The sequence below is a fragment of the Eumetopias jubatus genome, unplaced genomic scaffold (genome assembly GCF_037043125.1).
Source record: "Eumetopias jubatus isolate StellerSeaLion01/CBP00866 unplaced genomic scaffold, mEumJub1_p1.0 scaffold_15, whole genome shotgun sequence".
Classification (NCBI taxonomy): domain Eukaryota; kingdom Metazoa; phylum Chordata; class Mammalia; order Carnivora; family Otariidae; genus Eumetopias; species Eumetopias jubatus.
Window position 1 is genome coordinate 66,830,023 of NW_028274821.1, and position 144,179 is coordinate 66,974,201.

The 144,179-nt window shown below is 37.7% G+C and overlaps 1 protein-coding gene across 1 annotated transcript; it reads left to right on the forward strand.

Annotated features, from left to right (window-relative positions):
- The first annotated feature begins 23,750 nt into the window (after positions 1-23,750).
- On the forward strand, positions 23,751-100,694 carry SMC2 (structural maintenance of chromosomes 2). The gene is made up of 25 exons (XM_028108806.2): positions 23,751-23,905; positions 24,727-24,955; positions 25,570-25,719; positions 28,042-28,164; positions 29,196-29,234; positions 31,640-31,750; positions 31,924-31,968; positions 33,204-33,437; positions 33,652-33,801; positions 35,846-36,079; positions 37,884-38,043; positions 45,263-45,380; positions 53,416-53,554; positions 53,915-54,034; positions 55,905-56,109; positions 66,731-66,866; positions 69,087-69,211; positions 73,527-73,720; positions 74,684-74,827; positions 78,287-78,481; positions 80,651-80,851; positions 82,806-82,922; positions 85,989-86,149; positions 96,808-96,955; positions 98,031-100,694. The coding sequence occupies exons 2-25, from the start codon at positions 24,788-24,790 to the stop codon at positions 98,187-98,189; spliced, it is 3,576 nt and encodes a 1,191-aa protein (XP_027964607.1). The 5' UTR covers positions 23,751-23,905; positions 24,727-24,787; the 3' UTR covers positions 98,190-100,694.
- The last annotated feature ends 43,485 nt before the right edge of the window (positions 100,695-144,179 follow it).

The following is a 144,179-nucleotide window of genomic DNA, read 5'->3' on the forward strand; positions in this document are numbered from 1 at the left end:
CATAGCACTGCCATAATGCCCTACCATAAAATGTATCAAATTGTACTGTTATTGCCTATTGGCCTGTGGAATAAGATCTTTGCCATTTTTATGGTTGTATTCGATGTATCTAGCACAGTGACTATAGGCCCCAAATAAATATTTATTGATTGACCAAGGAATTGATATGTAAAATAGAAAGATAATAATGGTTTTTTCTTTTTGTAATAGAACATTTTCAATATTTATTAATACCTCTCTATGGGGTAGCAAGTGCAATTTTATTATTTTATATTTTTCCAGTGAATTCACAGTTCTTTTCATTAATTTATAGTTTGTTATAACTTTTCCTGAGAAGCAGAGGAAAGAGAAATTACTATCAGTTTATAAATAAGATCACTGAAGCTCAAAGCAGGTAATATCTCTTTCAGAAGTTAGTACTAGCTTTTGGATTGAAATCTCCTAAAAATTAGCATTCAGCACACAAAAATGATTCTTTCAAATGTTCAATATTATGATGGTCTTTCTGTGATATGGCTAGAAAAAGATAGAGCTCTGTATTTCTTATAAAGAATTGTATAACTCAAAGTGGAATATGAATGATGTAATTAGCTAAAATTCATATAGCTATTATTACTGAAAAAAGTGTTCTCATTTTTTCAAAACATAACCCACAGACATTGAAAATACCATTTTCAAGAATTCATTTTTTTCTTTTTCCCAGTCCAAGATGTAGTGAAATATTGAGGAACTGGTGAGTAATTGTTTTATCATTCATTCTAAACTCTACACAATGGAGGCTACATAAATTCCAGCCTATTATTCTTACAGTATTTATTTCATGTTGATGTCAATTTATAGCTACAAGAACATTTAATTGCATCTGTTGAAGAAAGGACATGAAGCATTTCTGGAAATAGGAAATTACACCGATATTGGTAAACTGTAAAGAATCAACCTGTAGGTGCCTTCAAAATCTGACATAGGAGTAATTAGTTCCATATTATTAATTTCTAATCCTGTCTTCTATTTGTAGCACTAGAAGCATTAGACCAATAATGAAAGAAAGAAATAAAAAGAAAAATCTCTTACAATCCCACATCACTAGCAAATCCTTTGTTTTCACATTTTGTGTTCTCTCGATCAGAGGAAAACAATTTTATGTGTTTGGAAATACAGTGTACATTTTAATGTTTTTTTTTCATTTGACATTATGTTATAAACATTTTTATATGTTGCTTTTCTTCACAATAATACTTTTTAATGGTGGTTTCTAGCTTACAAATTGACATTCTGTCATTTACTGAACCATTTCTCAGTTTTTATTTTTTTATTTTTTTAATTTATTTATTAGAGAGAGAGAGAATGAGAGATAGAGAGCACAAAGGGGAAGAGGGTCAGAGGGAGAAGCAGACTCCCTGCTGAGCAGGGAGCCCGATGTGGGACTCGATCCCGGGACTCCAAGGTCATGACCTGAGCCGAAGGCAGTCGCTTAACCAACTGAGCCACCCAGGTGCCCCCCATTTCTCAGTTTTTAGACATTAAGCTGCTTTCAGGTTTTCACTGTTATAAATAAGTTAGCAATGTTTCACTAGCCTTTGGAGATGTATCTCGAAAGAAGTTGCTGTGGCCGATGCCAAAGAGGTTACTGCCTATGTTCTCCTCTAGGATTTTGATGGATTCCTGTCTCACATGGAGGTCTTTCTTCCATTTTGAGCTTATATTTGTGTATGGTGTTAGAGAATGGTCGAATTTCATTCTTCTATATATAGCTGTCCAATTTTCCCAGCACCATTTATTGAAGAGACTGTCTTTTTATCCATTGCATATTTTTTCCTTTTGTCGAAGATTATTTGACCATAGAGTTGAGGGTCCATATCTGGACTCTCTATTCTGTTCCATTGGTCTATATGTCTGTTTTTGTGCCAGTACCATGCTGTCTTGGTGATCACTGCTTTGTAATATAGCTTGAAATCGGGCAACGTGATGCTTCCATTTTTGTTTTCTTTTTCAACATTTCCTTGGAGATTTGGGGTCTTTTCTGATTCCATACAAATTTTAGGATTGTTTGTTCCAGCACTTTGAAAAATGTCATTGGAATTTTGATCAGGATGACATTGAAGGTATAGATTGCTCTGGGTAGCATAGACATTTTAACAATGTTTATTCTTCTGATCCATGAGCATGGAAGGTTTTTCCATCTCTTTTGTGTCTTCTTCAATTTCTTTCATGAGTGTTCTGTAGTTCCTAGAGTATAGATCCTTTACCTCTTTGGTTAGGTTTATTCCAAGGTATCTTATGGTTTTTGGTGCTATTGTAAATGGAATCCTTTCTCTAATTTCTCTTTCTACAGTTGCATTGTTAGTGTATAAGAAAGCAGCTGATTTCTGTGCATTGATTTTGTATCCTGCCACATTACTGAATTGCTGTATGAGTTCTAGTAATTTGGAGGTGGAGTCTTTTGGGTTTTCCACATAAAGTATCATGTTGTCTGTGAAAAGAGAGAGTTTGACTTCTTCTTTTCCAATTTGAATACGTTTTATTTATTTTTGTTGCCTGATTGCTGTTGCTAGGACTTCTAGTAGTATGTTGAGCAATAGTGGCGAGAGTGGGCATCCTTGACGTGTTCCTGAACTTAAGGGAAAGGCTCTCAGCTTTTCCCCACTGAAGATGATATTCACTGTGGGTTTTTCATAGATGGATTTTATGAACTTGAGGAATGTTCCCTCTATCCCTATACTCTGAAAAGTTTTAATCAGGAAAGGATGCTGTATTTTGTCAAATGCTTTCTCTGCATCAATTGAGAAGACCATATGGTTCTTCTCTCTCCTCTTATTAGTGTGTTCTATCACATTGATTGATTTGCAAATGTTGAACCACCCTTGCATCCCGGGGATAGATCCCACTTGGTCGTGTTGGATGATCCTTTTAATGTATTGTTGGATCCTATTAGCTAGGATTTTGTTGAGGATTTTGGAATCCATATTCATCAGGGATATCGGTCTGAAATTTTCCTTTTTGATGGGGTCTTTGCCTGGTTTGGGGATTAAGGTAATGTTGGCCTCATAAAATGAGTCTGGACGCTTTCAGACCTCATCAAGATAAAAAGCTTCTGCACAGCAAAGGAAAGAGTCAACAAAACAAAGAGGCAACCCACAGAATGGGAGAAGATATTTGCAAATGACACTACAGATAAAGGGCTTGTATCCAAGATCTATAAAGAACTTCTCAAACTCAACACACAAAAAACAAATAATCAAGTCCAAAAATGGGCAGAAGACATGAACAGACACTTCTCCAAAGAAGATATACAAATGGCTAACAGACACATGAAAAAATGTTCATCATCATTAGCCATCAGGGAAATTCAAATCAAAACCACATTGAGATACCACCTTACACCAGTTAGAATGGCAAAAATCGACGAGGCAAGAAACAACAAATGTTGGAGAGGTTGTGGAGAAAGGGTAACCCAGTGTAACCCTCTTACACTGTTGGTGGGAATGCAAGTTGGTACAGCCACTTTGGAAAACAGTGTGGAGATTCCTCAAAAAATTAAAAATAGAGCTACCCTATGACCCAGCAATTGCATTACTGGGTATTTACCCCAAAGACACAGAGGTAGTGAAAAGAAGGGCCATATGCACCCCAATGTTCATAGCAGCGATGTCCACAATAGCCAAACTGTGGAAGGAGCCGAGATGCCCTTCAACAGATGAATGGATAAAGAAGATGTGGTCCATATATACAATGGAATATGACTCAGCCATCAGAAAGGATGAATACCCAACTTTTACATCAACATGGATGGGACTGGAGGAGATTATGCTAAGTGAAATAAGTCAAGCAGAGAAAGTCAATTATCATATGGTTTCACTTATTTGTGGAACATAAGAAATAGCATGGAGAACATTAGGATAAAGAAGGGAAAAATGAAGCGGGGGAAATTGGAAGGAGAGATGAACCATGAGAGACTATGGACTCTGAGAAACAAACTGAGGGTTCTAGAGGGGAAGGGGGTGGGGGGGATGGATTAGCCTGGTGAGGGGTATTAAGGAGGGCATGTACTTCATGGAGCACTGGGTGTTGTACAGAAACAATGAATCGTGGATCACCACATCAAAAACTAATGATGTAATGTATGGTGATTAACATAACATAATAAAATTAAATTAAAGAAATAAGTTAGCAATGAGTACTTTTGCATGTGATTTTTACTTTTTCCTTAAAATAATAGAGTGTCAACAATAGCAATAGCAGGTCAAAACACTTGACAATTTTCCAAGTTTTTGCCACTTTGTTTTCAAAAGATGACTATAATTTATACTCAGAAGTATGCATTAGTGCACTAGTTTCAGTACAAACTCACTTGTACGTATTTGTTAATAACTGGAAAAAGATACAGCATTGGATTTTCTCCTTTAATAGTCACACTAGTTTTGTTTCATATGTGACTGTTGGTGTGTGGATTCATTATCCCCTTCTAGATTGCTGCTCCCTGATAGGTCTCTTAAGACAATGGCAAGTTTATAAGGACAGTTGATAAACCTCTGAGGGGAATATGATCCCACCCCTAATTTACCCCTTTCCAATTTGCTGGTTCATTCTTCAACTGTGTGTGATAGAAATTCATTTTACACTTTATTCTTACCACAAAAATCACTAATTCAATGTTTTCTGGTGTTGGAACACGATATATTTCATCTTGTGGAGGAAGCAGGGATTAAGATGAGTTTCTGCAGGTTCCATAATTGCAGAATAGCATAAATATTTCTATTTGACATATAACCTAAGAAATCATGTAAGTAAATATGAAGAATCACTCCAGTTAAGAACACCACTGAATTTATTCATGGTTGTGTCCATCTTTAAGGTCACTAGTGAAACTTTGATTCTAAGAGGATTTTTAAAAATGTATTAAATGCTGATTTTGTAAAAATAGCTACTATGTATCAAGTGCCTACTATGTGCTGGACATTTCTATATAGGTTATGCCTAATTTTCCCAGCAATCCTATGAAATAGTTATTCATTGTCTCCATTCTGCTGATTAGGAAACTAGGTCTCAGAGATGTTAAGGATCTTGTCTGTGTCCAGGCAGTAAATGGCTAAGCTGAATTTCACATCCAGTGTTGCCTCTCCAACATCTCTGACCTTTCAGTTATATCGAGTCATTTAAAAAGGTAAGTATATCTTCTTCTCGAAACACCAATTTTTTATTATAAATTATGCTTTGACATTTGTATATTTTAATTCAGAACATGATGAAATTATAACCAAGTAATCAAAACACTCAACCAATTACTATTTCTGCTTATGAACTAATCGCAATTTCTTTCCATATAAATTTTATCTGAATGAAAAAAAAAACTAGTATGAATAAAAACCACTCTTGGGGCCTTATCTCCCAATGCTCTTTTCTGCCAACTGTACTTTGTGGGTAACAGCCTCATTGACCATTCTTTGAACATAATTTTCACCTTCTTGCTTTTGTACCTTAGCTCATTTTTCAACTGCAAGCCTCCTTCTCTAGCTATTAAGGGCACAATCCAAAGAAAATCTTCCTTATAACAGCTTTTTTAATCATGTCAATCAAAGTTACTCCTACCTGTTTGGAATAGCTTTACTACTTTGGTCTATACACTTCTACATTATTTATATCCCGTGCAATGTATGGAAAGAACATGAGCTTTGATGTTATACAGGTGTGATTCAATAGTCACCTCTAATCTAAATTATGTCACTTTTTTGAGATCAGTGTGTCACTTAACTATTGCTGTGTAACAAATTATTTCAAAATTCAGTGGCTTAAAACAATAAGCATTTCTGGGGCACCTGGGTGGTTCAGTCAGTTAAGCATCTGCCTTCAGCTCAGGTCATGATTTCAGGGTCCTGGGATTGAGCCTGGCGTTGGGCTCCATGCTCAGTGGGGAGTCTGCTTCTCCCTCTCTCTCTGCCCCTCATGCTCTCTTTCTTTCTCTCTCTCTCAAATAAATGGATAAAATCTTTAGGAAAAAAAAAAGCATTTCTGAATGCTTTTTTTTAAGAAAATGAGAACTTTTAAGATTTACTATTAGCAACTTTCAAATATACAATACAGTATTATTAATTATAGTTTTATTATTGACTTAGAATCCTATTTCTCTTAAATCTATGAGCAACCTAGGTGGTTCTTCTGGGCTTGGCTGGGCTTACACATCTGCAATGAGACTTGTATAAAGGGTCCAACTTTACTGATCTTGGCTGCGTTCCTTCCCATGTTTGGTAGTTGGCTGGCAATAAGATGATGTAGGATAACCTCAGTTAGGACAAGTGGCTCTTAGGACAACTGGCTCTTTCCACATAATTTCTCATCCTCCAGTAAGCTAGCCTGAGCTAGAAAATCTCACATGGAAGTGAGAATGCCAAGAGAAAGCAAGTAGAAGATTTCTTAGAACCTGAGCTCAGAAATGACAGTCAATTCTACTGCATTCTGTTGACCAAAATTAACCAAAAGGGAAGTTCAGAGTCAAGTCATGGGATATAGATTCTACTTGATGAGAGGAGCTGCCAAAATCAACATAGTGGGAATATCTGCATTTCAGAGCTACTGTAAAATAAGATATGATTGAGAAGTTCTTGGCAAATGCTTTTAATATATAAATTCGGTACATGCTAAATTGTATGTTCCTCATGCATCTTGGTCCCCCATATCCTGCACATGGTAGGTCTATAAGAAGTACTAAATGAATGGATTATAGAAATATGTAATTTAGAAGACTTCCTGAAAAGTTTTTAAAAATATTTTAATAAAAATATGCAATTAAATAGACACATTATTGCCTCAAAATTATATTTAGTTCAAGCTATGTAAAATATATAGCAAAATAAAAACTGATGCTAAAAGCCATGATAATTTTAACCATTTTTCTTCAAACTCTGGTTTCCTAATTTATATTTTTATGTCACATAAAAAGTGGGATTTTTTAAAAGGAGGTATTTGATCATTTTCAATATATAATATGTGCAGGACCATTATTTTTGGCAATAGATTTTCTTTTATGGGAGTGAAATAGAGTATATAAATTCTCCATCGCATGCTGGGAGAACATCAGTATGGCTACACACTTCTCATGCTTCAAGGATTTTTACTATAATAGAAATCTACAGGAACATGACACCTTCGAACTTCATTGCCTCAATGTGTCTTAGACAGACACGGTGAGAATGCATTCTTATGAGTTTTACTTGCTGAAACAAAGCACACATCGGGTTTAGTAGCCAAACAAATGTGCTGACTTTACTTACAATTTTAGAAGCTACCTTTTCTTGTCAAAGAGCTTGGAAACAATAATCTGAAAAAAACCAATATGTCAATTTTAGAAATGGGTAAATTACAGAAAATTGAAATACCTGTGCTTATATATGTGGTAAAACTCAGAGCCAGAATATTAGTCATACAAATGGATAAAATTTCTCTCATTCAGTAAGAAGATAAAATCCTCTATGATAATGAAACCCATAATTCCCCTAATTTATCTCCTCTTACAGGTTTATATGTTTCTACAGAATCCAGAGGTGATAATTCAATGTTTCTAACATTTGATTGGCATCCTATCCTTTATACATGTCAAAGGCAATTTTTATACCCATTAAAAAATACACAAGCTTGAATGTGCTACATATAATGTTTAAACTTTTTAAATTTGTATTTCAAGATTAAGTAGTTCAAAAAACTCAGGCAACAATATTGAATGCCATAATAAAAATCATGTGCTCAGCATCTAGTTTTATCATACTTTCACATTATTCCATATTTGCTTTTGTTATTGTTGGGGTTCTCTCTAAAATCCTTGGTATTTCCATGACCTTGGTTCCTTCTCAGAGGTAGTCTCATTAATTCAATGTTTATCACTTATAGTTAGGTTTTCTACTATTTCTACACTTGTATTTATCTCTAAACAATATATATTATAATTTTGCAGAATTTTAAACTTTATATAAATAGTATTATATTACAGGTATTATTTTGCAAAGTGCTTTGTTTTATTTAACATTATGTTTGTGAGTGTCATCCATATTAATATATGTGTTGCTCTGGTTTGCTTATTTTGACTGCTTTATATTTGTAGCATTCTATTTCATGACTAAATCACACAATTTATTTTTTCTCCTGTTGAGGGACACTTTGTTTCTAATTCTTTCCCTTTTCAACCAGTGCTGCCATAAAATCTTGAACATATCTCTTTTTATACACATGGCAGAATTTCTCCTATAAAAGAAGCTGCTGAGTTGTAGGGAATATACACCTTCAATGTCACTAGATATTACCAATTTACAATTCATTCATTGTGTATGAGAGTTCCCTTTATCCACATTTTTTCCCTAAAGTAAGTTACGTGCTTTCTTGTTATCATGTAATGTGCTGTGATCCCTTTTTCGTCTTTGACCTCAGTGTGTATGTACTCAACTATGTAACTGCCAGACTCTTTCTTCATCAAGATCATGGATCATCATTACACAGTAGAGAGGAACCATATCAGTTCCTCCACCATGGTTTGCAGCAAGGAAGAGGTTTCATTCTGTGGGAGGAAGAAATCAGGAATGTTGAGTAGGCACACCTCTTTCTGCTCCCATACGGAAGGACTGTTTGATTAAAGGCTGACTATCTACAAGTGAGTCCTCTGCAAATAAGCATACAGATCTCATAGGACAAGACTTTTGTATTATGTAGCCTGGGAATCACTAAACATCCTTACCCTTCCACCCCCAGATTCTCCTAGAAAGCCTTATATTGAAAAGCACATTTTGTCTTTGGAATGAGGCACCTTTGGTATGTGTTGTGTTACTGTCCAAGAGTCGGCAATGTTTGCCTTCCTCCCTCCATCCCCCAGAAGGTGATAAACCTACTTTGCTTACTGCTCTGATTCTGATGTTCCATGTAGTATCAAATTTGCCTGATATTACACCAAGATATTAACTTCTTCAATTCCTAATTGCCTCATTTATGGTGGGAGAGGCAATTGGGAATCAGAGGGAAAGCATTTTCTCAACACAGCTGGAAAGTAGCAATTCCTGAAATGTAACTCAGTCCTGCTTCTTGAAAAATGCTTTTCTACTATACCTTTCTTCCAAAATGATTTCTTTTGCTTTCTCTAGTTTTTCCTCTGCAGATTTTTTTTTTGGTATTTTCTAAAGAAAACTGAGTTTTATAATGTATTTTTAGAAATAATATTATATAAACATGAACTTTAGTCTCAACATAGGTCCTCCGCATGCAATATTCTATCCCTTGTCAAGCCTTACAAGCCACAGAATTTCAGAGCAAGAAGGGATCCTCAAAAAGTTGTCTCAACACTCTCAATTTCCAGATATGACAAAGACGAAAAATTAAATATAAAGAGGGTATTTGCCTAGTGTTGTCCTGCTAGGAACAGGCAGAGCCACAGTCATAGTAATTTTTCCTCTTCATAACAGTAAAGAATAAAACTAAACTACAAAATCCTACCAAATATAGATAACAACTATTAAAATATCATTGTTTCTCCAGTCAAAGTATCCATTAACAGGAGAATAGATAACTAAATTGGGTGTTTATTTAATACGACAATAATTACTGTAATCCACTTGGGTTTAATTTCAGTCTAGGCATTTATTAGATGTGTGACTTGAGCAAATTATTTAATCTCCCTGAGCCTCAGTTTCCCACATCTGTAAATACCGGGAAATAGTTTTGAGTTAGGTGTAATACAGGAGAAAACTGAGAACAATATCTGCCAATTATCAGTGCTCGATAAAGCATAACTATTATTCTAAGTAAAAACATAGACTGTGTGCTTCATTATAATAGGAAAGATACTTTTATATTTCATGTGTATTCTATTTGGCTATATACACATAGTTTCTACATAGGATACTCTATATTCTTTAAATGTGTGTGTTTCTCTCTCCTTTTTTTTTTTTCTAAGTAGGCTCCACGCCCAGTGTGGAACCCAACATGGGGCTTGAACTCATGACCCTAAGATCAGAAGTCGGATGCTTGACTGAGCCACCCAGGTGCGCCCTCTCTCCTTTTTTATAAAGGGATCTATCAGATCAATCAGAAATTTGAGCTATGTTGACCATGATTTTATATTAGGAGTTGGCATCCTACTGGGCCACACCTAAAAAGTAATTATGTCCTGGAACAGACAATCAGTTCAGTGGGAGAATTTGCATCACACACCCAACCACACCTTCGTCTGGAGCAGTTAGAGTTATATGTGCATTACAGATCAGAAAAAAAGTGACAACGTCTATAAAATATGACCTTAGCTATCTATAAAAAATTTGTATATTAAGAATATGTATGTAATACACAAATACATATTTAAATTAGGAAAAAATATGCCAGGATGTTATCATGTACTTTTCTGAATTCCTAGGATGAATTATGGTACTTTTATAATAAGAAAATTCATAAAAGAAAAATGAAGGGATGTCTTCTCCCCTCTGTGAATTACTTCTATCTGAAACATAATCCATATTTTTAATTGAAGACAAAGACAAATCTGCAGGTGTCCAACTTAGACTGATTTAATACTTTATGTCATGAGTTAGGCTACCTCTTCATGGCTTTACCTGTGTTGTTCCAAATGCCTGTATCTCCTTTGCTTCTTTTGCCTCCAACACTCCATTATCACCCTGAAGAAGAAAACTTAACCACATCTCCAGATACATCTTATTTCCCCTCCTGAATTAAGATCTTATTAATTACTAACAATTGGCCTCTCCTATCTTTGTGACCCCCTGTGGCTTGAGCATATATATATATTTGTCATGAACCTGAAATAATTATTTTGCACCTTTCCAAATATATGTCTGTACCTTGGGATTACAGACTCTGTCTAATTCATCTTTGTTTCCGCAGTATTTAACAGAATAGGTGCTCTGTGAATATTTGTTAAAGATAAGTAGGAAGGAGAAAGAGGGAGAAGGAAGGAAAGTAGGAAAGATGGATTGTATTACATTGGAAACAGACTGTTGTGATGGACAATAGAGCTTCTGCCAAGAGAGTTCTCTTTAAGAATGGCAGGAATTAGTCTGAAAAGAAACTGGCCCCTTTCAGTGTTAAGTTTTTATTTGTATCCATCCTAACCCAGCTATGATTGCGTATAGGTCCAGGGAGAATAAAAGGGGCTATGTATCAATTGAAAGGTCTGTTTCACTAGACTCAGTAATGATTTGCGACCCAAATATCTCTGCTGTGGAATACTTCTTTTTACAACTGAACATAACATACTTCCCAAATGCTGTGGTGTTAGCACGGTGGTAGCAGTAATGTTGTCTGATGCCATCACAGGCCACCGGACACGGTGTCTTTGAAAATAAAGACAAAACAGTTTCAGAGGCCAGCACCTGGGAAATCTCCATCGTATGAGTGATTCTGGCTGTGACATCAGCAGATTTTGTGAGTGGCTGGTATTCAATAAGTAGTAGTGGTAGAGGTGGCCTGATTCTAAGGCCACTAAGAGCTATCTCTGCTTAGGACAGATATATCTTCTTGGGGAAGCATCTCTATAGAATTGTTGAAGCTGGTGGCTGTGGATTCCTGAATTAGTTAAAAGAATTTAATTAGTTCATTTCTTCACCAATTTATGTGTCATATATTTACCTAGTGCTTACTCTATGTAAATCGTAGACCTAAGTTTTTGCAGGTGCTGGACACACACTAGGGAATGGAACAAATGAATTTTCTGCTCTCATGGAGCTAAAATTTGAGGAGGAGGAAACAGAAAATAAATAGATGAGCAAATGAGTAATATACTTTCAGGTATTTTCATCCAGGATGCAAAAGAAAGGAATCAAGGATGACTTCTAGGTTCTGGAGAATGGTTATGCCATTTACTGAACTATAGAAGCGTAGGGGTTTCAGTGGACAAAATCGGGTGTTTGGTTTTGAACCAGTGTATTTTGAGATGCTGACTCAATATTAATGGAAATGTTGATTAAGCAGTTGGATAAAGGAGTCTCTGGAGCTTGAAGGATAGGTTGGATCACAGCAATGACTCTCCTCTGCAGCAACCCTGGAATCAGGGATAGGAGCATTAGTAGTGCAGCCTGGAGCAGTAAATAAAGGCTGACAGCCACTGGCATCTGGACTGACTTGTAGTGCAGATATCCCATCTAGGGGCATTCCCATGTATGTTCAAGGATGGCTACTCTGAAAGGAAAGTAGCTGGAATTGTTGGAGAAGTATGTGGGAGCTTGAAGTGAGCAAGAAGATTTGAGGGCTAATGCTGATGTGATCTCATTAATACCTTCAAATTAGGAAGGTATGGCATGTTCTGGTAATAGATGTACATGCAAAGTGCTATATAATTGCTAAAGTGTCCCAATGTGATTATATATTTTCACTGTATAATTAATTCACAATTAACATTTCTTAATGTCTACAGAGTAGTGATGTTATATTAGTAGAGACAGTATGGTATAATATGAGGGTACTGGATTTGGAGCCAAAGTAAGTAATTCTCCTTTAATGAAGAACTTGTTGCCTCAGCTGCTGGGAGTCCTGTTGGCAGACGGTCGTCAGCTGTCACCAGCTTCGGGGACTGCTTCAGCCGCAGAGAACCATGTTTGCTAAGTTCATACCCCTTCCTGGGGTGGCCCACGTCTAAAGTGGAAAGACTGTGGGCAGGCCACAGAGAAAGTTGGGCCTGAGAAGCCCCAACAGTTCTCATATAGGATGTTTGAATCTTCCCAGCCCAGGCATCAAACAGTGAGTGAAATCTTTGAGGTGACCTCAGCCCCAGTGATCACGTGATTGCATGATCCCAAGGGAGGATTGACTAGCTGAGCCCAGTCAGCCCTCAGATGAGCAAGATAAATGAATGCCATTATCTTAAGCCACCATTTGAAGGTGGTTTGTTCACAGCTATAAATAACTGCAACTATAATTAAATTATTTTATTTCTTTCAGCCTCAATTTCTCTATCTATGATATGGGAATAATTTTATTAAAACTTCCCGAACCCATTTCATGAGCATGTTGTGGAAATAACTTTAATAGTATATGTAAACCTGCTTTATAAGCTGTAAGAGGCATTAGAGGTGCAATTTATTGTAATTATCACCATAAATCATCATTAACTTGGAAGAGAGTGTACAGAATACCAAAAAAGCATGGCTCCTGGTTTCAAGGAGCAATGATATTAGCTTTCAGTTCATTATAATTTATCCTAAGCACGTGAAGATTTGTGGTGCTGTATATGGGAAACAATTTTAGATGTAAATAGAAAGGTCTTAAATGGGAAGGGGGAAATGAAAATCAAGAAGTAGGTTTAAAAACAATAGTATAACATTCACTTTTCCTTATCTAGCTCTTCTATATAGCTCAAATCAGAAGAGTATTTTCTTTTTTTTTTTAAGATTTTATTTATTTATTTGTCAGAGAGAGAAAGCGAGAGCACAAGCAGGGGGAGTGACAGGCAGAGGGAGAGACAGAAGCAGACTCACCGCTGAACAGGGAGCCCGATGCGGGGCTTGATCCCAGGACCCTGGGATTATGACCTGAGCCGAAGGCAGATGCTTAACTGACTGAGCCACCTAGGCACCCCAGAAGAGTCTTTTCAAGTGTATTTGTAGAGGGCACAGTTTTGTCCTGTCCAGCTTCAAACATAAAACTTGGCACTTAACAATTTCCTCCTTTGCATTCACTTAACATTGCCTCTATCTTGTCTTTGTTCTCTCCTCCTATAAACTTCAAATGCCTGTATCTCCAACTAGGTACAAATGTATTTAAAGAAACATTCCAGAGAGATTTCAGAGTTATGCTCCAAGAGTAACAATCATAGCACTTTTTAAATAGAAGGTACCTAACACATGTTTATAAAATAAATGTAAAAATCTAAACAGTGCAGATATGATTTGAAAGATAATAAAGGATAATAAAGGTACTTACTACCAAGCTTTTTAAAAATTTCATTGAAAATTGAGAATTCAACTACCACTTTAACCAGATTTTTCTTTAAATTTTTATTTTCGAGATGGGGGGGAGCAGGGGGGAGGGGTAGAGAGAGAATCTCAAGCATACTCTGCACCAATGGAGCCTGACACTGGGCTCTATCTCACAACCCTGAGATCATGACCTGAGCTGAAACCAAGAATCAGATGCTTAACTGAGCCACCCAGGGGCCCGGAGATCTATAAGGTTCTAAGGGAGAGACTACTCCATTAGACTATCTCCCATGGTGACTATAATAAGCAGCAATATCTCTTCCCCCTGCTGGCCTACAGTGGATATATAGCATGAACAAGAAATAAACTACTGTTGCTTTTTAAGCCTTTGATAATTTTTGTTTGGTTTTGGTTTTATTTTGTTTTCCCACAGCATAATTTCCTGATACAATCTTACTAATAGAGCTCTTAACACTTAGTGACCAGAACTGATTGACAGGCTTGGCAAAGCTTGAGGACAGCCAAATCACAGCTCAAGTACAATTTCTCTCCTTTCCAGTTCTTTGTCAGTGGAATATAAATTGGTTTAGTAATTCAGCACTTAATTTGCAATGCCAACTTGTTATACCACAGACACCACAAGCCAGCACTTCTAATCATATATACTATTTAGGCTTTCCCAATTCTTTGTTAAATGTTGTTAAAATAGCCTATAGTGTCTCAAATTATATCTGGAGTTTTCTTAGGGGGTTCCCCAGAGAATACAGTGAGACCCAGAGACTGCTATGCAGAAAGCCAGTTCAAGAGTGCTGTCCAGAACAACACCTGTGACCAAGTGCAGAAAACAGAACTGGCCCCAGGGAGATGCTGAACTGCGAGGCTGTCACAAGGCCCCTGCTGACTGTATGGGCAACTGTTTAGATGACCCTGGTTGAAGCAAAGGGGCTTTTGTGTCCAAGCATCAGCCAGTCATTGGAGGTAGCTGTTCACAGAAGAGGAGGTGTGATTTCAGCGAGGCAGCTTGCTTCAGGGGAGAGCAGTGCCTGGGAAGGGGCTCAGCTGTGTGCTATCAGCAGCCATCACTCCTGGCAGCTGAAGGAACTTCTGCCTCTGTCCTGAAGGGTATTCTGTGTGGGACAACACATCATCCACGACAAGAGTAATATAAATTCCTAATAAAATCATTGGCGCCTGTACCAGGTTATCTCTTACGGAAACCATTACCTCTTAGTTTTTGTCCACAATGATCTGTCCACTTGGACTGTTGTTTCCCAATCTCCAACTGTCAAAAGCATATTTACCTTTAAGGATTCAGCTCAAAAGCCATCTAGGGAAACCCTACCAGGAAATGATGCTGTTCTCAACCATAATTTTTTTTTCCTTGTTTGGACTGTCTTAGCGCTCTACACCAGTCCTGTGTTATATTTGCTTTGAATGGGGAAGTCCCCCTAAGTGAATGACTATGAAGCTGCTCCTCAAGCCTGAGGCATAGAGAAACTAAGATGGAAGCTGGTGGGGGGTGGGGGGGTATAACATGATAAATTAAGACAGGACATTCTAGTGCCATTTGATTCTCTGGGGTCTCGCACAGATGACCCTAAACCTGGGAGTCCCAGAGTATCTGCTGTCCCGTGTCATGACTTGTAAGCTAGGTTCTTCTCTCTGTCACCATATTCTATGGACTGTTTCTCTGTTATTCTAAAGCTTCAGTAGAAGATTGGTTAAATGTTCCATTCTTGACTTGGCCTTGTTTCAGAGACTTAAAGGGAGAGCAGGTCATTTCAAGGCCTTCTGTCCCCATTCCCCACCTCTGACCCCATTGCATTCATGGCTGAATCCTGCATGGTGGTTGTGGTTAAGTGTGGAGGAATTTTGCCGAGGGTGAGGGAAATGTCAGAGAGTTAAGCATCTGAGCTGTAAGGTCTAACTGTTCTTTTCCAAGCAGAATGTCTCCCTCCAGAGTCAACCTCTGATTATCTGTTTTAATTTTTATTTTGCAGGGAAGTAATTTCTTTAAGCTTTGAATTAAAATTATTCATACGCATGTTTTATTTCTTCATTAGACCTTAATTTACTTGAGATAAAGAGTAAATATAGGAAAATCACTAGAAGACTTAATTTTCCCATTGGCAAAATGAGTGGCTATAATTCTTCAAAGGCTCTTCCATCTGTAGAACTTACTAATTTTATGTGAGTCAGCCTAAAATGATAGGATGTCACAATTCTAGAAAGGTTGAGAATACCTTATCTCCAGTTTCCATATTAGTTTGGTGGCAGATATGCTGCCTACATCTTTTTGTTACTGTCAGGTGAAATAACTGCTCTGGAACAGAGGACGAGAATAACACGAAGAAAGTAAAACAAAGAAATTTCACAACAGCCACCATCAGGAACTCAGGGGCAATTTGACTTAAAGCAGCTTGAAATTTTAAAAGAAAAACAGAAAATGCAATCTTTTCTTATTTGTTTCCTGTTTCTTCTTTAAACAAGCACACTCTACCTCCCCAAAGATTTTCCCCTAAAAAGAAAACACATTGCACAGCTTGACCTGTAATTTAAATCACAATGAAGCTTCCAGTTGGAATGTATCTTCATCATAAATCGGCTATAAATCCCCCAGTGTTTGGTTAAATTCCCTTACCCTCTTAAACAACATGACCCCAGTTTTATTTTCCCTAGATGTAAAAGGTTGAATTATAGCTTATTTATTAGCTTCATGAATAAGACTAATCTGATTGCCATTTATAGAGAAATTCTCACTAGGTTATTACACTTCTAGATCCCATTAACTAATAAGAAATATTCAAAATAAAATTACTCCAAATTAGCCTAAGCAGACTTGCTGGCAACATTTCTTTGTATAAAAAGAAGATGCCACTGACCAGCACCATGAAGAACATTTCCTCCTATCGTCCCTGCTCAGTACTTCGACCTATGCTAAATCCAATCTGCTTTTTATAAACATTTACAAATCTACCTGTCTAGCCTGTCATTTATTCTTAGTGGGATATTACTTCTTCACTAAGAGTCCACTCCCTGTGAGCAGTGGTTAAAATTGTTCAGGTTTTATGTTTTTGACCTAAACCTGGGGTACCCACTATAAATCCAAACTTGATGGAGAATGTCCAGCATCCGGTGAAATAGGTCAGCTGGGGTTTCAATGACCTGAGGGCTTCAGTAGTCACATGGAGAGGAAAATTACTGCTAGTTATTTCTAGGGCAGTATAAGATTATTGCAAAAAGTTATGCTTTGTAATCAATAAAATAAAAACTGATATCCACTACAATCTAAGCTCCAATAAGGCAGAAATTTTTGTTGTACTGTCCACTGACATTGTAAGCACTCAAGCATTTGTTGAATAAATGGATGGACTTTAGTCCTGGCTTTTCTCTGTGATCAAAGTCTAGTTCTATGATCCCGTTTCTTCATCTATAAAGTAGAGATAATAAAAGAATTGTTGGGGTGCCTGGGTGACTCAGTTGGTTAAGAGTCTGACTCTTCATCTCAGCTCAGTTCTTGATCTCAGGGTTGTGAGTTCAAGCCCCACATTGGGCTCCATGTTGGGCATGGACATACTTAAAAAAAATAAATAAATAAATAAAAAAATACTTGCTGAGTTACATAAAGTAACTTAGGAAAAGTGTTTAGAACTTGGCACAGCACAAGTATACATCAATATTTTAAGCAATAAAATTACTTAATAACAATAAGATGACTCAAGCCAAGTCTGAAATTAGATTATTTTAAATCCTTGAAGAGCAGTGATGGGCATGACTGTTGTCTGAAAGTGGCAAGGCCTGTTTTTTCCCCTGAAATGTGAAGGTTTAAACTTTTAGGGATGAAAAGCCTTTGTTTTTAGAGAATCATCTGAATGGATACTCAAGTTTACACAAATGTAGAGCAATGGTTCTCTGCTAGAACAGAAAGATTTTAGATATATAGCATCAAGAAAATAAACAGCTTTGCTTAATATTATAACATATTTATATTACTGTAGGCAAAATTTGTTTCTCTTAAAAACATGGTCCTTTACTATGTATGAATCTAGATTATTCTATGCCATACATTATTGCTTGTCCTTATAAAAGTCAATAAATAATTTCTTTTTTTCCAAACAGTGACCCATAGAAATTGGAAGAGGAGAACTGGAAATGACAGAGAAGACTGGGAGACATGATTTTCATTGCCCACTGACAAAGGATATAAAGAGAATTAGATCTGGATTGCTGAAGCCCCACATGAGCTCTGCTGTGAATGTCCATAAAAATGCTGTATTTTGAAGGAAAAACACCCTCAAACTCTTAGAAATGTATTGATGTTACATTATCCTGGTCTGAAGTTCCTTGGGAAACAAAGGGCAAGACCCCACCCTTATGTGTAGGAGTGGGATTTGGGGAGAAGAGTGGAGACTGAAAGGGAATAGCCAGAGATATCATATTTCTGATACAGAAACATAAGTATTTTGTACAACTTTAGAGAGGGCAGAGACTGGTACTAATACATATTTGTTGAAGTGGGAATTTAAGTCAGAATTCAAAGAATAAGAAATACTTGTGGCTCTAGAGGACTGAAGAATGATGTAGAGGAGTACAGAGAAAAATGTTAATTACAGAAGAGGCAGAGTTTGTGAAATAAAAATCCAAAAGTGAAGAGTCTGTTTGAATCTAATAAGAACTAACTTAGTAATAAAAGGAAACCAATTGGAGGAAGATCAAGCAGATGTGTATGGATTTGAAATAAAGAGATAACGTGATGACAAAGACAACAATGAAATGAGAATTACATTTGAGAAAGGGGAGCACAAGTTGATTACCACAAGTAATCATCTTCATAAAGGAAGGGGTGTGGCAAAACAGAAGAAAGGAGATGAGTAGCTTTGGCCATAAGCCAGCATGGAAGTGATAAAAGCCAAAGAGAGCTGAAAAACTGAAATTACAAATATGAAATAAGAAAATTTTGCATTTTATGAGTACTGTGTGAAAATATTTTCTTAAGAGCTAGTTGGTACCAGACTTCTTTCTGTTTTTTAGGAAAAGCTACTTTCTATATGGAATGTAAGAATCTGAAAGCAATGCTTGGCAGGGGCAAAACAGAGATCATTGATGTTCTTCATGAAAAGTAAACGAGAATGATGAGGGAACAGAAGGCAAGCTGAGGACAAAGCACAAGCTGACACCCTGCAAACCTCCACCCCCACTCCCACGTGGGATATATGTGACATTCCTTAGGCACTCCTGGCTGCCCTCAAACTAAGGAAAGGGAAAAAAAAAAAACAACAAAAACAAATGGTTCAACTAATAGAGATCACAGTCCCACAAGACATGAGCCTCTATCAGTTTACAAATGTCTTAGTGATTTACAAGGAAAAAGCATTCTTATCAATAGCCCAACTTCCATAGACCCATAGACTCAAATTTCCTGGAGCCCTAACATCACCTACCCATCCATAGTGATGTGGGAAACAAAGGTAGAAGGGACTGTAAATAAAATAAAATTTCCTGGTAACCTGCAGCCCACGGACAAGGACTTGTGATAGGCAGAGTATAACTTTAACCTCCCAAGTGTCTTAATGTTAATGCTTTGCTAGAGGGGAAAAACCACCCTAACTTGACAATGGCAAGGTCTCAATATCCTGTGGGTCCTCTTTAGCATAAAAATGTTCTTTTGAAAACCTCCCTTCTCCCTTACCTCCCCCCCAACTCCCCAAGTATATAATCAGCCATTCCTCAAAACTTCAGTGCAGCAACTCTTTCTGCCCATGAGTCCCGTCCCCATCCTTTAATAAAACCACCTTTTTGCACCAAAGAGGTCTTAAGAATTCTTTCTTGGTTGCCGGCTCCAGACCTCACCCCACCAACACCAACTCGCCTACATTCAAAAACGACATCAAGAAGACCTCTAATATGGCTGACTGAACTTCCCTTTATATAGTAATACTGGATAAAATATAATAATAATTATATAAACCATATGCCCAGCTCAATAACAAAAACCAAAAAAAAAAAAAAACCACCCAAAAAACAAAACAAAACAAAAAAACACGACAGGAAATTCTCAGTGCCAGAAACAAACTGAAAAATTGCACCACTCCCACATTTTATAACCTGGCTATATGGCTCAGGAGCCAGTGGCTAGGTTTCAGGGCACAAGCATAAGGCCTGGAGCCTCAGTGAGGCGGAGGAGCAGGAACTAAGCCCTCAGGTAAAACCTCAAGCCTTAAGCAACTGCCAGTCACTGGGACCGAAAAATCCCACCTGCTGGTCTGGGGAAGAAGAGAAGTTTGTTCTTTGCTTGGGGCTTTGAATAGGGGTTACAAACAAAAGGTACCTGTGAGAAATAAAAACCCCAGGCCTGCATGACATAAATTTACAATATCTGCATAATTCAGGAACCACAAACTGAGAAATAATCATTCACAAATGCCCCAGCATATTTAAGAGCCAAAAAACCCTGGCAGAAACAAATACATAACTGTTCTGAAGGGACTCTTTCACAACTCAGGGCATAAGAGACTCCTGTAAACAAAACCACCCCATCCCAGAACAGTACCAGGGGAGGATATAAATCACCATGAGTAAAACTCAGCATATGTTGTAAACAGTAGAGTTAGGAACTCAAAAGCTGGAAGTACCTGAAAGGGAAAATAAAGATATTTGATTAAAGAGGCAAAATAGCAGAAATTATGATGAAAGAATATAGGCAGATTTCACAAAGAATCAAACATAACATGTAGTACTCAAAACAGTTTTGTCATTGAAATGAAAGTGAACAGGTCTAACCCGATCCCATAGGTAAATGAATGGTCACCTCCTTTTCTATTACTTAAATTATGTTCAGCTATATTTGTTATTGTCAAACAGGTTATACCTGGTGTATTCAAAATGTGCTGCTATGCAATACAGTTTTACAATATGAACTTCCCATCATTATCAATTCATTCCTTTGAACCCCAAGTTAATCTCTCAACAAAATGAATCAACCTTTCCTTATGTCTGCAGGGAAGGTAAAGTCCTTTCATTTTTTCTTCGGTCCTAAGTTGCAGGGAGAGAGGATTCATCTAAGTCCCAAGAAGAGCTACTTTAGAACTCTAAAATTAGAAATGTGCACCCAGGGAAAGATTGTCCTTCCGTGTCCTGGAAGAGTAGACCAAATCTTTTTCCTAGGACCCCCTTATGGCTTTATCAGTGCCTTTGTTGGTGCTGCCGCCTTATACGTAAGGACCAAAACTCCACCGGCCTGCCAATCTTGAAACTTTCAAAAGATTTTGATCCATGGTGATGAAACAAGAACAGTGTTTTATTTTTACTACATTTACCTTATGGTCTATCTTTACTTCCAGCCCTTCCCTCTCCAAATTAGGGGAGTATGAGTGGCTTTGTGCCTTGATCTTCTCCACTTCCCTGTGATCTCAGAAGGCATTAGTTATTTCCTCAAGTCCATCCGTAGTAAAGGAAATTCCTTACTGTTCCTGGCATACTGGAAGACTAAAATGGATATAGATCTCTCCTTTAATAAGCAATTTTCATTTTAGTAAACACTTTCAGTGGAAGTAGATATGTATATTCTTATAACAACTCCGAAGTGCTCATCTGGCAAAAGTGCATTTGCATCTGTTTTCATCCATTTGACTTAAATATATAAACAATCCATTAAATAAGTGCAAAGGCGAATAGCGTCCATTTTCACCCCCAAAGAAATGTTTATTTCACAACTTGGTAAGGCCCACTTTAGGGTTTGTTGGCAAATTAAAATTCTTTCCTCACAAAGTGATGAAGGGGACATTGTTGAAAATAAATGTATATTAAAATTGAATAGACCATTGCAATGACATGGATGGAGCTAGAGAATTATGCTAAGCTAAAAAGTCAGAGTGGAGCGACTGGGTGGCTCAGTTGGCTAAGCTACTGCCTTTGGCTCAGGTCATGATCCCGGAATCCCAGGATCGAGTCCCACGGCGGGCTCGCTGCTCAGTGGGGAGTCTGCTTCTCCCTCTGACCCTCCCCCACTCATGCCCTCTCTCAGTCTCTCTCTTAAATAAATGAAATCTTTAAAAAAAAAAGTCGGAGAAAGACAAATACCACATGATCTCACTCATATGTGGAATTTAAGAAACAAAAGAAACAAGCAAAGATTAAAAAGAGACAAACCAAGAAACAGACTCTTAACTAGAGAAAAAACTGAGGTTTACCAGAGAAGAGGTGGGTGGGGGGATGGGTTAAATAGGTGATGGGGATTAAGGCTTGCACTTGTAAACACTGGGTGTTGTATGAAAGTGTTTAATCATTATATCGCACCCCTGAAACTAATATAACATTGTATATTAATGATACTGCAATTAAAATAAAAAATTAATTAAAAAATTGAATAGAACCAATATATGAGTTGTAGAATGTAGCAGATGTAGGAACCAAAGTAGACAAAGATAAATACTTAACTAAAAGATGTTAGGCCAGTAACCATTGACAGTACAGAAGGGGATGGGATATGAGTAAATAATTCTTAGTAAACAAACCAAAACCATCCCAAACTTATTTTATCTTCTTAAGTAGACAAAGAATGTCAAAACAGAGGCCCATTCTTGGTAATTCTTGGCAGTTTGACCGGTGTCCAATGCTGCAAAGCCACGGCGGGGGGCGGGGGTAGTTTTAAATATATGGTTTAAAATAGTATACCAGCTGCAACATCTTTCTATACACCACCTAGGGATAGTACTACAATGCACTCTGAAGCGGTCCTTCCTAAATTACTGTTATCAGTACGCTCAACTGTGAGTAAATTGGTCAGTTTTGTTTGTTAAGAACAAAACACACTAGTAAGTGTAGAGTCTGTTCTTAGTGGTCCTGGATTCTGAACACGAAGAGGAATAGTATATAGCAATTTAAGAGTACGCGCTATGGAGCTAGACTGCTTGGGAACAAATCCCAGCTTCTCCACTTACTACTGGAAGTAAGTTCGCTCATCTACAAAATGAAAACAGTGTCACGGATTTCACAGAGTTGTTGCAGGATTTTAAAGCCCTTGGAACCCAGCCGGTCACACAAAGCTCAATAAATATTAGCTGTCGGGTTTCCAAAGAAATTCTCCGAAATGTTAGTTCTGCCACTGCTTTATCGAAGTGCAGGGAGGGGAACACCTATTTGTCCACCTCCTGCTGCCGGCCCTACACGATTTCTCCTCTGGGATCAGCACGGCTTTAGGCAGCCGCCGCGAAAACTAACGTCCCTGCCCATTGCGAAATTTGAGATGAAAAAGCCCGCCAGGGTCCGGAGCCGGGAGGGGCGGAGCCAGAACGCGCCCCACAGTCCGCCCAAATTCCGCGCCTCCGCAGCCCGGACAAAGCGCAGCCTCCCATTTTTGATAAATGTGAGCCAAATCGGGTAAATTCTGAGGCTTCTGAAATACAACGAGGACACCGGCAACAAGGATTCCCACCTCCCTGCCTCCACGACTCTAAGACTACAGCGGCCGTACAAGCGAGTCCCGCCAAGCCCGCGGCACTCCGGGAGGGGCGGGGCCTCCGGGAGGACCCGAGGCCTACGGGGCCTGGGGTGGGGCGGGGCCGGCGAGGCGCGAGGCCCCGAGGCTGAGGTGCGTGGCTGCCCAAGGAGTGCCGGATGCTAAGCTCAACACATGCCACTTGCTGTTTTAGTCCTCAGGCCCCAGCCGTCGCATCCCCAGAGCTGCCCTTGTCGTGACGCTCTTTCCTATCTCCCTGGCACTTTGGTTGTTCGATGGGAGGGAAAAATGGAACCTCTACGTCAGGCATCTCCTAGGCACCGGCCACTGAAATAGGCAGTGGAGGTGGGGTCCTTTGCTCGCGCCGAAATTCAAAGGTATAAATATTTCCGGCCCTGAGTGCGGAGCGCGGGGCGAGTGTTGCAGCCGCTATGGAGGGATTCTCTTAGTAGGGCCCGAAGCCCGGCAAAGTGGACCGGCTTTCTGCTCTTGTAACCAGGATTAGCTTCTAGGGCGCCTCAAGCCGGGGCGGCCTGGCGCAGCGGTGAGGCGGGTGCGTGCGCGCGGCAGGTTGGGCCTAGTCTGGCATTTCTTGCCTGGAGAGGAGGACGGGTTTTTTTGTTTGTGTACCAGGGGAGAGAGGGGTTAGCAAGAGGGGCCCTCAAACTAAAGTCAGCCCTAATGGGTTCCCTGACAGAGTGGCTACTTCCTTTCCAGCATTGGAGTCGGGCAAACGTGCTGATAGAAAGGCCTGGTGGGGCTAGGGAACAGGCAGAGTGAAAACAAGCTGGAGAGTATGTGGGATTCATCTATTTAGTGAATATTGATGGCACTCCCCTTTCCCGGCGCCCTAGAGTCAGGCACTATTCCAGCATACAGCGGTGGACGCAGGCAAAGATTCTGCATTACGATAGTCTGGATAGACGGATAAATAAATACTGTTTAGTGTCATCCTAAGTACGATGAAGGAAAAAGCAGAGTGAGGGGAGGGGGACAGGTGCGTTTTTAAATAGGGAAGTCAGAAAAAACCCTAGTAAGGTTGCGTTTGAGCAAGGACTTGAGTGTAGTAAAGAGCGAGTCATGTCTTTTTGGGAGCAGGACATTATGGGCAAAGGGGGTAGGATATGAAATAATCAGTAGTTTGTTAGAGTATGATAAAGATGGAAGGTAAGCCTAGAAAAGTAAGTCGTTGACTTCAGGTTGAATTAATGGTTTAATTCCAATTAATTAAGTTGGAAAAAGGTGTCTTTACGTCAGAGGAAGTTGCTCGGCAAGTGGCTGTTTTCTCTTAAGCTGTCATTCTTACGTTTTAGTCTTTTACATACATTATGATTACAGATTTCTGTCCCACTTATGAATTTCTGTTTTATACAGAGCTGCTTTGTGGCCTGTTGGATTCCTAGCAGACGTTTACTTGTCCAAGTCAGTAGTGAAAATGCATGTTAAGTCAATCATCCTTGAAGGATTTAAGTCCTATGCTCAGAGGACTGAAGTCAATGGTTTTGACCCCCTCTTCAATGCTATCACTGGTTTAAATGGTAGTGGGAAATCCAACATACTGGACTCCATCTGCTTTTTGCTGGGCATCTCCAACCTATCTCAGGTAAATTTTCTGATTTATGTGAATTATAAGTTTGGGGACCCTGAGGGGAATCCACATTGAACTTAGAGACTATTGCCAGTATTCTCTTCATTTGCATTTTTGTTTATGCAAATTATCTTACACCTCACCACAATCCGTTAGAGGTAGATAGTATTACTCCATCTTTCAGGTGAGAAAACAGAAACTTGGTGTTGCATAAGGTTCATCCCTTTAAGATGTTCAGAGCAACACTCAAAGTCAGGCATTCTTTAAGGCAGTCTTCTTCCAGAGTCTATGCCTACCCATTCACCCTGCATTATAATGCCTTTTCAGGATCTAAAGGAATTGGACGAACAGTGAAATTCTTAGATGCTGTCTTCCTAAATCTTTCAAACGAACTTCAGTTAAGAAATGAATGGAAAACAATTCAATGCAGGGGTGGAAAAGTCGTGTGGGGAAAGGCACTCATTTTAGGTGGTTTCCCATTTTCCTTGATTTTCTTGGTTCTGAATGCAGCTGTCTGTCCTTGGCTACTTAATGGATACTACATGGGTGGTTTTCCAACAGCAAGAAACCCAATTTTAATGCCATTTTGTGCAGTATGGGGTTTTGTAATTGATAACTTTTTTTTTTAGGTTCGGGCTTCTAATTTACAAGATTTAGTTTACAAAAATGGGCAGGCTGGTATTACCAAAGCTTCAGTGTCAATCACATTTGATAATTCTGACAAAAAGCAAAGCCCTTTAGGATTTGAGGTTCATGATGAAATTACAGTAACAAGGCAGGTGAGTGGCTTCAAAATATTTGGATATCTAAGAACTTATGTCTGAGGTGTTTTTTGGCAATATGACTTTCGTGGAGAGAAAGTTTATGAGTAAAATTGATCAAATACTGACTAGATTTCTTTTTTTTTTTTAAGATTTATTTATTTGACAGAAACAGTGAGAGAGGGAACACAAGCAGAGGGAGTGGGAGAGGGAGAAGCAGGCTTCCCGTGGAGCAGGGAGCCCGATGCAGTGCGGGGTTCCATCCGAGGACCCTGGGATCATGCATGACCTGAGCTGAAGGCAGATGTTTGACTGAGCCGCTCAGGCACCCTCTGACTAGATTTCTTAAGAATATCTTCCTTATGTTAAAAATTTGATCATACAGATTCTACCATTTACCAAGAGGATTGAAAGGGATTTGAAAAGCCATCAATCAGTGTAGACACTCAACCATGCTTAAATCTTGAACCATACTTGAATCTTCTCTGTGCTGGAATACCTGTAGTTGGGATCTTGTTTTCTTCTGAGGTAATCTATTCTGTTATTGGACAGGTCTAATTGAAAAGTTATTCCTATAAAATGAGCCAAAGTATTGTCATCAACTTTTACACATTAAATCTGGTTCCTTGAGAGCATCGAAAAGCAAATCTAATGTATTCCATAATTTTAATATTTAGGTTTAATATTTAGGTGTTAAATATTTAATATTTAAGCTAAATCTCTCTAGGTCTTTCAACTGATAATTGTTTCTATTTCCTTCACTTGTCTGATCACACTGAACACAAATTTGCTCTAGTTTTTTATGCCCTTATTTTTAATGCATGGCACCTTAAATTGCATTTATCAGAATTAGTCTCCTTAGGACAGGATTAAGCAGGATTGTCATTTCTTTAATTTTAAGTGCCCTTCTGTTTTCCCATATATGACATTGGAGAGTTCATAATACATTATGAGTTCATATCTGATTTACTTAAAATCACTCTAATTTTTTAAATGTGTGTTATTAGCTGTGTTACTGCCATTTCTGTATGTAAGCAGGTTTTTAAAACCAGTGCAGGACCATACATCTGTCCCTTTTTCTTATAGTCATACAATGTTACTTTGTCAGTTTTTAAAAATTATGTTAAGTCCTGTTTACTCTCCATCTTAGCATTATGTAACTTATGAGTCCCCTATTTTAATAAAAACCTATGGTTAAAAAAAAATAAGGCATTGACTAGGATAAAATCCTGTTATGTGTCATTAAGCATCCATCAAATACCTTTTAGGAATTTTCAGTAAGTCTGCTACTAATCTACCTAAAAATCCTTTCCTCACGCATTCCATATGCCTGTATTTTCACCAAAATTTTGTCATAAGGATTTTGTTAAAATATTTATCTATATTAGGTCTGTTCAAATATATTAATATATGATCAGCTTCATACTCCTGTCAGGAAATGAATTAACACTCATTCAGTATTTTATTAAATGTATGCTGTGTGCTGGGCATTCTTGAAGGCACTGGGAAATATGGATAGAAGAATGAGAAACATCTTATTAAGGACCTCAAAATACTATGGGTGAGATGATGATTTAGGTCACAGTAGAAGTGCAATAGTAGAGTCTGAACAAGCTGGTGTCTGGTATAAGTTGTTCTTTGAAGCTCTATGATTACTCTTTTTCTTTCAAGAATTCACAAGTCATGTCTTTATTAACCCCTTTTAGAATCTTGTCAAGGATTGTTATCAAACTGCTTGTCTTTGGGGCACCTGGGTGGCTCAGTTGGTTAAGCATCTGACTCTTGATTTCAGCTCAGGTCATGATCTCGGGGTTGTGAGATCAAGCCCCCTCGTGGTTCTTAACGCAGGGCGTGAAACCTGCTTAAGATTCTCTCTCCTTTTCCCTCTTAAAAACAAAAACAACAAAAACCAAAACAAAACTGCTTGTCTTTAGTTTTTAGTATCTGACTTCTGTTCTTTGGAAATTAAAAAGTGGGGGAAAGAGGGGTTAACCTCTGAGGGTGGAAAAATTGCAGAAAGAGTGATCAGGGTTAGAATATGTTTTACACATACTTGGAAACAAAGTCAAAAGTGACCTTAGAGATCTAGTCCAATGCAGGGGAAGTTAGGAGGATTGTGTATAGTTATATAACTAGTTAGCAAAAATTTTTGGATTGAGTCAGGACAATTGACTTCTATATTCTTGTTGACCATCTCACACTTCCTCCATTATTTACTCAGGATTGGTTTTATTTACCATTAGTTGGACAGAACAAACAAGTGAAACATATTTGGGAATTTATCATCTTAATTCAAGATGTGTATGTTCATTTATATTTTTTAAAATACTTCCCTTTTAGGTGGTTATTGGTGGTAGAAATAAATATTTAATCAATGGAGTAAATGCAAACAATACCAGAGTACAAGATCTCTTCTGTTCTGTTGGCCTTAATGTTAACAACCCTCACTTTCTCATCATGCAGGTATTTTATTTATGGTCTTTATATAATGGTTTTGACATCGTTTATTTTTTAAGTTATTATAATAGAAGTGCTTCTTTTTGGGTTTTCCATTTTTTGTTTTCTATTGTAGTGGTATTTGGGTACCTGTTAAGAGTATACGTTGTTTATATGTACTGATATGTTCTAAGATACACATTTGAAGTTTGAAGAATGTCTAGAAGTAATTTTCCTTGACTTATTTTGTTATTGCAAGAATAATACACAGTCACTGTAAAAATTTTTTAAAAAATATATTGTCATAATGTATCCTTTTAAAGTACTGGATTCAAGCATTTTATTATTTCAAATATATATTAAATTTTAGGTAATTTTCTTCCTTAGAAACTTACTCAAATGAAAAATAAGTGCTAATATCGTCTTGCCTTTATATTATCTCACTTGACCCATCCATCTGTCCTCTTAGAAAGTCTCAGCAAGGCCAATGGCAGGATCCTAATGCAACCAAAATAACATTATTTTTACCACATCACAGCCTCAAAGCTGAAAATTGATTTCAAATGAATCTAAATCCTAAGTAATATGATGCCCTGAGAGTTGAGTTAGTAGGGTTTTGTTTTGTTTTTTGATAGTGGTATGCTGGCATTGAAATAAAAGATTTTACTCTTTTATTTGAGGCCCAGAAGTGGGCAATGTATTTCTAGAAATTATCTTGGAGCACAGCCATTAAAAAAAAAAAAAATCAAGAAGTGTTCAACAGTTATGCCAACATTTATATATTTATATACTTGCTGGAGACTTCTATGTCATTAATATTGTTTCAGAAATATGGTCTGAGTTAACTTTGTATTATTTAATAACTGTATGTCACTGGTAAGTGAAAAGGTAAATAGCAAATTTCTGGAATTATAAGGTACCTTTGGTCTCAAATGTAATGTAGGTAAAAGAAAGAACTCCCAAAAGATTCGTATATTAGGATGGAACAACTTCAGGGCGGATAAACATGTATGCCTATATGACTCTATCATTATAGTAACTGCCATTTCATTTTTCAGGGCCGAATTACAAAAGTATTGAATATGAAACCTCCAGAGGTAAGGATACTATTTGTGGACAGTAAAAATTATAACTGTAGATATTGTTTTTAATCTTTTAAATCAATTTTTTAAGCATAATTTCTTCCATTAAAATTCTTGGAAACATTACTAAGAATGATTAGTAAAGAAAGTCATTTTTTGTTTTTTTTTTTGTTTTTTACTATTTGGCACTGTGTCACCTCACCTTTTTAAAGCTGTATAACATAACCCTTCTGAGCCTTTGTTTCCTCATCTGTAAATTAGAGTCAAAAGTTCTTCCCTCATGTATTTTGAGGATTAAATGAGAAGGTTTAAGAAAAGCCACGGGTCATTGTTGAGCAGATTTTTTTTATTTTTATTTATTTTTTAAAAGATTTTATTTATTTATTTGAGAGAGAGAGCACGAGAGGGAAGAGGGTCAGAGGGAGAAGCAGACACCCTGCTCAGTTTTTTCTTTTTTTCTTTTTAGATTCCACATACAAGTAAGATAATACAGTATTTGTCTTTCTCTGTCTGACTTATTTCACTTAGCATAATGCCCTCAAGTTCCATCCATGTTGTCACAAATGGCAAGATTGTATTTTTTTAAATAACTGAATAATATTCCATTGTGTATATACATATCACATTTTTTTATCCATTCATCTGTCAGTGGACACTTTGTTTTCATGTCTTGGTATTATAAATGAGGTTGCAGATACCTTTTTAAGTTAGTGTCTTTGTATTCTTTGGATAAATATCCAGAAGTGGCATTGCTGGATTATATGGTGTAGGTAGTTCTATTTTTAATTTTTTGAGGAACCTTCATAGTTTTCCATAATGGCTGCACCCAATTTACATTCCTACCAACAGTACATAAGGTTTCCCTTTTCTCCACAGCATCACCAACTCTTGTTTTTTCTTGTCTTTGTGATAATAACCATTCTGACAGAAGTAGTAGCTCATGGTTTTAATTTGCATTTCCCAGATGATTAGTGATGTTGAGTACCTTTCATATACATACTGGCCATCTGTATGTTTTTTGTGAAAAATGTTTGTTCCCATACACACGTTCCTTACATATTTGAATATTAACCCCTTAGCAGATTCATGACTTATAACTATTTTCTCCCGTTCCATAGGTTGCCTTTTCATTTTGTTTGTGGTTTCCTTTGTTGTGCAGGTTTTCAGCTTGATATAATCCCACTTGTTTATTTTTGCCTTTGTTGCCTTTGCTTTGGTGTTAAATCCAAAAAAAAATCCTCACCATGACCGATGTCAAGGAGCTTAACCTCCTGTTTTCTTCTAAGAGTTTTATGTGCCCAATATTAAAAGAAATTTGACTGTAAGCAGCCTTTCTCAACCACTGTTCCGTGTCAGAGTTAAACCCTACAGAAAAAGATTTGAGTGAAATTAATTCATTGCATACAGTGGATTTCTTAGGGCATAGGGTATTAAGATTTAATTTTAATTTTTTCTTGAAGCCCCCTTGAAAAGAGTTGGTATGAAGGAATGAATGTTTTGTGTAAGAACAAAGGCTCTATAGTTACTCTCTTCTATTGAGAAGAACTAAGAAGAAAACATCATTGATAACACCAGTCTGGTTTGAACATAGGTCTTGCATATCTTCTTTAGATAACATTTTAAGGGAAACTTCTAATTTGAAACTTGTCAAATACATAGAAATCAAAATGGTTTCAAGAGAAATAATCCTCTCGAGATAAAGATTGATGGTGAGTAGAAGCTTCTGAAAAAGGAGTGCTGGTAAAATTGTTCTACTTTTAAAACACAATTGACTAGTGTTTGCCTTTTTCAGAGTGCTTTTCACATGAATTACTTTGTGTAATTCTCAACAGTGTTGTGAGATGTTAAGTACCCTGTGGATGAAGAAACTGTGGCACAAAAAATTAAGTTACTTGCCGAAGTTCTTAATGCATGTGCCGTGTTTGGAATGCATATGTTATGTCATGCTTCATCCTGTTGGCAAAAAATGACTGAAATCCCTTGCAACAATTTTAATTAGAAATTTCTGAAGTGACAACTGAGTGTTGTTAGTCTTTACTTTCTTAGACTTCTATATGAAGGAAAAGAGGAGGGAGGAATTACTGGCTTCAATGGGGCTCAGACCCACAACCCCAAAATCAAGAGTCACATGCTCAGCTGACTGAGCCAGTCAGACACCCCTGGCTTCAATTTTAAAAGAGATTTACTCTGCAACCTCAGTGTAGCATGCAGTTTGATTTTAGGATTGGAGTAAAGGTCAGAAATACTTCTTGAATGTTAGGGCTACGGGTAATACATGCACTTAACGTCTCTGATCCATTTGGGACACTATTTGGTAAAATGCTGAGTGAAGTTAAGGCCTTAAATTATATACTTTTTGTAAACTCCAATGAAGTTCTTTATCTTGGATTCTAAAAACATTAATATAATTGTCTTTCCAGATTTTGTCCATGATAGAAGAAGCAGCTGGAACCAGGATGTATGAGTACAAAAAAATAGCTGCCCAGAAAACTATAGAAAAAAAAGAGGCTAAGCTGAAAGAAATTAAGACGGTAATTAAATTTACATAAAACATTTTTAAAGACGAGAGTAATTTCAGAGTTTCTCTGCTGTAAAGAGGAAATTCCCCCTCCCTAGTTTTCCTTGGACTTCATGCTTCTTTTCCTTTTCAGTGTTTTTAATGGTACTTTCATACTGAAAAATTTGATTTTCCTTTATTTTCCAGATACTTGAAGAAGAGATTACTCCAACCATTCAAAAATTAAAAGAGGTATATACTGTATAGAGGATAGCCAGCTAGAGCGTCTCTCAAAAATGGTGACATACTCAAGATTATACAAATAGAGATGAAATGTATACCACATCTCAGGAATTTTTCTGTGGGAGAGATTGGAGTTAAGAGTTGGTACTTGATAATCAGCCTTCTTGTAGAGGCCATGTTCTTCCTATCTATTAATCATTGCTCTTCATAATCTCAGAAAATGATATGCTAGATTGTAATAATTTGTTGAAGAGAAGTCTGAATTTTCCTGGATAATTGGAATTAGTGGACTATTTCTTGAGGATATCACAGTCCTAGTAACCCTGTTGGTAGAGTGAATATCTCCTAGGATAATAGGGGCTATCACTGCAATTACTGCTGTCAAGACAGTTGGTAAGTGAGGGGTACTGAAACAGATGTCCAGATTTTTTCTGTAATCTTTGTAGCTTCTGACATCATCAATGTTTCAGTGAAAAAATGCACTTAGACCGCATTGATTTTAAAGTTATACATTTAGGAATTCATTAAATGCTCATTAAAATTTGATACTTCTCAAAAGTTGTCTTCTGAATCCATATAGTAGTGTGGATGTTATTAGAAAAACTGAAAAGTGATCTTGAAGGTATCCTGTTTATATGAACAGTTAGTAGAAAACACTAGATCATGAGTTTAAACCCAGGTTTTATACCCAATTTTGCCAAATTCTTTCTAAATCTAACAACACGGAGAGGTCATTTAACCACACTGAATTCATTTCTTCACCTGCAAGTTCGAGATTTTAATTATTATTCTGTCTGCCCTAGCAGGTCCTTATTGGAATCAAGCTTAGTAATGTGTGAGCATATGTTTGTAAGTAGTTACATGATTGAATGTTGGGTAGGCATCTCGGTAATACTACTACAAAATACATGTAATAGTATATCATTGGTGGTTCTATAGGTCATATTTATAGACTACTTACTGACCCCAGTTTATGAACCTTATGTCTACATTTCTTTGTTAATCCCAACTGCCTGATTATATATTAGAAGAAATAGCCACATGAGATTCACTGGAGATGGTATAATTCTGTCTGAAAAGCCAGAGGTCTAATGTTAAAGTCTCTATAATCCATGATCACTAATCTAAGACAAAATCTATTATGTGATGGGAAATTTTATACATGTTGCTATAGTTTGAGTCTTTCTAAATTTGTTGAAAAATATGAAGTTTGAATTATACTTTATTGGTGATTTCTGTTCTAGGAAAGATCTTCCTACTTGGAATACCAAAAAGTAATGAGGGAAATAGAACATTTGAGTCGTTTATATATTGCCTATCAGTTTTTGCTGGCTGAAGATACAAAAGAACGCTCAGCCGAGGAGTTAAAAGAAATGCAAGATAAAGTTGTAAAGCTTCAAGAAAAATTGTCTGAGAATGATAAAAAAATAAAAGCACTTAGTCATGAAATAGAAGAGTTGGAAAAAGGAAAAGATAAGGTCAGATATATACGTAAGAATAGATAATATACTGTGAAAAAGTTATATACAATAACTAATATTTACTGGGCATGGTCTTCTATATTGATTTGTTAATCTTAATGTATGATAATAAATAGCTTATAAAAAGTAAATCTTCTAGAAGTCATACAAGAAGATGATGACATGAGTAAATTATAAGTACGTTGATTGAATTGGGTGCATTTGATTATAGGAAATTGGAGGTATACTCCGATCTTTAGAAGATGCTCTTGCAGAAGCTCAGCGAGTTAATACTAAATCTCAAAGTGCCTTTGATCTCAAGAAGAAAAATCTGGCAAGTGAAGAGAACAAACGCAAAGAGCTAGAGAAAAATATGATTGAGGTAAGTAAATATGAAGTTCAGTTTAATTCCACTAGTATACACTTGTCTTTAATTAATATTTATTGAGTGTGTGCTATGGACCAAGTATAATTTGGGCTAGGAATATAGCGGTGGATTTTTGTCTTTGACAATTGGAAATATCGTTACCATTAGCTTAGTAGAGAATAGAAAGAAGTACATTGTGAACGTAATAGGCTTGAGGTGCCTGTTAAACATTTAAGTAGAGATGTTGATTAGGTAGTTGAATATGGGAATATTGAATCCAGTCTAGATAGACAAATCAAAACACAAAAAGGCTTCTTTTATATGCACTCATTTCTTAGGTAATCCCATCCAGCCTGGTAGCCCTAAAATACCATCTGCAGGGTGATGTTCAGATCTATAATTAACCTTGACTCCTTCCCTGAACATTTGTCCAGCTATTGGATTGATGTTTTACATATATGATTAACAAAAAGTCTAAAACTTAATGTATCAAAAATAGAACTCTTAAATTTTCCCTGCCTACTCAAACCTGTTTTATTATTATTTTTTTAAGATTTTATTTATTTATTTGACAGAGAGATAGCGAGAGCAGAAACACAAGCAGGGGGAGCGGGAGAGGGAGAAGCAGGCTTCCCGCCAAGCAGGGAGCCCAATGCGGGGCTCAGTCCCAGGACCCTAGGATCATGACCTGAGCCCAGGGCAGACACCTAACTACTGAGCCACCCACACGCCCCCCAAACTTCTTTTAGTAGTTGAATTTTCTCCATGTTAGAAAATGGTACCAGGCACCACTATTAACCTAATTGTTCAGTCCAGAAATCCTGGAGTCTTCCTGCATTCCACCTTTTTTCTCAAACTCCATATCTAATCCATCAGCAAACTCTCTTGACTTTTAAAGGACATCCTGAATACAGCCACTTTTCATCACCTCCATCACTGCTAACCTGCAAGCCATCACCACCCATGAAGGATGCTGTAATAGTGTCCATATCAGTTATCCTGCTTTTACTCTTGCTGCTCTACAGTCAGCTCTTTACAGAAGCTGAAATATAAATTGTATGACATCACTCTTGTGCTTAAAATTCTTTAATGGTTTTCAAAGTCACATGTATAATTGAGCCTTTACCATCCCTACCTGATAGGACTCCTGGCTCCTTTTCCACTTGTTCACTGTGTTCCAACCACAGTTCCTCAAACACCTAAGCATATTCTGCAGAGTGTGCCTAGTATTTGTCCACTTAGTATCAGCATGATCATTCCTTTTATTTCATGTAGGTTTCTGCTCAAAATGTCACCACAAAAAGGCCTTCCCTCATTGTTCTTAAAATAGTAGTTCCCATCACTTTCGGTCCCTTTACCTTGCTTTATTTTTTCCTATGTCTTCCATTCTAGAATATAGGGTCCCTGAGGACCATGTCTTTAATGTCTAGAACAATGCCTGGTACATGGTAAACATCTAATAAATATTTAATGAATCATGAGTTAAACATGTGGGCCAAAACTTCTGGTCACTTTCATGTAAATAATATAGCTGGATTCTATTTTTTTTCCAGTGCTGGTATCTTAGTATATATGGTGTTATAGTGCATATAACTTAAAAGATGTTAAGTATTAGTAATGCTGTTCCCACAAGTATTTAATATTTAAATTTTATGGTCTTTGATAGTTTATAAATTTTCATGTACACGCTCCTAATCTTATAGTCTCTACTTTGAAGCTTAGAGTAGAATGGTTATTCAATTTTGAAGCTCTAGAAAGTGATTTTTAGTTTCTTCAAATGGTTGGTTTGCACTATAATATTTTAGCTAATTTCTAGATTAAACTATAACATATGGAATGAAAGTACTTCTGGTAGTATAAGGGCACATTTATCTGAAAAACGGTGAATTTCAAAATGGAAATAAAGTATTTAAAGTTATGATGGTTAAATTATTTTCCTTTTAACCATGTCCACTTCAAAATGCTATGAAATTTGATGACCTAAAGGTATTGGTGTATAGGAAAAAATGGATGTCTTTCCTAAAACCTAATACTTTCCAATTTGAAACTCTTTCTGAAGGATTCTAGAACTTTAGCAGCAAAGGAAAAAGAGGTTAAAAAGATAACAGATGGGCTGAACGCCCTTCAGGAAGCAGGTAACAAAGATGCTGAAGCTTTGGCTGCTGCACAGCAGCACTTCAATGCTGTTTCTGCCGGACTGTCTAGCAGTGACGACGGGGCCGAAGCAACTCTTGCTGGTCAAATGATGGCCTGTAAAAATGACATAAGTAAAGCTCAGACAGAAGCCAAACAGGTAAATACAGACATTAACAACGTGTGATTGTTTGTTTTTTGTTTTGTTTTTAAAGAAGCTGCTTCACATTATGCTTTGGCAGTTGTTGTAAAACATTGACAATAATCAGATCAGTGTCATGGAATTTGTTATTCTGCCGCTCTATATCTTAACTGCTAAATATTGATGACAACAGTTTAAGATGCTATACAACATTAACTACCTTCATAGATTAGTTGAAATTGTAAATTCAATAAGTGCTTTATTTGTAGTATTGTATGGAATATTTGAGGTTAATTTCTTCTTTTTTCTTATTTTCCCTGTTTTTGTTGGCAACATAAAGTTGCAGTCTAAGACTGCAGGAAACAAGGTTGCAGTCTTAAGACTGCAGGAAACAGGAAAACAAACATCCTGTCCATTTCTGTGCCCACCACACTTAGTCCTTACCTTTCGTCCTTGGAAGTACCTTTACCTCCCTCTCACCCCCATTCTAGTCTTCCCTTTCCCTACACTGATTTCATAATCTTTAAGGCTTGTCAGTGAAGGCTTTCAGATTCATTTTTTTTTTAAAGATTTTATTTATTGATTTGACAGAGAGAGACACAGCGAGAGAGGGAATACAAGCAAGGGGAGTGGGAGAAGGAGAAGCAGATGCTCAGATGCGGGGCTCGATCCCAGGACCCTGGGATCATGACCTGAGCCAAAGGCAGACGCTTAACGGCTGAGCCACCCAGGCGCCCCTCAAATTTGTTGAGATAGTTGTGCAGCTTTTAAAGTCCTATGGATGCAAGAGTTGAGGGCAGAAAGAAAAAATACATATATTTTTTCACGTATTTTTAATTTTTTTTAAAAGACAACTCCTCTTTAAAAGTATATACAGATGTTCATGTCTGTGTTGGTATTAATCCTGCTCAACATTTTCTGTTATGCGTTTGCAACTTTTCCATTCAAAGATGATGGTCACAAAAATCTGTAAGAAATCAATAGAAAAACTTTCAGGTCCTCTCAGTTTTTCTGTTAACTTACTATATATTGGGAAAAGTCCACCATTATTCAGTTTTAGATGAGGTGACATCCACCTAGATCTCAGAATACTGGTTCATTCTTTTAAGGAACAGTGTACTCAGTTATATAAACTAGCATTTGAATATCCAACTCCTAGCACTGAAATTTCTCTTGTCAGTTTCCCATTCCAGTGTAATTTTTCTTATTGCTCAATACAGTTTCTCCACTGTTAATTGAACAACACTCACAAATACAAATACACATATGAAAGGAGAACTAGAGTTCTGATTACTAGCTTTCTGTGTGTTTTAATTTAACCAGCTAATGACAGTTATTCTTTGATATAATTTTTGAACTCAGTAATGTCATCTTTAATAAGTATTAAAAATATGGACATAAATTATTTGATGAATTATGGTAAGCATATATTCATTTAGACTCAGTAGTTTTCTGAGGAGAAAATACTGGGAAATGATTCATCTCTTGAGATATTAATGCAAGTGACCTAACAGTTACATTTTCAAGGCTGATGTTTCTTTTTTTTTTATATTTTATTTATTTATTTGAGAGAGAGAATGAGATAGAGTACATGAGAAGGGGGAGGGTCAGAGGAAGAAGCTGACTCCCTGCTGAGCAGGGAGCCCGATGCGGGACTCAATCCCGGGACTCCAGGATCACGACCCGAGCTGAAGGCAGTTGCTTAACCAACTGAGCCACCCAGGCGCCCAAGGCTGATGTTTCTTAAACCAATCTGCATTTGCGGCCATTTAATCATTTAGCACTGTCTGCCTCACATAGTCTATTAAATTTTCAATAACAGGCTCAGATGAAGTTGAAACATGCCCAACAAGAATTAAAGACTAAACAGGCTGAAGTTAAGAAGATGGATAGTGGCTACAGGAAGGATCAAGAAGCTTTAGAGGCTGTGAAGAAACTTAAAGAAAAACTTGAAGCCGAAATGAAAAAGCTAAATTATGAAGGTTTGCATTTAAACACTTGATATTAAATCATTAGGAGGTAGTGATTGTTGATAGAAATGAAATTAAATAAAGGAAATAGCAAGTAGGAATTTCTTTTTTTTACTCTATTAATAGGTGTTAGTGTAAGAAATATTTCTAAATACAGTTGATCCCTGAACATAAGCTTGAACTGCATGGGTCTACTTACTTGAGGCTTTTTTTTGTTTTGATAAATACAATTTAGTACTGTAAATGTATTTTCTTTAACTTAATTAATTGTAAGAACACAATATATAATACATAAAACATGCAAACTATGTGTTAACCATTTATCTTCTCCATAAAGCTTCTTGTTAACATTTGACCATTAGTTAAGTTTGAGGGTCAAAAGTTAAACACAGATTTAGGGTTGTCTGCTTCAGTGGGTAGAGCATACAACTCTTGATCTCAGGGTGGTGAATTCAAACCCTATGTTGGGCATGGAGGTTACTTAAAAAAAAAAAAAAATTCATCATGGATTTAGAACTGTGTGGGGCAGGGGTGTCAGTGCCCCAACCTTCCTCCCAAGTCACCCCATTGTTTAAGGGTCAACTAAGTATAAAACAGCTGTTTTTTTTAATCCCAGTATAGTTAATATACAGTGTTATTTTAGTTTCAGGTGTATAGTGATTCAACAGTTCTGTACATTACTCAGTGCTCATCATGATTAAGTGTACTTTTAATCCATTTTACCTGTTACATTTCACCCATCCGCCTACCACCTTCCCCATCAATTTGTTAACTATAGTTGGTGGTTTTTTGGTTTGTCTCTTTTTTTTTCCTTATTTGCTGCTTTGTTTCTTAAATTCCACATGAGTGAAATCATATGGTAATTGTCTTTTTCTGACTGACTTATTTCACTTAGCGTTGTACTCACTAGATCTGTCTGCATTGCAAATGGCAAGATTTCATTCTTTTTTGTGGCTGGGTAATATTCCATTGTGTATCTATATCATATCTTTATCCATTCATCTATTGATAGACACATGGCCTGCTTCCATAATTTGGCTATTGCAAGTAATGCAGCAATAAACATGGGGTTGTATATTTTTTCAAATTAGTGTTTTCATTTTCTTTGGGTAAATACCCAGTATTTGAAATTATTGGATTAGATGGTAATCATATTTTTAATTTTTTGAGGAGCCTCCATACTGTTTTCCATAGTGGCTACACCAGTTTGCATTCCCACCAACAGTGCACAAGTGTTCCTTTTTCCCCACAAGCTTGCCAACACTTGTTGTCTCTTGTGTTTTTTGAGTATAGCTATTCTGACAGGTGTGAAGTAATATCTTGTGGTTTGGATTTGCATTTCCCTGGTGATTAGTGATGTTGAGCATCTTTTCATGTGTCTGTTGGCCATCTCTATGTCTTTGCAGAAAGGTCTGTTTATGTCTTCTGCACATTTTTAATTGGATTATTTGTTTTTTTTAGTGTGGAGTTGTTTAAGTTCTTTGTATATTTTGGATACTAACCCTTAATGGATATGTCATTTGTAAATATCTTCTCCCATTCCATAGGTTGTCTTAATTTTGTTGGTTGTTTCCTTTCCTGTGCAGAAGCTTTTTATTTTGACATAGTCCAATAGTTTATTTTTGCTTTTGTTTTCCATGCCTCAGGAGACCTATCTAGAAAAATGTTGGTATAGCTGATGGCAGAGAAATTATTGCCTATGCTTTCTTCTAGGATTTTTATGGTTTCAAGTCTCACGTTTAGGTCCTTAATTCATTTTGAGTTTATTTTTGTGTATGGTGTAAGAAAGTGTCCAGTTCCCCAGTATCGTTTGTTGAAGAGACTTTTTCCCATTGTATATTCTTTTCTGCTTAGTCGAAGGTTAATTGACCGTATAATCACGGATCTATTTTGGGGCGCTGTATTCTATTCCATTGATCTATGTGTCTACTTTTGTGCCTGTACCATACTCTTTTGATTATTGCAACTTTATAGTATATCTTGAAATGTAGGATTGTGATACCTCCAGCTTTGTTCTTCTTTTTCAAGATTGCTTTGGCTCTTCAGGGTCTTTTGTGGTTCCGTACAAATTTTGGGATTGTTTGTTGTAGTTCTGTGAAAAATGATACTGGTATTTTGATAGAGATTGCATTACATCTGTAGATTGCTTTGGGTAGTATGATGAATTTAACATTATTTGTTCTTCCAGTACATGAATCTGGAATACCTTCTCATTTGTGTATGTTATCTATAATTTTATTCATCAGTGCTTTATAGTTTTCAGTGTACAGGTCTTTTACCCTCTTGGTTAAGTTTATTTCTAGGTGTTTTATTATTTTTGGTGCAATTGTAAACGGGAATATTAATTTTTCTGCTGTTTCATTATTGGTGTATAATTTTTCGGCTGTTTGATTATTGGTACATAGAAGGCAACAGATTTCTGTACATTGATTTTGTATCCTGCAACTTTACTGACTTCATTTATCAGTTCTAGCAGTTTTTTGGTAGATCTTTTGCTTTCTATATATAGTATCATGTCATCTGGAAATTGTGAGAGTTTTACTTCTTCCTTACCAGTTTGGATGCCTTTTATTTCTTTTTGTTGGCTGATTGGTGTGGCTAGGACTTTAGTATCATGTTGCATACAAGTGGTGAGAGTAGGCATCCTTGTTTTGTTCCTGATCTTAGGGGAAAAGCTCTGTTTTTCCCCATCGAGTATGTTGTTAGCTGTGGGTTATTCATATAGGGCCTTTATTATATTGAGGTATATATCCTCTAAACCTAGTTTGTTGAGGGCTTTTATCATGAATGGATGTTGTACTTTGTCAAATGCTTTTTCTCCATCTATTGAAATGATTGTATGGTTTTTATTCCTTATTTTGTTGATGTGATATATCACATTGACTGATTTGTGAATATTTAACCACCTTTTAACCCAGGAATAAATCACATTTGATTGTGGTGAATGATTTCTTTTAATGTATTGTTGGATTTGGTTTATTAATATTTTGTTGAGGATTTTTGCATTTATATTCATCAGAGATACTGCCTGTAGTTCTTTTTTTAGTGTATTTATCTGTTTGTTTGTTTTTTTTTTTAATCAAGGTAATGCTGGCTTCATAGAATGAATTTGGAAGTTTTCCTTCCTTTTCTATTTTTTGGAATAGTTTGAGAAGAATAGGTATTAACTGTTCTTTAAGTGTTTGATAGAGGGGCACCTGGGTGGCTCAGTCGTTAATCGTCTGCCTTCGGCTCTGGTCATGATCCCAGGGTCCTGGGATCAAGCCCCACGTCAGGCTCCCTGCTCTGCAGGAAACTTGCTTCTCCCTCTCCCTCTCCCTCTCCCACTCCCCCTGCTTGTGTTTCCTACCTTGCTGTGTCTCTCTCTGTCAAATAAATAAAAATCTTAAAAAAAAAAAAGTTTGATAGAATTTGTCTATGAAACTGTCTGGTCCTGGACTTTGGCTTTTTGGGAGTTTTTATATTACTTACTCAGTTTCATTTTTGGTAGTCAGTCTGTTAAACTGAAACAGGAAGAAATAAATTTTTGTTGGGTTATATGTTTCTGGGAATTTATCCATTCTAGGTTGTCCAGTTTGTTGGTATATATTTCTTCATAATATATTCTCTTACAGTTGTTTGTATTTCTGTGGTGTTGGTTGTTATTTCTCATTTCTGATTTCATTTGAGTCTTCTTTATTTTCTTGCTGAGTCTGGCTAAAGGTTTATCAATTTTGTTTGATCTTTAAAAAACCAACTCCTGGTTTCTTTTATTCTTTTCTTTTAGTTTCTATTTTATTTGTTTCTACTCTAATCTATATTATTTCTTTCTGCTGGTTTTGGGTTTTGTTTGTTTTTCTAGCTCCTTTAGGTATAAGGTTAGGATGTTTGAGGTACTTCTTGCTTCTTGAGGTAGGCCTGTATTGCTATAAACTTCCCCCTTAGAACAGCTTGCTGCCTCCCAAAGATTTTGGACCACTGTGTTTTCATTTTCATTTGTCTCCATGTACTTATTTCCCTTTTTTTTTTTCTTGGTTGACCCATTCATTCTTTAGTAGCATGTTTTTATCCTTCATGTGTTTGTACTTTTTGAAGACTTTCTTGTGGTTGATTTCTAGTTTCTTAGCATTGTGGTAAGAATTTGTTGAGACTTCTTTGTGGCCTAATATGTGATCTATTCTTTAAAATGTTCCATGTGCACTTAAAAAGAATGATGGCCTTGCTGGATAGAATACTCTTGGCTACAGGCTTTTTTTCTTTCAGCACTTGAATATAGCATGCCACTCCCTTCTGGCTTACAAGGTTTGCACCGAAAAATCAACTGATAGCCTACGGAGTTTCCCTTGCTTGTAACTGTTTTCTCTTGATGCTTTTAAAATTCTCTATAACACTTTTTGCCATTTTAATTACTGTGTGTCTTGGTTTGGACCCCCTTGAGTTGATTTTGTTGGGGGCTCTCTTTGCCTTCTGGATCTACATCTGTTTCCTTCCCTAGATTCAAGAAGTTTTCAGTTATTCTTTCTTCAGATTTTCTGCCCCCTTTTCTCTCTCTCCTGGAATCTCTATAATGGGAAAGTTATTACACTTGATGGTATTGCTGAGTTCCCTAAGTCTGTTATCATTTTTTGTTATTTTGTCTTATCACCTGTTCAGCTTGATTGCCTTCTGTTACTTTGTCCTCCAGGTTGCTGATCCATTCTTCTGCCTCTAGTCTACTATTTGTTCCATCTTGAGTATTTTTAATTTCATTTATTGAGTTCTTCATCTCTGATTGGTTCTCCTTTGTTTTCTCTTTGTTAAGGATCTCACTGAAGTTCAGTCTTTTCCAGGTCCAGTGAGTATTTTTATGATCATGACTTTAAATTCTTTATCAGGCATATTCCTCCTCTCTGTTTCATTGAGCTCTTGCTGTGATTTTGTCCTCCTCTTTCCTTTGGGATATAGCCCTGCATCTCCTCATTTTGTCTCTCTGTGTCTGTTTCTACACATTAGGAACATTAGCTACATCTCTTGCTCTTGAGAGTAATGACCTGAAGAAGAAGTGTCCTGTAATGCCCTCAGCGCAGTGTCCCCTGTTCACCAGAACCTGATGCTTTAGTGGTATCTCCTGTGTGATATATGTACCCTACTATTATGGCTAAGCTGCTTTTGCCCTTAGTCTACTCGTCTGGAATGTCTCTCTTTGCCTGTCATGGACAGGGTTTGAACTCTGTGTTGTTAGTGGGCCAGTCTGGGGCTGCCTTGGGCTTGACTTGAGTCAGACCAGGTGTTTGCCAGAGAGGAAGAAGCTGCTGAGACTACACGGAGACCCCAACACTGCCCTGAAATCTGGGGGCATCAGCAGCTAGTGTCAGGGGAAGTAAGGTGGGGAGGGGAGAAGAGGTAGGTAGTGATGGCCCACTAGCACAGAACTGCTGGGGTAGCTGGGGTAGAACTGCTTGTTGTTTTCCCCTGAGAAAGTCCTCGGTGGGTGAGGCCTGCAGTCAGACCAGGTATCTGACCCCAGCCTACTGCTGAGGCCGCAGTAGGACTGGTATATATAGTTATCTTCCCCTCTCTGCAGCGTAGGGAGTTATTTTAGAGTGGGGTTGGTCCCTGTTGGAGCTGTTTGTACCCTGCCTGGCTTGTACTGCTTTGGATGGGCTCTGACCCAGAGCGTATTGGAGGGGGCAGGTCCACACGAGAAAGCAGAGCGGGGCAGCAGTTTTATCAAGGTTTGCACAGGTCGGGGCGCCTGGGTGGCTCAGTTGGTTGGGCGACTGCCTTCAGCTCAGGTCATGATCCTGGAGTGCCTGGATCGAGTCCCGCATCGGGCTCCCTGCTCGGCAGGGAGTCTGCTTCTCCCTCTGACCCTCCCCCCATCTCATGTGCTTCTCTCTCATTCTCTCTCTCTCTCTCTCAAATAAATAAATAAAATCTTTAAAAAAAAATAAAAAAAAAGGTTTGCACAGGTCTGTTGTGGGAAGGGACGTGTCTGCAAAACTTGGGTGAGATGCACTGTTAGCAAGCTAGGTGGAGACCTATGCTGGTTCCTGCAGGTGTCTGTGTGTCTAGGATCTGGGGGGTGGCAGAGGAGGAAAATAGTGCCTGCCAGCTCTTTTGTTCCCGGAGAAGTCTCCCAAGGATCCCTGCCCCTCCAGCACATGCTCTGAGATTGGTAAACAAATCTCTCACCAGAATACTCCAGGCAGCTTTTCAGACTGCTGCTTTTATCGTGCTATCTCTTTAGGGACGGGGAGTCTGTTTCCTCTCACCCTCCCAGCTCTCTTAGAGCTGAGCCTGCTGAGTTTTAAAGTTCCAAGTGTTTGAGCCTGCTGAGTTTTAAAGTTCCAAGTGCTAGGCCCTACAGATCATAAGAACTTGTGAAGTAATGCCCCTCTGGTTTTCAAAGGGAAATGGTTTTTTTGTGTTTTTTGTTTTGTTTTGTTTTTTTCAGGTTTTATTTATTTGAGAGGGGGAGAGAGAGAGTGAGCACGAGAGAGCACAAGCAGGTAGAGGGAGAAGCCGACAATGCTGAGCAGGGAGCCCGATGCGGGGCTTGATCCCAGGACCCTAGGCTCATGACCTGAGCCGAAGGCAGACGCTTAACTGACTGAGCCACCCAGGCGCCGCTCAGTGGGGATTTGTCTTCCCCTTGCGGTTCCCTGTGCTTGGGATGCCTGGTGTGACTACAGTCCATTTCTCTCCCCTTTTTGTGTCCTCGGTGTCCCTCCCTTCCATTGACAGTCCCACAGGTCTGCTTGGCTCCTGACTATCTCTGCCCTTCCTACCCTATTTCATGTGGCCTCTTCTCTACATTTAGCTGTGGAGAGTCTGTTCTGTAAGTGTTTGGGATGTTTTCTGGGTTACACTGATGTAGGTGTTATCTAGTTGAATCCATGGGATGTGGTGAGGTTAAGATTCTCCACTTTACCATCTTCCCAGCTCTTTGAATTTTTGAAAACTCACTACTGACAGTTTCCTGCTTCGGTTACCAAAGTGCCATTTGAAAACTCCCAAAATGTCGTTTGTATATTTCCACATTCATAGTTATTCAATTCATACATTGTTTTTGGAATGAAAATTTCTGTTACTTATTGGTAATAATTGTCTACTTGATCTTTGATGTTAAGCATGCTTTTTATTTAATACCAGAAATTTGTGTTTTGCTTCTAGGAATCCTTTGGAAATAGAGGTTATTGATAGTTTCTTTAAACTGTAGAATATTTGCATTTTTAAAACTGTTTCAATTTACTTGTGATTTACTGTTCAGAAAACAAAGAGGAAGGACTTCTGGAAAAGCGCAGGCAGCTATCTCGTGATATCAGTAGATTGAAAGAAACATATGAAGCTCTCTTAGCCAGATTTCCTAATATTCAATTTGCCTACAGGTAAGAGATTTAAACCTTAAATTTTAACATGGTAATAGCCAAGATATATTTTTATTTAAGCTCGAAGACAATCTGAAAATTTCATTACATCAAGATTTCTGTATGAAAAATATTGTAAGCTACTTTTCCTTAATTGGTATTTTTTCCCTAAACACTTACTGAAATGTTAACCAAGATATATTTTCATTTAAGATGGAAGACAATCTGAATATTTTGTTAACATTAAGATTTTTGTATGAAAAATATTGTAAGCTGCTTTTCCTTAATTGGCATTTTTTTTTCTTAAATGTTTATTGAAATGTTTCAAGTGTTGGCAGTGGGAATTCTTAAGACCAAAATGAGGGAAATTAAATCTCAGTCCAAAGATTCCTTAAATATCTAAATTAACATTTTAAAATTTACAAATTTACACGGGTTTTTTTCATGGAATACTTAGAGTAATATATGTGTTACAAAGATTATAGCCTCGGGGGAGCCTGAGTGGCTCAGTCGGTTGAGTGACTCGGTTTCAGCTCAGGTCATGATCTCAGGCTTCTGAGATTGAGCCCTGTGTGGGGCTCCGCACTCACTCTCTCTGAAATAAATAAAGTTGTTTTTTTTTTTTGTTTGTTTGTTTTTTTTAAGAGATAGAGCAGGAACACAAGCAGGGGGATTGGGAGAGGAAGAAGCAGGCTTCCCGCAGAGCAGGGAGCCTGATGTGGGTCTTGATTCCAGGACCCTGGGATCATGACCTGAGCCGAAGGCAGATGCTTAACGACTGAGCCACCCAGGCGCCCCTGAAATAAGTCTTTAAAAAAAAGATTATAATTTCGGGGCGGAGCAAGATGGTGGACGAGTAGGGGACCTAGATTTCATCTGGTCTCAGGAATTCAGCTGAATAGGGATCAAAGCATTCTGAACACCTATGAACTCAACAGGAGATCGAAGAGGAGAGTAGCAACAACTCTCTGAACAGAGAAGCGACCACTTACTGGAAGGTAGGAAGTGCGGAGAAGTGAATCCGAGGCGATATTCGGGAGGATAGACGGCGGGGGAGAGGGCCTCCGTCAGCCGCTTCTGGCAAGTGATAGAGCCGCGGAGCACAAAATCGGACCTTTTAGAAGCCGGCTCCACTGAGGGATGTTGCTGCAGTGGCTAACCGGAGGGTGGAATCCTCCCGGGACAGTGCGGTCTCAGGACCCTCGGGGGTCACAGAAAGACCAGGGGTGCCTGACTGTGGCAGAGCTCCCAGGTATCGGAGCGGGAAAGCTGGCTGCAGAGACAAAGCCAAGGCGTGGGCTCTCAGCTCAGGGTTGCCAAAAACTGTGATCTGTGGCCCAGTCGGCCCACTGCTCCTCCAGCAGGGACCCAACAAGCGGCTGAGCTGGGGAGACTCCCCTTTCTACCCCGGGAGGAGTGGCGCGGAAACGCACCGCAGGGATCTGCTGGGTTTGGAGACTCCACACGGGGTCAGGTGCCAGAGATACAAACACTCGGTCACGGGCCGGGTGAGCATGGAGTGCGGCCGGAGACCGGGGAGACGGGAGTGACTGCTTTTCTCTGGGGGCACACTGAGGAGCAGGGTCCTGAGTTCTCAGCTCCTCCGGGTGGAGATTGGGAGGCCACCATTTTCACCCTGGTCCTCTAAAGCTGTACCAGAGCTTGCAGGGAACAAAAGCTCCTGAGAGCAAACCCGAGCAGCTTGCTTAGCCCAGACCGACAAGGGTGGGGCAATTCAGCCTCCAGCAAAGACATTTGGAAACCACGGCAACAGGCCCCTCCCGCAGAAGATCAGCACGAACAGCCAGCAAGCCAAGACCAAGTTTACTGATCAAGGAGAACGGGAGAACTCCAGCGCTAGGGGAAGACTGCACATCGAATTCATGGCTTTTTTTTACCATAATTCATTAGTTCATCAAAGTTAATTTTTTAACTTTTTTTAAAATTTTTCTTTTTCCTTATTCAAACAACATCTTATCAATACCTTTTTTAAAAAATTTATTTTTCATTTTTAGAGTCATATTTTATCCCTTCATAGTAGTTACCCTTATTTTTGGCATATATATATAAGTTGTTCTCTCTTCAAAATTTTGAGATACAGTTTCTTCTAAAAGATCAAAATATACCCTAAATCACTAGTGTATGGCTTTGTTCTAGTCTCCTGCCTGATCACATTCTCTCCCTTTTTTCTTTTTTTTTTTTTAATCTTCTTTCTTTTTTTCAAACAACTTATCAATTCCTTTTATAAAATCTTTTATAATTCACATCTTTACAGTCATCTTCCATCCCTTCATTGTATCAACCCTTATTTTGTACATATATGTTTTTCTTCCTTTAAAATTTTAGGAGGCACTTTTTTCTAACACGCCAAAATACGCCCAAAATCTAGTGTGTGGCACTGATCTATGCACTAGCCTGATCATATTTGATCATATTCTGCTTTTTTTGTATTGTTCTGTTTTTCTTTTTATCTTTTTTTCTCTTTCTTTTTTCTTTCCTTCCCTTTCTTTTCCCCTGGTTTCAGGTCTTTTCTGATTTGTATACAGTATATTTGCTGGGGACATTGTTAACCTGTTAGCATTTTGTTCTCTCATTCATCTATTCTCCTCTGGACAAAATGACAAGACGAAAAAAATCACCTCAGCAAAAAGAACAAGAGGTAGTACCGTCAGCCAGGGACCTACACAATATGAACATTAGTACGATGTCGGACCTAGAGTTCAGAATCATGACTTTAAAGATACTAGCTGGGCTTGAAAAAAGCGTGGAAGTTATTAGAGAAACCCTTTCTGGAGAAATAAAAGAACTAAAATCTAACCAAGTCGAAATCAAAAAGGCTATTGATGAGGTGCAATCAAAAATGGGGGCACTAACTGCTAGGATAAATGAGGCAGAAGAGAGAATCAGTAATATAGAAGACCAAATGATGGAAAATAAAGAGGCTGAGAAAAAGAGAGATAAACAACTATAGGATCGCGAGGGCAGAATTCGAGAGATAAGCGATATGATAAGACGAAACATTAGAATAATTGGGATCCCAGAAGAAGAAGAAAGACAGAGAGGGGCAGAAGGTATATTGGAGCAAATAATAGCAGAGAACATCCCTAATGTGAGGAAGGAAACGGGCATCAAAATCCAGGAGGCACAGAGAACCCCTCTCAAAATCAATAAAAATAAGTCAACCCCCCGACATCTAATAGTAAAACTTACGAGTCTCAGAGACAAAGAGAAAATCCTGAAAGCAGCTTAGGAGAAGAGATGTGTAACCTATAATGGTAGAAATATTAGATTGGCAACAGACCTATCCACAGAGACCTGGCAGGCCAGAAAGGACTGGCAAGATATCTTCAGAGCACTAAACGAGAAAAATATGCAGCCAAGAATACTATATCCTGCTAGGCTGTCATTGAAAATAAAAGGAGAGATAAAAAGCTTCCAGGACAAACAAAAACTAAAGGAATTTGCAAACACAAAACCAGCCCTCCAAAAAATGTTGAAAGGGGTCCTCTAAGCAAAGAGAGAGCCTAAAAGCAGCATAGATCAGAAAGGAACACAGACAATATACAGTCACAGTCACCTTACAGGCAATACAATGGCACTAAATTCATACCTTTCAATAGTTACCCTGAATGTAAATGGACTCAGTGCCCCAATCAAAAGACACAGGCTATCAGATTGGGTTAAAATACAAGACCCATCAATATGCTGTCTGCAAGAGACTCATTTTAGACCCAAACACACCCCCAGATTGAAAGTGAGGGCATGGAAAACCATGTACCATGCTAATGGACACCAAAAGAAAGCTGGGGTGGCAATCCTTATATCAGACAAATTAGATTTTAAAACAAAGACTGTAATAAGAGATGAGGAAGGACACTATATCCTACTTAAAGGGTCTACCAACAAGAAGATCTAACAATTGTAAATATCTATGCCCCTAACATGGGAGCAGCCAATTATATAAGGCAATAACAAAAGCGAAGAAACACATTGACAACAATACAATAATAGTGGGGGACTTTAACACCCTCCTGACTGAAATGGACAGATCATCTAAGCAAAAGATCAAAAAAGAAATAAAGACTTTACATGACACACTGGACCAAATGGACTTCAGAGATATATTCAGAACATTCCATCCCAAAGCAATGGAATACACATTCTTCTCTAGTGCCCATGGAACATTCTCCAGAATCGATCACATATTAGGTCACAAACCAGGTCTCAACCGGTACCAAAAGATTGGGATCATTCCCTGCATATTTTCAGACCACAGTGCTTTGAAACTAGAACTCAATCACAAGAGGAAAGTCGGAAAGAACTCAAATACATGGAGGCTAAAGAGCATCCTACTAAAGAATGAATGGGTCAACCAGGAAATTAAAGAAGAATTTAAAAAATTCATGGAAACCAATGAAAATGAAAACACAACTGTTCAAAATCTTTGGGATACAGCAAAGGCAGTCCTGAGAGGAAAGTGTATAGCAATACAAGCCTTTCTCAAGAAACAAGAAAGGTCTCAAATGCACAGCCTAACCCTACACCTAAAGGAGCTGGAGAAAGAACAGCAAATAAAGCCTAAACCCAGCAGGAGAAGAGAAATAATAAAGATCAGAGCAGAAATCAATGAACTAGAAACGAAAGAACAGTAGAACAGATCAACGAAACTAGGAGCTGGTTCTTTGAAAGAATTAACAAGATTGATAAAGCCCTGGCCAGCCTTATCAAAAAGAAAAGAGAAATGACCCAAATCCACAAAATCATGAATGAAAGAGGAGAGATCACAACCAACACCAAAGAAATACAAACAATTATAAGAACATATTATGAGCAACTCTATGCCAGCAATTTAGATAACCTGGAAGAAATGGGTGCATTCCTAGAGATGTATCAACTACCAGAATTGAACCAGGAAGAAATAGAAAACCTGAACAGACCTATAGCCACTAAGGAAATTGAAGCAGTCATCAAAAATCTCCCAAGAAACAAAAGCCCAGGGCCAGATGGCTTCCCAGGGGAATTCTATCACACATTTAAAGAAGAATTAATACCTATTCTCCTGAAACTGTTACAAAAAATAGAAATGGAAGGAAAACGTCCAAACTCATTTTATGAGGCCACCATTACCTTGATCCCAAAACCAGACAAAGACCCCATCAAAAAGGAGAATTACAGACCAATATCCTTGATGAACATGGATGCAAAAATTCTCACCAAAATACTAGCCAATAGGATCCAACAGTCCATTAAAAGCATTATTCACCACGACTAAGAGGGATGTATCCTTGGGCTGCAAGGCTGGTTCAACATCCGCAAATCAATCAACGTGAAACAATACATTAACAAAAGAAAGAACAAGAATCATATGATCCTCTCAATAGATGCACAAAAAGCATTTGACAAAGTACAGCATCCTTTCTTGATCAAGACGCTATAGAGTATAGGGATAGAGGCTACATACCTCAATATCATAAAAGCCATCTATGAAAAACCTACAGCAAATATCATTCTCAATGGGGAAAAGCTGAGAGCTTTTCCCCTAAGGTCAGGAGCGCGGTAGGGATGTCCAGTCTCACCACTGCTATTCAACATAGTATTAGAAGTCCTAGCCACAGCAATCAGACAACAAAAAGAAATCCAAGGCATCCAAATCTCAAAGAGGAAGTCAAACTCTCTTTGCAGGTGATATGATACTGTATGTGGAAAACTCAAAAGACTCCACCCCAAAACTGTTAGAACTCATACAGGAATTCAGTGAAGTAGCAGGATATAAAATCAATGCACAGAAATCAGTGGCATTCATATACACCAACAAGACAGAAGAAAGAGAAATTAAGGAGTCGATCGCATTTACAGCTGCACCCGAAACCATAAGATACCTAGGAATAAATTTAATCAAAGAGGCAAAGGATCTGTACTCAGAAAACTATAAAATACTCATGAAAGAAATTGAAGAAGACACAAAGAAATGGAAAAACGGTCCATGCCCATGGATTGGAAGAATGAACATTGTGAAGATAGTGCTACCTAGAGCAATCTATACATTCAATGCAATCCCCATCAATATACCATCCACTTTTTTCAAAGAAATGGAACAAATAATCCTAAAATTTGTATGGAACCAGAAGAGACCCCGAATAGCCAGAGGCATATTGAAAAAGAAAAGCAAAGCTGGTGGCATCACAATTCCGGACTTCCAACTCTATTACAAAGCTGTCATCATCAAGACACTATGGTAATGGCACAAAAACAGACACATAGATTAATGGAACAGAATCGAGAGCCCAGAAATGGACCCTCTATGGTCAACTCATCTTTGACAAAGCAGGCAAGAATGTCCAATGGAAAAAACACAGTCTCTTCAACCAATGGTGTTGGGAAAACTGGACAGCCACATGCAGAAGAATGAAACTGGACCATTTCCTTACACCGCACCCAAAAACAGACTCCAAATGGTTGAAAGACCTAAACGTGAGACAGGAGTCCAAGAAAATCCTAAAGAACACAGGTAGCAACCTCTTCGACCTCAGCCGCATTAACTTCTTCCTAGAAACATCACCAAAGGCAAGCGAAGGAAGGGCAAAAATGAACTATTGGGATTTCATCAAGATAAAAAGCTTTGGCACAGCAAAAGAAACAGTCCACAAAACCAAAAGACAACCGAGAGAATGTGAAAAAATATTTGCAAATGACATATCAGATAAAGGGCTAGTATCCAAAATCTATAAAGAACTTCTCAAACTCAACACCCAAAGAACAAATAATCCGATGAAGAAATGGGCAGAAGGCATGAACAGACATTTATCCAAAGGAGACATCCAAATGGCCAACAGACTCATGAAAAAGTGCTCAACATCGCTCACATCAGTGAAATCCAAATCAAAACCTCAATGAGATACCACCTCACACCAGTCAGAATGGCTAAAATTAACAAGTCAGAAAACGAGAGATGTTGGCAGGGATGTGGAGAAAGGGGAACCCTCCTACACTGTTGATGGGAATGCAAGCTGGTGCAACCCCTCTGGAAAACAGTATGGAGGTTCCTCAAACAGTTGAAATAGAGCTACCCTACGATCCAGCAATTTCACTTCTGGGTATTTACCACAAAGATAGAAATGTAGGGATCCGAAGGGGTACATGCACCCCAATGTTTATAGCAGCAGTGTCCACAATAGCCAAACTGTGGAAAGAGCCAAGATGTCCATCGACAGATGAATGGATAAAGAAGAGGTGGTATATATATACGATGGAATATTATGCAGCCATAAAAGGAATGAGATCATGCCATTTGCAACGACGTGGATGGAACTGGAGGGTGTTATACTGCATGAAATAAGTCAATCACAGAAAGATATGTATCATATGACCTCACTGATAAGAGGGATTCTTAATCTCAGGAAACAAACTGAGTGTTGCTGGAGTGGTGGGGGGTGGGACGGATGGGGTGGCTGGGTGATAGACATTGGGTAGGGTATGTGCTATGGTGAGTGCTGTGAATTGTGCAAGACTGTTGAATCACAGATCTGTACTTCTGAAACAAATAATGCAACATGTTGAGAAAAAAGAAAAGATAACAGGAGGGGAAGAATGAAGGGGAGTAAGTTGGAAGGGGAGACGAACCATGAGAGACGATGGACTCTGAAAAACAAACAGGGTTCTAGAGGGGAGGAGCGTAGGGGTATGAGTTAGCCTGGTGATGGGTATTAAAGAGGGCACATTCTGCATGGAGCACTGGGTGTAATGCACAACAATGAATCATGGAACACTACATCAAAAACTAATGATGTAACATCTGGTGATCAACATAACAAGAAAATTAAAAAAAATAAAAGATTAAAACATCAAAGTTATTTTTGTTTCATTGAAAGCTATGTACTGAAAGATCTGTTGAGTGACTTAAAACAAGATTTGGCTAGTCATCTGAACATTAAATTTTTGTATTTTTTAAAAGCGTATATGCTTCTGATGTGTTGCTAGGACGAGCTCTTGACTAGTAAAATACAAATTTTTCTGTTTTATTGTTTCAGATTAATTTTTGTCAACTGTTCTATTTTAGGGATCCAGAGAAGAACTGGAATAGAAATTGTGTGAAAGGACTTGTAGCTTCTCTGATTAGTGTGAAAGATACTTCTGCAACCACAGCTTTAGAATTGGTGGCTGGGGAACGGCTCTACAATGTTATAGTAGACACAGAGGTAAATTAAAGAAAATTTACAATTCCTCCTTAGCTGGAAAAGTCATGAGTTGCTAGAATTAAGTACTTTCTTGATGTTTTAAGCTATTCCTAAGGTTTCTTATCTTTACAGGTATAGCTATTCAGTTAATAACTTTTTATTATATTATTGATTATAGTATATTTGATAAACTATATTCCCAAAGAAGTCTCATGCTTACTTAGGAATCCAGAATGCATATTATCAGTTTTAGACTTGCCTTTGTTCAGGGTACTAGGCACTAAAGATTTAATTGTGGATTTCTAAACTTGCACTCTTTCCCTCTGAATGTTTTCTGTCATTGATATTTTATTTCCTTATTTCAAATGCACAATTTTTTAGGTTACTGGAAAAAAGTTACTAGAAAAGGGGGAATTGAAACGTCGATACACTATAATTCCACTCAATAAAATTTCAGCCAGATGTATTGCTCCAGAAACTCTGAGGGTCGCTCAGAATCTTGTAAGTCTTCTTTATGTTTTATGTAGATCTTGTTTTTTAGTTTGGTTTTGTTTTGTTTTAGTTAGGCGACGTTAACTTGGGGGACATAATTATACGTAGAACCACAAAATTTTGTTGTTACCATGCCTTAAACATTTAAGCTACAAAAAAAGGGTTGGCTTTTGTGAAAATAGATGGAAGAACAATAGAAACAGTGGAAAACTAAAACTACCTTTGATATTACAAAGTTGTAATGTTAAAATGTCTTTGAACCTTCAGTCCGGTTACATGACTATCGCATGATACTAAATTTCCAATCTCTGAGTTACGAGAATTACAGAGCTTATAAATACCAGAATTCTTCAGTTTTTTTTCATGCCAGACACAGTTTAACTGCCCATAGTGACAACTGTTATCTGTCAGTCTTATAGAGATGTTTTTCTATTAGAGTTTCTCTCGGTTGCCTTCCAGCCTCTGTACATACAAAACAGGGGACCAGGATACCCATTCAGCTGCTGAGGTGGATCTAAAGTGGTATAGCTATTAGTAAAAAAATAAAAACAAACCCCAGAGGAGTACAAGGCTATACATTTAAAAGGCAATTATAGTTGTGTAATATTGGGTAATAGCATGAAGCCAGTCCTAATATTCAACAGTGTTACCAGTTTGTTATTGAGCAGGCATTCCAAGTGCATCATTTGAAAAGACAGTTCTATGAAACTTAGAAATGCATTTATAATTAAGATACTAAATGGATATTCAGTGTTCTTGCTATTGAGAAGCCTTCGGTGAAAATTATTTTAAAATACTGTTGTATTGACGTGTACTCTCAGGAGAAGGAAAATGAGTGCAGAGTAATTGAAAGGTGGTGTTTCTGGTTAGTACTTTGTTTACTTTGAAAAATCACCATTGGGTCTGGAAGGTTTTGGAAGTTACTTCAGCTTTTGGACAAGTCCCAGTGTAAGAAGTGGGGTTTCAGGTAGCAGCAAAAATACTTCCAGCCAGGTCCCTTAGCCAAACCTTTTTAATGATAGCTGCTATGTCAGAGGGCAATGCTGAAAATTTGTTATACAGAGCTACCTTCATTTTGATTTCTCTTGCTGCTACTCAGTTCCTTAAAGGATGCTTAGTTGTTTTAAAAAGATGGGCAGAAGTATACATCAACAAAGGTTGAGAAGAGGCAGTTGGATCAAAATAAAACAGGGTTTTAAAATGTTTTTTACCTTCTCTCTTTTTTTTTTAAGATTTTATTTATTTATTTGAGAGAGAGAGAATGAGAGATAGAGGGCACGAGGGGGAAGAGGGTCAGAGGGAGAAGCAGACTCCCTGCCGAGCAGGGAGCCCAACGCAGGACTCAATCCCGGGACTCCAGGATCATGAGCTGAGCCAAAGGCAGTCGCTTAACCAACTGAGCCACCCAGGCGCCCTGTTTTTTACCTTCTCAATTGCTAGTTGTGTTTTTCTGTAACTGATAGGTGGCTGCTTAGCATGTTTAATTTGAATGAAAAAGTATTCACTATAGAATAAGCAAATTAATAATTGAAATAAAACATTTTATATAATTGTGTTGATCCAGCAATTGCTGTATTTTAACTAAGAGAGTGTGTCCAAATAGTCTATTTTGGATTTAGAAACTTGGTACTGGCTCCTGCTTAATAGACACTCTCATAATACTGGTACTTTAAGTATTTTACTTACCATAGAAGTTTCAATGTTTACACTTGAAATTTTTTCTAAAACTCTTGTTTTCCATAGTATTTTAGAAAGTTCAAAAGGAATTGTAGTGCTAGGTAAGTAGTACTTAAATTTCTAGTATAGCAGTTCTGTTTTGTAAAATATTTGAAAAGAAAGGGGTAGTATGTACTGTGACATATTTGTTGTTTTCTCACAGGTTGGTCCTAACAATGTTCACGTGGCTCTTTCCCTGGTTGAATACAAACCAGAACTTCAGAAAGCAATGGAATTTGTCTTTGGAACAACGTTTGTTTGTAATAATATGGATAATGCAAAAAAAGTGGCGTTTGATAAAAGGATAATGACTAGAACTGTAACTCTAGGGGGTGATGTATTTGATCCTCATGGGACATTGAGTGGAGGTAGGTTGCTTTTTTGTTTGTTTGCAAAGAATAAAAATAGCTAATATTTAATTAATTCTATGCCAGGTGCTATACATATTTGCTTTTTTTCCCCCCTCATTTATTCCTTACAACTATTCTATAAAGTTTTATTTTCCCACTTCTTTAGGAAAATGAAATTGAAATTAGAAAAGTTTAGTAATGCATTCAATGGCAAATAGTGTTAGAGCTAGCATTTTAACTCAGAGAGTTGAATTTCAGAGCTAATGTTGAACCTCTACTAAATATTCTTTCCTCTGTGTGTTTATTGAGAACTTAGGATATGCCAGGAACAATACCATTAGTTCATTTAACATTTCAATAGCTCTAAGAGATGGGTAAGATTGTAAAAAGGAGAAGCAGAAACAGTTATTAAGCATATCAGTTTACTAATGACTTAAAAATATACTGAAGTGCAAAGATTTATGGATTTAACTATTTATTTACTTTAGGGTTGGTTGTGGTTTTTTTGGGCTTTACTTCTGGGCTTAAACCTAAATGATAAAAAAAAGGTAAAAATAAATAACTAAAAAGATACATAAGATATGAGACAAACAGCAACAAAAAGAAAGCCTAGAAGACAAGATTAATGCTCAGTACTAAATGTATTGGAACTGGAACTTTAAACTCAAAATGAATGAAAGACCTGTGAGACAGGAATCTGTCAAAATCCTAGAGAAAAACACAGGCAGCAACCTCTTTGACCTCGACCACAGCAACTTCTTTCAAGATACATCTCCAAAGGCAAGGGAAACAAAAGCAAAAACGAACTATTGGGACTTCATCAAGATAAAAAGCTTTTGCACAGCAAAGGAAACGGTCAACAAAATTAAAAGGCAGCCTACGGAATGGGAGAAGATACTTGCAAATGACATATCAGATAAAGGGCTAGAATCCAAAATCTATAAAGAACTTTTTAAATTCAACACCGAAAAAACAATCCATTCAAGAAGTGGACAGAAGAACAGATATTTCTCCAAAGAAGACATACAAATGGCCAACAGACACATGAAAGAAAAATGCTCAATGTCACTTGGCATCAGGGAAATACAAATCAAAACTACAGTGAGATGGGGTGCCTGGGTGGCTCAGCCATTAAGCATCTGGCTTCGGCTCAGGTCATGATCCCAGGGTCCTGGGATCGAGCCCCGCATCAGGCTCCATGCTCCGGAGGAAGCCTGCTTCTCCCTCTCTCACTCCCACTGCTTGTGTTCCCTCTCTCACTGTGTCTCTGTCAAATAAATAAATGAAAATCTTTAAAAAAAAAAAAAAACAGTGAGATACCACGTCACACCAGTCAGAATGGCTAAATTTAACAACTTGGGAAATAACAGGTGTTGCCGAGGATGTGGAAAAAGGAGAACCGTCTTATACTGTTGGTGGGAATGAGAACTGGTGCAGCCACTCTGGAAAACAGTATGGATGTTCCTCAAAAAGTTAAAAATAGAGCTACCCTACTACCCAGCAATTGCACTACTGGGTATTTACCCCAAAGGTACAAACAGTGATCCGAAGGGGCACATGCACCCCAATGTTTATAGCCACAATGGCCACAATAGCCAAACTATGGAAAGAGCCCAGATGTCCATCTACAGATGAATGGATAAAGAAGATGTGGTATAAAATACACATACATACTTACACAATGGACTATTACTTAGCCATCAAAAAGAATGAAATCTTGCCATTTGCAATGACATGGATAGAACTAGGGGGTATTATGCTAAGTGAAATAAGTCCGAGAAAGACAAAAATCATACAGTTGCACTCATGTGGAATTTAAGAAACAAAGCAATGAACATAAGGGAAGGGAAGGAAAAATGTGGAAAAGAGGAAGGCAAACCATAAGAGACTCTTAACTCTAGGAAACAAACTGAGGGTTGCTGGAGGGAAGGTGGGGGCGATGGGGTAACAGTGATGGGCATTAAGGCGGGCACTTGATGGAATGAGCACTAGGTGTTATATGCAACTTGTGATCACTAAATTCTACCTCTGAAACTAATACAGTATGTGTTAGTTAAATTGAATTTAAATAAGACTCAAAAACAAAACAAAAAAGTAAAAAGAATCATTATGCAATATTGATTGTATCAGTTTTTTCTTTGTAACATACAGTGATGTATTAATTCCAGGTGTACAATTTAGTGATTCAACAATTACATGCAATACCTAGTGCTCGTCCCAACAAATGCACTCCTTAATCCCTGTAACCCATTTCACCCATCACCTTACCAACCCTCCATCTGGTAACCATCAGTTTGTTCTCTGTAGTTCAGTCTGTTTCTTGACTTACCTCTCTTTTTCTTCTTTGTTTCTTAAATTCCACATATGAATGAAGTCATATGGTATTTCTCTGACTGACTTATTTCACTTAGCCTTATACTTCCTAGTTCTATCCATGTTTTTGCAAATGGCAAGATTTCCTTCTTTCTTTTTTGTTTAATTTTGTTATTGTTATGTTAATCACCATACATTACATCATTAGTTTTTGAAGATTTCCTTCTTATAGCCGAATAATATTCCATGGTGTGTGGGTGTGTGTGTGTGTGTGTGTACATACACACACACACACCCACACACACCCACACACACCCACACACCATCTCTTCTTTAGCCATTCATCATGCGATGGACGGGTGGGCTGGTTCCATAATTTGGATATTGTAAATAATGCTGCAGTAGACATAAGGTGCATGTATCCCTTTGAATTAGTGTTTTTGTATTTTTTGTGTAAATACCCAGTGGTGTGATTGATAGACCGTAGGGTAGTCCATTTTTAACCTTTTGAGGAACCTCCATATACTGTTTTTCACAGTGGTTGCACTAGTTTGCATTCCCACCTACAGTGCAAAAGAATTCCTGTTTTTTAACATCCTCTGCCACACTTGCCTCTTGTGTTTTTCATTTTAGCCATTCTGACAGATGTGAGGTGAGAACCTCATAGTGTTGATTTGCATTTCCTTGCGGAGTGATGAGCATCTTTTCATGTGTCTAATGGCCATCTATATTTCTTATTTGGAGAAATGCCTCTTCGTGTCTTCTCATTTTTTAATTGGATTTTTTGGGTTTTGGGTGTTGAGTTTTATCAGTTTTTTTTTTATATATATTTTGGATACTTATCAGATATTTCAGATGCAAATATCGTCTCCGATTCTGTAGGCTGTCTTTTAGTATTGTTGATTGTTTCCTTTGCTGTGCGGAAGCTTTTTATTTTCATGTAGTCCCAAATGTTTATTTTTGCTTCTATTTCCCTTGCCTTGAGAGATGTGTCTAGAAAAAGGTTGCTATGACCTCTATCAGTGACATTACTGTCGGTACTGTCTTCCAGGAATTTTATGGTTTTAGGTTTTACAGTTCCGTCTATTCCATCTTGAGTTTATTTTTGTGTGTGGTATAGGAAAGTGGTCTGGTTTTATTGAATGTAGCTGACCAGTTTCCCAACACCATTTGTTGAAGAGATGTCTTTTTCCCATTGGATATCTTTCCGCCTTTGTCAAAGATTAATTGACCATATAATTGTGAATTTATTTCTAGGTTTCCTGTTCTGTTCCATTGATCTGTGAGTATGTTTTTGTGCCAGTACCATATTATTTTGAATACAGATTTTTAATATAACTTGAAGTCTGGAATTGTGATACCTCCAGATTTGCTTTTCTTTTTCAAGATTGCTTTGACTATTTGGGGTCTTTTGGGGTTCCATACAAATTTGAGGATTGTTCTAGTCTGTGAAAAACCCTGGTTGGTATTTTGAGAGGGATTGCATTAAATGTGTAGATTGCTTTGCGTAGTTTGGACATTTCAACAATATTTGTTCCATTCCATGAACGTGGAGTATCTTTTCTTTCTGTCACCTCTATTTCTTTCATCAGTTTTTTGTAGAGTTTGGAAATACAGGTGTTTCATCCCCGTGATTAAGTTTATTTCTAGGTATCTTATTATTCTCAGTGCACTTGTAAGTGGGATTGTTTTCTTAGTTTCTCTTTTGGGTGCTTCATTGTTAGTATATAGAAGTACAACATTTCTGCACATTGATTTTTGTATCCTGAATCTACTGAATTCACAGATCAGTTCTAGGAGTTTTTTGGTGGAGTCTAGGATTTTCTATATATTGTATCATGTCATTTGGAAATTGTGCAAGTTTTACTTCTTCCTTACCAATTTGGATGCCTTTTATTTCTTTTTTGTTGGCTGATTGCTCTGGCTAGGACTTCAGTACCATGTTGAATAGAAATGGTGAGAGTGGGCATCCTTGTCATGTTCCATACCTTAGAGTAAAAGCTCTGTTTTTCCCCATTGAGTAGGATGTTAGCTGTAGGGTTTTTGTAGATAGATGGCCATTATTATGTTGAGGTATGTTCCCTTTAAACCTTCTTTTTTGAGGGCTTTTATTACGAATGGATGTTCTACTCTGTGGGATGCTTTTTCTGCATCTGTTGAAATGATCATATGGTTTTTGTCCTTTCTCTTGATGATGTGATGTATCACATTGATTAATTTGCGAATGTTGACCCACCCTTGCATCCTGGGAGTAAATCCCACTTGATTATGGTGAATGATTTTTTTTAAATGTAGTTTTGGATTTGGTTTGCTAACATTTTGTTGAGGATTTATGCATATGTGTTCATCAGAGATACTAGCCTATAGTTCTCTTTTTTGTGGTGTCTTTATCTGGTTTTGGTATTAGGGTAATGCCTCATAAAAGGAATTTGGAAGGAATTTTCCTTTTTCTATTTTTTTGGAATAGTTTGAGAAGAATAGGTATGTTAACTGTTCTTTAAATGTTTGGTAGAATTTGCATGTGAAGCCATCTTGTCCTGGACTTCGGCTTTTTGGCAGTTTTTATATTACTGATTCAATCTCTCCTGGTAATCACTCTTTTCAGATTCTCTATTTCTTTCTGTTTCAGTTTTAGTAGTTTATGTTTCTAGGAGTTCATCCATTTCTTCTAGGTTGTCCAGTTCGTTGGCATATAGTTCTTCATAATATTAGAGTTGTTTTTATTATCTGTGTGGTTGGTTGGTACTCTCTTTCATTTGTATTTTTGTTTGAGTCTTTTCTCTTGTTCTTTCATAAGCCTGACTGAAGATATTTATCAGCTTTATCCATCTTTCTAAAGAATCAGCTCCTGGTTTCATTTATTCTGTTCTTTTAATTTCTATATCATTTATTCCTGCTCTAATCCTTATGATTCCCTTTCTTCTGCTGGTTTTGGTTTTTGTTCTTTTTTTTTTTCTTAGCTCCTTTGGGTATAAGGTTAGGTTATTTACTTGAAATTTTTCTTGCTTCTTGAGATAGGACTGTATTGCTGTAACCTTCCCTCTTGGAACTGCTTTTGCTGCATCTCAAAGTTCTTGGACTGTTGTGTTTTCATTTTTATTTGTTTCTGTGTATCTTTGGATTTCTTCTTTGATTTTTTTTTTTTTTTTTGGTTGACCCATTCATTATTTAGTAGCAGTTTTTGTCTTCCATGTATTTGTGCTCTTTGTAGATTTTTCCTTGTGGTTGATTTCTAGTTTCATAGTGTTGTCTGAAAAGATGCATGGTACAACTTCAATTCTTTTTGAATTTGTTGAGACTTCTTTTGTGGCCCAATATGTGATTTATTCTGGAGAATTTTCCATGTGTACCTGAATAGAATGTGTGTTCTGCTATTTAGGATGGAATGTTCTGAATATATTTGTTAAATCCATTTGGTCCAGTGTGTCCTTCAAAGCCACTGTTTCCTTGTGGATTTTCTGAATGATCTATCCATTGGTGTAAGTGGGGTGTTAAAGTCTCCCTACTATTATTGTGTGGCTATTGATTAGTTCATTTATGTTACTGTTTTATGTATTTGGGTACTCCCATGTTGAGTGTGTAAATATTTACAATTGTTATGTCTTTTTGTTGGATAGTCTCCTTTATTATTTTGTGGTGACTTTGTCTCTTGTTACAGCCTTTGCTTTAAAATCTGTTTTGTCTGATGTGTCTGTTCCAGCTTTCTTTTGACATCCGTGTGTATGATAAATGTTTCTCCATTCCTTCACTTTCAACTTCAGGTGTCTTTAGGTCTGAAATGTGTCTCTTATAGGCAGCATATAGAAGGGTCTTTTTTTTTTTATGCATTCTGTCACCTATTTTGGAGCATTTAGTCCATTTACATTCAAAATAATTATTGATAGGTGTATACTTACTGTCATTTTGTTACTTGTTTCTGAAGTTTTTCTCATCCTTTCTCCTCTTTCACGGTGTGCTGGTTTTCTTTAGTGATATATTTGCATTCCTTTTTCTTTGCATTTCTTTTAGTGGTTTTTAATTTCTGGCTATTTTTTGATTTGTATATAATATCTTTTGAATATACCAGTCTATATTAGGAAACAGTTTGCTTAAGTTTGAACCCATTTTTACCATTCTCTCCACATTTAGGTATTTGGATATTTTATATCATTGTGTTTTGTGAGTTCTTTAACTGATTTCTTACAGAAATACTCATTTTTATTACTTTTGTGTTTCCTGCTTTCTTACTGTCACTTTGGTCTTTCCTTCCTAGTCAGTTCTCTTGCATGTCTGGTTTAGTGGTCAGGAACTGCTTTAATTTTTGTTTCTTTGGGAAACTTTCTCCTTTTATTCTGAATGATAGCCTTGCTGGATAGAGTATTCTTGGCTGCATCTTTTTTGTATTCACTTTTAGTATATCATGCCACTCCCTTCTGGCCTTCAAAGATTTTGCTGAAAATCTGCTGATAGCCTTATGTAGTTTCCCTGGTAGGTTACTGTCTTCTTTCGTTTTGCTCCTTTTTAAAGTTTATAACTACATTTAGACATCTTAATTATAATATGTCTTCATGTGGATCTGCTTTTGTGGATTTTTGGGGGGCGTTCTTCATGTCTCCTGGGTCTGGTTATCTGTTTCCTTCCCCAGATTAGGGAAATTTTCAGGTATTATTTCTTCAAACTTTCTACCCCCTTTTCTCTCTCTTATTCTTCTCGGATCCCTACAATATGAATATTATTACATTTAATGGAAGTCACTGAGTTCCCTAAGTCTGTTCTCTTTTTGCATAATTCTTTTTTCTCTCTTCTGTTAAGTTTGATTATTTTCCATCCCTCTGTCTTCCAGGTCATTAATTTGTTTTTCTGCTTCTCTGAGCCTACTGTTTGTTGCATCATGGGTGTTTGTAATTTTATTTATTGCACTCTTCATCTCTGATTGGTTCTTTTTTTATTTCTGCCTTAAGGGTCTCACTGATGTCTTCCACTTTTCTTTAAAGTGCAGTACCTTTATGATCATTACTTTAAATTCTCTTTCAGGGCACCTGGGTGGCTCAGTTGATTAAGCGTCTGCCTTCAGCTCAGGTCATGATCCCAGGGTCCTGGGATCAAGTCCCACATCGGGCTCCCTGTTCAGTGGGGAGTCTGCTTCTCCCTCTGCTTGTGTGCTCATGTGCTTGCTCTTTCTCTCTCAAAAAATAAAATCTTTAAAATTAAATCAATAAATTCTCTTTCACTCATGTTACTTGTATTTGTTTTGCTTGGATCTGTGGCTGTGGCCTTTTCCTGTTCTTTGGGACAAATTCCTCTGTTTTCTCATTTTGTCTAAGTTTCTGCCTATTTCTCTGTGTTAGGAAAGTCATCTCCTTTTCTTGATGGTAATGGCTTGAGGGAGAAGAGGTCTCTGTAGTGCCTAGCAGTATAGTGTCCCCTATTCTCCAGGACCTGGTGTTTCCACGAGTGTCTGCAGTGTGTCCAGGCCTCTTTATCCTTCTGGCCAGTTGTCTGCAGAGGCTCTCTTTGCCTAATGTGGGCAACACTGTTTAGTCCCTGGCCTGAATGTGGAGCATTTTTAACTAGGTATGCTCTGGTCTGTTTGTGAAATGAGACCTGTTGCCAGTGGAACCGAAGCCCTGTAAACTTCCCAGGTCGGGAGACATGGTGTTGCCAGGGGTTTGCACTGGTCTTCTGGGGGTGGGAGCCTGCTATTCCGGGCCTGAGGCAAGAGTGATTGGGAAGGGGGAAACCACCTGAGGATGGGAGATGGAGTTTGGTGTAAGGATGTTAGGTAGCAAGTGTCTGTTGGGTTGGTTCTCACATGTGGCCCTGTGTTTATACTGAGAGGTGGGAGAGGGAAATGATGCCTACTCGTTCCTTTGTTCTAGGAGGGGTCTGTCTGTGAACGCTGCCTCTCTGGGACATGCCTCTGGATGAGCTCACAACCTCCCCACTGCGTGCCCCAGGTGCTCTGCAGAAAGCTGTTACCATGCTGTTTGCTGGTGGGCTGTTTGCCCTACTCTGTCCAAAGAACAATACTTTGGGGCTCTTCCAGAGCCAAGCACACTGACCTTTAAAATTGTAGGTTCTAAGCTCTGCTGGTTGACAAAACTCATGAATTTGACTCCTCTCACTTTCGAAGCTAGTTGTTATGGGGATCTTTCTTTCCTGTGTGGCCTCCTCCGTGTGCTAGTCCGGCTCTGACCATAACTCCCACCCCATCACGGCAGCCGTTTCTCTCCCAAACCACGTCTTCATACTTCCTACCTTCTTTGATGTGGTCTCTTTTCTGCCTTTACTTGTGGAGTTTGTTCTGCCAGTCTTCAGGTCGATTTCTGGGGCATTTTGGATGATTTCATAGTTATCTAGTTCTATTCATGGTATGAGGTGAGCCTAGGGTCCTTCTTTTCTGCTTCCATCTTCCCCGCAAATCTCGGAGGTAGGTTTTATATTATTTTGTCCTCAAAATTCTGTGTGGTAAATAGGATGGGACTTTTTTGTTTTGTTTTTTAAAATAGGGAATTGTGGGTTTGGAATGACTTAATCCAGAGTTTTATTTCTAACTTAAGGATTGGGTTTTCTTTTGATTACCTACCATGTCACAGCTATTTATTTAAATACTGAGAAATTATAGAGTATTTTAGCTCTCAAGGAGCTTATAGTGCAGTAATCAGTCCTGTTGCTTTTATTTTTCTCAAGTAAGTCTCTTCCTGTTTTTTGGGGTTTTTTGTTTTGTGTTGTTTTGTTTTTCTCCTCCTGCATTTTGCCCTATTAGGATATTCTAGTCACTGGAAAATTTTTTTAATTCAGTACATTTTTACCCTTGTTCAGAAATGCTAAGTTCTAATTTGAGTATATGCCACTGCATCTGTGAAAAGTAAAACAAAAGAATTAAATCTGCCCTTGAGAATAAGATAATGATCATATTCTTCTTATTCTAATATTTGCTACATTGAGTTTCCAAATCTATGTTGAATGATCAAGTAGCTAACAAACACTGAATAGTACTTCCTGTGTACCAGGCAACATTCTAAGACTGCGCCATTCAGTATAGCAGCCAAATGTGGCTCTTTACATTTAATTAAGATAATTAAAGTTAAATAAGAATAATTTACTCAATTGTCCTAGTCACATTTCAAGGACTCTGTGACCACAAATAGTTAATGGGTAAACGCAATGCAGATACACAACATTTTTATCATTTTATGAAGACCTATTCTCAGGGCTTTAAATAATTAACTCTTTTCATCCTTATAGCAACAATGTGGCAAGTGTATTACTATCATCTGCAGTATACAGTTGTAGAAACTAATGTACAGAGTGGTTAAATAACTTGCAGGTAAGTGGCAAAGCCCAGGATTTGAATTCAGGTTATCTGTTTTCCCAGTTTGTGCTTTTAACCAAACCAAGAGACTGTATAATGCCTGTTGAAGTATCAAGTGACTTAATTTCTTTCTAGGCCAAGAAAACAATAGCCAGCGAAATGAATTCCAGTATATACAATAAGAGGATTAATATCTAATTGGAGGATAAAGAGAGATCAAATATTTTTAAATATGTAAAATAGAAGAAACTTTAGATTTCATTGATTTGGATGTTCTTGAAGTTCCTACTTCAGGGATGGCAAATATCTGTCCCTGTATCATATTACCAAAGTGCTCATAATAGCATTGTTAATTGACCTTTGCATTCTCCCATCAAACCTAGAGTTTTCTTGCCAACATAACTCAACCTGTTGTCAGACAATTATAGTTGCTTGTAAAGTGAAACCAATTTCCTCTGCTTCCTCTGTTATATCAAAGTTTAGGCCAGGTTATGATGTAAAAAATAGCCCCCAAATCTCAGTGGCTTAAAATAAGTACCATAATTATGCTACTTTACCTGTAGGTAATTTTTCTCTCTGTTCCGTGTTATTCTCATTCTAGAATCCAGGCTGAAGGAAAAATAGCCCCTACTTTGAACATGCTTTTCTCAGCGGAGAGGGAAAACAAATGGTGAATTATGTGCTCCCTTTTAAAACTTACTTTCAAAAGAGGCACATTTTCCATTTCATTGGCCAGAGAAAACTACACGGCTAAGCTGATATTGGAGAGGAAATTGGTCCTGAGAGGGATGGGCCCAGTAGGAAGGGGCAGTGGTTATTTTGAATAAACAATCCACCACATCTGCTTAGAAGTATTTCTTATCAAGTATATATGCCCTAAGATTCTAATGATGAAATGAATTCTGTATCTTTATAAGCTTACTATAAAATATTTGCCATTGAATCTTTTCAAGTATAATTCTTAGAAAGTTTTTGTCTACTAAGTATGTTGTAACTTAATGTCTGAGGCCTGTTAAAATTTGTTTCTATCAGGTGCTCGATCCCAGGCAGCTTCTATTTTAACCAAGTTTCAAGAACTCAAAGATGTTCAAGATGAGCTGAGAATCAAGGAGAATAAGCTACAGACTCTAGACGAGGAATTAGCAGGTCTTAAAAACACAGCTGAAAAGTAAGACTTCTGTCAGATTAAATTAAATTTTAAAGTTTCTTTCTGGTCAAAGACTTGCATGGTAGAAAATGAAAGAATTTTATCTAAAGAAATACAACTTTGGCTTTTTTTATAATATCCTTGGTTTTATTTGAATAAATTGTGAGTTGATAACTTATATATCAGTTATTTTTTCTGATAAAAATAATGTCTTTGTTATAAGAAAAGAGGGAAAGCTAATTAAACAAAAGGAAGAAAACATCAGCCAGGTATTTTTCTTTCCCTTTTGAGATATACTGTTAACATTCTACTGGGATTGATGGGGAAATCCATAGATACTCTGGAGCTTGATACCAGAGGATACTGGAGTCCTTGATTTGAAATGATAAACGGTATAGCATTGATCAGATGTCAACATTAAGTTTAGCAGCTTGTGGCTGTCTGATAGATAATAAAGATCACGGGGTTTCCCACTGAGGAAGTAAACAAGTTCGTGTCAGAAAGTGTACTGTTAAAGTGTTTCCTTACAGTGTTTCTTCTGTGTAGGTGTGGATGTGGGTATGCATGTGTGCTTTTCAACATTACTTCTGTTTGTGTATGATATGGGTAGATACATATTTTTACTTTTTTGAAATTGGGATCATGCTATTTAATGTAACCTCTTTTTGTCAGCTAATGTTATTTACTACTGAGTGTCTCCTATGTCCCAAGTACTCCTTTAGGAGCGGGAACGTAGCAGTGAACCAAACAGATAAATCTCATCCTTCTTGTTTTCATATATATAGCTGGGAAAACACAATAAAAAAAGTTAAATTGGTAAAACATATTAGATAATGCTAAGCTCTAAGAGGAAAAATGCCACAAACTTAAAAAGTACATTACTTGAAACTTTCTGATTTTTTTCCAGTCTCTCTGAAGATGACAAATGGGAACAGAGTTAAAATTAAAATCACTTTATTTGGAATTTGCAATACTGAATAAGGGTTAAAATATGTATGTAGATAAACTTCAATATATATATATATATTTGTAAATTTTTAGCTTTCATTTTCTGAATTATCAAAGCTTGGAATGGTGCCAAAACTTTTTTGGAATACTATACATATGGAAGAGATGGTCATAATCGTTCTAAGATAGAAATTGTATCAGAATGCCTACTTTGAAACAGATACATATGTAAAGCCTGATTTTACCTTCATTAACATAAATTACCAAAAAGTGAATGAACTTTTCTCTGAAAAAGATGTGAAGATTTCTGAGATCTGTGGAAGCTTTGGCAAGGCAATGAGTTTGTAGTTGCATTTGGCTTACTGTTGGATGATCCAATACTACTGAATAAAGTTATTTTACAGAACTGTCTTGTGGACTGATTGTGGCATTGAGGTCAAGGAAAGGAAATAGATTGTTAAAAATATGAGAGTGGAAGGCCCCTGGGTGGCTCAGTCAGTTAAGCATCCGACTCTTGATTTCAGCTCAGGTCTTGATCTCAAGGTCATGAGTTCAAGCCCTGTGTTAGGCTCCATGCACCCTGCATGGAACCTACTTAAAAAATATGAGAGTGGAAAAGTCCTAAAGCCATTCTTTCATGGACTATATTAGGAAAAAAGTTTCTAACTTTTTTTCAAATTTCTGCATTCCACATTTTTAAACGAATTGAGAAATGGCTTGAAAATTATGGTTTTAATTGCTGTCAAGCATTCTCAGGCAAGAATACTCAAGGGAATATTTATGCTTTCTAAGTTGCTTCCTTCCTTTTTCCTCAGACCTCATGAATTTCTAGTGCCAAGCTTCCTTGTGATTTTATTACAGCTTGAAATTTCACTGCAGCTGAATTAGCTAAATACCTTCCAAAGAAAGAATTTTCAGCAGCTAGAAATGGGCTAGAATTACAGGATTTGCAAGAAGAGTGCACTGTAATGTTTAAGTTCAGTACTGTGCCTTTTTAAACTATCGATCTCATTACAAAATGTAGGGAACTTTAGTATTTGAAAATGAGAATTGATAACCAGATTTTTGAAATTTTGTGTGGTGGTTACATTTTAATGTGTTTTTGTGGTGGGGAGCTATTGTGGAGTTTTTCTTCTTGGTAAGGATCAGTAGGAGAGACCATTTTTAAGGGAACCTATTTATTCCAAAGTTATTTTATATTGTGAGATTACTTTAAAGAGCCTACAATTTAAATGCATATCTCAAATACCAGAAAAGTTGTGATTATTTATTGTAAATTTCTCTTTTTCTGAGGTATCGCCAACTAAAACAGCAATGGGAGATGAAAACTGAGGAGGCAGATTTATTGCAAACCAAGCTTCAGCAAAGCTCATATCATAAGCAACAAGAAGAATTAGATGCCCTTAAAAAAATCATTGGTAAGAAAAACATTCTGTGTTTAACTATTTCTATTGATAACCTTACTTTAGACATTTTAGATCTCCTCTTTATTATATATTTATTTGAATTGATAACTAAATATTTTTATTAGATATTACTATTATATTGCCAAGTTCTGCCCATTTGCAACAGTATACATTTCCACCAGTGGCAAATGAAAGTTCTCATTTCTCCAAAGCCTTTCTTTTCTGGAAAGACTAAAATATCTCCAAATCTGATTGTTCTGAAGAGATAGCATATTAGTATTTTAACTTGCAGATCCTTGATTTGCTGGTGAAGCTAGGGATCTATATATGTTCCTTGGACCTTTTGGTTTCTACTTCTATTTTCTGAATTTTCTATTTCTTTTCCCCATTTTTCTTTTGAGTTGTTTATGGTTTTTTTCTATTCTCATACTTGAGTGCTGATTTCTTGTAGATTATCTGCATTACAAATATCTTTTGGTTTATGTGCTTGTCTTTTAACTTTGTTTATAGTATTTTTATTAAACAGAAATTTTTAATGTTTGACGTAATTCAATTTATAGCCGCCTCTACCCCTAATTTTAAGAACTTGTCTTACACTTAATTAGAATTTAATTGTATAGGGTAGTTTTAGTTTTTCTCATTCTTTAGGACAATATTCCCACTAATATATTTTCTTTCCTTTTTATAAAAGTAATTTACCCATTTTGTTCACCCTTTACCTCTGCCAACCATTAATCTGTTCTCTGTATGCGTTAGCTAGGATTTTTTTTAATTGGTTAAGATTCCACATGTAAGTGATACTGTATCATATTTCTCTTTCTCTTTTTTAGCATAATGCCTTCAAGGTTCATCCATGTTGTTGCAAATAGCAAGGTTTTCTTTTTTGTGGCTGAATAATATTTCATTGTATATACACATACATTTTCTTTATCTGTTCATCCATGGGTGGATGCTTAGGTTGTTTCCCTATCTTGGTTATTATAAATAATGCTGCAGTGAACATAGGGGTGCATATATATTTTTTTGAGTTAGTGTTTTTGTTTTCTTCAAATACCCAGAAGTGGAACTTTTATTTAGATCATATCTATTTTTTAATTATTTGAGGAACTTCCGTATTGTTTTTCATAGTTGCTGCACCAACTTTCATTCCTACCAACAGTGTGTGAGGGTTCCTTTTTCTCCACGTCATCTTAAGCACTTGTTATTTCTTGTTTTTTGATAATGGCCCTTGTAACAGGTGTGAGATGGTATCTCATCGTAGTTAAGATTTGCATTTCCCTGATGCTTAGTGATGAGCATCTTTTCATGTAACTGTTGACTGTGTGTCTTCTGTAGAAAAATGTGTATTCAGATACTCTACCCATTTTTTAATCAGACTGTTTGGCTTTTTCTTTTGAGTTGTATGGGTTCTTTATTGGGGTATTAACCCCTTATCGATAAATGATGTGCAGATATTTTCTCTCATTTGTTAGGTTGCCTTTTGTTGATGGTTTTTTTTTGCTCTAGCTTTTTAGTTTGATATTGTCCACTTATCTTTGTTTTTGCTGCATTTGCTTTTAGTGTAAAATCCAAAAAAAATCACTGCTGAGACCAGTGCCAGGGAGCTTATCACTCATGTTTTCTTCTAGGAGTTTTATGGTTTCAAGTCTTACATTCAAGTCTTTAATCTATTGTGAGTGAAGTTTTATGTGTGGTATAAGGTAGTGGTCCAGTTTCATTCATTTGCATGTGGCTGTCCAATTTTCCTAGCACCATTTATTGAAGAAACTGTCCCAACATTGCATGTTCTTGGCTCCTTTGTCATAAATTAATTGACCATACATGCATAGGTTTATTCCTGGGCTCGTTTTGTTCCATTGATCAATGTGTCTGTTTTTAATGCCAATTCCATACTGTTACTAAAACTTTGTATTATAGTTTAAATCAGGGAGTATAATGCCTCCACCTTTGTTGTTCTTTCTAAAGATAGCTTTGGCTACTCAGGATCTTTTATGGTTCCATACAGATTTTAGGATTGTTTTATTTCTGAAAAAAATGCCATTAGAATTTTGATAGGGATTTCAACAAATCTGCAGATTGCTTTGGGTAGTCTGAACATTTTAACAGTATTCTCCCAATCCATGAGTACAGCGTATCTTTCCATTTATTTGTGCCTTCTTCAGTTTCTTTTATCAGTGCTTTAGTTTTCTGTGTACACATCTTTCTACCTCCTTGGTAAATTTATTCCTTCGTATTTTGTTCTTTTTGATGCAATTATAAATAGGATTGTTTTTTTAATTTCTCTAACAGTTCATTATTAGTATATAGAAATGCAACAGATTTTTGTACATTGGTGTTATATCCTGCAACTTTATTGAAATATATATAATTTATTAGTTCTGACAGTTTTTTTGTGGAGTCTTTAGGATTTTCTGCATATAATATGTCATGTGCAAATAGAGATAGTTTAACTCTTTTCTAAGTTGGATGCCTTTGTTTCTTTCGCCTCTTTACTCTGACTAGGACTTCTAGTACTATGTTGAGTAAAAGTGGCAAGAGTCCTCTTTGTCTTGTTTCTGATCTTAGAGGAAAAACTCAGCCTCTCAGGATTGAGTACAATGTTAGCTGTGGGCTTGTCTTGCATGGCCTTTTTTATGTTGAGATACATTTCATTTATACCCACTTTGTTGACTTTTATCATAAATGGATGTTGAAATTGGTCTAATGTTTTTCTGCATCCATTGAAAACATGCTCTTTATCCTTCATTTGGTTAATGTGGTGTAGCATATTGATTGCAAATGTTAAACCAGCCTTGCATCCTTGGAATAAATCCCACTTGATCATGGTGTATCATCCTTTTTTAATGTATCGTTTAATTCAGTTTGCTGATATTTGCTGAAGATTTTTGTGTCTGGGTTCATCAGGGTTATTAGGCTATAATTTTTTTTTCCTCTGGTGTCCTTGTCTGGTTTTGATATCAGGGTAATGCTGGTCTTATGAGTTTCGAAGTGTGCCCTCCTCTTCTGTTTTTTTGTAAGACTTCAAGATAGGTATTAAATCTTTGAATGTTTGGTAGAATTCACCAGTAAAGCCATCTGGCCCTGGGCTTTTGTTTGTTAAGAGGTTTTTGATTACTGATTCAGTCTCCTTACCGATTACTAATTGGTCTGTTCAGATTTTGTTTCTCATGATTCAGTCTTTGTAGGTTTCTAGGAATTTATCTGTTTCTTCTAGGTTGTCCTATTTCTTGGTATATAATTGTTCATAATAGTCTCTTGGGGTCCTTTGTATTTTTGTGGTATCAGTTGTAATGTCTCCCTTGTTTTTCTGATTTTATCTGAGCCCTTTCTTAGGCTAGCTTAAAGTGTGTCGATTCCTTCTTTCTTAGAACTGGCTTTTACTTTCATAGAACTTTTCTATTATTTTTTGGTCTCTTTCATTTTACCTTTGCTCTGATCTTTATTTCATTCCTTCTACTAACCTGGGCTTTGTTTTTTGTTTGTTTTTTAGTTCCTTTACATGTAAGTTAGATTGTTAGAGATTTTTCTTGTTTCTTAATGTAGGCAGTTATAAACTTTACTCTTAGAACTGCCTTTGCTGCATCCCATAAAGTTTTGGTATGTTGTATTTCCATTTTCATTTGTTTTAAGGTATTTTTTAAAAAGTTTTCTTTGATTTCTTATAGTGATATTATGCACTGAAAAGTAGTATAGGACATTGTGTAGTCATGGTCTCCAGGATTATATTTGTATCTACATTCTAAAACAGTGTATGGCAGTTGTAACAGTAATATGCTCATTTTATCTTGGTTTTATTTTTTTCTTTGTAAATTAGAGATATTTCTCCTATGCTTCATCCTAGACAAGTTTTCTCAGTATTTCTCTACTTTAAGAAAAGTAGAGAGCAAAGAGTGAGCCAAGAATACAACATAAGCTTATTTATGAAATTAACTGTAAGCCTTTGGCAATTAAGTAAGGGGAAAATACCATAGTTATACTGTCGATTCTGGTTTAAGAAGCATATTAAAGGTATTAAAAAGATGATCTGTGATCTTTTAAGTAAGTTGCAGGTAAAGTTTATTATGTTCCTCAAGTTCATATGCTTGGAAATACTTCCTTCATAGATCTTTAGATGATTCAAGTATGGCTCTTAGGTAGGATCTGTGTTTCAACATAACATTTCTAGAATAAGGTTGGAACAGTTAATTTTTTTAAATTTTAGCCTCCAATTTTTCAGACCATTTCTTCTATTAAAAGATGCATTTATAAGGCATTTATAAACCATTACCTGTAACTACTGATAGTTGAAGGACCTCATTAAGCCACATTTGCCTACTTTATGATGCAGAGGAAAGTGAGGAGACCTTAAAAAACACCAAAGAAATTCAAAAAAAAGCAGAAGAAAAGTATGAAGTATTGGAGAATAAAATGAAAAATGCAGAGGCTGAAAGGGAGCGAGAACTGAAGGATGCTCAGGAAAAACTGGATTTTGCCAAAACGAAAGCAGATGCTTCTAGTAAGAAAATGAAAGAAAAACAACAGGTAATAACCTTTCTTGAAGCGGAACCAATCTTCTGTTGTCAATATAGAGCTGAAGGTGGCCTTACTCATCAGTATTCACCACAACATCTAAAAGCACACTATGGTTCTTTAGGAAATAAAGTATTCATCTTCTAAGTCATTTTGCTGAAAACCTTATAATGGAGGTCATAATTGTAAGGATGGGTTGCAATGTCTTGCTAATTTTAGAGAAAGAGCAAAATTGCCTTTTTGAAAATGCTTCACTTAAGAGTAGACCAAAGCTTGTATCCTGTAGTAGAGCTATGTCCTATTGGCTTGAGTGGTGACATTTCTATTAGGTGATCATCTATGTGAATGGATACTGTGAAACATACAAGACAAAACATGTTACTTTACAAAGTGCCATTCAGTTGTAGACTGGTGGTGAAAACTGCTTTTATCTTTTGGATAGTGCCAAAGCTGGAATTTGAACCTAGCCTTTTCTGTCTCCAAAGGCTGTGCTCTGAATCACTTTCCTAGATGATTTTATTTAAATCTATTTTTCTTCATATTCTGTCCCTAAATACCTGCACAGAGTATTTTCTAACAAACTGAAGGGTATAATGGGAAAGAAGAAAATTGAGAAACTATTTTTTTTTTTACTTTGAATAATTATGTTTTAAAAAAGGCTTTTCCTCTGCTAGTTTATCTTATGTAGAATTCTATATTTTTCTCAGTAGGAATAAAAGGATAAAGGAAATAGTTTATGCTAAGTTCTTTGAACCTGTAAAAACTACATACATTTGTCATCATTTTAAGTGTAGGAAAATAAATTTCCTTTCTCCTTCCTTCTTCAGGGGAAACAGCTTACATGTCTTTTGGTAGTTGAATAACTAAGCTGTGGGTCTTATCTGAATGAGAATCTTACAAAGTTTGTTGACATGTATGTATTCATTTTTCAGTAATGAATAGCCTGTTGAATGTGTAGATAATGGTTTCTTATAGGAAGTTGAAGCTATCACTCTGGAGCTGGAAGAGCTCAAGAGAGAGCACGCATCCTATAAGCAACAGCTTGAAGCTGTAAATGAAGCTATCAAATCCTATGAAGTACAGATTGAAGTAATGGCAGCTGAGGTCGCTAAAAATAAGGTAATGTTTACTTACCATATTGGAGAAATAGCAAATGTTAATCACTTACAAAATGTTGGCTTGAAGATGTTTGACTTTAGAGGTCTCAATCTCTTCATTCTTGTCTTGATGAGAGGCAAAAACAGTAATTACTGACCCAGAAAGAGTTCTGAAATAATACTAATTGTTTTAGTCTGGCTCTACTCTGAAGACAAAAAGTACACAGTAATTTGAATAGGCTAAGTTTAAAAAACTGACTACATAGGAGTTTGGAATGATGTGTGCTTGATCACTAAAGAGTAAAAAGAATGCTAAATGATATAGGAGCAGCAGATATGGGGAGTAGGGCTGAGGATGTGCACCCATGGAAGGAACAAATCTGGCGAAGAGCCTCATTTAACTTTGTAGGGCTGCAAACCAGATCTAGTTGGGGAAGGCATAACTGTGGCCCCCTGGTGGTGAAGTTTGAAATGCCACATGGGATGCCAGGGGGCATTGGCCATATGAACATGCTGCAAAGCCCCGCGCTCCTCTCCCTCCCCTCCCCCCCCAGCCCCCCGCTTGATGTTGGTACAGCCATGCAAGCTGCTAGCCCTGGCACATGACAAACTTGCTTTTGAGAAAAGCATGCCAGAACCAGGATGTAAAACCTCTTTCTACAGTTTCCCTACAGCATCCTTTACTGGTGAGGCTGACTATATATATTAGTTGCTGCTGGTGGGGGAGAAATGTTCTGATATCAGAAGCGGGGAAGTAAAGGATTTAGGGCTGAGGGGATTTCCCATGTTAGACATTCTGTCACCTGCAAATTCATATTGTGGTATGTCTTTATTAGAGATTGTCCCTCCTGAATATTGGCTATTCTCTTGTCCCTTTTTGACTTTGAATTGTTTTGTTTCATATTGAGGTATAATTGATATGTATTAGTTTCAAGGGTACAGCATAATGATTTATTTGTATATATTGCAAAATGACCATCCCAGTGAGTCTAGTTAACATCTGTCACCACACAGTTATAATTTTTTTTCTTGTGATCAGAACTGTTACAATCTGCTCTCTCAGCAACTTTTAAATATACAGTACGGTATCATGATAGTTACCATGCTATTAAAGTTTTCTCTCATGTTGCTATTGATACTATCAGTAAATATCCTTGATTTTCATTTTAACTGAATGTAGATAGCTTTCAAAAAGGGAGTTGCATTCATTTGACATTCATTATGGTGTTTTTGCCTTACTTGTGTCATCTACTTCTACATTTTCTTTTATGTTTTTCCTTTGAAATGATTGTTTTAATGTTGTAGTATGTGGTATTTTGGAAAGTAGGTCTTTCCTCTTGATTCTCTTCTTGGCTAAATTCAAGTTTTTTTGTTTGTAACATATTGGCAAATCACTAGAATAAAGTTTTTACTTTTTTTGAAATTAAGAGATCAAAATGCTTCTCAGCTTTGTGTTTTGTGTTGCTGATTAAATTTTCTAGTTTCTCTTCAGTTTCTATTTTGCCTCCAAAGTAAATTTTAGTTTTTTAAAAGTATCTTCAGTTTTTTTCTGATTTGTTGTCTTAATCTCGTATTTTTCATGTGGAATTTAAAAATTAGATACGCGTTTCCAAAAATAAATGTGAAAATAAATAATTAGGTATTCCATTCTCAATCTAAATAAAGTCAAAGTTAGAACATGTACCTATTTCCATTTCTCTTTATGGGAAAGTATAAAATGGATCTCTTAGTTTTTAAAGGTTGTTCTTTCAGGCTCTGCATTCTAAATTGTTTCCTTTCCTTGATGAGAGTATCAAAGGACACTCCCAGGAGTCTAAGAAAAGAAACTGCCTATAACTAGACAAAACTAAAATTTCATTTTTGCTCAACCTTAGTGACAGATTTCTATTATAAAAAAGATTAAAATAGTCAAAACTGCAATGCAATTTTTTTTTTAAGGATTTTATTATTTGAGAGAGAGCAAGCACAAGCAGGGGTAGCTACAGTGAGAGAGGGAGAAGCAGGCTCCCCACGGAGCAGGGAACCCAATACAGGGCTCGATCCCAGGACACTGGGATCATGACCTGAGCCAAAGGCAGACGCTCAACCTACTGAGCCACCCAGGTGCCCCTGCAATGCAATTTTTAACCTGTAGCCCTGAGAGAATCTTCATAAACATGGTTTTTTTACATATGGTGTTAGTTAATAAACCTGTGTCTGTTATTTTTCCCTTTGGTTAATATCACCAGAGTATTTTTCACTTGCTTTTCTTGTTCTTCAAAGGTTTCAAAAAGCTAAAATATCTTTAAGTTTTTATTTGAACGCCATGATTTATTTTCCTTTCTCAAAAGACCCTCTAATGACACAGTTTAAACATTATAAGGAATTTAGAGCACTTTGAGAACACTCAATAACCTAACCATAACATTAAGTATTCTTTGTTGCTCAAAATGATAATTTCCTAATGAGCATGCCTAAAATATTGCTAAATTTTTTATTTGTGCTTTTCATCATGAAGAACCGTTCTTCCTCAGATACTTGTAGCAAGTTGTCTTACTTCGGTTTTCCCCCTACCTAAATATGAGTTGAACTAGGTTTTTTTTTGGTTTAGATATTTGTGTGAGTTCTTTTAAGATCTAGGATGAAGCAAAGGGGTTTGCAGGGCAGGGGATTAGTGATAGACTGAATTGCAGTTATAATTACCACTTTGGAGATTGAGTAGCTTCAGCCTTGGGAAGTAGGAGATAATAAAAATCAAAGCAAGAAAGTTTTTCTTTGTGCCACAGATCTATTTATTTAGAAAGTTTCTCTTTTATTTTTCTGTTTTGACCCTTGTGCTAGAAAGGGGTTTGCAGGGCAGGGGGTTAGTGATAGACTGAATTGCAGTTATAATTACCACTTTGGCGATTGAGTAGTTTCAACATTGGGAAGTAGGGAATAATAAAAGTCAAAGCAAGAAAGTTTTTCTTTGTGCCACAGATCTATTTATTCAGAAAGTTTCTCTTAGAATTTTTCTGTTTTCACCCTTGTACTAGAACCAAACATTATGACCTTCCATTGTCACTGGTAAATATGGCTTATAACTATAGAAGGGAAAAGTAGAAAGCCGCAGCCCACATTCTACCCCTCCTGGTAAATGATATTTGGGGATCTGTCATATTATCTTCTCGTTAAGTACCAAAAAATGCTACTTCTCTGAGACCTCAAAGTCAGATTCCTATAGTCTCTCCTCCCTTCTGCAAGTTGATCCTAACTACACTGTATCCAGCAGAAACTTTGTTGCTTCCAGCATGAATGCTGCATCACATCTTATTTCTACTGGTAAAACAAGTTTTCTCCTGTATGTAAATTAGCCATTTTAATATGAAATGTAGAGGGTTAGGTGACCATCTGCCTGTAATCACATTCCCATCTTGCCCTAAAATTTGTTAGATGATCTTTTAATAAACTAAAAATATGTCCATATTACCTTGCTATATGTTGTCTTCGAATTATGTTTCAGGAGTCTGTAAATAAAGCCCAAGAAGAGGTGACCAAGCAAAAAGAAGTGATAACAGCCCAAGACAATGTAATTAAAGCTAAATATGGCGAAGTAGCAACACATAAGGAACAAAACAATGATTCTCAGCTTAAAATTAAGGAACTGGACCACAACATCAGCAAACATAAACGGGAAGCTGAAGATGCTGCTGCAAAGGCATGTTTGTGTTGTTTATTTTTACCCATAATCAGATTTTTACTTCTGAGTTGTTGAAATATTCTGGTAAACTGCTCAATGAAGAATTCAGTAAAATGGCAGAACTACTGTGTAACATAATTTTGAGGCTTATAGCTATTGTAATGGCTTCTCAGCAATGTTCATTTTCACCAAATGGCATAAATGTTTTATTTCTAAATTTCAGGTATTCCTAGCTCCAAGATGTTTTACTGAATAGTGGTCTCCCATAGAACTGACCATTTTTTAATACCCAAATATTCACAGAACTATTAATATATTAATAGTAATTATATTTCAAAATGAATTAAAAACTCAGAGAAATATATATACAGGCAACTTCTAAAATAAGGACTTAATTGGCTTCCAGATGTCCTTGTGAGGATCTGTACAGTCAATTTTGCAGCCTCATCTGAAATCTGATTTTTTTTTTTTTAAAGGATTTTTATTTATTTGACAGAGATACAGCAAGAGAGGGAACACAAGCAGGGGGAGTGCGAGAGGGAGAAGCAGGCTTCCTGTAGAGCAGGGAGCCCGATGCAGGGCTTGATCCCAGGACTCCGGGATCACAACCTGAGCTGAAGGCAGACGCTTAACTACTGAGCCACCCAGGCGCCCCTGGAATCTGATGTTTTGCTAAGCAGCTGTCTTTTTGAGGTTATCTCAGTTTTTGGTCACTCTTAAAAAGTTTCTTCCTTCTATGTATCACAGTGTCTTAAGTACTTTAAAGAGAATACATGCTTTTGCAGAAATTCATTGCTTGGTTAAGAGGCTGTACCCATGAAGTCTTAGTCTTCTAAACTGTGTAACAGTTTGGTGCCTTTTAAATCTTCTTTAGCACCTTAAAAGTAGAAGAGATTTAACTTCAAAAAAAAGTCAGAACAGACCAAACAGTCACCCTACCCTCTAAAAGAGCCATGTGTGCCTGTTCAGTTCATTACTTAATTTAAAAAATATAAATATTTTCATAGCCACATCATTAATATCCTAATATTGTTGATTTCCCATTAGCCTAGTATCCTAATATTAGTGGATTCACTGAAATATTACCAATGTTAATATTGTTAATAGTTTTTTGTAATTGAACATGCCAGTAGTGGTGATTGCTGGGTGATTTTATTTACAGTTAAGGAAGTGAAAAGGAGACTCACAAGTGGAACTGCTAAAAAGTCAAGGATTCTTTAAAGTATATAGTTTATCAAATATTTATTGCATACCAAGTAGTATAGATAGTAGCCAGGCCCTGAAGATAAGGATAAGCAACTTGTACCCAGAATGCCTTCATAGAGCTTATGGATCATCAGAGAAGGCAGACTGGAAAGGATCCTCTTTGGGGCCTGGAGGTGAGACCGTACCCATGGAATCAATGAGGACAAATGGACAAAGATTCAATTCTACCAGTCAGAACCAACCTTAAACAATTTTAGTAGAAGAAAGTCTTCCTTAAGCACTATAATTTAAAATTTTTAACTGTTTATATTATATAAAGTACATTACTGTGCCTTGTTAAAAGGGAGCGACTAAGGGAATGGAGTCAACATTTAGGGAGTTTTTTATTTATCTAATAATTCTCCTCAGAATTGTCAGTCAGGATTAGGCTTCCATAAATTTACCAAATCTATGACTTAAGTATTCCTATAAGAATTTTAACTTTCACAAGTTGTTTTTGAAGCAATTGATTGAGTTTGGTAAAATGTGAAGGAGCTTTATCTGACTTATATTTCATTCTAACAGAGGTGTTTTACATATACTTTGCATAAATTTGAGCTGGCTGGCTCTTCTTCCAGTGCTTAAGTAATGGGCAGATCTTTTTTTTGAGCCTATCCTCCAGGTAAAAATATCATACTTAGTGTAGGTTTACTGTTCACAGTGATCCTCATTTTTACAAATGAGTCATTGATTTAAAATTACTAAATATTTAAGAAACTTTTTTTTTTAGATTTGAGAGAGTACCAGCAGGGGCAGGGGCAGAGGGAGAGGGAGAGGATCCTCAAGCAGACTCCCTTGCTGAGCTCAGAGCCCAGGACCCTGAGATCATGACCTGACCCAAAACCAAGAGTCAGAGGCTCAATCGATTGAGCCACCCAGGCGCCCCAAGAAACTGTCCGTTTGTAAACAATGATAGATGCTTCTATTATCCTCTGTGGCTAGGTCTCCAAAATGTTGAAAGACTATGACTGGATTAATGCAGAGAAACACCTCTTTGGGCAACCTAATAGTGCCTATGATTTCAAAACCAACAACCCAAAAGAAGCTGGTCAGAGACTTCAGAAGTTGCAAGAAATGAAGGAGAAACTGGGGAGAAATGTCAACATGAGAGCTATGAATGTTCTGACAGAAGCTGAAGAGCGGGTAAGTCCTTTTCCTTGGACTGGCCACCCAAGTAGCTTCAGTGGCTGTCTAGGACCCCGGCAACAAGTACTAGAGGAAATATGTTGCTTGATGCCCTTGATACCGAATTTCTTTCTATTTTCCCTTTTTCAGTTCTTTCTTATTTTATTGTTTTGCATCATTAATTATTTATATATTCTGTTGTACCTTGAATAACTTTTCTGTTGGCTTTGCCACAAACATATTCTACCCTTTTCTTATTCTTGGTGTAAATAAAAACTCTTTTTGTTCTAGTTAACTTTTCACATTTCTATCCTTTCTTTCACTTGCCTTGAAAGGGCTTTGAAAAACAAGGTGTACTCTGCTGTCTGCCTCCTTACTAGTCATTCCATAACTGTTGTCTTCCTTTTGACTCTAGGGCATACTAGAACCATTACCTAAGTAATGGCTAATACTGTTAGATGCATAACCACCCCTCTATTAATCTGTAAGTCCAGCAGCATCTTCTGTTTTAATGCTCATTTACTTAATAATAATGTTATTCATCTCCCCAACCCTGACAAAACTTTTATAGTCTGCCATGTTACTAGAAAAATCCACAGAGGAAAGCAATCTGTATTCTTGACAGCTCCATAGGAAATAGCTGTCTGAGTAATTTTGTTATGCCTTATACCACCTTTAATTTTGCAAAATTCTGTTTGAATTTGTATCATAGAGTTATGAGAGCTCTCTAAAAGTGGTAATACTTATGAGCTCAATTACTTTTAAGAAGTTTTGCTATAATGGGGTTTTTTGTAATTGTTATTGACATTAGTGTCTACAAAGAATATATATTATGTTAGACACCAAATAGGCTAATAATGCTCATGTTGTGATCTATCTGTAAAATGTTCCTGCTGGTTTTTATTTCTCCATTAAAGCTTTGCAATATATGCCATATTTGTGGAGGAAAATCTTTGGTCTGAATTTGAACTGCATATCATGAAACTTATTCACTTGTTTGCTTTTATTAGATAATGATAACTCGTCTAATATTTTTTAAAAGAATTCTCCAACTCCCATTTCCTTACCAGAAGGAAAGGCTCTGTCGTTAAGATGGCCTTTTGTTTTGTTGTATTTTGTGTTTGTCCAAATAAGAAGCAACATGGAATTATGAAGGAATAAGAGAAAATTGTAGAGAGGAGTTTTAGGAGCTTGGCCATTAAGCAGAGAGACAGCAAAGAAGCGAGCAGGACTGGCTAGAACTTTTCAGGGAGAATTTGAAGCCTCCTTTGAAGCTTTGAGGAGAAATGAGTTAAGAGGATTTTTAGAAAGTTCTGCTGCTACTCATTGTGTAATTATCCCTCTGCAGCCTCCCTCAAGTTTTTTTCAGTGAGTTTCTACATTCACCAGGAAAAGACCGCTCTGAAGATGTGATGTTTGAGCTGAAACTTGAGGTACCAATTATGTCAGATACAGAGAAAGAGCATTCTGGGAAGAGAGAACGATGCAGGGGCTAGCAGGCTGTAGTGAGCTTATTATGTTCAAGGAACTGAAAAAAAGACCATATGGCTGGAGCCTGGGGAGAACTGGGATGCCAAAAAGTCAGATAAGTAAGGGCCCAATTCTGTAGGACTCATCATACATCATGATGAGGAATTGAACTTTTGTGTCACTGCTAAAACTGACCTTAAGAAGAAAGCATGCCAGGGCTACTTTTGAGTTTACGTACGACACATTTTTCCTTTTTTGCCTTGGCTGCTAGAAAGATCTGGTGGAGCTTGTCTTATAAATTCTCAATAGCAACTAAATTTTACCTATAGGTGATATATTTACTTTCATGATTTGGTTTACATTATAACTCTTAATGCAATATATCTTTCTGTTACACAGGAGTGTACATATTATATATAAAAATTAAACCTCTAATCCTGAATTCTAGAATATAAAGAAAATTTTATATTTTTCCAATTAAGTATGCTTTTTATCTTACTAGTATAACGACTTGATGAAGAAGAAGAGAATTGTAGAAAATGACAAATCCAAAATCCTTGCAACTATAGAAGACCTTGACCAGAAGAAAAACCAAGCCCTAAATATTGCTTGGCAAAAGGTATTTGAACCAAAAATATTATCATTTATTCTATATGAGGAAAGGATGAAGAATGGTCAGTAGGTTTATACACTAAGATGAATTTAAAATGGATGATTTGCACACACTCATGCTTTAAAACCTTCTAGACTTGACTGCTACCAATTTGCAAAGGTAAATTTGTGTCCCTCCATCATACTCTCACAGTCTACTTCTCTGGTTCCTAAGTTATATTAAATTTCTAACTTTCTAGATTTCTTTATTTTCATTCTTAACCTTGTTTCCACATCTGTGTTACTTTCAAAGGAGATACCATTTGTCTGAAACCTTAGATTCTGTCCAATTTCTGCCATACCCCACCGCTGGGAAGCTGGAAGCAGTCTCAGTTTTGCACTGGGGAAGCTCTGATTGTTGGAAAGCACCTCCCGAGGACCCCTTTGGTTCTAACTTCCTTGGTTTCTCTGGCCCAGGCTCACAGAGGTCAAATATTCCTTCTCTCAGAACATTACTCTAACAAGATTGGCATATTCCTTACATAATGCATAACTTACAAGTTATTAATTGCATTTCAGAATTCATAATTATGCATTCTGTAGGTTTTTAGCAAAGCATTTTGTACGTTAAATTAATAATTCCATAACTGATAGTTAGCCATCCATATTTTATAGATGAAGAAATCAAAGCCTAGAAAGTTGAAATAGCCTAAGATCATATAGCCAGAGGTGGAAAAACTGGAATTCTTTTTCTAAATTAGAACCAAAGTTAAAATTGCCTTTAGTTGCTAACTGCTGTCGTCCTTGTTGCCCTTAAAAAAATGGGCAGTAAGCAAGGAATGGGCAGTAAGCAAGGAAGTTTAGCAAACTTTAGCAAACTGCTGTCATTCAGCAAAATCCGAAGTGCCTTTTTTGTTTTATCTTATGACAACTTTGGCAGATTTCAAGATTCTTTACTATTATTTGTACTTCCCTGACTGCATGTATTTGTCTCCTGTAGGATAATTCCTTACCCTCTTATGTGGAAGTTTTCCTGTATCTGTCCTAGCAAAAGACTCTCAGCCCAAAGATTCCAAGCATAGTTACTGTGCTGTTTGGTACTTCAACAGTCCCAAGCCTCTGGGATTTAATTGGGCACCTTGCTTCTTTTTTGCTTTTTAATTCTGTAATTATTCATAATTCTGAAAACTTCATTTTCAGTAATGGCAGCATAATTATCCCTTTCAGTCACCTTGTTTTTACTACTCTGTAACTTATTTTCAGTGTTCCATCTCTCTGTGGTGTTTGTTTTAAAATACATGCAATACATTTTAAAATACATGTTGGTCCCATTATTCTTGTATAAATGTGGACTTAACACTGGATCTGAGAGGTTTTGTCTCTTGTTTTCCCCATGGTTCCTGGACTTAGTGCAAGCACAGATTTATCCTTTAAATTGATGTTCCCCCAATTTCCAAGGTTCTCTCAAAGCAGGTAAATTTATTGAATACTTATTGTATGTCAGGTACCATTCTCATATTAATTTTCTCATTTAATCCTCACAATAACCTATTGAGGTAGTTGTGTTATTATCAGCATTATATATTTCCTTCTGGCTTCCAGCACACTTCATTCAGAAAGCCAGAGTATTTTTGGCATTGGCTATGTTTATTTTTGTTTCCTTCTTAACGTATTGGATTTTCAGAATTTGATTGCATTTCACCTTTATGTCTGTCCATGAATGTAGTGCATTTTCTATCTTGAATAGGGCTATGTTCTTCTCTGCCCATTAACTGATAAGTTTCTCTTTTACCCTTTGGAGGAATTTCCACATGGTATCCATGGTCATGTTAAGGGTTTAGTAGTAGACTACTGTTTTAATCCTCTGTTCAGTGCTTTTCTCTTGCCTGGCCAAAAAATTTAAGAAAAGAAAAAGAACCAAAGGTGTTTATAAACGCTGCTATCTTTATCATTTCCAAAAAAGACAGTGGTCCTCTCCATTGTGATGAACCTCACCTAGCCCTAGAAATCTATCCCAGATAAAACTAAAACCTATTAACTCTGTGTAGAATATTACTCAGCATGTAATGCAATTGCTCTTAAAACTGTATTCCTTAATACATCTGTATTCAGTAGCACTGATTGATTGTACCTGGATCTCATTAGTACCAATATTCATGCACTTGAATTTGGGGATTTCTCTGGAGAACATGACTGTCAGATCCTCATGGGTTTGTGCCTGTGAATGTACACACTCAAATTTGATGAACTCTAAGATTATTAGTTGTGTATTTGAAGACAGATGACCAAATTCTCAAATCATTGATCAAGTGTGTATGCACAGAAATTACCCAATTACAATTCAAATATTGACCTAAATCTCTAGGTAATCTGTGGCTTAATGGGGATAAACCAGACAGCTTCTTTAGCCTTTTTCTGTTAGGGTCCAGTCCTGTTCCTGTCTTTTGACAACTTCTTTGTCTGAGAAGAAGCCTACAGAAAAGGACCATTCAACACCTTGAACAGATCTGGTGGTTTGATTTCATGCATCTTTTTTTCCTAGACTTCACCTTGATCTTAGGCTTTTTAAGGTTGGCTGATAACCACTGGCCTATCAAAACAGTCAAAAGAAAACAAGTTTTATGAGAGAACATTTTATGCCAAAAAAGAGTTTTTCTTTTCTGCCTCTCCCAACTGCAACTTCAGTTTCCTATGTTATACAGTTGTGTGTCTCTGAAGATGCCTATAATATAGCTTACAAAAGTATTAGAATTCCAGGGTAGAGTTAGAAGTATAGCCTTTAGTTCCCCTTGGAAGTTAGAGCAGAGCTCAGTAAATTTTTTGTGTAAAGGGGCAGGTAATAAATATTTCTGGCTTTGTGAGCCATATAGTCTCCGTTGCAATTACCAGACTACTGTTTTAGTGCTAACAGCCATAGACAATATTTAAATGAATGGGCATGGCCAGATTTGTCACATGGGCCATAATATGTCAGAACCTGAGTTAGTAACAGACAACAAAATGCATCTGCTAGATTGAATATATACATACCAACATTTGATTATTCTTGGAAAGCTTTCTATAATATTTTAATCTTTTTTTTTTTTAAATCCAGGTGAACAAGGACTTTGGGTCTATTTTTTCTACTCTTTTGCCTGGTGCTAATGCTATGCTTGCACCACCAGAGGGGCAAACTGTATTGGATGGTCTGGAGTTTAAGGTTGCTTTAGGAAATACTTGGAAAGAAAACCTAACCGAACTTAGTGGTGGTCAGAGGTAAGTAATCCCTTTGCAGTATTATAATTTCTCATTCCTCTTAGTGTATTATAATCCATCATGATCTCACAGCTAAGCAAAACAAAATTGAAAATTAGGTCATCTTTACATGTAGAATTTAAGGAGCTTAATATGTAAGACTGCAGATTTTTTTAAGAACATTTGATTAAAATAGTAGGCAACAGGGGTGCCTGGATGGCTTGGTTGAGCATCCAACATCTGATTTCAGCTCAGGTCATGATCTCAGGGTCATGGGATTGAGCCTCACATTGGGCTCCACGCTCAGTTGGGAGTCTGCTTGGGATTCTCTCCCTCTCCACCCGCTTGCATGTGCGTGCTCTCTCTCAAATAAATAAATAAACCTTTAAGATAGTAGGCAACAAAGGAGAAATAAGGATAAGCGATTAGAAAACTAGATAAAATATATGAAAAACAACTGTTTTCAGACTTTGGGAAATGAATAGGCCAAGAATATGATACCTGAGAGCAATGAAACAAAAGTGCTGAGCTCAGTGTTCACCCCAGCTTTCTCCATAGGACAATTTCTGGTTTGCAGGTGCAGGGAGGGGAATCCATACGAAGGCTAGTAGTCTTATTAAATTAAAGAAACAGATTAGAACTTTGGGAGGCCCCTGCTTAGCATTCAGTCTGTACTGTTCCCGAAGTGAAAGCTACTCTACATACACAGCAGAGTTCGTCACACACCCTGAAGAGAGCAAGCTGATCCTCATGTAACTTGAGACTCTAACATAACACAGTGTCTGGCATCTGATAAAAAGCACCGGACAGAAATCAAGAAAATGTGACTTACAGCCTAGAGAAAAATTATTCGATGGAAACATCCAGAAATGACATGTGATAAAAATAGGAGACAAGGAAGTTATAGAATTATGTTAGTTATTTCCAAGAATTACAGGGGAAAAAGAACCTAGTAGAATTTCTGGAGATAAAAAAATATGCCTGAAAGGAAAAGTTCACCACATGACATTAATAGATTAGACAGTGTAAAAGAAACATGAATGACTTTGAAGGCACAGCAAATAGAAACTATTAAAGCTAAACTGAGAAACACAAAACTATAAAAACAGAGCTTCAGTGACCATCAAGCCGTCTAACATACGTGTATTTGGAGTTCCAAAAAGAAAGGAAGAGGCAAAACAGAAAAATACTTGAAATAAAAAATAAGATTTTCCCAATTTGATGAGTTCTGTAAACCCACAATCTTCATTTCTGTGAACCCTCGCTAGGATAAACACATCCCCTACCCCCCCCACATACATACAATAACACAGCAAAGTATGTTATATGAAATTGTGGTTTTTATATGCCAATGATTAGAAAAATATTAAAGCAGCCAAGGGACAAAGATAAAAATGGCTTCGGGCTTATTGTCAAAACTGTGCAAGCCAGAAGTCTGGAACAACATCTAGAAAGTGCTAAAAGAAAAACATGTCAACCAAGAATTCTATGTCTTCTTTTTTTTTTTAATTTTTTATTGTTATGTTAATCACCATATATTACATCATTAGTTTTTGGTGCAGTGTTCCATGATTCATTGTTTGTTCATAACACCCAGTGCTCCATGCAGAACGTGCCCTCCTCAATACCCATCACCAGGCTAACCCATCCCCCTACCCCCCTCCCCTCTAGAACCCTCAGTTTGTTTTTCAGAGTCCATCATCTCTCATGGTTCGTCTCCCCCTCTGACATACTCCCCTTTTCTTCCTCTCCTGTTATCTTCTTCTTTTTCTTTTTTCTTAAAATATGTTGCATTATTTGTTTCAGAAGTACAGAACTGTGATTCAACAGGCTTGCACAATTCACAGCGCTCACCGTAGCACATACCCTCCCCAATGTCTGTCACCCAGCCACCCCATCCCTCCCACCCCCAACCACTCCAGTAACACTCAGTTTGTTTCCTGAGATTAAGAATTCCTCATATCAGTGAGGTCATGTGATACATGTCTTTCTCTGATTGACTTATTTCACTCAGCATAACACCCTCCAGTTCCATCCACGTCGTTGCAAATGGCAAGATCTCATTCCTTTGGATGGCTGCATAATATTCCATTGTGTATATATACCACATCTTCTTTATCCATTCATCTGTCGATGGGCATCTTGGCTCTTTCCACAGTTTGGCTATGGTGGACATTGCCGCTATAAACATTGGGGTACGCGTACCCCTTCGGGTCCCTACATTTCTGTCTTTGTGGTAAATACCCAGTAGTGCAATTGCTGGATCAAACGGTAGCTCTAATTTCAACTGTTTGAGGAACCTCCATACTGTTTTCCAGAGGGGTTGCACCAGCTTGCATTCCCACCAACAGTGTAGGAGGGTTCCCCTTTCTCCACATCCCCGCCAACATCTGTCGTTCCCTGACTTGTTAATTTTAGCCATTCTGACGGGTGTGAGGTGGTATCTCATTGAGGTTTTGATTTGGATTTCCCTGATGCCAAGCGATGTTGAGCACTTTTTCATGTGCCTGTTGGCCATTTGGATGTCTTCTTTGGAGAAATGTCTGTTCATGTCTTCTGCCCATTTCTTGATTGGATTATTTGTTCTTTGGGTGTTGAGTTTGATAAGTTCTTTATAGATTTTGGATACTAGCCCTTTATCTGATATGTCATTTGCAAATATTTTCTCCCATTCTGTCGGTTGTCTTTTGGTTTTGTGGACTGTTTCTTTTGCTGTGCAAAAGCTTTTTATCTTGATGAAATCCCAATAGTTCATTTTTGCCCTGGCTTCCTGTGCCTTTGGCGATGTTTCCAGGAAGAAGTTGCTGCGGCTGAGGTCGAAAAGGTTGCTACCTGTGTTCTCCTTTAGGATTTGGATGGACTCCTGTCTCACGTTTAGGTCTTTCAACCATTTGGAGTCTATTTTTGTGTGTGGTGTAAGGAAATGGTCCAGTTTCATTCTTCTGCATGTGGCTGTCCAATTTTCCCAACACCATTTGTTGAAGAGACTGTCTTTTTGCCATTGGACATTCTTTCCTGCTTTGTCAAAGATAAGTTGACCATAGAGTTGAGGGTCCATTTCTGGGCTCTCGATTCTGTTCCATTGATCTATGTGTCTGTTTTTGTGCCAGTACCATACTGTCTTGATGATGACAGCTTTGTAATAGAGCTGGAAGTCCGGAATTGTGATGCCGCCAGCTTTGCTTTTCTTTTTCAGTATTCCTCTGGCTATTCTGGGTCTCTTCTGGTTCCATACAAATTTTAGGATTATTTGTTCCATTTCTTTGAAAAAAGTGGATGGTATTTTGATGGGGATTGCATTGAATGTGTAGATTGCTCTAGGTAGCATTGACATCTTCACAATGTTGATTCTCCCAATCCATGAGCATGGAACGTTTTTCCATTTCTTTGTGTCTTCTTCAATTTCTTTCCTGAGTATTTTATAGTTTTCTGAGTACAGATCCTTTGCCTCTTTGGTTAAATTTATTCCTAGGTATCTAATGGTTTTGGGTGCAATTGTAAATGGGATCGACTCCTTGATTTGTCTCTCTTCTGTCTTGTTGGTGTATAGGAATGCCACTGATTTCTGTGCATTGATTTTATATCCTGCTACTTTACTGCATTCCTGTATGAGTTCTAGCAGTTTTGGGGTGGAGTCTTTTGGGTTTTCCACATACAGTATCATATCATCTGCAAAGAGTGAGAGTTTGACTTCCTCTTTGCCGATTTGGATGCCTTTGATTTCTTTCTGTTGTCTGATTGCTGTGGCTAGGACTTCTAATACTCTGTTGAATAGCAGTGGTGATAGTGGACATCCCTGCCGCGTTCCTGACCTTAGGGGAAAAGCTCTCAGCCTTTCCCCATTGAGAATGATATTCGCTGTAGGTTTTTCATAGATGGCTTTTATGATATTGAGGTATGTACCCTCTATCCCTATACTCTGAAGAGTTTTGATCAAGAAAGGATGCTGTACTTTGTCAAATGCTTTTTCTGCATCTATTGAGAGGATCATATGATTCTTGTTCTTTCTTTTGTTAATGTATTGTATCACATTGATTGATTTGCAGATGTTGAACCAGCCTTGCAGCCCAGGAATAAATCCCACTTGGTCCTGGTGAATAATCCTTTTAATGTACTGTTGGATCCTATTGGCTAGTATTTTGGTGAGAATTTTTGCATCCATGTTCATCAAGGATATTGGTCTGTAATTCTCTTTTTTGATGGGGTCTTTGTCTGGTTTTGGGATCAAGGTAATGCTGGCCTCATAGAATGAGTTTGGAAGTTTCCCTTCCATTTCTATTTTTTGGAACAGTTTCAGGAGAATAGGTATTAATTCTTCTTGAAATGTCTGATAGAATTCCCCTGGGAAGCCATCTGGCCCTGGGCTTTTGTTTCTTGGGAGATTTTTGATGACTGTTTCAATTTCCTTAGTGGTTATAGGTCTGTTCAGGTTTTCTATTTCTTCCTGGTTCAATTTTGGTAGTTGATACATCTCTAGGAATGCACCCATTTCTTCCAGGTTATCTAATTTGTTGGCATAGAGTTGCTCATAATATGTTCTTATAATTGTTTGTATTTCTTTGGTGTTGGTTGTGATCTCTCCTCTTTCATTCATGATTTTGTGGATTTGGGTCATTTCTCTTTTCTTTTTGATAAGTCTGGCCAGGGGTTTATCAATCTTGTTAATTCTTTCAAAGAACCAGCTCCTAGTTTCGTTGATCTGTTCTACTGTTCTTTTGGTTTCTAGTTCATTGATTTCTGCTCTGATCTTTATGATTTCTCTTCTCCTGCTGGGTTTAGGCTTTATTTGCTGTTCTTTCTCCAGCTCCTTTAGGTGTAGGGTTAGGTTGTTTATTTGAGACCTCTCTTGTTTCTTGAGAAAGGCTTGTATTGCTATATACTTTCCTCTCAGGACTGCCTTTGCTGTATCCCAAAGATTTTGGACAGTTGTGTTTTCATTTTCATTGGTTTCCATGAATTTTTTAAATTCTTCTTTAATTTCCTGGTTGACCCATTCATTCTTTAGTAGGATGCTCTTTAGCCTCCATGTATTTGAGTTCTTTCCGACTTTCCTCTTGTGATTGAGTTCTAATTTCAAAGCATTGTGGTCTGAAAATATGCAGGGCATGATCCCAATCTTTTGGTACCGGTTGAGACCTGATTTGTGACCTAGGATGTGATCAATTCTGGAGAATGTTCCATGGGCACTAGAGAAGAATGTGTATTCCTTTGTTTTGGGATGGAATGTTCTGAATATGTCTGTGAAGTCCATTTGGTCCAGTGTGTCATTTAAAGTCTTTATTTCCTTGTTGATCTTTTGCTTAGATGATCTGCCCATTTCAGTCAGGGGGGTGTTAAAGTCCCCCACTATTATTGTATTGTTATCAATGTGTTTCTTTGCTTTTGTTATTAATTGCCTTATATAATTGGCTGCTCCCATGTTCGGGGCATAGATATTTACAATTGTTAGATCTTCTTGTTGGATAGACCCTTTAAGTAGGATATAGTGTCCTTCCTCATCTCTTAGTACAGTCTTTGTTTTAAAATCTAGTTTGTCTGATGTAAGGATTGCCACCCTAGCTTTCTTTTGGTGTCCATTAGCATGGTAAATGGTTTTCCACCCCCTCACTTTCAATCTGGGGGTGTCTTTGGGTCTAAAATGAGTCTCTTGCAGACAGCATATGGATGGGTCTTGTTTTTTAATCCAATCTGATAGCCTGTGTCTTTTGATTGGGGCATTTAGCCCATTTACATTCAGGGTAACTATTGAAAGGTATGAATTTAGTGTCATTGTATTACCTGTAAGGTGACTGTTAACTGTCTGTTGTCTGTGTTCGTTTCTGCTCTTTGCTGCTTTTAGGTTCTTTCTTTGCTTAGAGGACCCCTCTCAATATTTCTTGGAGGGCTGGTTTCGTGTTTGCAAATTCCTTTAGTTTTTGTTTGTTCTGGAAGCTTTTTATCTCTCCTTCTATTTTCAATGATAGCCTAGCTGGATATAGTATTCTTGGCTGCATATTTTTCTCGTTTAGTGCTCTGAAGATATCTTGCCAGTCCTTTCTGGCCTGCCAGGTCTCTGTGGATAGGTCTGTTGCCAATCTAATGTTTCTACCATTATAGGTTACATATCTCTTCTCCCGAGCTGCTTTCAGGATTTTCTCTTTGTCTCTGAGACTCGTAAGTTTTACTATTAGATGTCGGGGTGTTGACCTATTATTATTGATTTTGAGAGGGGTTCTCTGTGCCTCCTGGATTTTAATGCCTGTTTCCTTCCTCACATTAGGGAAGTTCTCTGCTATAATTTGCTCCAATATACCTTCTGCCCCTCTCTCTCTCTGTCTCTTCTTCTGGGATCCCAATTATTCTAATGTTGTTTCGTCTTATCATATCACTTATCTCTCGAATTCTGCCCTCGTGATCCTGTAGTTGTTTCTCTCTCTTTTTCTCAGCCTCTTTATTTTCCATCATTTGGTCTTCTATATCGCTGATTCTCTCTTCTGCCTCATTTATCCTAGCATTTAGTGCCCCCATTTTTGATTGCACCTCATCAATAGCCTTTTTGATTTCGATTTGGTTAGATTTTAGTTCTTTTATTTCTCCAGAAAGGGTTTCTCTAATAACTTCCACGCTTTTTTCAAGCCCAGCTAGTATCTTTAAAATCATGATTCTGAACTCTAGGTCCGACATCGTACTAATATCCGTATTGAGTAGGTCCCTGGCTGACGGTACTACCTCTTGTTCTTTTTGCTGAGGTGATTTCTTTCGTCTTGTCATTTTGTCCAGAGGAGAATAGATGAATGAGAGAACAAAATGCTAACAGGTTTACAACGTCCCCAGCAAATATACTGTATACAAATCAGAAAAGACCTGAAACCAGGGGAAAAGAAAGGGAAAGAAAGAGAAAAGGAAAAAAAAAAAAAAAAAAAAGATAAAAACTAAAACAAAACAATACAAAAAAGGCAGAATATGATTAAATATGATCAGGCTAGTGCATAGATCAGTGCCACACACTAGATTTTGGGCGTATTTTGGTCTGTTAGAAAAAAGTGCCTCCTAAAATTTTAAAGGAAGAAAGACATATATGTACAAAATAAGGGTTGATACAATGAAGGGATGGAAGATGACTGTAAAGATGAAAATTATAAAAGATTTTATAAAAGGACTTGGTAAGATAAGTTGTTTGAAAAAAGAAAGATTTAAGAAAAAAAAAAAAGGAAAAAGGGAGAGAATGTGATCAGGCAGGAGACTAGAACAAAGCCATACACTAGTGATTTAGGGTATATTTTGATCTGTTAGAAGAAACTGTACCTCAAAATTTTAAAGAAAGAACAACTTATATATATATGCCAAAAATAAGGGTAACTCCTATGAAGGGATAAAATATGACTCTAAAAATGAAAAATAAAAAAATGTTTTTTTTTTTTTTTAAAAGGGATTTATAAGATGTTGGTTGAAAAAGGGAAAAAGAAAAATAAAAAAAAAACAGTCAACAAAAATTAACTTTGATGAAATAATGAATCATGGTTAAAAAAAAAAAAAAAAAAAGCCATGAATCTATGTGCAGTATTCCCCTAGCGCTGGAGTTCTCCTATTCTCCTTGATCGATCAACTTGGTCTTGGCTTGCTGGCTGTTTGTGCTGATCTTCTGGGGGAGGGGCCTGTTGCTGTGGTTTCCAAATGTCTTTGCCGGAGGCGGAATTACCCCGCCCTTGTCGGTCCGGGCTAAGGAAGCTGCTCCGGTTTGCTCTCAGGAGCTTTTGTTCCCTGCAAGCTCTCGGCACAGCTTTGGAGGCCCAGGGCAGAAATGGTGGCCTCCCAATCTCCACTTGGAGGAGCTGAGAACTCGGGGCCCCGCTCCTCAGTGTGCCCCCAGAGAAAAGCAGTCACTTCCGTGTCCCCGGTCTCCGGCCGCACTCCGTGCTCACCTGGCCTATGATCGAGCGTTGCTATCTCTGGCACCCGACCCCGCGCGGAGTCTCCAAACCCAGCAGATCCCTGCAGTGCGTTCCCGCACCGCTCCTCCCCGGGAAGGAAGGGGAGTCTCCCCGGATCTGCTGCTTGTTGGGTCCCTGCTGGGGGAGCCGTGCCCCGACTGGGCCGCAGATCACAGTTTATGGCAACCCCGAGCTGAGAGCCCGCAACTCTGCTCCATATCTGCAGCCGGCTTCCCTGCTCTGATACCTGGGAGCTCTGCTGCACTCAGGCACCCCGGTCTCTCTGTGACCCCAAGGGTCCTGAGACCACACTGTCCCGGGAGGATTCCACCCCCCGCTTAGTCACTGCAGCGACTTCCCTCCGCCGAGCCAACTTCTAAAAGGTCCGATTTTGTGCTCCGCGGTTCTATCACTTGCCAGAAGCGGCCGGCGGAGGCCCCTCCCCCGCCGTCTATCCTCCCGAATATCGCCTCGGATTCACTTCCCCGCAAGCCCTACCTTCCAGTAAGTGGTCGCTTCTCTGTTCAGAGAGTTGTTGCTACTCTCCTGTTCGATCTCCTGTTGAGTTCGTAGGTGTTCAGAATGGTTTGATCCCTATTCAGCTGAATTCCTGAGACCAGACGAAATCTAGGTCTCCTACACCTCCGCCATCTTGCTCCCCAAGAATTCTATGTCTAATCGAACTATTCTTTAAATTGAAGTCAATATAAATATTTTTTTCAGAAAAGCAAAAGCTAGAGGAGTTTGATCCCAGCAGAACTGTACAAGTTAAAGGAAGTTTTCAGGTGAAAGGAAAAGGATTTACCAGAAGGAAACTTGGATCTACATAAAGGAATGAATTCAGATAATCAGCATACTAAGGAGAAACTTAAGAGGTCATGTGGCCTCCCTCCTTACCTGCTGCAGAGAACCAAATAATTAAAACCTACTAAGAGAAAATTGTGAATATTCACATTAAAGATGGTTATTAATTTTTTATTTTTCCCTTTCAGGATGTGCAATCCTAGTCCTTAAATTGTTCTCATGTGCCATATGATGCCATTCATGTTACTCTTACATATGTAGAAAATACTAAGACCTGTTAATTTTCCTTGTGAAATCCTTTGTCATTTTTATAACTAGAATAGTGGTCCCTTGATTTATTTCATTATAAGATTCCTAAATATTTTAACAGCATAAAATATATTCTGGTGACTGTTAAAATTGAATTCCAGAGTTCAGATCCCAATATCTAACTTATTTTGCCAAAGTCCTAGAAAATATTTTGAGGAAAACCTAAAATGTATGCTTATTTTCTTATTGGGACCTGAAAATTATTTCCATAATTAAGATACAAAATTATTTTTAGATATATACCATTATTTTAGATGTATATCCAGCACAGTAGTTTTAACTCTTGGTGAGATTTTTTTTTTCTGAAAGATTAAGTTGGAAGAAAGCTCAGTGCTGTAAGCATTTGGCACAGAGAAGGCCAATGAAAAATAATTTTAGGTTGCTTGAATGACCTCAGCTCCCCTCTCTTGAGGTAGAGTCAGTCTCATTGTTTTTTGCACTGTTTCATACATTTCCCTTGCTAGATATTTTGGTTTCACCTTAAAAAAAAAAAAGGCTTTTTTAAATAAAATGTTTAAGAAAAAAATATAAGAATTATTATGATTCTGAACAAAACCAGCTACAGTTACAGGGGATGGTTAGCAAGAAGAGAACTGAAAAAGACCTATAGAATCTGAGATGCCCAACTACAAATTTTAAATAAGGTTTATTATTAGGGTTCTCTGGAGAAACAGAACCAGTAGGGTGTGTCTGTGTATGAAGAGGTGGTTTTATAATAAGGAATTGGCTCATCTTATTGTGGAAACTGAGAAGTCCCACGGTTTGTTGTCTGCAAGCTGGAAGTCCGGGAGGACCAGTGGTGTGATTCAGTCTGGGTGTGAAGGCCTGAGAACCAGGAACACTGAGGCAGAATATCCATGTCCCAGCTCAAGTAACGAGGCAGGAAAGAACAAATTCTTTCCTCTACCTTTCTTAATATTGAGTCCTTCAGCAGACTGTGTGATGTCCACCCACATTGGAGAGGACAAACTGCTTTACTGAGTCTTCCAATTGAAATGCAAATTTCACCCAGAAATACCCTCACACACAAACCCAGAAATAAAGTTCAGCCAAATATTTGAGTACTCCGTGATCCAAATAAGTTGACACACAAAATTAACCATCACATAATAATTGTGTGAACTAATGACACTGGGAAGTAATGGGCTATAATCTATACAACTTACTCTTAAATGGTGCCAATAAAAATGTGTGTGTGTGTCTGTACTCATAGATGCATGCATAGTAAAAGTTTGAAAGAGGGCCAAACCAGTTACAGTATCACGAAGCAGTAGCTGTTGTCTTAACCAGTAAGTATATAGCCCTCACTCGCCTGCTACCTAGGCATCTAACAGCAATTGGGGAAGGAAAGAGAATACTTAACATGATCTTTCCTTAAGAATAAGTGCCAATTATCCTGATTCTTTGATTGGAAAGAATATAAACCTGTTCAAAATAAAACTCCATTGAAGAGAAAAAAGGAAAAGCCAAAATAAGAGACCATTTTAATACAGCAAAAATGTTGAAGTTTGAAACTTAACATTCTTTATTTCTATGGTGATCTTTCAGTTAAATCTGCACTATTCCATAATAAGAGGATAGCAGATTTGTTTTAGTGTTTTGGTGAAGAGTGGTAAAATCAAGTTTTGATAACTTCTCTTTTGGTCTTTTTTGCAGGTCGTTAGTAGCTTTGTCATTAATATTATCCATGCTCCTCTTCAAACCTGCTCCAATATATATCCTGGATGAGGTAGATGCAGCCTTGGACCTTTCTCACACCCAGAATATTGGACAGATGCTGCGTACTCATTTCACACATTCTCAGGTAAGAACCAGAAAAAACGTCTCCGGGATAGTTTTAGTTATTTGTTCTTCGGAAATTATTCTTTAGTAATGGCTAATATGAAGATATTTAGGATTGAGAAATATTAAAGCATTGTGTATCTCTTTAAATATATAGTGAATATTTACATATACTTACATTCAAATGGATGTAGAAGGAAAAAAGGTTTGGTTTCCTATTAAAGAAAGAGCCAGGCGTTACCACTGTTGGTTGTACCCTGAGGGAGAATCTCATGTTTTCCATAAGTTGGAATTATGGAAATCTCGTAAGTTTTCCATAATTTGGAATTAATTTATGGTTAACATTATTTTTTTTCTCTAGCTAGCTGCCAGAGAATACACAACCAAAGCAAGACTGTTTTAGGAAATCAGAAAATCATGTGGTACTTGATGGGGGCACTCGTCATTTTTCCTGAGTAGGAAATAGAGAAAAGCCCCTTTATTTAAGAACAGTTTGTTTTTATTGAACTGTTGCTGCAGGAACTGGGGCTGCCACATATGGTTATATTGATAATGCAACATACAACTCCAGGGGGCTTCACTTATCGTAGTTATCACAGACTATATTATTATGGTAGTCTTTTTAGCAGGTAACAGTGAAGTGGTACCCTTCCTTAATTATGTAAATGTTCCATTTGAGCTAGTGGTAGTGCTTGTAGGAACTAGTAGCATTCTTTGATACTCTTAAAATTTCAGAGAGAAAGCTATTTCAGCAGGGCATTTAGAGCTAGCAGCAAAACAGTGATGCCAGCTAGCTGCAGAGGACAGCAACAAGCAGTCAAGCAGCAGGAATTAGTAAACCTGGGTAATGACGCACTCCAGGTAAAATTAAGAGACTCCTAAAACCAAATTTAGAAAGCTAGAATTCATCTAGGTGCCCAATATTAGAACTATTTGTTACTTGCATTTGAGGATGGTGCATTTGCTTTGAGCCAAGCTTTGAAAGAAATAACAAAATCAGCATATCTCCAGACAGTTCTTAACCCCAGAATAAAAACAGTAGTGCATTTCTTCAGATTACAAAAAGTATCTTTTATGTTTTCTCTTTTTCCCTTAAGTTCATTGTGGTGTCACTGAAGGAGGGTATGTTCAACAATGCAAATGTCCTTTTCAAAACCAAGTTTGTGGATGGTGTTTCTACAGTAGCCAGATTTACTCAGTGTCAAAATGGAAAGATTCCAAAAGAAACCACATCCAAGGCAAAAGGACCCAAATGACCACATCTGGAAGTTAAAAGTACAAATTTACTCCTTCACCTTGACCTGTTTTTTAAACAAAGAACTTTGGCTTTACTTATTTATGTAAAGATGTAATGTTTTGTTACTTAACCCATATCTTCTCTTCCTTTATGTAATCTCTTATAAATGAGTATAGATTCCTCTCTTCTTAATTAGTGTAACTGTGATCCAATTACTGTGATTGTGATTTTATGCATGTCCTCAAATGCTTTTTTCTTACGCAGTTCTTTTATATATACATATAGATATAGATATAGATATTGGGGAGCCTGAGATATATGGTTGGTGGTAAATTCTAAAAAATCAAAGAAACAGATGAAATTAAATTATAGGATAAATATAGCTGATAGTCAGCTTTTAATTCGTTTAATTCCTAAGGTAATATTAGTGTGTTTTCTGTTGTTAAGAAAGTCATTTAGGTAAGGAAGACTTATAAAGCAAGTATCTGGACCAACAATGGGAACACAAAGGACACTGTTAGGCATGCAGGAGCTGTTTGTGGTTAGTTCTGTGAAGATACAATGCCAGAGCCCTGATGTAGACTCAGTGATGTTTGGATATCATGTTTCTATATGCTTAGTAATTGGTCTGTGCAATCTTAAGTTTTTCAAAAGTCTTCACCGGTTTTTAATAGAAGTCTGGGAGAAGGTCTGTTGCATGCTGCCCTCCACGTTTATCTGAAGTCTCCTGTTTTCAGAGATTTTTGTCAGGCTTTTCATAGTCCAATCAGTACAATCTATTGGTGAATGAGAATGTATTTATTTTTCCTTCATTCTGATACATTTATAAAAAGATCCATCTATTTTACCAAAAGAACTCAAAATTTGTTGATTTTTATATTTCTTAGTGTCTTCTGCTTTCCAGTTCAAAAGGTTGAATATCCTTTAAGAACTCAAAAGAAGCACTACCACCCACCATAAGATTACTGTATGTAGGTCCTATTATCTCTAGGTACATCGCCAGAGCAGTGTCTCCAAACTTTGAATCTTGAAAGCTCTCATATGATCTAATCCCATCTTGAGTGTGTTATTTTGGCCCCACATCCCTTCTTGATACTTGAGTCTTACTAGTTCCTTTATGTTATCCTTCCCCTATATATGCTTATAGTTCTTGACCTTGGCTTTAACATTTCTCATCCTTCCTTCTCATGTCAGATAACACATCGGAAAGGATTGAATCTGGAATTAGTTCTTGTCCATTGTGGGAGGAGAGGGAGACAAAGCCGTAAATGCTGAAGTACAGGAGGTCTAATACCACATATGAGACAGACAGGAGTTTATTTCCTCTCAAATGCATTGCATATTGTTTGCCAGTCAGTTCACACTTGCAGCAAGGTCACGTACCTGTTGACCACAACCCAGTCAGCACTGGCTATTAGTTTTATTACTTCTGATTTATTAGTTATAAAATGGTACTTCATTGCTGTTTTAAGTAGCACTTTCTCAACAACTTGTGAGGTTGAATATTTTGCCATATGAACCAATTTTCTTTACTGCAAATTTTCTATATGTTTGCTTCCCTAATTTTTGTCATATATAATCTTGCTCTTGGATGAAAAATCCTCAAACATTAAATTTTTGTGAGTCATGTTGACTAGAAGAAGACATGAAGGGGAAATGAGGACATTTATTTCACAGATCTGCAATAATAGGAGTAACTGACATTTACTGAGCTCTTATATATCAGATGCTATTCTCATTTGCACATGTTTTCACATTTTGAGGTAAGTACTGTTGATCGGCATTATATAATTGAGGAAATTGAATTGAGCAGACAAGTTAAGAAACTTGTTCACGGTGACAGTACAGTTAGAGGCAGAGTCAAGATACCAGTCTTGGCAGGGGTCTCCAGAATCTATGATATATTACTCTTCTGATAGTTGGAACATTTGTGTTTATTGTACATAGTAAATTTAAGACCCACCTCGATGAACAGTATGCAGAATGTGAGAAAATTATTTTAGGAAGAATGTCAAACATTTGAAAAGGATTTGTTTGGTTTGTTTGGGCATTTCATGTACACTAACAAAGGCAAAAGCAAAAACTTGAGAATCCTTTTTCTAATATGGTAAAGTAATCAAATAGGCCAGCCACTTCCACAATCATGTCATCTGCAAATCGGGGCAGGTTTTCTTCCTTTTCTTTCCTTTTCTTAACTGCCCTGGCTTGAAGTTCCAGCCCAGTGTTGTATAAGAGTAATAATGAGAGCTGGCATATTTGCCTTTTCCCCAGAATTCTGAGGAAAGCATTCAGTCTTTCACCACCTAAATGTTAGCTCTAGGTTTTTGGTTTATATTCTTTATCAAGGTAAAGAAGTTTCCTTCTATTCTTAGTTTGATCGGTTTTGTCATGGATGCGCTATTGAATTTTCATTGCCCTTTCTGCATTGATTGATATGATCATGTAACTTCTTTAACCTCTTAATATTATGAATTACATTACTTAATTTTTGAATATTAAACTTGCCTGGTATTTCTAAATTAAACCCCATTTGGCCATGGTCTATAATTCTTTTTATGTATAGGCATACTTTGTTTTATTATGATTCACTGATAACCGCATGTTTGTTTTTTTTATACAAATTGAAGGTTTGTGGCACCTGTGCAGCAAGCAAGTCTGTCAGTTTGGTAATTCCCATTATAATTTCAAATTTTTTATGGTGATCCATGATCAGTGATTACAACTCAAAGCTTAGATAGATGATGGTTAGCATTTTTTAGCAATAAGGTATTTTTTAATTAAGGTATATACATATGCTGTCACACACTTAATAGACTATTATAATTTTGATATGCACTGGGAAACCCAAAATTTTGCCTTGTGATACTTGCTTTGCTGTGGTTGTATGGAACAGAGCCTGAAATAGCTCCAGGGTATGCCTTTATTACAGGATTCTGTTTGCTCATAGTTTGGTCGTGATTTTTGTGTATGTTCATGAAGATATTTCTTTGACCAGTATGTTTTCTTTTTCTTTTCTTTTTGTTTTTCCCTACTGGCTTTCTTTGGTTTTGGGATAATGCTACCTTTATAAAATGAATTGGGAAATGTTCTTCCATTTTCTGTAGAATTATATAGAATTTTTCTTAATCCTTTAAATATTAGCATCCTCCTCTGAAACTGGGCCTAGAGATTGGGGGGTGGGATGGGGAGAATATAAAGTACAATTTCTTTAATAGTTATGGGGCTACTTAAATTTATTTTATAATGGGTGACTTGTGATAGTTTGTGTTTTTTGTGGAATTTTTTTCCTTCTAAATTGTCAAATTTATAATTTGTGTAGAGGTCAGGGTATTTCCTCATTATCGTTTTGATGTCTTCAAGCTCTGAAGTGGTATCACTTGTTTCATTCCTGGTATGGGTAATTTATGTTTTTTTCTCTTTGTCAATCTTGCTGAAGTTTGTCGATTTTATTGTCTTTTCAAAGAACCAGTTTATTGTTTCATTGACTTTCTTTATTGTCTTTCAGTTTTCAATTCTTTGATTTCTGCTCTTTCCTTTTTTTCTGCTTGCTTTGGGCTTACTTTGCTCTTCTCTAGCTTTATGGTAGAAGTTTAGATTATTGACTTGAGACCTTTCTTTCTAACAAGCTATACCATTTAGCTTCATCTCACAGAATTTGATATGTTGCATTGTCATCTTTAAGTTCAAAATATATTCTAATTTGCTTTGACATTTCTTCTGTTGGATTCTTTTGGAATGTATTTAATTTCCAGGTAGTATTTTCTTACAGATTTCTAGTTGTTTCTGTTATGGTCAGGAATCCTTTTTCTTTTTTTTTTTTTTTTTGGTTAAAAAAAATGATAGATTTAGAAAACCAAAAGAGGTGCAAATTCAATGGTCTAATACTCTATTTTCTAAATAAATAAGAACAAAGTAAATAGAAAGGTGGAAATAATAAAAGGTAGAAGTCAGCATATATAGGACTGAAGAACAGTGGAGAAAAAAATTAGTGAAACTGCTAACTGGTTCTCGAACAACAAAATCGTCTAATATCAAGATGGAAAGAAGAGTTACTACTATGGCTCTTACCTAAATTTAAAGGGTACCTAAAATAAAATTATTATGATTTTTATGCCAATAAATGAGGCAGTTTAGACAAATTGGAAAACTAAAACTCTGGAAAACTAAAACTCAACCAAAACTGACAAGAATAGACAAAACCAGAATAGTCTCACATCTTTTAATGCAATTCAAATGATTAAATATCCTCCCAAAAGGAACACTTTAGTCCCATGGGGTTTCACTTGTAAATTTTACCATTCAAGGAAGAAGTAACACCAGTCTTAACAGTCTTTCAGAGAACAGAGGGGGAGAGGAACACTTCCAACTTGTTTTATGAGGCCAGGGTTTTAATACTAAAACTTGACAAAGACATTACAAAACAATATTACAGGACGGTAGTCCTCATGAACATAGCAGAAATCCAGAAAATATTAGCAGACTGAATCTAACGACATCTATAAAAGATAAAAAAAAAACAACATGAAAACGGTTTATTAAGATTTATTTATTTATTGGACAGAGAGAGACACAGAGAGGGAACAGAAGCAGTGGGAGAAGGAGAGGGAGAAGCAGGCTTCCCGCTGAGCAGGGAGCCTGATGCAGGGCTCGATCCCAGGACCCTGAGATCATGACCTGAGCTGAAGGCAGACGCTTAATGACTGAGCCACCCAGGCGCCCCCTGTTTTCATGTTTTTAGCAGATGGTACTGACAGCTAGATATTTATAAAGACAAACCCTGCCCTTCACAACATACACAAAAAAATAACTAAAGAGTCATAGCCTAAAAGCAATAGTTTTAACACTTCTAGAAGGAACGAAATCTTTGTGACCTTAGATTAGGCAGATTTCCTAGAATGCAAAAAAAAAAAAATTAAAAATATATCATCCAAAGGCTCTTAAGAAAATGAAAAGACAAAGCACAGAATAGACAAAATTATTTGCATGTACAGAGCTGACAGAATTGCATGCAGAATATATAAACTTGCAAGTCCCGTGTGAACATTTGCACGAAGGGTGGGAAAAACTGTCACCTGAACATAAAGCAAGGCAGGGCAGTGCACTGTATTAGCAATACTGACTACATTTTTTCACTGCTGTGCATTTGAGGGTTTCTTTTTTTTTTTTCAAGATTTTATTTATTTATTTGAGAGAGAGCACAAGTGGGAAGAGGGTCAGAGGGAGAAGCAGACCCCCTGCTGAGCAGGGAGCCTGATGTGGGACTCGATCCCGGGACTCCAGGATCATGACCTGAGCCGAAAGCAGTCGCTTAACCAACTGAGCCACCCAGGCGCCCGCATTTGAGTGTTTCTTAAGGGCAGGCTCACTTAAGAGTATCTTTGATGAAGCCGTAAAAATTTTATCTCCTCCTCCTACATCTTTCAGAATCTGATAAAGTGGGAATTAGATAAAAAGCCCTGTGTATACCAAAACATGGTTATTTTAATGCAGCAATGCAGTTATTTCAGTTGGAGTCTGAAGTAACTGTTTTCATGAATACCATTTTTATTTGAATAGATGACTAAGACAAACTATGGTTATTGAGTCTATGGTATTTGGTAGACATTTCTTAAAAATGAACAAAGTGAGCCTGTCATATTAACCTGACATTTGTTGCAAATAGTAAAATTGTAGCTTTCAAATGAAAATTAGAATTTTGGCAAACTTGTATTTGTCATTGTGAGCTGGACATCTCAATAAAGACTTTTCTGATAATATTGGCGGTAATATCAACAAGCAGGATTTTTTTTTAAAGATTTTATTTATTTATTTGAGAGAGAGAGTGAGAGAGAGCACGAGAGGGAAGAGGGTCAGAGGGAGATGCAGACTCCCCGCTGAGCAGGGAGCCCGACACAGGACTCGATCCTGGGACTCCAGGATCATGACCCAAGCCGAAGGCAGTCGCTCAACCAACTGAGCCACCCAGGTGCCCAAGCAGGATTTTTTTTTTTAATATATTGTATTCTGAAATGTGTTAACATTTTGAAGATTTGTATAACTCAATAAATGGTATTTTCCCATGACAAATGTATGATGCTACAAAATCCTGCATGGGTAAAATAGCCCTTCATTATTGTACCCTGTAACATTAAAATTGTACTAATCTTGTACTCAAGACCAATTTCAATGTTACAGAGTACAATTTTATTGATAAGGTTTCAGATTCCAGGTGGCAACAGACTATTAAGAAGTGATCACTTGTTGCATTGTTGTTAGTGTCAAGAAAGAATATATTATCTAATACTCTTCCTTTTCCAGCTACATATTTATTCTCAACTCTAGGTATGAAACTTGAATAACTTGTCCAATGTTACACATCTAGAAAATGGGTGGGAGAGGGGAGCCAGGATTTAAACTTGGACTATCTATCTGAAGACTCCATCCATACTCTTAGCTATTAGAATATAACAAACCATGAGTTAGGTATACTCCTGTGTTTGTGCCTAGAGCTGAGATAACACTCCCATTCTACCTTGGATAGACAAGATTCTCTTGTTACTTGCCATGCATGGGTGGGAGCAAGGAGAGATACATGTAAATCCACTGTAGAAAACAAAGATTGCAATTAAAGCTCGTGCCACTGGTCATTTTATACCAATCTAGTGAGATAATGTGGCTACTATTCCTTAATTGTATGACAGAATGGTAGGCATAAGCTGCCCCATTTCTTGCCACCAGTTAAGGACCAGAGTTTTCTTTCATATTACCAAAGACAACTTATGTGGTTTGTAGGATGGGCTCTGTTATTTGATGGTCCTAAGTATCTTCTAAAGTTTACCTCAAGGCTCATTGCTCCTTTCTGCATATTGTTCCTTGTGTACATTACTACCCTGTTTAACAGTTTGGCATTCTACACCTCTAAGCACCCACTTTATGGAGTTCCAGCCTATCCTAACCTAACTGCCTTTATGAACCCCACATGCCACCCAAGCTGCAACAGTTGCCACTCCTGGACACAGCTTGCTTCTTTGTCTGTTTTGGTTCATGTTCTTCTCAATTTGGAACATTCTGTACCATTCCTATCAACAACATACCCATCTTGCAAGGCTCTACTCAGAAAACATCACCTCTATGGATCATTCTCTATTCCCATCTTCCTTTCATAAGGCATCAAAAAATATTGCCTAATAGTAATAACTGTACTCATCTTATTAAAGTTCTAGTAGATTGAAAACTGCTAAGTGCAACTCTTTAAGAGCCCATAACCTATTAAATGACTTGATCTCAAAGATGATTTCCTAATGAAAGAGTGTAAGAACTCATAAAAGTTAAAGATGAAATAGACCATGGTACTTAGCTCATGAACCACACTATGGATGAGCAAACTGAGATTGACCCATGTTCACTATGAAAAGTTACCATTAGGGTTTGACATACAATCATATGTGTAATGAAGTCCCACAGTAAAATTTTATAAGCAAAGATTTCATGCTAGAGACTTTTCCTCCAAAGAATTCAAAGAATCTATAGTATCAGCCCTTTTTATATGCTCTATCTATTACTTTCTCTTCTGTGTTTCGTAGGTGTGGGAAGTATGTAAGTTGTCTAAACTATTGTGTTCCAGAGTTGAACGGTTTTTATTTCACATCTGTCAGCTTTCATGAAAAATGGAAGATGACACACAAAAATGGAAATATGTTCTGTGCTTATGGATTGGAAGAACTGTGTTAAAATGTCCACACTACCCAAAGCAATCTACAGATTCAGTGCAATCCCTTATCATACCACCAGCATTTTTCACAGAACTAGAACAAATGATACTAAAATTTGTATGGAGCCACAAAATAGCCAAAGCAATCTTAAAGAACAAAGCTGGAGGTATCACAATCCCCAGGATCAAGATTCACCACAAAGCTATAATAATCAAAAGTGTGGTACTGGCACAAAAGTCGACCTTAGATCCATGGAACAGGATAAAGTGTTCAGAAATAAAACTGCTTATCTGGCCATCAATCTGCCACAAAGGAGGCAAGAATATACAAAACTTTAAATTGCTTAGTAATTTAGATCTAGAAGTTTGCTTTTATACTAATTAAGATTAAAAATTCAAGGCATATTAATTTGAAGAGAAAAAAATATATAAAAAAATATTTATCCGGAGATTGCTTCTAGCTCAACATAAGGAATCAGGAATTAAACACATCCTGATTACCTCTGCTTCGGGAACCAGAAAGAGTATGAGTTAATTACTTTTGTAAGTAATTCCAGTGCTTTAAGCCATATTTTCCACTCCCTCTCTCATAATTTCTATCAGGGCTAAATGGACCAAAAATGCACTGTGCTGCTAATCTATGCCCATGCTATTCCCTGGTTGCTGCTAAAAAATTTAGACGGCAAAATGTAGATTCAGGATAAAGAGAAAAGAAAACAAGCATACAGTGACTGCACCCAGTTTCATCTATGACCTGATTTTAACAGCTCAACAAAGTTGCCATTAGCATTCTCAACAGATGAGAAAACACAGGCTCAAGACAAGTTACTTTCCTTGCTTAGTTAAGGTGCAGCCAATCAGAATTTGATTATGTCTCTAAGTCCAAAGTTCATGATCTTTCAACCACACAATTGTTTCCAACACATTATTTAGTAATGTAAAAACTATTTAAAGGGAAAACCTTTTCACGGGAGATTTAAATATGTATGAGCATAAACTTTGAAATGAACTCCTTTTGCCTCCAGTCTCATAAAACTGTAAAATAACAAAAAAAAAAATACAAAATAAGTACAAATCACCACAGAAACAAAACTTTAGCTCAGCATTTATCTAATTATGCAGATGAAGGGTGAAATAAAGTTGTTGCTTAGAATGAGACTGTGATGCTATCTGCTACAGAGCAAATTCTTTTAATTTTCACACGTTAATGTGAACCATGACTAATTTTTCCCACCACTGCCCTCACCTTGCACCACAATAAAACCTTGCACAGTATGCCATAATGGCATTTGGTCATCACCTACTAGGAATACACCATATACAGATTAAGAATAATCCTTTCTCCCCTCGGGCAAGGGAAGCAAAAGCAAAAATAAGCAATTGAGACAATACCAAAATAAAAAGATTTTGCACAGCAATGGAACCATCAGCAAAACCAAAGGTAATCTACTGAGTGGGAGAAGATATTTGCAAATGATATATCCAATAAGGAGTTAATATCCAAAATACATAAAGAACCTAGGCAACTCAACACGAAAAACAAACCAAAAATAAATAATCCTACTAAAAAATGGGCGGATGACCTGAATAGACATTTCTTCAAAGAAGATCTACAGATGGCCAACAGACACATGAAAAGATGCTCAACATCACTCATCATCAGGGAAATACAAACCAAAACAATGAGATCACCTTACTCCTGTCAGAATGGCTAAAATCAAAAAGATAAATAAGTTTCGTGAGGATATGGAAAGAAAGGAACCCACTGTTGGGAATGTAGATTGGTGCAGCCACTGTGCAAAATAGCATGGAGGTTCCTCAAAGAATTAAAAATAGTATACGATCCAGCATCCCACTACTAGGCATTTACTCAAAGACAAAAACACTAATTCAAAAAGACAGATGTGTCAGTTACTATTATGGAATTTTTCTGATGCCTTATGAAAGGGATGGGTATAGAGAAGGATCCATAGATGTGGTGTCTTTTGAATAGAACCTTGAAGAATGGGTATGCTGTTGATGAGAATGTTATGGAGGGACTGCTCCACTGAGAGAAGCAGGAGTAAAAACAGACTGGAAACAGAAGGCGATGCCATTCCAGGCAAGAGAGAAGAACATGCATAAGGCATGACAACAGGACACTGAATGTTGGGGAAATGAATTTTTTTCTATATGCGTGGATTATAGACTGTGCACATGTAATCAAGAAATGAAGCTGAAGGATACGGAAGAAAAAGGAACCCTAGGTTCTGTTGGTGGGAACGTAAATTGGTGCAGGAACTACGGAAAACATAGTTTGGAAGACCCTCAAAAAATTGAAAGTAGAACTGCCATTTGAAGAAAACAAAACACTATCTGAAGAAAACAAAAATACTAACTTGAAAAGATACCTGCACCCCTGTGTTCACTGCAGCGTTATTTACAATATCCAAAATATGAAAACAGCCTGTGCATCCATCGATGGATGAATGGATAAAGAAAATGTGTGTATATACACAGTGGAATATTATCCAGCCTTAAAAAAAGAAGGAAACCTTGCCATTTGTGACAATATGGAGTTTGAGGGCATTTGCAAAGTCAGAGAAAGACAAATATTGTATGATCTCACTTACATGTGGAATGTAAAATAAACCAACAAAAACCCCAAGCTCATAGATACAGAGAATAGACTGGTGGTTGCCAGAGGCGGGGGGTGTGCAAAATGGGTGAAGGGGGTCAGAAGGTACAAACATCTAGTCATGGGGTTGTACAGCATGGGGACCGAGGTTAACAAACAGTATTGTACATTTGACTGTTTTTTTTTAAGATTTTATTTATTTGAGAGAGAGAGAATGAGAGAGAGAGAGAGGGAAGAAGGTCAGAGGGAGAAGCAGACTCCCTGCTGAGCAGGGAGCCCGATGCGGAACTCGATCCCGGGACTCCAGGATCATGACCTGAGCCGAAGGCAGTCGCCTAACCAACTGAGCCACCCAGGTGCCCCATTTGATAGTTCTTAAAGGTATCTTAAAAGTTCCCATCACAAGAAAAGAATTTGTAACAATGTATGGTGACAGACACATACAAATATTGAATCATTATGTTGAATACCAGAAACTAATGTTATACAGGTCAGTAAAAGAAAATGGGAAAGCAGTCAAGGACTGGACTGAAAAAACTTTTCGACTTTAAACTGTCCTCTTAACAAGTCTGATGTGAATGGAAAATTGATACTAGAAAATCTAATCAGAAATCAGGAAAACAAAAATGGAAACTCCCTCCTAAAATATAAAAAGAAAATGGTCAGGGGTGCCTCGGTGGCTCAGTTGGTTAAGTGTCCAACTCTTGGTTTTAGCTCAGATCATGGTCTCAGGGTCCTGGGATCAAGCCCCGCATCAGGCTCTGCATTCAGCATGGTGTCTGCTGGAGATTGTCTCCCTCTCCCTCTCCCTCTGCTCCTCCCCTGCTCGCTCGCTCTCTAAAATAGGTAAAATCTTTAAAAAAATAAATTTAAAAATTAAAAAAGAAAATGGTCAAACGAGAAAATATGATGAAAGTCATTAATACGTGGATATGGACCCAAGATGCAACCTTGGAAATTTAGCACAATTCTAACAAAAGCAGTAACAAGAGACATGATTAAAATCTTCCTGAATGGGGAGAAAAACACTGCAGAGGCAGGTAAAAGATATTCATGTATTTTTGGCAAAATCAGTGGAAAAGAAAACACAACAGAAACTATCCACTTCCAATTTGCTTTTTGTCACAAAGGCATCATCCATAACTAAATTGAAGTTTGATACATTCAAACTTGAATTCATGGTGTGTCAACTGTCAATTCACTAACTCTTCAACTCCAGGCTCACTATGAAAATCTACACTTTTCTGCTGCCACTTGCTTTGTGTAAACTACAGACATGATGGACAGACCTAACAGTAACAAGGATGGGAATCAGGTTTGACCCATGTTAGGTGCTTAACCCTTAGAGAAAGTCTGTATGACAGTATCAGAATCAAGTGTCTTTAACCCGCCTCAGGTACCCCCCCTCTCTCCTTCCTTCTTCCTGAACCTACCCAGTCAAGTCTTGCTGACAAACCTGAGCTCACATTTTCACCCAGCCTCCTTTTGGTCTTTAATCACTGGCAAGCTCCTGTAGGTCCCACGCCAGAATTAATGCAGGACATTTTCCCCCTCAAACCACGGTTTTTTCTCCAAAGCCCTGTTCCTCCCAGACTCCCAGGTCCAGCCTTAGCTTCTAGAACAATAGTGCAGGCTAGGCTAAGCCTTGGATCCCTTGCTTGTCTGGGAAGGAAGTTTGGACCCTTGTAATATTTTTAACAAAATACTCTAAAGGGCAACATGAGTCATTACATTTTTTCTTTCTCAAATGAACATCAAAAGTTTGAGAGTGGGTGGGGCGCCTGGGTGGCTCAGTCGTTAAGCGTCTGCCTTCGGCTCAGGTCATGATCCCAGGGTCTTGGGATCGAGCCCCACATCGGGCTCCCTGCTCTGCGGGAAGCCTGCTTCACTTCTCCCTCTCCCACTCCTCCTGCTTGTGTTCCCTCTCTCACTGTGTCTCTCTCTGTCAAATAAATAAATAAAATCTTTAAAAAAAAAAAAAAAGTTTGAGAGTGGGGCGCCTGGGTGGTTCAGTCGGGTAAGCTTCTGCCTTTGGCTCAGGTCATGATCCTAGGGTCCTGGGATTGAGCCCCGCATCAGGCCCCCTACTCAGCCGGCAGCTTGCTTCTCCCTCTCCCTCTGCTGCTCCCCCTGCTTGTGCTCTCTCTCTGTCAAATAGATAAAATCTTTAAAAAAAAGTTTGAGTAATGCCAACTAATCTAAGCAAACAGTTATTGCAGAATCCCCTTAAATCAATGATGTCCTCTAACATATCACTGGGAACATTAGCGAATAATCCAGATAAAAAGTCTTGTTGCACGTAAAGTTTATATATGTAGCAACTGCCACAAATGGAAGGATTTCTTAGTGCTGAATCATTCAGGGTCAAAAACATCAGATTAACTAAGTGTACACAAGCCTGTTTTAGTCATGTGCAGTTTGTTACAGATTCCACTGAAACTGCAATTAGCAGTCTTTGTGTTTTTACATCCTTCCTGAGAACACATGCTCACAGCTTTTCAGTCCTAGTTTTTAACCTCTCACCCAAATTGCCATTCTTAATCTGAATTCCTGTTTGCAGAAAACACTCCATTTCAATTGGTATGTTCTTACAGCATGTATAGATTACTGAATGTTAAAAGGTTTCAGAATGAGTTTTTTTTTTAATAAAACCTACATCTTTTTGATTAATATGATTCAGGATATAAAATAAGTAGGCAGCAATTATTTTGAGAGAAAATATGGAGGCAAACTATACGCTGAACACTTGTGCTATCGGGCATTTCTTAAGAAAGCAAAACAGCCTCAAACAACAAAAAGGTTTTCCATTCCCTATGCATATGGAACAAAATTAAAACGTACTAACAGTAGTGCTAGGATTTTAGAATTATTCTGGGGTATTCTACTCTTTTTAAACTTTAAATTACATCATTAAAATCATGAAATTTTTAAAAAATGGATGTGCACAGCAAAAGAAGTGCAAAATTGATATTTGTAAATGAAAAAGAAAATGGTTTCTCTCCCTCTCCACCCACATTCCTATCTCCAGACTAAACCCTTTAGATCACTTCTGTTTTAGTCTTTCTTTTCTAATCAGTATTCCCATCCCACTGCATTAGTATCACCTGTCAGTATCACCAAGTTCCAAGGTTTTATTTGAACAACTTTCTTGTTGATCTAGAAGATATGGAAGTGACCTTCCTATTTAATTGGCTTTGAACAGAAATTCCATCATGCGTTCTACTTTCTTTTTAATTAAGATATTTTTTAAAAAAATTATTTGACACAGAGAGAGAGAACACAAGCAAGGAGCCCCATGCGGGGCTCAATCCCAGGACCCCAGGTTCACCACCTGAGCCAAAGGCAGACACTTAACTGACTGAGCCACCCAGGTGCCCGTGTGTTCTACTTCTTATTTGCATTCTCAATTAAATATTGTCATCTGACTACTCTTTGTTGGGTATTGGACTTCTCACAAGCTAGACGTGGCAGATCCCAACTCTAGCCTAAGACTCAGATTTGAGTGCTATAACAATCAATCACTCTTACTCTAAACATAGAACATGAGTTTGTCTCTAACCCCATTCGGTTATTTTAACAAAAGAATTCAAGACAATGTTTTGTGTCAGGCTTTCTGCTGATAATATCTAGTTATTTATGTTTTAACAGTGAATGGTATAGTTTCTGTATAGGTTGAACTTTGTTTAGATAATGTTGAATCAATTTTACCATGGTCCACTGATCTTTCTCACTCCCCTCTGGGTAGAAAGAAAATTATATACTGAGGGAGGAACAAACTCTCTAGGCCCCAGAGCCTTATAAAGGTTTTCTTGGTTCAAACAAATATTTTTCCTTATTTATTCATAATTTTTCCTTATTTATAAATGTGAACGCTTTTACGAGAATACATATATTTACTTTTTTTGCTTATTATATCAAGTGGTAAAAGATTACATAAAAGGTTTAGAAGATGGTATGCAAAAAATGTGAAATCACAGGACAGTGATTTCAATGAATTCTTTATATTCAAATAATTCATCCATATTATTGTTATAGTAGTATACTTCATGTTTTTATTTTTTTTTAAAGATTTTTATTTATTTATTTGTCAGAGAGAGAGAGAGAGCACAAGCAGGGGGAGCAGTAGAGGGAGAGGGAGAAGCAGGCTCCTCACTGAGCAAGGAGCCTGATGTGGGACTTGATCCCAGGACCCCGGGATCATGACCTGAGCCGAAGGCAGATGCTTAATGACTGAGCCACCCAGGTGTCCCTTTTTTTTTTTTAAGATTTTTATTTATTTATTTGTCAGAGAGAGTACAAGCAGGGGGAGCAGTAGAGGGAGAGGGAGAAGCAGGCTCCTCACTGAGCAAGGAGCCCGTACTTCATGTTTTTAAAGTGTTTTTCAGGATAATATTGTGAAAAAGGCTAGGAACAACCATACTTTGTATCCGAATTGGATGCTGGGACACAAAGGAAGTTAAAACAGATTCAGTGTAGAAGAAGCCTGGTGACTAATGTGAAATTTCCCAGCTTAAACAGGATATCCTTAACTCTATTTTGTTTCCAAATCAGTCTAGTCTTAGCTGATCATACATATTTATAGCAATTTATTAGCCATCATCTGAAAAAAGGAAGATTCTAACAGCAGTGAAAGTGGATAGAGAGAATATCTAAGAAATAACCACCTACATAATGAAGAAGCAGTAGGCTATCAGAAGCTTCTAGTAGTTAAACAAATTAACCAAAAAAAAAAAAAAAAAAATCACCTAGACTATTGCATATGACGATTCTGCAATATAAAGTATTCCCAATAGAGAAAATATGCTTTAAAACTTTTAAAACTATAAATACTCAAAAAATTAGGAATTAAGCAATTCCTTTTCCCAATATTTATGAAACAAGATAAAATATATAAAACAATATATGATAAATGAAACAAGAGCCTGAAATAAAATAGTGCTGAGAGACAAATTAAAAGAAACAGCATAAGACAAAATTTATGGTGATAGCAAATAGAATAAAATTTACATTACCAGCAGTTAAGATCAGTCTGAAAAATCAAATTGATATTACGGGAAAAAAATGTAAGGTACTCCTTCAGTTACAGAAAAAGAAAGAACAGGGAAAAAGAATTAAAATAACGTAGAATTTAGTCAAAAGAGACAACACACAATAATTACTTCTTGAAGAAGAGTCCAGAACAAATGGACCAAAAAAAAATAAAGATAGAAGAATATTTTCCTAAGGTGAAGAAAGATTTGAGCTGAAAAGGTCTGAGTGTTTAATGCTTAATAAAAACACATGGATAAATCCTTTAAATATATGATATTTAAGTATATATAAAATTTAAATGTAAATAGATAATATATAAATATTCATTTAAAATATAATTTCAGGGCGCCTGGGTGGCTCAGTCGGTTAAGTGGCTGCCTTTGGCTCAGGTCATGATCCCAGGGTCCTGGGATCAAGGCCCACATCAGGCTCCCTGCTTGGTGGAGAGTCTGCTTTTCCTTCTCCCTCTGTCTGCCGTTCTGCCTACCTGTGCTCTCTCTCTGTTAAATAAATAAATAAAAATCTTTAAAAATAAATAAATAAAATAAAATATAAATAATTTCATAAGCATTTTGGCAAAGATGCTGTACCAAGGGAAATACTCTGGCTGGTCTTGACATCTCCATCACAATATTATATATCAGAAGATATTTAGAATCTACATGGGAAAAATATTGTTACAGATGAATTCTATATTCAGCCAATTTGTTAAATCAGGTGAGAAAGCAATAGAATAGCATCTCAGATATGCAAAGTTAGAGAAAAAAAAAAGTATCACCTACTTAGTCTTCCTGGGAAAGCAAAACAAACCAACAACAAAAAAACCTCCAATAAATAGTCCAGGTACACAAGGGATAAATCAAAATATAGAATCAAATAGGGATGTTTGTTTGTGTGTTTTGATGTTTAAGATGTTTGATGGTGACCACTGAAATTGGTATTGTTGAAATTATTTTTAAATAATCTTATAAAATAATGCAAATGTAAAAATAATTACTGAAAGAAAACAATCAATTGACCACGAGATGTACCTGGTCAACAAATGGAGAACTGTAGGCAGAATCAATCTTTGAGGTGTGCCAAAATATCACATACTTTTCTTAAAAAATTATCAGGGAAAAAGGCTTTAATCCTGCTTCCATAGATGTACACTAACAAGTACTGATCCCTTATTTGTTTGTAGGAAATGGAATAAAGTGGATAGAAAACAATTGTTTTAGTTCATATTTGTATAATATCTCTACTAGGCACTTTACTCTCTCTACTGGGTGCTATTTTTGCATGCTTAATTCTTACAACATGTTGAAAGGTAGTATCATCAAGTCTATTATACAGATGTGGACAATAAGAATCAGGCTGTTAAGTAATGTGTCCAAGATTGTATGGATAATATATGATAGAACTAAGATTTGAATACAGGTCATGTCACTCCAAAGCCTGGACATTCCATTCCAAAGCCTGGGCATTTCCTGTCCACATTATACCATGCCCATCAATGCCCAGTTAAATGGTTTCACCAATCACTTAAGACAGAAACTTTTTATCTTCATCTTATCCTAGGCTAAGCTTAGCAGTTTAACATTGAGCAGCCTCCCTTTTTTCAATAAATGTGTACTGTATAAATTATTCTAAGATTACACCTGTTTGACCCATTTTAAAATCCATGGTGATTGTTCTCATGAATCATCACAGAGAACCATATACCATATATATATATATATATCACCTTTTAAAACAGGAAAACCCCAAAAAAACATGTCCTAAAGTGATTTCACACAGCAAAATAATTCCAAAGCAATGTTTCCATTTAAAATTGCATATAGTCTGCAATCTACAGATGTAATGCAATCCCTATCAAAATACCAACAGCATTTTTCACAGAACTAGAACAAATAATCCTAAAATTTGTATGGAGCCACAAAAGACCCCAAATACCCAAAGCAATCTTGAAAAAAGAACAAAACCAGAGGTATCACAATCCCAGATTTCAACATATACTACAAAACTGTAGTAATCAAAACAGTATGGTACTGGCACAAAAATACACACAATTGATCAATAGAACAGAACAAGGAGCCTAGAAATAGACCCACAATTATACAGTAAGTTCATCTTTGATAAAGGAGGCAAGAATATGTAATGGGAAAAAGATAGTCTGTTCAACAGTGTTGAGAAAACTGTATAGCTACATGCAAAAGAATGAAACTGGGCCACTTTTTAACCTCATATACAAAAATAAACTCAAATGGACTAAGGACCTAAATGTAAGACCTGAAACCAAGAAAGTCCTCAAAGAGAGCACAGGCATTAATTCCTCTGACATCAGCCACAGTAACATTTTCTAGATATGTTCCCTGAGGCAAGGGAAACAAAAGCAAAAATAAATTACTGGGACTCCATCAAAATAAAAAGCTTCTGTACAGTGAAAGAAACAGTCAACAAAACTAAAAGACAACCTACTGAATGGGAGAAGATATTTTTTTTTTAAAGATTTTATTTATTTATTTGAGAGAGAGAATGAAAGATAGCACGAGAGGGAAGAGGGTCAGAGGGAGAAGCAGACTCCCTGCCGAGCAGGGAGCCTGATGCAGGACTCGATCCCGGAACTCCAGGATCATGACCTGAGCCGAAGGCAGTCGCTTAACCAACTGAGCCACCCAGGCGCCCGGGAGAAGATATGTGTAAATGATATATCCAATAAAGGATTAGTATCCAAAATATATAAAGAACTTATACAACACCAAAAAAAAAAAAAAAAACCGAAATGGGCAGAAGACATGAACAGACATTTCTCCAAAGAAGACATACAGGTGGCCAACAGACACATGAAAAGATGCTCAACATCACTCATCATCAGGGAAAAGCAAATCAAAACCAAAATAAGATCACCTCACACTTGTCAGAAAGGCTAAAATCAAGAACACAGGAGACAGTAAGTGGTGATGACAACGCAAAGAAAAAGGAACCTTCATGCACCATTGGTGGGAATGCAAGCTGGTGTAACCACTATGGAAAATAGTATGGAAGTTCCTCAAAAAATTAAAAAATGGAGGTATCATATGATCCAGTGATTACACTACTGCCCAAAGATTAGAAAACACTAATTTGAAAAAATATGCACCCTATCTTTATTACAGCATTATTTACAATAATCAAATTATGGAAGCAGCCCAAGTGTCCATTGATAGATGAATGGATAAAGATGTCAAACACACACACACACACACCCCAGAATATTACTCAGCCATAAAAAAGAATGAAATCTTGCTATTTGCAACAACATGGGTGGAGCTAGAGAGTATAATGCTCAGTGAAATAAGTCAGAGAAAGACAACACATGGTTTCACTCATGTGTAATTTAAGACACAAGCAAAAAACATACTCTTAACCATAGAGAACAAACTAGTCACCAGAGGAAAGGCAGGTGGGGGATGGGTGAAACAGGTGAAGGGGGATCAAGAGCACACTTATCAGGATGAGCACTGAGTAATGTACAGAATTGTTGAATCGCTGTATTGTACACTTGAAACTAATATAGCCCTATATGTTAACTATACCAGAATTAAATTTTAAATTGCACGTAGTCTTTATTACATCCCAGTGGTGCCCAACTTAAATGCTTTTCCTTCTGATTTTTAAAATTAACAAACTACCTGAACAGAATTCAAATAGGTTAGATTTACAGTGTACAACTGAGTTTCATAAAACAGAGAAGCTGTACAGCACAGTGATGTTTACTACATTTCCATTAGAAGTCTACATTCTAATTATTAAGTGGTCACAAATCTGTATTTCATGAAAATAAAAATTTGTTATAATCATAATGTATTATAATTATGCTGCCTTAAATTTATTGGGGCTTTAAATTTTATTAGAAGCATTAAGATAAAATTGGAAACAATTTAGCTCCCAATATACTGATACTGTTAAAGAAAAAGTCAACCTCACAGGCCAAATTAACTCCATGTGTGCATTTAAACATTAATTAAGTACATGTGGTTCAGATTGGTGCCCATGGATCTGGATTTAGGATGAATACTTCTGTGCCATGAACTTGGAGACAGTCTTAATCTGGTATAAGCCACTCTGCTCTAAAGTTAAGGTAACACTCAGAAATGCAGGAAAACCATAACAGAACTAAGACTCAGATATTGATACTTAAGTTCAAAAGATTTGTAAGTAACCATCATGTATAGATAGTCACCAGTTCAAACACAGGCAAACATGTTCACCTTCCATCTTGCATACACAGGTGATAAAATAGATGGTACAAATTTTTATTGGCCTTTGCAAACTCATAAAACAAAGGACAAGTTCTGACTATATGTTTTTAACAAACTTTTTACAAAAATGTAGTTCACTATTGAAAACACACGAAAGATAATAAAAATCACTTGCAAAGAAATAAAAATAAAATAAATCAAAAACATAAAAATCACTTGCAGTGTCATTACCCAATTATGACCAGTCCATATGGGCACATCTTGGTACTTCTATTATAGGTAAGGCATATACTTTTTTTTTTTAAGGTGCGTGTTTTTACATTATTTTTTCTTTAACAACGTATGAACAAAACTTGCATATCTTTAAATGTTCTTTTACTACATAATTTAAAATGGTATGTATAATTAAACTCCTTCCATCAGTTATAGCATTTGTTTTTATATGTGACATCTTACTATACACATGGTAAGTTAGAGTCTACATCTGGGCTGTACACAGCACTCCAGCTGGGCTTAAGGGTTAACTTGCTTCAAGTTTATGCAGTCCTTGCTTATTGACCTAAGTCTCTTGATCTGTAGCAGAACTTACTTTCTCTGAGATTTGCAGACCACTGGCCTTAGGAGTGGAGGACCAAACTTCCCCAGAAGGTAAGGTCTAACTTCATTCTCATACAGTTGCCACAGATGTCAGCGAGTCTGTTCAGGGTCGTGTCCACATTCCACTCACCGCCTGGGCACCTACTTGTCCTGCACATAGGGCACCCCCCACCGCCGCGTTTTCCCCATGTCTTCCCCTTTAAAGCCCTCTAGCTTCGCCTGGACAGGGAAGATGGCCTTTGAGACATTAGTTCACCATCTTCCTAGGTTGCCAATTTCCTGAATAAAGCACATTTTCTTTCCCACCATCACTTGTTTCTTGAGTACTGATTTTCAAGCAGCGAGCAGCTGAACCTGAGTTTGGAACCTGTTCTCTATCTGGTAACACTATGATGGAATGCATTTACATTTAAATGACAAATAATTCTGGAAATTGTTCCTATTTTAAAAAAATGTACAAAAGTCATGTGCCTTTTTAAAAAGTTGTGTATATACATACTATATAGGTATCATGTGTATGTGCAAAATAGAAAAATATTTTAGGCAATCTAATAATTGTGGGTCCTTTGATTATTTGCAGATTTTTTAGTTATAACTTTCCAACGAACAGTGCTATAATTAAATCTTTTGCACGCACCCTATATATCTGCTTTTTCAATGCTTGATACAAGATAGGTATCTAACAAGTGTTTATTAAATGAATAATTTTCAAAGTCTTTATAGATGTAATTTCAAACATATAATTCTGCCTTTGATAAGATCTTTCCAACACTTAAAATATGTTAAATATGATAGTTTTATTTCTAAGATTTTTGCCAGAGCCTTGTAACAGGTCTTGTCTTTTGTCTGTTTTTCATGAGTCCATTGCTCACGCTACTTCCAGTATCCTTCTAAAATGCAGATCTGATCATCTCATTCTCTTTAAACTCTCTATTTATTCCCCTTTAGCCATAAACTAAGTATGCAAAGGCAGTCATACTTAAACTGGTCTGCGCTGCCAGGCCAGCCTCCACTACAGGACTCCTTGGCTCCCACTCAGCTTGCTCCAGGGGTAGCGTGAGGCACATGCTCATTTTTGCCTCACACCTCAGGCAGCATTTCTTCCTGATGAACCCTCATTCTTGAAAGTCCAATGTAAGCATGACTTTCTTTGCATCATGCATTTCTCCATGCACCTAGGCTTCCAAGAAGCTAGTTTTTCCATTAGAGCCCTCATGACTCTGAACTGTATTTGTTTGTATTTCTGTATCCTAAATTAGACCATCAACTGCTTGAGTTCAAGAACAATATTTTCACCTATGTTTCCCTAGCACCTTCATGACAATTAGTGAATAATCCATTTTCCTCAGAGCGGGTTCAGAATAAAGGGAGTAACTACAATGCTTCACACACTCCTGATGATTTTCAGCATCTCGCTTTCAGTAATCAAAGTGACCAAAACCTGTTACACTTTACAGAGCAGAACTGGTAGTCTCAGGAACTTGGCATTTACAAAGTCCATTTTTTGGCAAAGACAGACACTACAACTGACTTCTGGAGTTCACCTATCTCCCGTTTCAAACAAAATGAGTTTAAAACATAATCTCTATAATACGGTTTCATTTTTTCTGTGCTCAAGCTCCGTATTCTTTGTGTGACTAGGAGAGAAGTCCACAAACAAAACTCCACAGTAATTAGAAGAGCGACTTCAAAGTGTCCTAAAGGAAAAAAAGTTTTATCCAGGGTAGCATAGTTGAGGTAGATTAGGGTTATTCAGTCTTGTCATGATATAACTTATCTATAGACAATTTTTACTCTTGTCCTCCAGATTTATCACTTAAATGAGCTTTCCTGACTCATGGAAACTCATAACCTTCTCATACTCTGAATTTTCTCACCCCAGTCAACCAGGGAACCAGGTCAAGATGAACTTTAAATAACAGTGCTGAGTATGTTTTATGACCTGCTTCAACATTAGAGAACAGAAACATTTATATTATGTGCAAAAACAGGCTGCTGATGTGGGCATATTGGGGTCACTACAGGATGGGTGTTCAGGAGGGCACAGGGAGTGGGGCAGGGCCTATAAAAACGGACCCTGAAACAGGCTGATGCTTGATAAGGCCCTGGGGTGGAAGAGTCCTTATTCTGTCATCTGGAGATGCCACTGAGGCAGTTAGGGACATAGCAAGGAGAATCCAGGAAGACCTGGAGTCACCGAGGAGCTCTGGAAACATCAAGCAGAGAAGCACGAGATAAGCTATTTTTATTAAAAACATTGCTGGGTTTAACCAAAAGGCGAGACTCCTCAGTCTTCAGGGGCTTTTCTAGCTGCTTGCCTTCTTTGCACACACACACCCCTCTCCGTGCCAAACAGAGATGACTTTATCCACCCACCCTGAGCAGCTTTTATCAGTCCCCTCAACCATGCAGACTTTCTCTTACCAAATCTTGTTTCCTCTAAGAGATATAGCCACTTTTTCCACACCCTTGGCATTCTGTACTCAGCCCTCTTGTTTTCTGCTTATATTTTTTACTTTAATAAACATCTTGTTAAGTACAACATGGTATAGAAAAGTATACAAATCATGAGTATAGCTTGATGAATTAGAATGAATGCATCTACCCAAGTGGCTGGGGACCCATTGTTTCCAGAATATCTGTATAGAAGTTAGGACTGGAAATACTATCGGAAAGGGAGGTAGTCCTGGGGACATGACTTGAAGTTGAATTTATATAGTTCCATTCCCAGAAAAGCAGAACATGAACAGTAAAGAAGAAACACAGTCCTAAGATCCGGGCCAAGGAGGGAGTGAATAAGGAGTGTTATGATTCAGCTTCTAAGGGACCACTAGGTGTATCCCTGATATACTAAAGTATTCTGACTACAAGTGAAGCCTCAGAGAAGACCAATGCTAGCAGTTGTTGGGAGGTGGGATGTGGAGGGCGAATCAGTGGTGGAGAAGGAGGTTCTGGAAAGTGGGGATTGAAGGAACAGAGAGAAAAGGAAGTGCTCAAATGAGTTACAAGTGGCAAATAACGAGCTTTCTCTATTTCTACACTGGTCTTATTACCAGGCTCATAGGGAGAGAATAAAACGCTTTTATTTTTCCAGGCTTATTGAGATATAATTGGCATCCAACACTGTATAAGTTTAATGTATAAAACATGATGATTTGATATACATTGCAAAATGATTACCACAGTACGGTTAGTTAATACATCCATCATACCATTTGTGTGGGTGTGGTGAGAACACTTAAAATCTATTCTCTTAGCGGCTATCAAGTACACAATACAGTATTGTTAACTATAGTCACCATGCTGTACATTAGATCCCCAGAACCTACTCATCTGTAGCTGGAAGTTTGTACCCTTTGAACAACATCTTACTGCATTTGAGAATAAGATCTCCTCCAGCTTTTACAGGTTTGCTTTGGCAGGGAAAGACCTTCAGTCAGCTCAGCCTGGGGGGCTGGGTGGGTCAGCTGGTAGCATCCACAAGCAGGCAGGGCTTTCTGTTGGGGTCTGTAGTCAGGTGAGGATGCTGCCCATGTTCTGAGGTGGGGAGCTGGTGAGGAATGGCCACTTACTGGGCTCCTTGGCTGGTGGGGCTGCTAGGTGGGCTCTGCAGTCAGCCAGAGACCCTTCTCGGACTCCTCAGTCACAGCAGATGGGTGGGAATGGCAGACGGTTCTCCCTGGCCTGCTGGTGCCCCCAGTGGAATTCCAAAATTGGGGAGGGCTCCCCAATGACTCCTGGTTGGGTGGGACCTCAGGCTGTGCTCCCCCACTGGATGGTGCCACTGGCTGTACTCCACATTCAGGTAAGACTGCAGGCAGGGCTTCTCAATTGGATGGGGACACAGATGGGGCCACGGGGTACATCCAGTAGTTGGGTTTGCTCAGTGGGCTGGCAGCTGGTTAGGCTCTGCATTTGGACATGGTTTCTGCCTGGACTCCCTATTCAGATAGGGCTTCTAGCTATACCATGCACCTTAGTGGGGATGGAAGCTGTGCTGTATAGTTGGGTGGGGTCAGTGGCTGGGCTCCCTGTCAGATAGGGGCCACAGGCTGGGCTTTGCATTTGGGCAGGGCCTTAGCCTGGACTGGCTGCTGGGGGGAGCTGTAGGCTGGGCTCTCTGAAGAGTGGGTGTTTGTAATATTGTGATTATAGGACATCTACAGTTGGTTTAGTCCCGGGATGTCAGCAAGGAGCGCCTAAAGCTCCTAGAATTTGCTAAGTGAAGAGAATGATAAAAGTGTCTTTTGTTATGTTAATGAATGACTATTGAACCCCCCCCCCCTCAGGTAACCTAAGGACTGGGGCTGGTTGCTAGGGGAACCAACAGCCTGATTAGAGGGTTGGAATTTTCAGCCCTCACACCCCTCTCCCTCCCCAACCTCTGAGGAAGGGAGACTCTGGAGATTGAGTTCAGTTACCAATGGCCAATGATTTAATTAATCATGAAGCCTCCATAAAAACCCAAAAGGCTGGGCTTGGGCTGGCTTCCAGGTTGGTGAGTTGTGGAGGCGCTGGGAGAGTGACACAATGAGAGTGGGCATGGAAGCTCCAGGCCCCTTCCCCACACCTTGTCCTGTGGATCTTTCCATGTGGCTGTTCATTCATATCTTTAATAAGTTTTGTAATAAACCCATAATCTAATAAATAAACTGGTTTCCTGAGTTTGGTGAGCTGCTCTAGCAAATTAATGAAACCCAAGAAGAAGCTTGTGGGATCTTTATAGACAGTGGTCAGACACATGGGTAACCATCTGGACCTGAAATTGATATCTGAAGTTTGGGCAGTCTTCTGGGACTAAGCCCTTAATCTGTGGAATCTGACACCATCCCCAGGTAGATAGTATCAGAATGGAGTTAAATTTGTGGGACATGGGGTCAGTGTCTGCCGAGAATTGAGTTAATTGCTTGGTGGTGCTGGAAAAAATACACGTAGAAGTCTGGGCCCCATGGCTGCCTGGAGTCCTTTATCAGGTCCCCTGGTCAGGCGGAGCTGGAGTCTATGCTGCACCAAGGGCAGGCCTTGGTTCCTGCAGTAGCACAGACCTGTCTGCCCAGGGTCTCTGACCAGGCCTCCCGGTCAGGCAGGGCTGGAGGCTATGCTCCTCAGTGTATAACACATTTAAATATGCAATATATTTTAATCAACATTCTTATTTCAAAGTCAATTATTTCTCACTTATCCCCTTAGAAACAGGCTTAACTTGCTCTCACTCTATATTTGTATTTATTCCTATAGAGAACTTAGAGATGAGAATTCAGAGCTATATGGATTAAAACGAGGAACTGGAGAGAGAATAGACATGACTGGGATTTACAATATCTCACTGAAACACACTTACAGAAACCAGAAGCGAGCGGAGAGGCTTAAGCAAGTCTGCCCTAGAAGTGTGTCCTTCCCTGTGGTCCACGAGCCTGTAGGAGCTGCTAGGACTACCCGGGCTCTCGGGGCAGATAGCATCCTTCATTCTTTTCTTGTTCCATGGCAGGCCTGACTCTCACTACTTTAATGAAAATGTAACAAGGAATAGAATTTGTGATTTTTGCTCAGTGCAATGATAGTGCGTTGTTCCGGCAAGATTTTTACATAAGAGAACGAGAGGCACAGAGCAAGGAATACATCGCACAAACACCACTCCGAGAAGCTGCAGCACAGATGACTTGCTTAGGATGGTTGTTAGTAAGGGGGGGGGGGGAGTAGAAAAAAGTCTTTTATGTTTTTAATTTAAATGTCATGACCAGGACTAAATTATTTATGGGAATTTGATGAAGGTAAGAATTTTTAGGAGGCATTGGCAATTATTAGAAGCTAAGTTTTTCTTTTTTATTATAAGAACTATTTAATTTAGTGCATCACCAAGGCATAGTATTATGGTCAACGTTCTTGTTATGCTGCATTTAAAAAAGTTTTAGTTGTGCAAAGAGAACATAGAGATGCTATTATATTATTGTGCTGTAGAGGTTAAAATCATTTTTTCAATAAAGCAATTTAGTCTCAAAAATGACTAAAATCCTTAACATTTAAGAAGTCATTTCACTTAGAAAAACACACTAAAATTAAGATATCTTTACTCTTTGTACTAGAAATGTCAAACAACTGCATTCATTCATAAATAGGTCAAATGAGCCATTTGGCAAACAAACACTTAAAGTCTTTATTATATCAAGGAGTGCTGAAATCATTTAATGCATGAGAAGAACTGAAGCTACAGGATAATTCAAAAACCAGCCAAGTGAAAATGGTCTAATAAGAAAGAAGCTACTGAATGTTCCTTACTGTTATTTTGTTTAGGTTTCTTAAATGTCATGACCCTAATTTATCAGAATAGTAATGACTAAGTAATGCTTAACATTCTTTTGTGAGGTTCACAATAATCTATTTCTAAATTTTTTAGACTGGCTTTTGGGGTTCAAATTCCAATTAGGATGGAATAAACACACTCCACCCTACTTCTTCCACTTATTAAGACTTATTAAAAGCTCTAGACCAAATACATGAAGGCACTAACTGAGAAGTCTGAAAAGTAAATAACAGCAAGCAGATTTCAGAGAGAAATTAAAACTCAAAGAATAACCAATACAGCCTTGAGTCTCCTGTTTTGTTTTTTTCTCGCATGACTCCTACCTTAGGTTTTAGGGTACCCCAAATCTGTGGGTATGGACAGAAAAAGAATCACCAAGAAATTCTCCCTCCTTTTCTGGCCAAAGGTTGAGGAAAGGGAGCCCTGTCCAATAGTTGTAAAGGAAATTCCAGTTTAAAAAAAATTCTCCCAGTCCAGCCCTACGCAAAGCCCCAGCCATGAAGCTGCTCTTGCTTAGCAAGGACTACAGTGATGACTGCTCAGGCACCTAAAACTGTGAGATAAAAATCCTTGATTCTAACCAAAAGAACCCACAAAGTAACTGTCCATTCCAAAGAGTGTGGAATTCAGGTTTTCTCTTTTTTTTCTCACACCATTTTATGGCTGAGGTAGACCCAATTCTAGGAAGTCTGTGATAGCACAAGACACTAAAACTTCAGCTTAATGGCCAGAGGATCAAGAAGAAGACACTGTGTGTTTGTGTGCATGTGTGTGCGTGCGTGTGTGTGTGTGTGTGTGTGTGTGTGTGTGTGTGTGGTGGGAAGAGGGGGAATCATAGAGAGGAATGATTTATAGTAAGAGATCTCTAAATCTGTATATGATGTCCAGCACTCACCCTTTGAACTGCACAAGCAAAAACTGACCCGAGGTGTGCTGTCATACTATAGTGTAAACCACTGACAAGTTCCCATATTGGCACAAATAGCGCTGCATAAACTTTAAAAACTAAATTGCTATCTCAACTACAGCCCACAAAAGACAGGTTAAGACTTGCATCTGAACCTAATAGGGTTGGTTGCTACTAAAATAAAATAACATTCTCTGAAGAATTTAACAAGCTCACAACATAACATCTAAAAAGTTTTGGATATAGTTGAAAAGTACTTGATGCAAAGTACCAGTAAAAATCTCAATAAAGTTCACAGATGCTAATCCTGAAATGACCCAGATGCTGGAATTACCAAACAACTTAAAGCAGAAATAACCATGTTTTATGAAGTAAGGGCAAATATTTTTGAAATGAATGGGAAGATAGAAGTTCTTAGCAAAGAAGTAGATTTATAGAAAAAAATATGGAAATTTTAGAATTGAAAAATACAATAATGGAATTTAAAAAAATTGCCTAAACAGTTCGCTTGCAAACTGGATATGACAGAGGAAAGTTGAACTTTGAACTTGAAGACAGACCGATTGAAATTTTATAATCTGAAAAAAGAAAAAGACTGGAAAAAAAAATGAACAAAGCCTCAAGGACCTTGTGGGACAATATTAAAAATATTAAAAAATATTCCTTTCATTGGAGTCCCAGAAAGAGAGAGGAGGGAAAAATCAATGCAGAAAATTTAAGAAATAATGACTTAAAATTCCCCAAATTTGGTGAGACGATATGAGCAGATGTGAGAAATTTGGTGACATCTAACCAGGATAAATGCAAAAACAAAAACAAAAATACCAAAAACAAACTATATCCCAATATGTAACAAACTACTAAAAACTAAAAATGAGGGGAAAAATTCTTGAAATCAGCCAAAGGAAAACAACATATGATATACAGGCAAACATCAATTTGAATGACCTCAGATTTCTTATCAGAAACCATGAGGGGCAGAAAACAGTGGAAAAGTATTTTTGAAATGCTAGGATAAGAAACTGTCTATCCACAATTCTCTATCCAGAGAAAATAGCCTTCAGAAATGAAGGAAAGAGGCACCCAGGTGGCTTAGTCAGTTAAGTGGCTGACTTCAGCTCAGGTCATGACCTCAGAGTCCTGGGATTAAGTCCTGTCAGGCTCCTCACTCAGGGGGAAGTCGGCTTCTCCCTCTCCCTCTGCCCTCCCACTGCTCATGCTCATGCTCATGCTCATGCTTTCTCTCTTGCTCTCTATCTCAAATAAAGAAAAATCTTAAACAAAAGAAATGAAGGAAAAATAAGGACATTCTAGATGAAATAAAATGAAGGAAAAGTTTATAAATCTGTCTGACAGGGTTGTCAATGGGTCTTTCTGATCTTAAATATACATTTCTCCAAAGCACCACCTCTGTCCCATCTTGGCAGCTTCCAAGCTTTCCTTAGCCATGGCCAAAATTATAAAAGAGGCATATTGACAAATGAAATAAGGAGTATGTTTAGTTGGGATATTGTTACATTTGATAGGAAGCATGAAAATAAGAATTTTTAATGTCATCTAAAATCTTAGTATTTAAAAATCAGAGTTGAGTTTATCTTTTAATAGAATGTATAAATATTAAGAGGCTAGGTACGTTTTCACTGCTCCTTTTGCATAGTCTTTCTTCTTTAGTTCATTATTTCTGATTCATGTCCTCTTTCTTCTTGCCCCTCTTTCCCTCCTCCTATAAAATTTTATATATATACTTATTTATATAAATATATATATATATAAAATCTCTAACAAAACCTAAAGACATAAAATCAAACAGCTATGTAGATAAATTAAAATGAAATCTAAAACATGCTCAAAACACCTGCAACAAAACCGGTAAGAGAAACAAAAATGAAAAACAGAAGGACGAAGGGAAAAATAAGAATGTGTTAGGCCAAAGTCCAAGCATATTAATAATTACATTAAATGAAAATAATGCAAACACATAAATTAGATTTTCAGATTAAATTCACAAAGATGGCCAGTTATATGCTAGGATAATTGTGCCCTAGGGAAAAGTAAATACCCCAACACTTTATGGAATAATGAGTAAAGAGAGTTAAACCGATACCTGGAGGCCTGGAGTTTCATCATGATCTGTTTGTTAGAGTGGGGGCATATGGAGGCTAGCTAATAAATGAAAACTGGCTCACAGGGGGACACTGAGTGCATGCACCCACCTAGCGGTCATTATCCTGTTCCAAATGTAGTCAGAATAGACATCATTGATAATGGGACACCATCTACACTGGGTCCTCGGCCTGTGGGGTGAAAGTCATTCTAGTGTGAAATTCTAAGTGGAAGCTTAGAATTAACACTTAACACTGCCAAACTCCTTTCCCAAACAGCAAATCAAAAATACCATATCCCATGGAATTGGTAGCATTTAGTGCCAGTCTCAATCTACAGAATGTAGGGTTGGTGGTCCAGCCCTTTCTCCACTTATTTCACTAGTCCGGCTCCTGCAAAAACCAGATGAATCCTAGAAACTGGCATCAGACTCAACCAAAGAGTAGTCCTAATTACAGCCACCACAGCAGGTGGAATACCTTTGAGCAGAATAAAACAGTCCTGGTTACATAAATGTAGCCACTGATTTATCAAGTGTATTTTTTTCCATCACTATCAGATTAGGGGATCAGAAATTGTTTGAGTTCAAATAATAGGCAACAGTATATATTTACAGTTTAGTTCCAGGATTATTTTGGGTTTTCCTTCTGCTATCATAATATATTGTGAAGAGGGCTGGGTGACCTACGTATCTTGCAAATTACCACGTCGATCTACTATATCAATGACATCATTTGTATTATGCTAGAGGAGCAAGAAGGGCTGACGTATTAGGGAACTTGTTACAATACATGTACTCCAGAGCATGGAAGATAAACCCTAGGATGACTCCAGTATGCCACATTAGTAAAATTTTAGTGGTTTAGTGGTAACAGGTATTCTAGGACATCCCATACAAAGTAAAAGATAAATTAATGCATCTTCACCTTCTAATACAAAGAAGAACAGTGACTAATAGGCCTCTTCAGATTCTGAAGGCAGTATGTTCAACAACCGGGAATAGTTGTTGTGTTGACCCATATACCACGTGACATAGAAGCTTTGAGTGGGGCCCCAAGCAGGAAAAGTTCTTTAGCAAGGCCAGGCACTGGTGGAAGCAGCTTTGCCACTTGGAACATATAACCAGACAGACCCTGTGGTATCACCAGCTGTGAGAAAAAACAGCATGTTGGAACTCACACAAGCTCCAGTGACATATTCACAACACAGAGGGCAGGGCCAAGCCACCTCCAGCAGAAACTCCAATATCTTCTGAAAAACAACTCCTGGTGTGCTACTGAGCCCTGGTAGAGAAGGAGTACCGAGCTTGCGGTACCAACTGACCATACAGCCCCAAGTGCCCATCATTAGCTTGGTTCTGTCAGATTTACCAAGTCATAAAGTCAGGTGGGCCCAGCAACAATCCATCTTAAGATAAAATTGCAACATCAAGAATCAAGCACAAGTCCCTTACCAGCTAGCCCACGACCCCCTTGTAATTTACCACTGTTACACTCCCGTCCTCATACACATCTAGTCAATCTCATCCTCACCCGTTCAATATCGGGAGACCACATCAAAGTGATTTTCATACACCAAACTTCCCCTAACCCAATGGTCAGAGTCCCATGTAATGGTGGCTCATCCCAGGGGCTGGCAAGGAGCGAGGGACATGGGTAAGTACTATCACCTTCCAGGATGCCCAGGTCCCTGGTGGCCAAAGTCCCAGGATATAGCACAGGCTCTAGGGGTGAAAAGCTTACCTCTGGCAAGGTCAAAGTCTGTAGCAACATGATCACACGGTGTAACCCCTCGGGGTCAGTTTTTCCTCCCAGCAGCTTGAATTCATCACAGAAGACAACTGTGGTCTGCTCCTCTGGCCTTCCCAGAACAGCGTCAGCATATTGCTTCCTTTCTACCCAGCCCAAGTTCCAACACCCTGAGATGGGGGAGCTGGCCCCTCCACCAGTAAAGTTTCTCTTTTGAACACCATGAGTGACACCGGAAAGCCAGAAGCAGGGAAGGGAACGGAATGTGAGGCTTCCCAGGAAGGCAAATGGGAGCCTGAAGGGTGGACTATGTGGTTTAGGGTATGTGGGGGAGTAAGTGTGGGTCCATTGGAAGCACAGGGAGAGAATGGGCTGGGATGTGCTGAGCATCAGCTCAGAGAATGGTTGAATCAGATATGAGGTGCTGCTGCCGTGACCATTCTTCACAGAGGAAGACCAATCTTGTGGAATCTTGGGAAATATAAGGGAATTAGGAAAGGGTGGCAAGGGAGTCCTAGGATGTGAAACACCTGGGTGGCCCAGGTGCCAGAAATCCCTTGTCCCAGTCTCCTCCTTTAAGTCTGGTTCTTCCCACCTGTACAGAAGGAGTTCATGCTTATGCCCAGTAGTATGGATTTTTATTACCATTGCTGATTGAGCTAATATTGTCACGAAGGGGTATCTAGAATGGAGAGTGCTGGTCCACTGGTGGAGGGAGACAATGACTACCACTTGTGGCTCTGAGACCAGCTGAAGGGGTTGTAGTTTGTCCCACCAACTTTCCTCCCCGCTTAAGTTCATTCAAGAGAGGTCTACTAGAATCCTATAAAAGTTGCTCCTAAATTATATATGAAGTAGATTCAACTTGCACAAGGGGTGATTTGTAGACACTATGATATATCACCCAGAGGACCCTTCAATGAAGGACTTATTACCCCAATTGTTGATATATCACCCAGACGTCCCTTCAGTGAAGGACTTATTACCCCAATTGTTGCTGATTGACCGCTGAAGACTATCTCAGGGTCTGGCTCAGCTGCAGGGAGTCACCTTGCCCAAGGTTGCATCCCTTCCTGGGGGAGTCTACGTCTAGTGAATGATTGCTAAAAGTAAATAAAGGCCTGGCCATTCTGAACAAACTCAGGACAACTGTTAAGGGGTGTTCTAGCTCCAGAGCAACCCTGGGAGTAGGCTGAGGCTGCCATTGGTCCTGGGTGCCTCATAGTTTGACTTCTCTCTCTGCTCAGTCCTACTTCCTTCTCCTCTCTTCCACAGGGATGTCTCTAGGGGAGCTCTTTAATAAGCATTCAGCAAACTAACTCAGTCTTAGAGTCAGCTGTGACAATACTTCACACTCAGTTTGAATTTTTCTTTTTTGTATTTGTTAATTTCTGTCATTTTCTTTTAAAATTATTCTTGAGTAATTTCTTCTCTGTGTCTTGTCCTCTAGACTGGAGAAATTTAGGACTGAAAGAAACAGTACTGGCCATCTACCTAGTTTTCTTCTTGTGTACGATACATTTTCCCCGTATGATATTCTCAACCTCAATCTGTTGAATATTTTCAGTGGTTTCCAGATTAAACAGTAATGCACAGCTGTAATGTTTACAAAGTCTTCTCCTATGATGAGTAGAAATCTGCCTTCTTGTGTCTGCTACTCATTTGCCTTTGTTTTATTAATCAACTTCCATATGACAGTTTCAGATAAATGAAAACATCTAGCATGTTGTCTGCCGAAACTTCTTGAGGCCAAATAAATCCAGTTTCCTCAGCCACTCCTCATATGTTCTTATCATAGTTCCACCTCTCCTACAAACTCTGTAAACTACACATTCTTTTGCATAGAGACAACTCAACTTTTTGTACTGTTCTGCCATCCCCTTATCGGAAGAATCTTATCCAGGGTGGGTATTCACACAAACAAGCAAACAAACAAACAAATGTAGATTGACTGGACAGATAATACCTCAAGTTATTTAGTCTTTTCAAGTACTAATATTCTTTTTTTTTAAGATTTTATTTATTTATGGGTGCCTGGGTGGCTCAGTTGGTTAAGCGACTGCCTTCGGCTCAGGTCATGATCCTGGAGTCCCGGGATCGAGTCCCACATCGGGCTCCCTGCTCGGCGGGGAGTCTGCTTCTCCCTCTGACCCTCCCCCCTCTCATGTGCTCTCTCTCTCATATTCTCTCTCTCAAATAAATAAAATCTTAAAAAAATAATTAAAAAAAAAGATTTTATTTATTTATTTGAGAGAAAGAATGAGATAGAGAGCATGAGAGGGGGGAGGGTCAGAGGGAGAAGCAGACTCCCCACCGAGCAGGGAGCCCGATGTGGGACTCGATCCCGGGACTCCAGGATCATGACCTGAGCCGAAGGCAGTCGCTTAACCAACTGAGCCACCCAGGCCCTCAAGTACTAATATACTTAAAGAAATATCCAAACCTTTTGATTGAATCCTCCTAATCCATAAATATACTGACTCTCCCATAAATGTTACGGTGGGAATTCTGGTCCCTTTATAGGACTAGTATGATTTATTAATAGTATCCTTACTCCATTGAATGATTTGACAAATCAGAGGTAATTCAATTTTTCATTCTTTTAGTTAAAAGCGAGTGACTGATTCTTTTTTTTTTTAAAGCTTTTATTTATTTATTTGACAGAGAGAGACACAGCAAGAGAGGGAACACAAGCAGGGGATTGTGGGAGAGGGAGAAGCAGTCTCCCCACAGAGCAGGGATCCCAATACGGGGCTCGATCCCAGGACCCTGGGATCATGACCTGAGCCAAAGGCAGACACTTACAAGTGAGCCACCAAGGCACCCCAAAAGTGAGTGACTAATTCTTATTCTGATTGGCATCACCAATGAGAGCATGAGATTCAGCATTCTGTGCTCTGCTTCAAGGACAGCAAGAGGGTGAACTAGCTGCCAACTTGACTGACATTTTATACAACTGACATGAACCAATATATCTCTGGTACATGGCTCATTGAAAATTATAATTGTGTATTTAAAAATGTATACAAGCCATATTTTATACCGGCGGCATGTGTTTTGTGGAGCAGGTAACACATGACAAGAAACAAACATCCTTAAGTTGTTAAGGAAATCAGGCTGCTATCTATGTTAACACGTTCTTTTTTTTGAGAATGAGAAGTGTCCACTTCAATGAGAAATCTAATTATTAAATTCTGTTTTTAACTCTGAGTTCCATAGAGGGCTGAAATCCACAGCTTTTGATAACTTAAATGGCAATTTGCTTTGGAAACTACAATGATATGAGGCTTATGTCATTAGGAAGAAAAACTCATTAAATTAATTCCCAGTTCCTAATTTACTTTAGGAAATTATTAATGTTGAAAAGATTAGTTGGGAAGAAGATTGATGAGTTTAGTTTTCTCATGGAACATTGAGGTTATAAAAAAAGTCTACTGATTTATCATTTTTATATTGTGTGTACTTCCCATCTTAATGAACAAGTTGACATTTTGTTCACACGATTTTTATTATTTCATAGTTCACTAAGAGAATAAGCTTTCTAAGAGTTTCTGTCTTAGATGTTTAGCATAACAGATATGAGCACAAGCTTTAGAGTCGGGCAGAAGTTTAATTCCCAACTGCCAATTAGCTATGTGACCTTGGTCCAAGTTTTTTTTTACCTTTATCAGCCAAATTTTTCTCATTTGTAAAATCAGAATGGCAGTAATAATTACTTAATAAAATTATAAGCATTAAATGAGATAGTACACCTGTACACTGTAAGTGTTCTCAAATGGTCATTATATTTTGGATGGAGTAAGATTCAGGAGCTTTGGTACAATTAATGCTTTCTATTAAGTTAATTAATTGTTTTTCTATATTAATAAGAGAAAAATGACTCTAACACGAATGTTCATTAATACTTAGAGAATGGTTAAAGAGGAAAAACTCAGGTATTCTGACTCCAAAGGCCACTGTTCCCCACATCTTAGCACAAAACACAAGAGTGTCTTATGGAGAGAAGATTAGTGGAAACTTTTTTTTTTTAAAGACACAGTACATTTTTCTTTAGGGCACCAGGGAGGAAAGCTACAGGTAGACTACACTATAAATATTTGACATAAAGAAATCTCAAGAAGGAAGGAAAATGAATATTAATTTTTTACTGTGTGCCAAACTCTGTAATAAGTATTTGTTTAAAATCAGTGCCACCATCATCATCTCATCATCAGCCTAACAGTAAAGACAGATGCCATTAACTAAGGACCTATTATACAGCAAGGACTTTACATAGGCTATTAACTTTGATCCTTACAATGACCTTATAAGGTATACATTATTTTGTCTAATTTATTGATGAGGAAGGCTAGGCTTAGAAAGTTGAAGGAACTTGCCCCAAATCATATTGCTGGTGAATGTTGGCACTAGAATTGGCACCTACGTCTATCCAACAAGGACCAAAAAGAAGCCACAACTATTCTGTTTCAGTTTGCTTTACTTTGGGTTGTATCAACACAACACAAGATCTTCTCATACATTTGTATTATCTCTTAAAGGTATGACCTTTGGATAGCATTGCAGGGAGCACAGTGAGGGACTGGGTGAGCTCCAGGCTAAATGCCAACAGTTGTCAGGACAACCTCCATGATTTTAAGATCCCCTTGAATTTTGTTCAGCGTCTGTTGGACATCACTCACCAACCGCATAGGAATGTGTTCTACTTAGGCCTGCACTTCGTACCTCTGTTGCTATAGACCAAGGCACCAAGGTTGTCCCAATCACTGCTGTAACCTCAGCCGCTTCCAGGGAGCCCCCAGTCTTGCTGAGCACTCTGGTATTCATAAAAATCTTCCTTGGCTAGCAAGAGCTCTGCCCCCAAAGAATGGCTGGAGAGCGCTTATATATATGTAGCAGAAGCTATACATTATGATTTATTCAGGTGCCTGTCCCTCAAGTGGTAGTTCAGCTGTCTTGGATTTTTTCTCTTAAAATACATACCATGCATGCTTCCCCAGAAATGAGAAGGTTCAAGCTGTTCCATGGTTTACACAGGGGTTTCTCTGATGGAGACTCTCTAGAACCCATAGAAATCGGATCCAACCTATAGCTCAAAAGCCTAATAGATTATTTCCTCTTCACCAAGTTGCCTCTTAAGTGAATTATAGAAATTTGGATGTGAAATAAATATTGAAAAGAAAATATTGGCCTCATAAGGAAAAGGTAACATTTTATACATTTTAGGTACCAGTTAAATTTACATACATGGTCTTTAAAGCAATTTGGACTTTTGGCACGTCCGGACTATCAGTATCATCTGTTGCATTAAGTCTGTAATGCTGCTACTCAAATTCAGGAATAATTAGAGACACCAAGAGATACACCGGAATCTCAGAAGGGAAATTGGTTGAAAAAAACTAACAAACAATATATTATGGCAATAATATCTTTCCAAGGTACAGAAAAATGGCCCAAGATACCTTAACTGATTTCTTATCCGAGGCTCTAAGATCTCAATTGTGAAAGATATTTTACCATGGAGGATAAAAAGAAAACATTCCAGGAGTTCCAGTGAGCGAAAGGGAAAGGTCACGAAGGCAATCAAGGTGAATGATGCCTGCACGATGCCCAAGGTCCAGACTGAGAACAAGAGGGACCCAAGGTTTACGGACTTCAAGGCAAACCTAACAGCTTGGCCAGTGGGCTGGAAGGTCAGTGAAGGCACGTAGTAAATCAAATGCAGTTAGTTCCTGATGCACGACTGCGATACTAAGGAGAGCAAGTTCCGTTTGACAATGGCTTCCTTCATTAGTAATTTAAGCTAAGTTTGTATCACAATATTCCCGGTCTCTCTTCGAACCTTTATTACATTCTCATGGCTGAGCTGGGACTACAATATTTAAAGTTACTTGGAAAGGGATGCTGTTTTGTGGGAAATGGGAGAACCAGAAGGGTTCAAACAAAGGAAAGTTTGCATGGAAAAGTTGAAAAAAATAAGAACATACAATTTCGTAACTTGCAGGGACCTTAAATAGCCATCCTGCCTTCTATTTGTTATAGTCATTGTAACCCAGAGAGTGTTACTCCAGATCACAGGTTCAGAGCTTGGACTGAAACCCATCTTTTTTATTCCTACTGCAAACATTGTTTTCCAGTCAAGGAAATGCTAGAGAAAATTTTTTAAAAAAGGGCGGGGGGCATTATAAAGGAAAATGGCCAGGAGCTCACTGGTCATGCTGGAGAATTTTCTTGCGGTCAGGTACAATTTTTGCTAGCATATTCTTATTTTAGCAAATATTTACTATGAGCCAGGCACCTTCTTATTTAATCCTCACAATATTCTTGTGAGGTAGGAATTATTGAATTTTTGAATAATGACACTATGGCTCCAAGAAGTTAAATAACTTTGCTCAAGAGGAGAAGGTAATGACCGAGCCACTTTCCCCGAATATTTAAAAATTGGGTTTGTGAGTAGGTATGACCTGGCTCCAGCATACTGCTATCCCGGTCATTTTCATAGGGAACTCTAGAGTTTAAATAGCAATTTGGAGATTTTTATAAATTGAGGCAAGTGTTTCAGACCTTTGTCAGCAAATGTCTGGTATCAACCAGCTATTGGGTGTCAGCTATGGCCTTTGGCCAGGATCATTCCCTGGAACATTAATACATGCAAGCAATATTTCTGTATTTGCACTGCTACTGAGGCATTTTCAATAATTCAAACTAAACCAGGGGGCTGATGACTTATAACTGTAGAAGAAAACAAATACAGACTATTAAACTGAACAGCTAAAGAAGGACATTAGCAGAAATTGCTTCAGACAGTTCAAATGAGAAGTGATTTTTTTTTTTAAAAACCCGCTTATTATGGCAATATGAGTAAACGGCCTTCCTTTTACTTCCTGAATGTTGGCTTTGACCACGCCCTCCCTCTGATTCTGGAGGAAAAAGTCTTACATGAAATTATTAATGTCAGTCATCTCGGTCTGCCAAATGCTTGTAAGCAAGGCCTTTCCTCAGATCAGAAACTGGAATTCGTATGTCTGATTAAATTTCTATTATAGGAAAATTTAAATAAATAAAAAAACTATCAGGAAGATAATAAAAGACATAATCATATTACCTTGAAATAAAAGTTGTTGATCTTTTTTCCAGGAACAACATAATTTTATAATAAACATTCTTTTAAGTAAACTTGGCACATACCTATTATTATTTCCTTAGGATAAATTATTAGAAGTAAAAATTTGGAGTCAGAGTTTATGCAGGAATTTAACACTTTAAAGATACGTTGCAAGACTGCCCTCCCAAAGACTTTGTGAACTAAGTTTACTACCGGCTCTGTCTATCAAAGTATTAATGATGCACAGTCTTTTATATTTCTTCAGGAAAACACCAGATAGCTCCATGGTGGTAGAGATAAATTGGGCCCCAGGAGTAATGGAAACAAAAGGGCCTGACCTTTGGAATTTAAAGACATTATTTTGGATTACTTGTGAGAACTGTGCTTAAGGAGAACCTGAATCTAAAGATTTGGGAGGACAAAATGAGGACTTTTGGTGAGCTGCTCAGCCCTACCTGGAGGGTTATGTGTGCATAACACAGTGTGTCTGTGTGTGTGTGCATGCAAAATGTTGTTTGCTCAAAACATGGAGGGTCTGATGGTTTGAACAGGGAAGTACTGCTTTTATTTTTCTAAGTTTCCTTTCCTAAATTTTAGGTAAAGGAAGATATTATTGCAATATGTCATGATTTATTGACAGATTGATTTTATAATTGTTTATTGAACACCAAGTGAAAAGATCAGTGTTCAAGATTTTAAATCAATTAACATGAAGAAAACACTCATATTTTTCTTTCTTACCAACTTATTAAAGCATAATATGAGAAGTTAACTGCTGTGCAGAGATGCCATGTGCTTTGACTAGAATAATAAAACTGGATGTGCATTTCTGGAAATGAGTCATGTGGCTTTAATAGCAGATAAAAAGGGCATAGAAAGAAAATGTTTGAATAATTTTGGCTTTGAGAAAAGAAACAACAGAACAGACCCAAGATCATATTAAATAAGAACATCGCATTATTGAGGATGAGATGCTGGCACACATGAGCTGAAGCAGGAGTTTCTAAAGTGAACTAGGAGTGGGCTTCTCTGTGAATTTTGCCAGTGCAAATGCAGAGGCTTTGGTGTTTCATAGACCTATCAGGCTTGTTTATAACAAGAATTTCTGTCCTCAGAGAAGCTTTCAATGATAGAGGCAGCAAAGGGGTAATAAATGGTAAGTATGATATGATCCCTGTTTTTTTTTTTAAGATTTTATTTATTTATTTGACAGAGAGAGACAGTGAGAGAGGAAATACAAGCAGGGGGAGTGGGAGAGGGAGAAGCAGGCTTCCCGCTGAGGAGGGAGCCCGAAGCGGGGCTCCATCCCAGGACCCTGGGATCATGACCTGAGCCGAAGGCAGATGCTTAATGACTGAGCCACCCAGGCGCCCCAATATGATCTCTGTCTTTAAAGAAACTTCAGTTCAAGGCTGTGAATGAGAAGTGTGGGTGGATGGATAGTATTGAGGAGAGGCTGGGTCAAAATGCCAAAGTGTTTGAATTTATATATTTTGAAAAATGCATTTCTCTGATTGTAAAAATAATGCAGTTTATTATTAAATATTTTGGAAAAAAGCGAAGTATAAACAAGACAATACAAATCATCCATAATCTCACAAGCCTTTTGATTCAAATGCTTATACATGCATATAGTGTATATGCATATAAATTTTATCTTTATATCTTAATTTGGAAATATGTACAGGAGACATAACAACTCAAATAATTACTGTCTTAGTTTCACCAGAAGTTTGGAGGATAAAGTTATTCATATTTTATTATCAGTCTCTATGCCCTATGATTCCCACAAAATTCTTGGAGGTGTTATTCTCACCTCTGAGCTAAGAATTTATTAATATAAAATTCTTTGTTGTGGATTTGTTAATATGCACTTGAGCATTATCTAAAATAATATTTTTTAAAAGAGCTTATTAAAGATGCATGTACAAACTGAGTGGTTTACCTCAATATCAGCCTTCTTTTGTTTAGAATTATTTGCTAATTGGAAATTTGAAGTTAATACCTCTGGAGATAGAAAGGTAATTAATCTAATGTTAGACTAGGTTCAACACAGTTAAGAGGTTTCTCTGACCCATTCTCAGAAAGAATCTTTAATCTTTCTAGAGCTAATGTTGCTATCTCTATTTTCCTGATATATAGCCTACACATGAAAAATGATATGTTTATTCCTTCAGTATATGTAAAAATTTAAAGCATTGTTGTAAGTTAGTTTTCATTTTTTGGAGATGTCGAACTCTGCAAGAGATGGTTTCCCTTTTTTTTTCTTGATCACAGAGGAGCTCAAATCAAATTTGTATCAGACCTTTAGTACAGAGAAGACATAATTAATGGCTTGCACTTTGCATTTAATCTTATCCTGTCTTACTTCTCTATCTTTATGTCCCTTTCCCTCATTTCCTTGTCTATGTTATTTAACTTGGTTATGTATAAGATCAGCCAGATTTAAAGCTGAAATCCCAGTGGCTTACCACAACAATGGTTTATTTCTTGTTTATGCACATTATTGGTTGGTGTCAGGGTGTCTGCTCCGTATGTCACTCAGCAACTCATGCTAAAGTTTTACCATCTGTAGCTGCACCATCTGGAACATGCAAGCTGGTCATTGTAGCAAGAGAAGAGTCTGGAAAGATGCACATGCTATTTTCACTGTTTCAGCCAGCAAGTAACATACTTCTGTTCAACCTTTTTGTTGCTTTATTGACCATACTTGGCTCCACGGCCCAACCCAATGGTAGAGGCGTCAGGAAAGGTAAGGGTTTGGCTGCAATACCTGGTGAGCAGAATGCCTCTGTCTCAGTGTATTTTTGACAGGATTTTGAGAAGTGGTTTTAGAATGAAGTAGATTATAAATAATATAACTATTGTCATTTTTGTAGGTCAAAAATGGTTAAATATCAGCAGTTTTATGTAGTTCAGCCTAGTAAGTAAATGCATAATGTCATAAGCATTTTACTGAGTTAACACAGTCCTTGCCCTCAAAAAAGAGCCTGCCTATCAGCAGGAGCAAGTCTGCATACAAATAACTGCAATTCATTCAGAGAAGAACTGTGAAAGAGTTGTGTGCAAAGCAACCTGGCAATAGAGAAGAAAGCACAGCTAGTTCTATAAGAGCTTGTTAAGGGAGGCATCAGTTGTTAATTGTTAATGGTCATCCTAAGGAGAAAGTACCTAACTTCTAGACAGAAGGAATGACATGCAAAGAAGCATAAACATGAGGAAGGGAGCCTTGTTTAGAAAAGCCTAGTAACAGAAAAAGTTAAGACAAAGGCTAGCTTGAAATGAGGTCATAAATACAGATGGGATCAGGCTGGAGATGACTTTGTATGTCATGCTAAGCAACTGTCACTTTTTTGCTGATGGCAATTTGAAGCTATTGAAGGCCTGGGGGGATTGGATCAGATCCGTCTTCAGGGGATGAGGAAGGAATTATGCTGTAGGAAATACGGGATGTTTTATGTATTTATTTTCAAAGATTTTATTTATTTATTTGACAGACAAAGACACAGGGAGAGAGGGAACACAAGCAGGGGGAGTGGGAGAGGGAGCAGCAGACTCCCCGCTGAGCAGGGAGCCCGATGCGGGGCTCAATCCCAGGACCCTGGGATTATGACCTGAGCTGAAGGCAGACGCTTAATGACAGAGCCACCCAGGCGCCCCAGTACTGGATGTTTTAAAGAAGAGAGATTCTGAGGTACTTTTGTGTTTCTTTTCAATGTGGACACATTCTTTTAAACTGTGCAGTAAAATCTCCCAAACTTTTAGTGATCAAATATCACAAAAATTTAGGCAAGAAAGGAGATGGATGGGCATGGTATAGACCAGTCTCTGGTTAATATTGGGGAGGAGAGTGGCTGGTGAAATATTTATTGTAGTTCTAGCTTATCACCTGAACCTGGTACACTGGCACCCTCTAAGTTTCCTGCAGTATTAAAAAAATACTGTTTTTGGAATCTTAAGAGTTAGACGAGACCTTAGGGGTTTCAAGGTCTACACTTATTTTCTATGGGAGAATTTTCCTTATATTTAATAAACTTGAAAGTGCTCATTGAGTCTTATGCTTGAATAGGCCCTTGAGAATCTAATTTGTTCTCAAGACAGATCACTCCATTAAAGAACAGTGAAAGTGTTTTGCTGTTGTTTGCCATTACAAAGAATGATACTTGAAAAATGGGAAGAAAAGTAAGTCTGGCTAGCAGCCCCAAATAGAGCTTTTCAGTTTTAAAATAAAATACCTATAATGATACATGATTCACCTTAATGGGAAAAAAAGTTACTTAAAACTATAATGAACAATAACCACTTCAATCTTTTAATATTTTTGTGTACTGGGGAGACAGTTATTATCAGAATGAAGACAAGTTTCTTACCCTGTCCTCGTCTATGGAAAAGTTTAATAGGAGGAGTGGGAATGAACAAATGATATTTCAAAGTCTTTGCCAGTTCGGAATAGCAACCCCGATGAAGGTAAGGCCAATAATGATACGAAGGTGCTAGAGATGCAGACTCAGGAAGGGCCAATCGGCCCACGTAATAAGGGGGGGGGGGTTGTGTTGAGTGGGAAAGTCTGAGCAGCCCTAATCTTTCACTAAAGGCTGCTACCCACTCAAATGCCTGTGTGACTGATGATTTAGAACTTTTCAGAAAAGTTCCATTAGCTTTGTAAAAATGTGGGAATTCTCTGTATCTGGTCATGGCTTTTGTTGTTATTCATGACATGTCTTAGATGTCAACTGGGATAACCTGATATTTGAAATTGAAATGAAAATGACTCAAAGTGAAATATGCCTGCCACAGGACTGCTAAATGATTGTCTCCTTTCCCGTGAGATTCCAAGTGCCATGGGCGAGCTGGAGACCCATTCACACGATGGTCGGTAGTAAAGATGGCCATTGTAACCCAAATGGGTACCTGTTCTCCATCATACATTCTCAACATAGATGATTTCACTTCCAAGAGGGTGGACATTTGGTCTTATTGGTGGGGGGTGGGTAAGGGAAAGAACAGAAACTCTTATTCCTTTGTGTTTGAAGCACAGATACATACACAGTACAGTATATCCGTGGTATTAACATTTCATGAGAAAGCAATAAGGGAAAAAAAGATCTAAAAAGACTCCTTAAGACTCCCTACTGTGTAGCATTTACCTAGGCTATGATGTGCCTGGCATCCCATGTTGTACAGTGTGGTGGTCCTGGGTGGGAAGGCAAGGAATTTATGACTTTCCTGAGTCATGTAGGCTTCTGAGCTTCTGCTTGCCTTGAATTGGATAATTTTCTAGATCATTCCTCCATGGCATGCATGCTGCCCCTCTTTCTTCTAGTGTCACTCTCATGATGGAATGCCATTTCTTTTCTTATCTCTTTAAAAGAGATAGGTTAAAACCATCATTCTCCTATCCATTCCTTGGTTCATGAACATAGGGTCTATGGCACTTTGAAAACTGGATAAAGATAAAAATATGTTAAATTCTTCACGAGGCCCTTCCTATTCTGCTTATTAGAAACGAGTTCTCTCATCTCTTTATCCCCTAGCAATTATTTTTGCACCTCAAAACTTCTACTCTTGAGATTACTGTGCATTTTTCTTACTCTTCCTACTGCAGCTTAAACTTCTTAGCGTCAGAAACCATAATCTTATTCGTTTTCATAGCCTCTCCATGTCTTGTATGATGCCTTAACTGATATCACAGCAATCAACCTCATATAAATCTGGGAGGGGAGGGGGGAATTGGGAGCAAGAGAAACTTTTAATAATGAGTTTCAAGACTAATCAAACTTGAGATGAATAATGACGAATGTGAAGAGATTCTATTAAAATGTAGTCCTTCTGTTAGGGAAGGAATAACATACATTTATTTGTGAGCGATATGATTCAAGTCCATTTTAGCTGCATATTCATAAAAGAAAGGATAAAATGTCAAAGTGAGAAGGATGATGAGATACACGTGCAAATTCTTCAAAGAGGGACGAGGAGACACAGAGGGAGGCTTTGGGTGGGAGACTCTGAGCAGATGTCCTCATGGCGTTGCGGGCAACTGCTGGGGAATAGTGTCTGGCTCTGGATGTGCTTAAATTGTATTGATGGCTCTTTATTTTATATCTCTTTGATCAACCTCTAATATCTATCCTGTTTCCGGCCTACGTCCCTCTGCATTGCTTCCCCCAAAGCCTACAATCTTCAGAACCCATTTTCTCCTCAGTTTGATTAACTTAAACACGTGCACTGAGTGCCTTATGTTTCGGGCTCTTTGTGAGGCATGAGGAATACGTGGAGGTGTAAGACCCCTCCCCTGCCTTCGGGAGGACTTCACCGAGGAAAAGCCTTTGAAAGATAAATTGGCTAATTAGATCAGGAGAAGGGAGGAGAGGTATTTCAGGCCCAGGGAACAGCTCAGAGTGAGAGCATGGATTGCGTGCACAGACACTAGATTGATAAGGTTTGCCTGAACCTCGCGGAGGCCTGGAGAGAAATGTTTTTTGGGGAACTCAGCTAGTTTATGCTCTGTTGGCTGCCTGAGGAAAACCTGCCACATAGAGTTCTTCGTTTCTAGTAAATCTCTGCTCTCTCTGCCTTTCAAGTCTAATCCTGAAGGTTCCTTCAATCGTTCCTAATCCTAATTAAGTGGCATTTCGTAACTCGGGGGAGAAAAGTCATCTCTTTTTTACAGACCAATAATTACCGTAGTTAATTAGCTTACATTTATAAAGACAATGCATGCCTAATTACATCAAATATAGCCCCCATTCAACCAATTAATTATTGAAGCAAACGTTTTGGGGCACATACTCTGCATCTAGAATAGTTCCATCATTCAGCTCTTCGACTCAGGAACTGAACAACTTATTTTTACCATCTCTAAATCTCACTTTTTCCTTTTTTTTTTTTTTTTTTAAGATTTATTTATTTGAGAGAGAGAGGGAGAGCACAGAGGGAGAAGCAGACTCCCTGCTGAGCAGACAGCCCTATGCGGGCTCGATCCCAGAACCCTGAGATCATGACCTGAGCTGAAGGCAGATGCCTGGCCGACTGAGCCACACAGGCACCCCTAAATCTCAAATTTTTCACTTTTTAAAATGAGAATAACTACATCTATCTCACAAGATAGTTTTGAAAAGTAAAAGATAATTCTTATAATGCATTTGTGTCAGTCTCCCTCCCTGTTCCATCCATCTTTTCTGCCCTTCTCCACCCTCTTCTGTGCCCCAAGGCTGATTCCTACACACTACATTGCCCAGACTCCCTGGGCTGGCTGGTTTCTGGTTGCTTCTGGCCAGTGCAAGGCACTGATCGGAGACAGGAGAAAAGAAGGAAGTTGGTCTTTCTTTTTTGCTTTCTCACTTCTTATGTGTCCTGGTTCTGGCACATTATGGCGAGAGATCCGACCCCCCTCCTGTCCCACAGCCCTTCTTCCACGGCACCCGCTCTTACATAGCAACACTCTTCTTCCTCGTGTCCTTTGGGTCCAAGGGCCATAATTAATGGCTTTCACCTGTTTGTAGCTCCTGGGACCTTCAGCCTCTGTTGTTCATTCTCTCTGCCCAGTCCTCTGTAAGGAGTACCTTCTTTAAAGGCCCTTGAGTTGAAATTATCTGAGCGGAATTTGTTTTCTTGCAGGACCTTGACTGATGCGGCCTGTTTCCAATTGAGTGTACATCTGGCATGTAGTTTATACTCATTAAATATTAGC

Coding starts and splice junctions, on each gene's coding strand:
- SMC2 (XM_028108806.2), top strand. CDS start 24,788: ATGCATGTTAAGTCAATCATCCTTGAAGGATTTAAGTCCTATGCTCAG. Junction 45,381..53,415: donor AATATTCAATTTGCCTACAG/GTAAGAGATTTA, acceptor GTTCTATTTTAG/GGATCCAGAGAAGAACTGGA. Junction 69,212..73,526: donor TGCCCTTAAAAAAATCATTG/GTAAGAAAAACA, acceptor TTTATGATGCAG/AGGAAAGTGAGGAGACCTTA.